The 141749-nt window shown below is 37.1% G+C and overlaps 3 protein-coding genes across 5 annotated transcripts; 1 reads left to right on the forward strand and 2 right to left on the reverse strand.

Moving 5' to 3' along the window:
- The first annotated feature begins 5206 nt into the window (after positions 1-5206).
- Positions 5207-11769, forward strand: FAM237B (family with sequence similarity 237 member B). Its single transcript, XM_039250031.1, has 3 exons — positions 5207-5618; positions 8939-9036; positions 11701-11769. Exons 1-3 carry the CDS (start codon positions 5207-5209, stop codon positions 11767-11769), a joined length of 579 nt encoding a protein of 192 aa, XP_039105962.1.
- Positions 11770-13366: 1597 nt separating this feature from the next.
- CFAP69 (cilia and flagella associated protein 69) lies at positions 13367-78650 on the reverse strand. Of its 2 annotated transcripts, XM_039250029.1 has the most exons (23): positions 78313-78650; positions 66038-66097; positions 64480-64545; positions 61356-61465; positions 58769-58845; positions 56091-56189; positions 52337-52486; positions 52061-52238; positions 49706-49829; positions 47299-47347; positions 47089-47210; positions 44378-44594; positions 39168-39332; positions 36035-36153; positions 29492-29610; positions 25446-25527; positions 21781-21973; positions 19862-19999; positions 19186-19262; positions 17676-17873; positions 15880-15966; positions 13933-14037; positions 13367-13626 (listed from the first exon to the last, which is right to left on the reverse strand). In XM_039250029.1, the coding sequence occupies exons 1-23, from the start codon at positions 78427-78429 to the stop codon at positions 13456-13458; spliced, it is 2823 nt and encodes a 940-aa protein (XP_039105960.1). In that variant the 5' UTR covers positions 78430-78650; the 3' UTR covers positions 13367-13455. The 2 variants fall into 2 exon arrangements, with proteins under 2 accessions (XP_039105960.1, XP_039105961.1); XM_039250030.1 differs by lacking the exons at positions 25446-25527; positions 29492-29610.
- A 10542-nt stretch (positions 78651-89192) lies between these two features.
- Positions 89193-107001, reverse strand: STEAP2 (STEAP2 metalloreductase). Of its 2 annotated transcripts, none has more exons than XM_039250027.1 (5): positions 106848-107001; positions 100022-100546; positions 96545-97072; positions 93804-93968; positions 89193-91794 (listed from the first exon to the last, which is right to left on the reverse strand). In XM_039250027.1, exons 2-5 carry the CDS (start codon positions 100511-100513, stop codon positions 91507-91509), a joined length of 1473 nt encoding a protein of 490 aa, XP_039105958.1. In that variant the 5' UTR covers positions 100514-100546; positions 106848-107001; the 3' UTR covers positions 89193-91506. The 2 variants fall into 2 exon arrangements, with proteins under 2 accessions (XP_039105958.1, XP_039105959.1); XM_039250028.1 differs by lacking the exon at positions 106848-107001 and adding an exon at positions 106564-106636.
- Between the last annotated feature and the right edge of the window lie 34748 nt (positions 107002-141749).

Consider the following 141749-nt stretch of genomic DNA (forward strand, 5'->3'; position numbering starts at 1 on the left):
CTCAGGTCATGATCTCATGGTTCGTGGGGTCGAGCCCCACGTCGGGCTCTGTGCTGACAGCTAGCTCAGAGCCTGGAGCCTGCTTCAGATTCTGTGTCTCCCTCTCTCTCTGACCCTCCCCTGCTCACACTGTCTCTCTCTCTCTCAGAAATAAATAAAAGATTAAAAAAAATTTTTTAAATATATATATACTTGACTTTATTTCATTAGAAAAATTCATTTAAGCCACACAGTGGCCATAATGCTATGTCCTGAATGGGCTTAGCCATTACACTGTCCCCTTCAGACCAATATATGAACATATACACTATGTTGAAGAAAGGACTTGAACATGTGAAACAATGAGAATTGGACACTGACTACTCCCCTCCCTGCAGCCAACCCACCCACTGCTTTAGCTGTTATCTGCACAGAGACAAGCTCTCATAGAAGAGAACCTGAACACCAAATATGACGACCATAAAATACGCAAGTCTGAAGGTACTCTTGGCAGATGTTGAGGAAAAAATGATGAAAATGACACTATCTCCCAAAAGCTGAATGTAAAGCACAAACCCCCATCTAAGATGTGTCAGAGCTATATTGCCAAGGGCAGCAAATCTTACACCAGAACCCAAGAAGAAGAGTGATATCACTCCATCCCACAGTTATAGGGAACACACTAACACCTACATATTAAACAGGCTCTTTATCTAGGACAAGGAGCATCCAGAGGAAGAGACCCTTTAAGGGCTTATTAATAATTCTGGTAACACCGATGCTCTCAGCTTGCCTGTCCAGGAACTTGACACCCAGCTGAATATGCTTAGGCCAGTGTTCCAAGGTTATAGCTGGTGGAGGGAGGTCTTATCCACACCCCACACCTCTGGAAGGTGCTTGGGGCTCTTTACTAGCTAGTTGACCTCTGGTGGTCCAGGAGCTCCCCAGAAATGGGCTCTCCAGTATGATCCCCCCCCACCCCTGCCAGGGGACTCCTTCAGACTAATAAAGATGGAGAGCAGAGTCAGCACCACACCTAAGATGTAGAGGTTCAACAATAGGCTTCATGGCTGAAATGATCCTACTCCTTTGTAGAGTAGTAGAGCTGTCTTCTGCTTCTGGAAGTTCTCCGGATTCTCCAGGAGGAAGGGCCTGGAGTGTCCTGCTTGCTGTAACAGTGGGTCATGTTAGAGTTGGAAGAAAAGTCAGTCAACCCCAGATAAATCCAGAAGAAGACTACCCACACTGCTCACATATCAATCTGTTTTTCTTATTCAGTTTTTATTTTCTACCTGTTCAAAAGCTGTGTTCTTTATTTCTGTCATTTAGGAACTATCCAAGAAATTTTACAATTTTTACAATTGTTATATATTTAACAACTTTATAAAGTTTAATTCAGTATCTATATTTTACCTTTTACCATACATATTTATCAATTAACAAATTCCAAATTTACTATCCATATATCACTTTTTAAATTCTTCTGCTTTTCTCCTCTTCTTCCTTTTCCTTACTCTTTGATTCTTCTTCTTTCTCCTCTATTCTTCTTTCCTTGGAGATTTCACTTTCTTGATTACTCAACAATACTTTAAAAAGTACATTTGTCGGGGCGCCTGGGTGGCTTAGTCGGTTGAGCGTCCGACTTTCGCTTAGGTCATGATCTCGCGGTTTGTGGGTTCGAGCCCCGCGTCGGGCTCTGTGCTGACTGCCAGCTCAGAGCCTGGAGCCTGTTTCACAGTCTGTAACTCCCTCTCTCTCTGACCCTCACCTGCTCATGCTGTCTCTCTCTCTCTCCTAGAAATAAATAAAACATTTAAAAAAAAAAGTACATTTGTCATCATTTAGGCAGTTTCTATTTATAATGTAGCAGTGAACTCTGTAGAGAAATCAGTCACATAGATAGTTTTTGGTCACTGACTTGAGGGTAGAACGAAGAGCAGAATTTCTGCATCATTTTCAGGTTAAAGAAATTATACCAGTTTTCTTCTGTGGTGATTATACTTACTAGGTGATACTCTCCTCAAAAGTATATGAAAATGTTCATTTGCTCAAAAATTTTCTAACACTGTATAATAGCAAATGCTTCAATTTTTGTTAAACTTTAAGTAGAGGAAAAATATTCATTATTTCCTCGAATGCGAGCCTCTTGTCTCATATATGGGATTTTGGGTATTACTCTTCTGTGAGTTGGTGTTTTATGTCCTTATACAGGAGTGGATGCCCAAGGTCCAGTCAAGCTGAACAGCAGGTTTGGTGATTGGCGAACTCATTGGGAGAGTGCAAGGCTTAAACTTCAGAGAGAATGTTGAATGTTGGATTAGGTAACTTTCAATGTCTCTGCTAACTTTAAGAGTCCGTGATTAATAATGGACTGAAATGCCCGGAAACCTAAAGCCGAAGAAAATCTGGTGTGAGATGGATTTGTGTGAATTCTACCTAATCAGAGTAAATGACTCACTTCTCAGTTCTGTTTTGTACGGGAGCTGGTCCTAGAGATGGAAGGGACATGCAAAGGCATTGCAAGAGCAGGATTAATAATGATGGTTGCACTGGTATAGTGAGGAGGGCAGAGTGGAGCTTTTTGAATAGTGGTAGGGCTGGGAGACATGGGCTTTACGGAGGACAACTGCTGGGAAATTGGCTGTTGGGATTGGCCCATAGTCCTACATCCGAGCTCAAGAGCCAGTAAGGAAAGGGTGACCTGCTTAAGGGTCAGTGGGTTTGAGGCAACTAGCTTTGGGTTGATTTCCCACACAACTCCATGTGATGACTGCTCTTGGGATTCGGGCATAGAAGTCGGACTTAAAGGTAGAGATGGTCCAAACAATGTGTCAAGGCTGAGATTGATGCACAGTATACAGATATTTCAGGGACTTGCCCCAAGTCTTCATTCTACCAAAGACTAAAGAAAACCATCTTCCCAAAGTTAAACAGTGTATATTTAGGTAGAGAGGAGGATAGGTTGCAGTGTCTATGTGTTAGCATTAGTAATTTAAACGGTGCTTAGCTAGAGGTTAGAACTCATCAAGGGGGTTCATTTCAAACTGTCCAAAGCCTTATGAAAGTGTTTCTTAGGATAGGAGAATAGGACGTGAAGGCTGGGGGGTGGAGGGAGGAGAGAGCTGGAATATATAGTGGACTCACTGCTGTGATGGATTTTCTCAAAGACAGAAAGGTAGAAGGGAGGGGGAAAGCGAGGAAGACCTGAGCCACTGTAATTTCAAGAAATTGGAAGAAGGGCAAGACAGGCAGGAGCGGCAACCGAGTGCAGGGAGTGGCGGGTCCAGTGGGTGTCCAGTCTGGGAAGGTGGGCAAGACGGCAGCTGGGTCTCGGGAGTGTGACCACCCACTCTCTGCCCCCTCACTCTGTCCCTAGAAAAGGAGCGCGGTTCGGGCTGCGGGCTGACTGGGGCTCCACTCGGGAGGCCGCCACAGAGCCCGAAGCGCCCTGCTCCGCGAGCCAGAGCCTCCCAGCCCCGGAGCGCCGCGCAGTGGACACACTTCAGCTGGGCGAGTTCGAGGTGCTGGGGGCGCGCGCAGAGGATCGAGCGGAAGGTGGTTTCCCGCCTTTCGCCTGCCTCTGGGGTGGGACCTGGCTGGGTTGGGGGTAGGAGCCGGGAGGGCCGGGGGTCGTCCGGAGCCCTCTGAGATCTCTTGTCCTTTCCTGGAAGGAGCCGCTTGCAACTCCAGAGTGAGCTCAGCGCATACAGAACGCCGCGCTGGACGCGCGCCTCGGCGCAGACAAGAGGTACTCCATTCCCGCTCGGACTCCGTCTTCCGAGCGAGTCCAGGTGACCCGACCCGGAGGAGGGCACTGGTCAGGAGTGTAACCTGAAATTTTCGTGGAAGAAAATTCTCAGGCCTCACCCAGTCATTTCCTTTTAGAACTCCTATCATACATGGGCACTGTCAGCTCAGTTTGGGAATCTGTACAGTTTTTGATGATGTGAAAAGACCTGAATAAGAAAAGACCTAAGCTTAACTTTTTTTCTTTTGTCTCTTTATCCTAAATTATTTTGGAGGAGATGTCAGTTGGCGGTATATGGGTAAGGAGGTGGCATGTCTTCCGGATTTGTCCCCCCACTCCACTCCTCTGCCTTGGCTGTCAAGGTTGTGTCAGGGACATTTCCAATGCCAGCTCTGTGGCAGTTCAAAGCCAATTGAGTCCTTGACGTCCACTCAGGTAGCCAATTTACTGAGTGATGATTTGACAGGGAAATTTGGGCAAAGACCATTAGAAAATGCCAAGATTTTGCTGAATGTCACTGCCCCTACACTGTGTCATATTAGCTCATATCTCCTGTATTGACTTCCTGCTCCTTCAGGTATGTATGCTAATCTTCTCCAAACAGATCCTGAACAAGCTGAGAGTAGCCAGGGATCCACCAGACATCAGTGCATAACAAATATTTTTCAGTGAATAAAAATGGAAGAAGCATCAGTGATTTTGAAACTTTAGTGAGATACCACTTTGGTTAATAGATTGGTTACATCTAAAAAAATTAAAATTGGTTAGATTATTTTAAAAAACCACCCTTTTTCTCATGGTTACAAATTTAACGATCTGCATTCTGATTCACTTAGTTAGAATGTGTTGTGGTAGGAGTCCTAGATACGGAGACAGGGGACCTGAAACTGCTAATTTTTCTGATTTGTAAAGGTTGAAGCATAAGCTTTTAAAGATTTCTTTCAGGGGCACCTAGGTGGCTTAGTTGGTTAAGCGTCAGACTTCAGCTCAGGTCATGATCTCATGGCTCCTGAGTTTGAGCCCCACATGGGGCTCTGTGCTGACAGCCTCCAGCCTGGAGCCTGCTTCAGTTTCTGTGTCTCCCTCTCTCTCTGTTCTCGCCTGCTTGTACTCATCTCTCTCTCTCTAAAATAAACAAACATTTAATTTAAAAAAAAAAAAGATTTCTTTCAGCTCTAAAAGTCTGTGATGAAATAAATCCATCACATCTTCAAAAACATGTATTGGATTTCAGTGGCGCCTGAAGACTTTATCAGATAAAACATTGGTAAACAAATTGTAACTATCTTTTCAAAGGAAGGTTTGAGAGTCAGCAACTTAGAAGAAAATCAACAAATACATAGTAGACAAATTTGGTTTGATCAAAAACAAATACATATGTATTTATAAAATTTTAGGTTTAAAGAGATCATTGAGTAATTGAATAATTTTCTTTTTAACTCAAAAATATATTCCCCCATTTTTTTTCCTCTATAGAATATGGGTTTTGCCACAAGAGGATGGTTCTATCTACCACTGGGCTGCATGATGCTGATCAATGTGATTAATGCTGATTTTGAATTTCAAAAGGGGGTGCTTGCCAGCATCAGTCCAGGCATCACAGAAGACATCGATTTCCAGTGCTGGAATGCTTGCTCTTTGACGTTGATAGATCTAAAAGAACTCAAGATACAACATAATGTGGATGCTTTCTGGAATTTCATGTTGTTCTTGCAAAAATCCCAGCGGCCTAGACATTATAATGTCTTCTTAAGCATAGCTCAGGATTTCTGGGACATGTATATAGACTGCTTGCTCTCACGATCTCATGGAATGGGCAGAAGACAGGTGATGCCTCCCAAGTATAATTTTCCACAGAAGATAACAGGAGGTAATTTAAATGTATACTTAAAAGAACAGAAGTTTAGTTTTCATTATTTTTTAAAGTTTTTATTTACTTATTGGGAGAGAGAGAGAGAGAGAGAGGAGGAGACAGAGGGAGGGAGAGAGAATCCTAAGCATAGGGCTCAAACTCACCTACCATATCATGATCTGAGCCAAAGTCGGACCCTTAACTGACCGAGCCACCCAGGTGCCCCTAGCTGTTAGGTTTTCTTAAAAATTCAATATTTAATCCTCTTTGCCAATGAGCTAGCAAGTTTGCCTTATTGTTTCCCTAATGATTGACTTTGATTTTCACTTTTACTGATTTTAGAAACTGCAGGAGCTCTGATGTACAGGCACATGATGTAAATAAGCTTTCATAAGAAAGCTATTTAACATTATGGTTATTCATTTTTAACAAATGGTTATTCATATTACATTTATTGAGGAAATTTTAAAGATAGGATATATATTTGGCTTTTTAAATTAATTATTTCTATAGGGTTATTTAAAAGGATGAAATCTTAAGAATTGTATTATAGTGAGTATTAATTTCTCCTCTCTTATAGGACTGGATTTTACAAAACATGAGTTTTACATATGAGAGAGGGAGAACATGGAAAATACCTCAAGCAAAGTGACATCAACCTGAAGGTTTAATTCTGTCAGTATTTCTGAAGTCAAGTATTTCCTATAGTATTTATCAAAATTGTTATTTCTAAATCTTTAATATTTATCAAAGTTGTATTTTTGTTGGTGTGTAAATGCTTTATGGCTATTGAATTAGCATTTCCATTTTTCAGGCAATTTGTCAATTTTTTTTATTTGGAAGGCATCTCTGTAAAGCATCTTTAAAGAAAACATTTAAAATGCAAATGCAATATATTTTTTAAATACAATAGTTGATGAAGTAATGCTGTAACTAATTTTTTAAAGTATCTTATACATAATATTGACTTTAAACTGTGCCAAAATGAATGCCAGTATTGTCCTAAAAAGTAATGTTTAATTTTGATGTCATGTACTGCATGGCTTCTGAAATGTGCATTTCATTACCAAATCATCCTATATATTAAAGTGTTTTTCTATGCATTAAGGACTAAAATTTTTCTATGTTCTCACTTTTATTGACTTTATTTTTTTAAAAAAAGAATAACAGAAAGGTAGTAAGAAACTTCATTTAGTAAAGTGAAGTTTGATAGAATTTTTGTCTTTAGGTACTAGCTCAGGTTTTTCTTTTTTAATGTATTTCCTATATACATCTCACATCTTATTCCAAACAGGATATGAAACTTTAAAAATATATACAAAACAATAGGATAACATAAAGTAGATGAGGAAATTGAGATGACGGGAAATGAAGACAGGAAACTAATAATAGCTAGTTGTAGTTTAGTTTAATACTTTTAAATGCATGTTATAAAAGCCTATACATTTGATAAAAGGGTACCTATAGATTTGGTCTGAGTTTCCTACTTCAAAAGGTGAAGAAGGACTTTCGTACGAGCAGTTTCAAGATCACACTTAAAAAAATTTTTTTTAAATGTTTATTCATTTTGAGGGAGAGAGAGCAAGCGGGGGAGGGGCAGAGAGAGAGAGAGAGAGAGAGAGATTGAGAATCCCAAGCAGGCTCCACACTGTCAGCACAGAGCCCTACGTGGGTCTCAACTCAGAAACTGAGATCAGGACCTGAGCTGACCTCAAAAATGGGATGCTTAACTGACTGAGCCACGCAGGCACCCCCACTCTGTTGATAAGAAAAACCAAACAACATGTTTAGGAGAAGCCCAGACTGTGCTAAGACTAAGACCCAATAAAGATCACAGGTTTTCATAATGGCTACCATGGGATACAGCACTGTGTTTTCAAGTATCCTGACAATGACAGATTCTCTTCAATGCAAGCTGTTGTCAGCACAACCAAACTTAATATAAATGTTTTAAAAGCAAAAATAATATTGAACAAATGTGCAAATTGTCTGATGGTTTGACTTGATCCAAGAATAAGCATTAAAGGGTGGAGTGGGGGCTGACATTCTTTGAGTTATGGATCTCTTTGTAATTATGATGAAACTATAGACACTTTATTAGGAGTTTTATGTACACGGTGTCATAATTTTGTGTGTGATTTTTGGAGGAGGAGTCCATGAACCTCAGGTTAAGAATCTCCAATATTAAAGAATAAATGGATTGCATGGCTTTCAAGTATTATTTTACAACTATTATTTCATATAACTGAACTTTGTATAATGAGTTTGTAGATAATATAAGGTTGTAAGTCTAATAAATTGCTACAATGAAAATATTTTATCTTGCCAATTAAGGACAGATTCCTGAGGTCATAAAATCAACTGGTTGGAGTGTACGTCTTATGGTCTCTTATTCAGATGACCAGAAAGATACATAAAAAGTTGCCTAATTCATTTCCTGCAGGTGGAGGCAGAGGGTCTTGACTTTCCTTTTATAACCTGTGGATAAATGATTGACGCTCGAAAATTCAATGCCATAAAGCAAAACCAGATGATTTTAGCCTAAAAAACTGTTCAACTAGTTGTGATAAAAAATTTTATTGGAACAATGATTAACTTTTTAGTGTTAATAAAATTAATTGTTAGCCATCCAAAATAGGTTACTTGAAAATGGCTTCCTAGATCAACTAATTGAATTTACAGGCTACATTGGATTATTAAAAATAGTAAAAAGGACATTTGCCAAAATGGGCATTCTGGTTTTAGAGCAGTTCATTTTAAGTCTTTTTGCTGGTTCTTAGATATCACATTCTATTAAAAATCCCCTCCCCACCCAGCAGTTTTTGGCATGAATCATGCCATTTTCATATAGAAAGACACATTCTTTTTTTTCATTGTTCATTCATTCAACAAAAAATCATTGAGCTTGTAGGTATACTGCTGAATAATCCTTGACTCATAGAGCTGCCATTGCAGTGGGACAGAGGTACAGTAGGAACTAATACACTAATTCAAAAGCAATTTTATGATCTCAAAATGTAAAACAAGAGAAATGATGGTCAAATACGATTGAGTGGGGAGCAATATGTATTTCTCTTTTGCCTTATTCAAAATCATCTGACTAGATCAATCAAAAGATCATTCTTTTTTTTTTAACTCTAAACTTTTTAGTTTAGAATAATTTTAAGTTTGCAGAAAAGTTGCAAGGATAATGCAGAGATCTTGTATACTCCTCACCTATTCTTTCCTATTGTTAAGTTCTTACATTAGTATGGTATATTTGTCATAACTAATGATCCATTACTGATACATTATTAACCAAACTTCATGTTTTACTTGGATTTCACTAGTTTTTCCCTGATACCCTTTTTCTGTTCCAGGATCCCATCCAGGACTCCATAATGTATTGAGGTATCACATCTCCTTAGGCTCTAAGAAGGTGTTTTCAGTGACCTTGACAGTTTTGAGTGCTGGTAAGGTATGTTGCAGAATATCCAATTTGGGTTTGCTTGATTTTTTTTCTCATGGTTAGAGTGGGTTTATAGGTTTTTTGGAAGAAGACGACAGAAGTTCTGTTCTCAATGCTTCAGATCAAGGGCATATACTGTCAACTTGAGTTAACACCAATGATGTTTAACGTTGGCTAATGTAGTGTATCCCAGGTTTCTCTGCTATCATATTACTTTCTCTTCTCTTTCTAAACCATTCTTTGGAAGTAAGTCAGTAAGCATAACCCACATGTAAGAGAATGGGAAGTTATGTTCCACATACAGAAGAAGGAAATAACTACATAAATTATTTGGAGATAATTTATATGGGAGATTTGTCTGCCCTCATTCCCTCCCTCCTCCTTCCTCTTCCTTCATTCCTTTTCTTTCATCATTTATCATATCATTCATCATATCAGTAGGGATTTAATGGGCATTTATTTATATTTTGGATTATAATCCAGTACTACATTACTTATTTTTTGATGAAATTGTTCCAGCTTTGGTCACTGGGAGCTCTATAGGGTGCTCCAGACTCATCTCGTATATTTCTGCCCCATCCCTAGAACCAGCCATTTCTCCAAGGAGCCCTGATTTTATTGGATAATATTATTAGAAATCAAGATTTGGGCACTAGGTGTATCTATAGAATTTTGACCTGATAATACCAGGCCAATTTCTGACTGTCAGGGGCTGCTTTTCTCTTCCTCAGAAAGCATCCTTGACTGTGATTATATTAAACTTGACTTATATTAAACTCAATATAAGCAATTATGAAATGTAACTGCTAATGAAACTAATGTAAGCTTAGGCTTTGTTGGCAGAAAGTGTGTAAAAATGAGGAAGACTAGTTTCATTATAACCTCCATGGGTCCTACTATACCTGGAAATCTTTGTTCAGTTTGTCTGGTCACAGTTTAGAGGAACATTAATAAATGGTGGCACTTCAGAAGGGGCTGGCCAGATTCATAAATTCTGGAAAGATTAAATAAGAACTGTAACAGCAGGGGTGCCTAGGTGGCTCAGTCAGTTATGCATGCAACTTTGGCTCAGGGTCATGAGCCAAATGACCCATGAAAATGGTTCATGGGTTCAAACCCCATGTCAGCCTCCATGCTGACAGCTTGGAGCAGCACAGAGCAGCTTAGAGCCTAAAGCCTACTTTGGATTCTGTGTGTCCCTCTCTCTCTCTGCCCACTCTCTCTCTCTCCAAAAATAAATAGACATTAAAAAAAAAGGAATGATAGCAGAAAATAGATATTTGACCTGAAAAGACTTAGGCTGAACACAAGTTTTTTCCTGTGATATGAAACATATCTTGTGCTCCACAAGGCAGAGAATGAGATGAATAAGTTATTCACCTAATTATTCACTGGTTTTCATCCAATAGAAGCAACATCTGGCTAAGAGTTTATGGTAGGGGCTCCCTCATGTGGTAAAAACCTCATTATTGAAGCATGTTGAAACCATTTCATCTGTATTCACTAAACTCCATTTTTATTCTTTTGACTCTCTTTTCATTTAGTTTATTAGCAAAAGTTTCAGTCTGAGAGCTTGAAATTTTGTCTCATCTGACTCATGGAAGGAAATATATTGTCTGCCTTTCAGTCAGGCTGGATGGACTGGGTGGGAGCACAGGGTATGAGAAGAGACAGAGACCTAGTGTAGTTAGTGACATTGTCAGATCGATTCACTTGCTCACTACAAAGGTGGCAGGAATTGTAATATGCAAAGACAGTGCACATCTGTCTACCAAGATTAAGTGTCTGTATTAAACAACACTATCCTCTATCCATCTACATTTATTTAGCTGTTAAATGGCTATTAGGGAACAACCTGTCCTGTTTTACCTTTTCTCCTCCTGATGGGTAGGATCTACACAGCAGAGGGGAAAGGTCCACAGATACCACAGATTATTTTGATTGTAGTCAGTCCTAATCAGTTTGGAGATATCACATTATACTAGATACAAAAAAATATATTGAACCAAGTAATATCAATTCTATGTCTACACACTGTTAATAAAATTAGTTAATGCAATAGTATTTATGTCTTAAATACTTAAAAATCATTTTGGAGAAAGTCACTGTTATGGAGTAAATACATTTGAACTACTTCAATATATCTATGTTTAGCATTACCTGTATTTTGTTGTCTGAATCTTCATTTTGAGCTCAGGACTTTGCTACATTTGCAGAGCTCAAGGGAAAGGCTATCAGGGGCCTGACCATCACACTGATGTAATAAGTTATTTATTGAAGTGTTGATTTCAATGATGAATGAAAGGTGGTTTCTACCTTGTGCTTAGGGAGTTTAGCATCTGAGGAAGAAGCTTCTAGTCTACAAAATAAGGCAAAGATTTGTTGCTTTTAGCCATGAACACTTCGTTTTGATTCTGTGTGTATCTGATATTCTTGAGGTGTATCTGTTGTTTTTTTGTATGGACATCTCATCATTGTGTGTTCTTATCCATAACTTTCCTTGACCCAATAACTCCTCTTTCATGGAATCTTTGTGCTTAGGGCTTCCTGTCAAGAAGAGGAACAAGTTATGCCTTCTAATATCTTGGTGGTGGTAGTAATAAAGAAAAGGATTCAGGAGAGACAAAGCTGCATGGTAAGCTGATGCATATTATCTATTCTTGTGGGCCACAGGAGAATAGGCAGCTGGGCCAGGATGAGAAGCTGCTGGCCAATGGTACTCTGTCAACTCAGTTTAATTAGAACATGAAAAACAGTTGCCATTTCTCCCCTTATTGCAGATGGTACTACCTTCACAGATGGGGATAAAAGAAAATTCCTGGTGGAATGTGAGATGGGGTAAGAGGAGAAGGGAGGAGGAAGTGGTAGAAGGTGGGTCCAGTGGGGTAATGGAGCTCTCTCTTATTTGATAAAATGGACTTTAGGGGCACCTGGGTGGCTCAGTCGGCTAAGCATCCGACTTTGGCTCAGGTCATGATCTTGCAGTTCGTGGGTTCGAGACCTGCATTGGGCTCTGTGCTGACAGCCAGCTCAGAGCCTGGAGCCTGTTTCAGATTCTATGTGTGTCTCTCTCTCTGAGCCTCCCCTGCTCATGCTTTCTCTCTCTCTCTCTCTCTCTCTCTCACAGATATAAATAAAACTTTTTTTTTTTTTTTTAAAGGACTCTATACATGTCTTCCCAACTTTGGATTGGGAAGTAGCATCATGTTGGTAGCTTGTAACTGGTCACAGTGGGAGTATTTACACCATGCAAATTGGCAAACAGTACAAATAAAGGCTTTTGCCACTTGAAGAAACCGATTGCTACTCATTTACCAGTACGTTGCTGAGTGTGCCTATGGGCCTAGAAGCTAGACACAAGTACCAGCATATTTTCCTATTTAAGAAAACAGATTCTTTTCTCTCCCAATCCTGGACATGAACTCAACTTTGTGGCTTCCTAGATGGAGCTGATGGGAATAGAGACAGGCTATGGAAAGCTCATAATGGCATACAGGGACACTCTGTTCTACATCCAGCAATAAAGCTACTATCTCCTATTTTTTGGCAAGATACTTCCACCATCAAAGTAGGGAAAACACTTGCCAACTCTCCTCTTCCCTTCCCCATTAAAGAAGAAAATAGCATTAGAATTAACTTTGCATATTTATATATTAAGAATAAAACCATTTGTATTTTTTTATTGTGTAGCTCATGACTAACATTTGCTTTTTATAACAAAGATAATTTATTTTACTTTGACCAACAGATTGTTGCAAATGTTTTTTCTGTCCAGTATTTATATGTTCATATGATAACAATATCCTGATTCCCCAGTAGATCCATATATTTTGTTTTGGGTTGGCCTGCTTCTGGCTCTGGAGGTAGGCAGTACTCAGACCTGGCCAAAGTCATGGTGGATGGCTCAGGACTGGGCATGTGGCCAATCAGGGGTCCCAGCATGCAGAAACTATTGCAGAGATTGTAGAGAGACAGGCATGTATTTTTCTGTATTGGGCACCAATTTGGGAGAATATAATCCAGGAGCTGCTAGGGAACAAGATCCTTCTCAGAGCTTTAGTGCCTAGATCCAACAATGCCTACCATCTTAATTACTTCTAGATCGATATCTATAGAGCCTGTAAAAGTTTTTATTGGCTTAAGCCAGATGGAGTAGTTCACATGCAACCAAAGGAGTTTTAACTGATACTGTATGTTTTACAATTTCAATTAAGAGAACCAGCAATCTTTCCAAAGAAATTGACGACAACTCTTCTGATGCTGTATATTGATATTTTCAATACAAATAAATTGTATGTGCTTGCTTTTATTTTTTCTTAGTATTTCCTACTAAAATATTCCAAAATATTTGTTTTATAATTATAAATAAAGTTGTTTTTAACTAAAAAATTATAAGCAGACTTCATTTCAGACAGTCTGTAGACTGTCTTATGTAGGAGCGCTCTTCTTGGGCTCATTCACAGTTTTTGCTGCTCTCACCCTTTGTAAGGCTCCTCCTCGAATAGGCAGTTTTTTAAGAGCAATGTCTGTATCAGCCAGAGGTCCTCCCAGCAATCGGGCAGGAGTGCTTTCCACTGTTACCACCCGACCGGAAGGCACCTGGAAAAGCAAAAGGTATGTATCTAACAGTTCATTTGCAAAATTTTTCAATAAGAGAGAAACTCAATCATCCTTTAGCTGACTTTGGAAAAGATACCAAATTATAGCAGTTTCCTGGGAATCCTGGAGGGCTGATCTAGGATCAGTACTGGGTGAGAGTGAAGGTACCTTAGAGATAAATCTGCCTTAGCTATGGGAAATGTGACCAGTGAAACGAACAAATATGAGACAAAACCCATGGAAATACCATTCTATGGAGACTAAATTCAGTATCTACTAAGAAAAGTTATGAAGAAAAATCCTTACCGTTGTGTTAAGGCCTTTAATATCTGTCCTATGAAATATTGCATTTGGAGGATGCCCACCATGTCTAGAGGTTTCTATAGCTTTTTCCTGAAGCCTTTTTGCTTTCTGAAAATTTTTAAATTAAAAGAAAGTAGTATTAATTTCTATTAAAGCATTAACTGTTGTACTTAGAATGCAGTATATGAAGTACATTTAATTGTGCCTGATTTAGACTGTTCATTACCAGTACCACTGTAACCTGCACTTACTCACTTAGGCTAAGATGGTAGTTATTAGTAAGTTATATCTTTCATACATTGCAGAAGACACCAGTCACCTAAAAACATTACTGAAATTTCCAGAGGTACCAGTCATATATGACCAAGGAATAAAGCAGGTCCTGAGGAAATCATGTTCAATTTTTAGCACATAATTTATTAAGTTACTAAATTTACCTTGGGTGATGCAAGTTTTCAAAATATTTTACATAATTTTAACTAATTCAGAACACTTAAATGCTTCAAACAGAATATTATAAATTGTATAATTTGTTGCACTTATATTTAAAAAAGTGTTTAAGTTTGTTTATTTTTGAGGGAGGGAGGGAGGGAGAGAGAACGCGCACACACAAGAGCTTGGGAGAGGCAGAAAGGAAGATAAATCCCAAGCAGGCTCTGCCCTACCAGCACAGAGCCTAAAGTGGAGCTCAAACCCACAAACTGCGAGATCATGACCTAAGCCAAAATCAAGACTTAACACTTAACAACTGAGCCACCCATGCACCCCTGTTGTACTTATTGTTAAACTCAATAGTTGAAGCACTACCACAGGTGAAATTCAAGGTAAAAAAATGATCTGCATTGTTAAACAAATGAGGGTCTGATTGTCATTAATTATTCCTTAAAAGTACAGATAATTATGAGGATGTTTTATAAGTTGAGAAGAATTTTCATTGAGAAGAAGGAGACATGGTACCTCAAGAGAGCTTTTGTTCTTAACTTTGGTTTTGCTGCCTAAATGTGGTTTCACTATTTTCATGGATTAACTTAAGATTCAACAATTTCATATCTAGTGGAAGAACTGTAACATTGCATAAAAGCATACCCAAACTATTAATGGAAAAAGTTTATGGAAAAAGAAGTTTACATAAAACCATATTCAAAAGTATTAATGGAAAAAGGAGGTTTTGGAAATACATGCTGCTTCTCACATATCTCAAGTGAACATTCAACATCATAAACTTTTTAGATTAGTTTCTAGCTATTCCTGAAACAGCTTATCACATTTTTCCAAAGGTATTTTTATCCTCAATTCTCATTTAAGCTTTAATATGTTTCTTTTGATGGTCATGGAGGGGAAATACCTTTGGCGGAGAGGGTACACACAATTGTTTTTTCTGTCCTTCACTCTACTTCTTAAAGAAAAGACCAATGAATAAGAAGACTCAAAATGGAAAGTAGGAGCACATTTCTCCTGCTCATTGCTGGTTAACTATCATCTCCTTTATGTAAGCCAGGAAATCATCCTTGCTTCCTATTGCTAGATCAAATAAAATTCCAAGTAGCATCTTCTGTAACTACAAAAATGCATAGTTTCAGTTATCACCCTATGTTGCATGTGAGGACCTATCCATGTTGGTATTCTATAGATAGGTCAGTGGAAGGGGACTGGGTGACTCAGTTAATTAAGCGTCCAACTTCGGCTCAGGTCATGATCTCATGGTCTGTGAGTTCAAGCCCTGAGTCAGTTTCTGTGCTGACAGCTCAAAGCCTGTAGCCTGCTTCAGATTCGGTGTCTCCCTCTCTCTCTGCCCCTCCCCTACTCATGCGCTCCCCCCGCCCCTGTCTAAAAAATGAACATTAAAAAAAATTTTTTTAAAAAGGTCAGAAGAGGCAAATGAATATTCCTGAAAAAGTCCATCTGAGTTGGCTATTTATTTTGGATACCACAGTATTTTAAAAATCCTACCTTTAAAGTTTTAGCATTTGATGTTCTGGCCAAGAAATTTTCCCATGATTTACTAGCCAATTCTCTTTGCTTGTGTGTGGCTTGTATCTGAAATGAGAAAGATAATTAAGAATTTCAGTTTCTATGGATTTCAGTTTCTATGGAAGAATACCAGTGTTTTTTTAAAGCCCTTACTTTGAAGGAAGACCTAGATTTTGCCAATGTAAATTGTAGAATGACTAGGAAAGAATTAGAATATTCAGAGTTCAGCAAAAGTCTTAATATGGAGGAAAAAATCCTTCCCTTCATCACATGACTAAGGTTTGAACTGCTTTCCATGAAATGTAATATAAAGCTGTTATAAAAATACAAAATATAAAATAAAAACAATCATTCTCCTAAGACTGACTGCTTTAGGTGATTATCACTTGTGAAGACACATTATAATTCAGAACAAGCTAAATAAATGACCCAACAGTAAATTCACAGGAAAAAATAAAGAGATTCCTACTGCCACTGATAATAGCTTACACAAGGTTATTTCAGGAAAACTACTAATTTATGACAGTAGCAATTTAAGGCAAGCAGTTTTGTGATAGTGCCGAGTTGGTTGTGGTGATGCAGTCTAGGGAGGTAACCACTAATAAACTGCAAAGACTATAGTTCTCAACAGGCTATTTACTAAATTATAATCAGAAGACACATGCCCTTAGTTAGTATATATTATTAAATTTATGAATTATGAGAGCCTAGGAGTATTTAATTAAACAACTGCTTAAAAATAAATGGGGTCAAAGCCATGATGACAAATCAACAATAACCAACAAATCAATCGCTAGTCCACACAGCAGACAGTTCTGCCATTCGACAGAACTAATGAGGCAGCAGGACTTCCAAGCGGGCTTTCCCGCTTAAGAGAAATAAATTAAATGGCAGCATCTAAGCAATAAAACCTCTTAAAACTTTCAAGCAAACTGATGCCTAGATAGTAGAATGCACAGGTGGATGCAGACAGAATTCCTACTAGACTGTAGATAACAAACATTTAATAGACGATGTGAAAGATCAGACAGTAGAAAACAATGGAAATCACCTTAAAGAGTTTTAAACATTTAATTGTAATCATAAAGGGTCACCAACCAGAAGTAGGGAATCTGTATCACCTTTGTAACTGTAGACAAGCTAAACAGCCACTAGCTATTTGTTCAAAAACTTCTGTTGCATTCAGTTTCTGAATGAACACAAAGCTTTAGGAGAATAGTTTATATTTTCTTGGCAGGCTTTTTCTGATTAAAACCAGAGACCAGCATACCTTTGGATTTGTAGATAGAACATTCATTGTAAGTTTTATAGTACTAAAATGAGGATGCTTTATGGATATATCTATGGTTGGTATATCAATAAGGGCCTATCAGAGAGGCAGGGATGAGGGCCAACTTTCCCAGTGAGATTAAATTTACAGTCACAGAGATATGCTATCAGACACAACTTGCCAAATGTATACCCTTAAATAGACCAAATTTTGGAGCTGACATTTCAAAAAATGTATCTCAGTTGTCTAGTTTTTAAAATGTAAGCCTGTAGAAATCAAATTACAATGCCATAAATTCATACTAAATATAGTAAATGAATCTCAGGCTCTTAATGCCAGGGTTTCTTTATAAATTTCAAAAGAACACTGAAAATAACTATAAGAAAAAACTATGAAATAGTGCTAAGTGCTGAAACATTCACAAGTCAGACAAATATATCCTATAGTCAACTAGCTTATAAACTGAAATTATCTGTGCCTTAAAAGTATAGTATCTGTGACTTACTTTTGCATATACTTTTTGTTCATTTTGCACATCTTGATGTGCTTGACTTTCAATCATTTCGCTTTGAAGAGAAGCAACCATTTTTCCAATATTTTCTGATGCTACTGTAATAGCTTCCAAAATTTTTTTATCTGTAGTGACTGGTTTTAAATTTTCTAATTTTATTTCTTCATAGATTTCATTCCATATTTCTCCAATCTGTTATAATAAAGTTTAAGTTTAAAAAGTTAAATTAAGCAAAAATAAATGATATAATTTTAGGTAATCCTTTATTTGGGCGGTCGTTCCAAAATTAACACCTACTGAACCACCTTTTCCTTCTTACTACTTGGGAATAAGTGCATTGGGAATGATTTGGGGCACCAGTTACATTTGAGTATTCAGAAGTAACTTATCAAATGTGATGAGGTATTTGTGGATGAAGCTCTACTACCTTAGTCTAGTTCACTGCCATTGTCAATGCTCTCTGGTTTATAGACACACTGTTTTCATAGCTGCAGAAACTACTGCTTTAGTCTCATCCTCTGGAACTGATGTTTTCCTCCCCAAACCCCTGTATTTAAAAAAAATGGGTTAAGGAGTACTTGGCTGGCTCAATCCATAGAGAATGTAACTCTTGATCTCAGAGTTGTGAGTTTGAGACCCACATTGCGTTTGGAGCAAATTTGGAGCAATTTGTTTATAAAAATATAAACAAATAAAGAAAGAATATGAATTGCTTGAAAAAAAAATAAAGCTAAGTCAGGCTGAACTTGTAGGACAGTGAGCATGGGGATTTCTAGGAATCTAGAGCCCTGCCCTCTACCCCTTACCTTCTACCTAAGACTGAATCTTAAGCTCTTAAAACTCTATAGTTTCATCATACTGACAGCTCTTATTCTAGGTTGTCTGGCAATTAATGTGCTTGAGTATGCTTACTTACAGAAAAATTTATATATCCAGGATTGGGATGACAATGAGCTTTGTTTTCTTTTGAAAATAGGTTTATTCACTGATAACATTCAAATACACAGTACTAATATTAGTTAAAGAAAATGTACTTAAAACGATGTTGTTGATACTTCATAAGCATTTATTTGCCAATAAAGATATAACCATCAGGGTGAGCATCCTAATATCTATTAACTGGTATTTGATCACCATATAATGATAAAACAATTTTTAATAAATGTTAATTGATGTTCATAAACAATAATTCATTTAATTATAGCTTCTAATGCTCTATAAAGAGGAGAAATATTTTAAAAATTCTGTAAAACTTTGGAATACCTCTGTCAATAACATCCATCTTCTTTTATAAACTAGTAGTTAGATGAAATCATATCCTATGGAAAATAGCCAATTAATTAACTGCATGTTTCTTGAACAGTATAAGATGCAAAATGGAAAATAAAAACTATATAGCACATGGTTGACTGCTTACAGCTAGGAATATAGATCTTTTATTTACCAACTAATTTTTTTTTGGTCATATCAGAATTTAATAACAAGATTATAAGAAGGTACTCACTTTAAAATCAAGGTATCTATGTATGATACAAAGAGTGACAAAATCTTCAGCAGATAGGCCAGGTAAATTTTCAAAATCTAAACAAAGTTTATAAAGAAAGAATTACTGTAACAAAGCAAGTGATTTCAAAAAACATATATCTGTTATAAAAACTAATGCAAATTGTTATTTTTTGTTTCATCTTGATTATGGAAAAGTTAGTTTTGTGAGCTTTTGGCTTCCTCCTATAAGAAACCACTACCAGGTCATCCTTATTGAGTCATTGCTGTGTTAAGACAATGATACTGTACTTTCAGAGGCTGAAGAGTGTTTGAGTACTTTTTTCCTTAATAGGAAGCAAGGACTAGGAAAAAAAAAAAAAGAAAAAAGAAAGAAGCAAGGACTTTAAAAACTCAGGTGTTTCAAAATTCTTGTGTTTAATCCTAATCACCTAACCTAACCACCTTTCATCCTGCCTGCGGAGCTTTGAAAAATGCTGCTGCCTTGGTCCCATACCCAGAGATTCTGGTTGTAATTGACCAAGGGTGTAGGCTGGCCATTAGGGTAACAATGAAACATACATTTATTTATATAAAGGGACTTTGTGATTATGTCTGAAAAATGGACTCCAGAGCAAAATGAACTTGCACACTCTGTAAAACAGAGACTCTTATGAATGTGACAAGTAGCTTCTTACCTAGTTTGCCCAGCACAGAATAAATTTTTGCTCTGATATTCTCGGCAACATCCATAACTGCAATAGTCGGGCAGTTTGCAGGCAGTGGCATGATTTTTTGCTCTTCTTGGAAACTAGTAAATAGAGGTTTCTTTGTATCTAATCATTGCATATCATGAAAACACAGAAAGGTAAAAACATTAGTAAATTAACATTTGAAATTTTACCCATTGTATATGGTTATTGTTGTGAAAGTGTAAGTAATCAGTTATTCCCCATTCTATGGTGATTTTAAAGCTTTCATTTTTATTATTTACATACAATATGAAAATTTCACAAAATAACTTTTTTTAGGGGTGCCTGGGTGGCTCAGTAGGTATCCAAATCTTGATTTTGGCTCAGGTCATGATCTCAAGGTTCATGGGTTTGAGCCTGGCATCAGATTCTGTGCTGACAGGGCGGAGCCTGCTTGGGTTTCTCTCTTCCTCTCTCTGCCTCTCTCCCGGTCTTCTCTCTCTTTCAAAATAAGCAAATAAACATTAAACAAATTATTTCCGGGGTACCTGGATGGCTTAGTTGGTTAAGTGTCTGATTCTTGATTTCAGCTCAGGTCATGATCTCACAGTTCATGAGTTTGAGCCCCACATCAGACTCTGCAGTAGTGGTGCAGAGGCTGCTTGGGATCCTCTCTCTCCCTCTCTCTCTGCCCCTCCCCTGCTTGTGCTCTCTCTTGCTCTTAAAATATATAACTACACTTAAAAAATAAATAAAAGTGATTCATCACTTATATACAACATTCAGTGCTTCTCACAAGTGCCCTCCTTAATAGCTCCCTCCATCAACTCTCAGTTTGTTCTCTATCATTGAGTCTCTTGTGGTTTGTTTCCCTCTCTTCTCTTCTACCTCTCCTTTCCATGTGTTCATTTGTTTTATTTCTTAAATTCCACATATGGGGGAAATCATATAGTATTTGTCTAGTAGGAAGTTGCTGCGGCCAAGGTCAAAGAGCTTGCTACCTATGTTCTCTAGGATTTTTATGGTTTTCTGTCTCACATTTAGGTTTTACATCCATTTTATTTTTGTGTATAGTTTAAGAAAGAGATACAGTTTCATTCTTGAATGTCATAAAAGTCAGAATAATCGTTCCTTTAGGGAGGATTTAGGGAGGGGTTGTAGTTGGAAACGGGCTATGAGTAGGGTCTTTTGGGGGTGTATACAATAGATCATTTCATTTTGTTTTTCCTTTAAAAATCATTCCTATTGTAGTTCAATTTACATGGAAAATTACTGTAACATTATATATTACATATACATATGCAAGGTATAATGTAAACTGTATTTTAGTCACATAGATGTTGACTTTATGATAATTCATTAAACTGTTCATTTGTAAAAAAAAAAAAAAACCTGCATGAATATGAATCAGATAACTCAAAGGAGCTTCTTTAGGACATAGTGTTAGGTTTTGTTTTGTTTTGTTTTGAATTAAACAATATAATCAAATACCACTTCCTGAAAATATCTATAAGAATATGAATTTTCTGATAATATTTTTAATTTTCTTCCACTCATTCAGAATTTATGATAGCAAGTTCTCCAAACTCTTGTGAAAAGAACCTTAATCAAAGGGGGAAGTCCCTAATATCTTTTAAACATCTCTTTCTAAAAATATGGGTGAAAGATAATTAAGTCCTAGGGATGTAATTAGTAGTGTGGTGACTATAGGTAACAATATTTTATTGTATATTTGAAAGTTGCTGAGAGTAGTTCTTAGAAGTTCCATCACAAGAAAAAATTTTAACTGTGTAGTGATGGGTATTAACTAAACTTATTGTGGTAATCATTTTTTAATGTATAAAAAAAGAATGCAATATAAAATTCAATTATATCTCAAAAATATGCATCTAACTGCTATTACTAACAGTTATAAATACACTTACCAATGATCATCCCATGTTTATCACGTTTTACTCCTAGTTCTTTTTCTTCCTTTCTCCATAATTTAATTAAAAGACTAGCAGCTGTCTGGTCCTTCTTCCCTCGCCAAGCATTAACATGAGCCGTAGTTTTGGGATTATCACAAAATTCAACCATTATTCCAAGTATTAGATTACAAAATTTTTTTTGGTTCAGCTTTTGCAAGGAAACAGAAAAAAAAGATTGCAATAAATTTTAAGAATTATTACTTTCAAAAAAAAAACACTTGTATTGATCAGTAACTTTTTTTTAAATTTTTAATGTTTATTTATTTTTGAGAGAGAAAGTGTGAGCAGGGGAAGGACAGAGAGAGAACAAGACAAGAATCTGAAGAAGGCTCCAGGCTCTGAGCAGTCAGCACAGAGCCTGACATGGGGCTCAAACTCACAAACCGTGAGATCATGACCTGAGCTGAAGTTGGCCACTTAGCCGAATGAGCCACCTAGGCACCCCATGACTTTCTTCTAAATGACTGCCTCATAAAATTCGACTTAAGTATGATTTGGGACAATCTCCTGTTAAAAACTGTTTTCAAACATTAAGAATTAGAAAGGATAAAAAGAAAAAGATCCAATATAATTCTGAGGTAATCATGAATATATGTCATGATCAACATGTAATGATTTGGTTCAGTCAGAAAAAGAAAGATCGTAAAAATAAGTGAAGATGTTCATTTTAGGTAGAGAGTGTCAACAGTACTGTACATAGTTCACTGTAATTATAAGATCTTTTCAATATACATCATTTATAAAGGTTGTAAAGACTCATATTAACTATAACCTCATTGTGATTAAGAAAATAACTGATGGTAACTGCAAGCGACAGTCATATGTGAAAATAAATCCAAATGAAATGTAAATTTGTATTTTGAAAATTGGCATCCAAAACAGTATTTAAGAAAAATTACCAAGCATATTTCCTTTGTTTTGCTACTAGTTTTCAGCAAACCAAAATTTAGGTGTAGAAAAGTCCATCCAGAGAAATAGCCTCCTCCACACAAAAATTTGTGTCTATTTTTTTGTTGATTAACTCACAGTATACCGCTAATAGAATATAGCAAAGGAAACATGTAACCTGCTGTTTGAACTGCAAACATTATCAGTTTCCTCTTTTATAAAATGAAAGATAATAACATTACCTGCTTTAAAGACTTATTATGATGAGTTATACAAGACTGCTTGGCATATAGAAAGCTCTAAATAATATTTAACATAATTAGCAATTATTATCATTGCATAATAAATAAATATTTTAGCAGATTGTATTAAGCATAACCCTAAATTAATTGAGTTTTTTATTCCTATACTTCACTTTCAGGAAAAAGGGGCAAATGTCAAGGGTTGGAGTTGACCTAAAAATTTCATTAAAGAATATTTGTAATTTGTAATTAACTTGATTGGTTCAGTCCACGTTAAGTACAAGCTAATAATTATACTCATAATAATAGTAAACACATGATAAAACTATGTCAGGAACTATTACAAATAAGTGCATGCGTGCATGTGTGTCTGTATACACACACATGTGCACACGCATACATTATCACTAATATAATTCCTCCCAACAGTGCATGGGGTAGATACTGTTGTTATTTCTTTTACAAATGAAGAAACATATTACAGAGATGTTAAATACTTGTCCAAGTTACACAGCTAAGAACTATTGGAGGGCTCAGACTGACTGCAGCCTATGCTCATAACCATTGGCTTCTCCTAGCAGTCTTCTTCATGCCTTTCCATCAGAGAAACCCTAGTGGTGAAGGAGAGTGAACACAACTGAGAAATGTCTTTCAAGTCTTTTATATAATCTTAAATACTCATATAGAATTTATTTTTTTAATGTTTATTTTTTAAAAAGAGACATAGAGAGAGACAGAGAGAGAGACAGAGAGAGAGAGAACACACAAGAGGGGAAGGGCAGAGAGAGTGGGAGACACAGAATCCAAAGTGGACCCAGGTTCCCAGCTGTCAGCACAGAGCCTGATGCAGGGCTTGAACTCAGGAACCGCGAGATCATGACCTGAGCCAAAGGTGGAGGCTTAACCAAGTGAGTCAGCCAGGTGCTCTTATTATATTATTAATATAGCTCCCTACTTCTAGGGATAACAAGTAATAACAAGATTCTAGGAAGATATGGCAAATTAATTCTGTGACTTTGAGAATGTCCTGACACATCACTATGCGCCTCTGGGCATCCTTGACTCTTATCAGAGAAACATGGTGAGCTATACATCATTTTGTACAGCCAAACATATATCCTTCCATATTATGTCCCATATCTCTGAATTTTCCAAAGGTTTCTGGTCATGATTCATTCCTATTTATCAAAGTTTATCATTTTTAAATGTTTTTTATTTCTGAGGGAGACAGCGTGAGCAGGGGAGGGTCAGAGAGAGAGGGAGATACAGAATCTGAAAGAGACTTAAGGCTCTGAGCTGGCAGTCAGCACAGAGCCCAACGTGGGGCTCGAAACCACAAACTGTGAGATCCTGACCTGAGGTGAAGTCGGATGCTTAACTGACTGAGCCACCCAGGTGTCCCTAAAGTTTATCATTATTATTTATGTCTTAAATGTAATGTTTTATATCTAATGAGTTTGTTCTATCTATAACCTATAATGCCAACTAATTTTCTTTCAGAGAGATGAAGGAACACAAATAACTGTAGAACATTTGCTATATCCAAGTAAGTTTATTATTCTTTTAATAAAATCATGAATGGTGGCAATCACAGGCAGGGACAGATTCTCTCTCAAAGTTTTATTGAAACCAAAATAACTCTTCCTCCCATATCATCTTGACTATGGGCTTACAGAGAATTCAAGCCAGTAGGGAACGACTATGAGGATAATTGAGGATCTTTGCCATTCTTCATTGGTTTTACATGGCAACTATATTTCCTGGCAGCCTTAATATACTCATTACTGCTCATTCTGTAAAATGGTTTATGACACACTAATTCCTCACATAACCTACAAACTATCCACAGTTCTTCAAAAAATACTGATCCTTTGTCTAAGGTAGCTCTTAACTTTTAATACTAAGAGAAGAAGCTAGAAGTTATCAGTAATGATTATAGGTTTTGATATTATCTAATACATCACAAACTATTTCCTTAAAGGTTGATGGAGAAAAAAAAATCCATAAAATCCCATAAAACAAATTATCTGCTGTTATGCGTTTGGGAGTTATGACCTAAGTAAACTGCTTTCTTCAGAGGAGGGACTTTCAGAGCTTATACTATACCAATGCAATTTATGATCTCCAGGTAAGATTTTGTTTAATGTTTTTTTTTTTTTTTTTAATTTTGAGAGAGTGATAGAGTGAGCACAAATGTGGGAAGGACAGAGAGAGGGAGACACAGAATCTGAAGCAGATTCCAGGGTCCTGGCTGTCAGCTCAGAGCCCAATGCTAGGCTTGAACCCACATACTGTGAGATCATGACCTGAGTCAAAGTCGAACACTTAACTGAGCCACCCAGGCACCCCAAAATTGTTTAAAATAAACATTTAAATGTGATTTGGGGACACATTTAATTACAGAATAGTGTTTTGTGGCATTTAACTTTGGAAAGCTTTAATACAGACATTTATTAATATTATTTTACAATTGTTAATAATCACACTTACTGCCAGTAAATCCAAAAGGAGAAAAATGCCTTCCTTTTCAAGAAAGTAATCTTCTGAGGGATAACATCCCAAAATACAGCACCTTAAATAAAACGGAAGTTATTCCTTTAACAAGGATTCTACTGTCTATATACTGTTGTCTACTTCCATATTTTTGACTATTTTAGATGCCTCACTTAAGAGAAATCATGTATAAGAGTTTTCTGTGACTGCCTTATTTCACTTAGTGTAGTGTCTTCCAGGTCCATTCATGTTGTTATAAATAGTAGGATTTTCTTTTTTTCAGGCTGAGTAATATTCTGTTTTGAGTATATACACTGTATTTTCTTATCCATTCATCTATTGATGGGACATTTGGGTTGTTTTCATATCCTGGTTATTGTGAATAGTGCTGCAATGAACATGGGAGTACAGCTATTTCTTCAAGGTCCTGATTTCATTTCTCTTGGATATACACCTAGAAGAGGGATTACTGAATTACATGGTAGTTCTATTTTTTATTTTTTGAGGAACCTCATACTGTTTTCCATAGTGGCTGCACCACTTGCATTCCCAACATCAAGAGAGTCTCTTTTCTCCATCTTCTTGCCAAAATTTCTATATTTATATATCTTTCCATCTTTTTTTTTTTTTTGGATAATAACCATCCTAGCAGGTATAAGTTGATGTCTCATGTGGTTTTGATTTGCATTTTTCGATTGATTAGTGGTTCCATATGAATTTGAGGATTGTGTTTTCTGTTTCTGTAAAAAATATCTTTACTTAATAGGGATTATATAAAGCTATACACCACTTTGGTTAGTCTGGCATTTAAACAATATTAATTATTCCAATCCATAAACACAAGAAGTCCTTCCATTTTTTTGTATCTGCTTTAATTTCTATCATCAGTGCTTTACAGTTTTCAGTGTATAAGTCTTTCACTTCCTTGGTTATGTTTTTTTCCAAGTACTTTATTCTTTTTGGTGCTATTGCAAGTGTGATTGTTTCCTTAATTTTCTTTTTGCATAGTTCATTATTGGTGTAAAGAAATGCAATTGATTTTTGTAGGTGATTTTGTATCTTGCAACTTTATAAGCTCATGTCATCTGCAATCAGATAATTTTACTTCTTTTCTGAGGTATATGCCTTTTATTTCTTTTTCTTGTCTAATTACTCTGGCTAGGACTTACAGCACTGAGTAGAAATGGTGAGAGTGGGTATCTTTGCCTGGTTACAGATCTTAGAGGAAAAGTTTTTAGCTTTCCACCATTGAGTATAATGTTAGATGTGGGCTCTTCATCTATGGCCTTCATTGTGTTAAGACAAGTTCCTTCTCTACCTAATTTGTTAAGATATTTTTTCATGAAAAGATGTTGAATTTTGTCACATGCTTTTTCTCTGGAACTACTGAGATGATTGTGATTTTTGTCCTTTGTTGTGTTAATGTGGTATATCACAGTGATTGGTTGGCTTGTATTGAGCAATTCTTGCATGCCAGGGATAAATCCCACTAGGTCATGGTATATGATCTTTTTAATTTGTTGAATTTGGTTTGCTAATATTTTCTAAAGGATTTTTGCTTCCATGTTCCTCAAGAATATTGCTCTATAGTTTTTCTTTTCTTATGGTATCTTTGTGTGACTTTGGTATCATAGTGATAGTGGCCTCATAAAATGATTTTGGAAGTGTTCGCTTTTCTGTATTTTGGAAGAATTTAAGAAGGATTGTATTAATTCTTTAAATGTTCGGTAAATTTCACCTGTAAAGCTGTTGGGTCCTGGGCTGTTTTTGTTGGAAGGTTTGTTTTTTAGAGAGGGAGAGAGAGCAGGAGTTGGGGAGAGGGAGATAGGGAAAGAGGGAGAGAAGGAGGGAGGAGGAGGAATGGAGGGAGGGAGGGAACATTGGAGGGAGAGGGGGAGACAGAGAGAGAGAGAGAGAGAAAATGAGAATCTTGAATAGGCTCTACGACAGAGCACAGAGCCCTAAGAGGGGCTCAGTCTTACTATTGTGAGTTCATAACCTGAGGCAAAATTAGGAGTCAGACACTTCACTGACTTAGCCACCCAGGTGTTCCAGGAGGTTTTTGATCGCTGATTTGATCTCCTTATTGTTATTGGTCTTTTCCAGCTTTCTAATTCTTCTTGATTCAGTCTTGGAAGGTTGTACATTTCTAGGAAGTTATCTGTTTCTTCTATGTTGTCCGATTTATTGGCATAGAGTTGTTCATAATAATCCCTTATCATTTTTTTTTTATTTCTGTGGCATCTGTTGTGATATGTTCTGTTTCATTTACTTCATTTATCTTGAGATGTCTCCCTTCTTTATCTTTGTCTTGTTAGTGGTTTGCAGACTTCGGTGTTTTTTCAAAACAAACCAGCTCTTATTTTTGTTGATTGCTTCCCAAACCCTCATTTATTTCTGTTCTATTCTTTATTATTTTCTTTATTCTGCTAACCTTGGGCTTAGTTTGTACTTCATTTACTAGTTCCTTTAGGTATAAAGTTATATCGTTTGAATCATTCTTTTCTATCTAGGTATTTATCCCCATAAACTTTCCTATTAGTACTGCTGTTGCTGTATCATATAAGTTTTGGTATGCTGTGCTTTCATTTTAGTTTGTACTGAGAAATTTCTAATTTTCCTTTGCTTTTTGTCTTTGACCCAGTGGTAGTTCAAGAGTATGTTAATTCCTATGCATTTGTGAGTTTTCCTAATTTCCATTTGTTATTGATTTCTAGTTTTATTCCATTGTGGTCAGAAAAGGTATTTGGAATGATTTGTTTTCTTAAATTTGTTAAGACTTGTTTGTGACCTTGCATGCAGAACAAGCCCCCCATCCTGTGGTTATCTAAACGCTCTCCAAAAACTACCTCATTAACATAAATTCAGATGTAGTTGAAAGGGACTTGTTATGATTAACAAAAGACACAGCCTTCAGAGTTAATACTCTGGAGCTATTACAGGAACTGAGAATAAAAGATGAAATATTGTAACAAAAGATGTTCCTTCTCATTGCCTCTGGTGATTAGGAAATGACAAGAGTTTTAGGAGCTCTGTACTAGGAATGGACCATATATTTCTTAATATAAATCACAGTAACACAGAACTTAAAAAGAATGTGTCTGCTATTGAGTGGAATATTTTGCATGTGTCTGTTAGGTCCATTTAGGTCTCTATTATATTAGATATATAGTCAGTTCCCCCCACCCCCCGAGATATGTTGCAGTGGACTGTCATGAATCCCACCCAAACAGAACAAAAGAAATGTGTTGTGTTAAATGATATTTGAAACTCAAGTAATTTTCTCCAAGATAAAATTTCATAAATTAATGTAAAGAAAAGCATTATTTATATATTTATTTCTTTTTAGGAATGCTAAAATGTTTGCAGAAAAATATTGGTTAGGAGATACTTAATCAGTTGGTTTTTGACTCTTTAAAGAAGAAATGAGTGAGGAATTCAACTCTTGAAGTATCAGAATACTGTATGAGTAAGAGTAGATAGATGCTTGTGTTTTTCCAGACCAGGCCAAAATGGTATGGATTCAAATCACAAAAGCAAGGATTTAAGTTTAGATGAAAACTTGTATTCTAACTGAGTTACAGAAAAGATTGCTTTCTGAATGACGCAGTAAGTGTCATTTCTGGACAATTGAAAAGAAAAAGCCAAAAAGTCAAGAAAAAAAAAAAGGCATCGAAAGAGTTACTTTTCCTGTGTGGTTCTAAGGGAAGAAATTTTTTTTATCAATTTAGCAAACTTTTATTGAAGTTTAAATTGTGGTACAAAAATACATTTCAACTGCTGTAAGTCCAACACCATGAAGAAAGAAATTATTGCACCAAAATTTTCCCTCCTCTATCATACACACTAGGATTAACTGCAATTATTATTCAATCTATAGTTTTAAATTTTCTAAGTTTTTATTCCATACAAATTTGTGCAATTTTAAAAAATTAGATAGAAATCTTAAATCTATTAGGAAAAAACATCAGACCTCAAGCCAACAAATGTCAAGAGGTAATTTTCTTGTATTATACTTCTAATTTGGTTACAGTAATACTCACCAAATGCTGTCCAGTGTACTAAAAAGAAGTACATTATAGCCTAATCCACTCTGAAATTTCACAGGGTCAGTTTTCATTACATGAAGAATTATATCCACTCCTTCTGTTCCAAAAATTTCCTAAGAGATTTATTTAAAATTATTTTTTGAAATAATCTTATCCTTTCCTGTTTCATCCTGTCCCCTATAACATTTTCTACCAGAAAAATAAAACAACACTATTACTTTAATACAAATTTTTTTTAGTTTGTACTCACTCTCAGGAGTTTAAGACAAATTATTATAAAGCTAGTCATTTTAAGAGAGGACATCAATATGCTAGTTTAATGCCCCTTTATATTTTTTGTTTTTCTCTTTCTTTAAAAAACAAACAAACCATGAGCTTGCCCCATGATTTTCTTCCACATTATAATGAAAATAGTCCAATATCCTGTCAGATGAATACTAGATAACAAAAGCTGACTTAAGAGACTAAAATTCTATCATGGGAAGTTTTTTAATGCTGCCGAGCAATACACACACACACACACACACACACATATGTATATATACACAAACATATATAATATAGACACACACAGATATATATATATGAAACTCATATAAGGTTTTAACTACTATATATATATTAAAACCTTTAATAATTTGTATCAAGTTATCAGCAGTTAAAATTTCTCCCTTAACAATTTCCTTTATCATTGCTCTGTTGTTCAGTTCTGGTACCCAGTAAGCAAGACTATGAGCATTTTTCCAGAAGAACGCAGGCACAGGGTGGCAGAATATAAGGAAAAGTTGTATCAAAGCTCGGAGCAACGTGTGTATTTACTGTTCTTGCTGCCTTTCCCTAAAACCCCTCTATTGAAAACTTTATAATCCTTAATTTTTATCTTTTCAGTTTTATCTTTTTCTATTTAAGTTATCAATCTTGGAGACTCAGAGTTTGTTACGGAGTTAAAAAAAAAAAAAAAGATCAAACTAATCTTTAGTTCTAGTTATGAACCCAATGTTCTCTCTTCAAGTTTTTATTTAAATTCCACTTAGTTAACACAGTGTAATACTAGTTTAAGTTGTAGAATTCAGTAATTCATCACTTTCATACAACACCCAGTGTTCAACACAAGTGCCCTCCCTAATGCCCATCACCCTGAACCAAATTTAAAATCAACAAAGCATTTATAATGCTACAGCCACTTTGGAAGAACTGCTGGCTAGTTTCTAAAAAACAGACACCTACATTAATTGTACCCCTAGGTATTTAGGAGAAATCAAAGAATGATGTTCAGAAAAAGACTACTACAAAAATGTTCACTGAAGCTTTATACATAAAAGTCCCAAATGGAAACAACCTAAGTGTTTATCAATAGGAGAATGGAAAAAAATTTTTTGGCATTTTCAAACAGTGAAATACTATTCAGCAATAAAAAGGAATGAACTGCTGATACCTGCAACAGTTTCAATATATTTCAGATATATGATGCTGGATGACAGAAACCAGTTATAAAACAGTAAATGCTATGTGATTCCATTCATATGAAGTAAATAAATAGGCAATACTAACTTATGGGGACAGAAATCAGAATAGTGGTTACCTAGAGGCAAGTGGGGGGATGGCTACTAAGAGGCATGAAGGATTTTATAGGGATGGGGCACCTAGGTGGCTTAGTCATTTAAAGCACCGACTCTTGATTTTGGCTCAGGTAATGATCTCACAGTTGTGGGATCAAGCCCCACATCAGGCTCTGTGCCGAGTATGAAACCTGCTTGGAATTCTCTCCCCCTCCCTCTGTACTTCCCCTGGTAGTGTTTTCTCTCTCTCCCAGAGGATCAGAGATCTCACAAACATGAAACCTACAGAGAACACAATGACACTAAATCCATATCTTTCAATAATAACTCTAAATATAAATGGACTAAATGCTCCAATCAAAAGATATAGGCTATCAAATGGGTAAAACAAACAAATAAACAAACAAGATCCATCTATATGCTGCCTAAAAGAGATTCATTTTAGACCTGAAGACACCTGCAGATTGAAAGTGAGGGGATGGAGAACCATCTACCATAATACTGGAAGTCAAAAGAAAGCCAGAGTAGCCATACTTATATTACACTAGACTTTAAAACAAAAGCTGTAACGAGAGATGAAGAAGGGTGTTATATCATAATTAAGGAGTCTAGCCATAAAGAAGAGCTAAAAGTTGTAAACGTTTATGCCCCCAGTGTAGGAGTACCCAAATATATGGATCAATTAATCACAAACGTAAACTAATGTATAGATAATAATACCTAGATGATTGTAGGGAACTTTAATACTCCACTTACAGCAATGGACAGATCTAGGAAGAAAATAAAGAAACAGTGGTTCTGAATGACACACTGGATCAGATGGACTTACTCAGAAGTTTTCATCCAGAAGCAGCAGAATACATTCATCTCTAGTGCACATGGAACATTCTCCAAAATAGATCACATACTGTGTCACAAAACAGCTCACAAAAAATATGAAAGGACTGAGATCATACCATGTATATTTTCAGATCACAACACTATGAAACTTGAAATCAACCACAAGGAAAAATTTGGAAAGCCCCCAAATACATGGAGGTTAAGGAACATCCTAATAAAGAATGAATGGGTCAACCAAGAAATTAAAGAAGAAATTAAAAAATATATAGAACCAAATGAAAATGAAAACACAATGGTCCAAACCCTTTGGGATGCAGCAAAAGCAGTCCTAAGAGGAAAATACATTGCAATTTGGGCCTATCTCAAGAATCAAGAAAGGTCCCAAATACAAAAAGTAATCTCACACCTAAAGGAACTAGAAAGGGAGCAGCAAAGAAAGCCCAAAGCCAGCAGAATAACAGAAATAATAAAGATTAGAGCAGAAATAAACAACATAGAATCCAAAAAGAAAAAAAAAGTGAAAGAGATCAATGAATCTAATAGCTGGTTTTTTGAAACAATGAACAAAATTGATAAACCCATAGCCAGACTTCTCAAAAAGAAAAGAGGACCCAAATAGATAAATCATGAATAAAAGAGGAGCGATCACAAACACCACCACAGAAATGCAAACAATTGTCAGAGAATACTATGAAAAATTATATGCCAACAAACTGGACAATCTGGAAGAAATGGACAAATTCGTAGACACTCACACACTACCAAAACTCAAACAGGAAGAAGTAGAAAATACCAGCAAAGAAATTAAATTAGTTATCAAACATATCTCAACAAATAAATGTCCTGGGCCAGATGGCTTCCCAGGGGAATTCTACCAGATATATAAAGCAGAGTTAATACCTATTCTTCTCAAACTGTTCCAAAAAATAGAAATGGAAGGAAAGCTTCCAGACTCCTTCTATGAAGCCAGCATTACCTTGATTCCCAAACCAGACAGAAACCCCCACCAAAAAGGAGAATTACAGGCCAATATCCCTGATGAACATCAATGCAAAAATTCTCAACAAGATACTAGCAAATTGAATTCAACAGCCTACAGAAAGAATTATTCAGCATCATCAAGTGGAATTTATTCCTGGACTGAAGGGATGGTTCAATATTTGCAAATCAATCAATGTGACACATCATATTAATAGAAGGATAAGAACCATATAATCCTGTCAATTAATGCCAAAAAAAAAAAATGGACAAAATACAGCATCCTTTATTACTAAAAAACCCTCCAGAAAGTTGGGATAGAAGGAACATACCTTAACATCATAAAAGCCAAATACAAAAGGCCCTAATACCATCTTCAATGGGGAAAAGCTGAGAGCTTTCCCCCTGAGATCAGGAAAATAACAGGGATATCCACTCTCACCATTGTTGTTTAACCTAGTGTTGGGAGTCCTAGCCTCAGCAATCAGACAACAAAATGAAATAAAAAGGCATCTGAATTGGCAAAGAAATTAAACTTTCACTCTTTGCAGATGACACAATACTCTACATGGAAAACCCAAAAGATTCTACCAAAAAACTGCTAGAGCTGATACAGGAATTCGCAAAGTTGCAGGATATAAAATCAGTGTACAGAAATAGGTTGCATTTCTATACACCAATAATGAAGCAACAGAAAGAGATATCAGGGAATCAATCCTATTTACAATTGCACTAAAAGCCATAAAATACCTAGGAATAAACCTAACCAAAGAGGTAAAAAAAATCTATACACTGAAAACTATAGAAAACTTATGAAAGAAACTGAAGAAGACACAAAGAAATGAAAAAACATTCCATGCTCATGGACTGGAAGAACAAATATTGTTAAAATGTCGATACTACTCAAAGCAATCTAAGTATTCAATGCAACCCCTATCAAAATAGAACCAGCATTCTTCACAGAGCTAGAACACACAATCCTAAAATGTATATAGAACCACAAAGAACCCAAATAGCCAAAGTAATGTTGAAAAGGAAAACCAAAGGTAGAGACATCACAATTCTGGACTTTAGCCTGTATTACAAAGCTCTAATCATTAACACAGTAAGATATTAGTATAAAAAAACAGACACATAGACCAATGGAATAGAATAGAGAATCCAGAAATGGACCCACAAATCCTTTGTCCTTTGACAGAGCAGGAAAGAATATCCAATGGAAAAAAAGACAGTGTCTTTAGCAAATGTGCTGGGAGAACTGGACAACAACACGCAGAAAAAGGAAGCTGGACCACCTTCTTACACCATACACAAAATAAATTCAAATTGGATAAAAGATCTAAATGTGAGACAAGAAACCATTAAAAGCCTACAGTAAACAGGCAGCTACCTCTTTGACCTTGGCCACAGCAACTTCTTACTTACATGTCTCTGAAGGCAAGGGAAATAAAAGCAAAAATGAGCTATTGGGACCTCATCAAGACAAAAAGCTTCTGCACTGCAAAGGAAACAATGAAACTGAAAGTCAACCAACGGAATGGGAGAAGATATTTGCAAATGGCATATCAGATAAAGGGTCAGTTTCAAAAATCTATCAAGAACTTACCAAACTCAAGACCTATAGAAATTAACAATAGAACTCCCCCAATGACCCAGAAATAGCACTGCTAGGAATTTACCCACGGGATACAGAAATGCTGAGGCATAGGAGCACATGTACCCCAATGTTCATAGCGGCACTCTCAACAATAGCTAAAACATGGAAAGAGCCTAAGTGTCCATCCACGGACGAATGGATCAAGAAGATGTGGTTTATCTATACGATGGAATACTACATGGCAACAAGAAAGAATGAAATCTGGCCATGTGTAGCAACCTGGATGGACCTTGAGGGTGTTATGCTGAGCGAAATAAGTCAGGCAGAGAAGGTCATATGTTTGCACGTTTAGGAGGATTAGGAGGAACTTGACGGAGGAACAAGGGGGAGAAGAAGGGGGGAAATGGTGGGGGAAAGGGAGAGAGGCAAACCATGAGAGACTCTTGAATGCTGAGAACAAACTGAGGACTGATGGGTGAGGGGGGGAGGGCATGGAGGGGGGCACTTGTGGGGATGAGCACTGGGTGTTGTATGGAAACCAAGTTGACAATAAACTATTTGTAAAAAAATAAAAATTAAAAAAATAAAACATCGAGCTTACTCACATTAAAAAAAAAGACCTATAAAACAAATAATCTAGTGAAGAAATGGTCAGAAGACATCAAGAGACACTTTTCCAAAGAAGACATCCAGATGGCTAACATGCATATGAAAAATATGCTCAACATCACTCATCATCAGGGAAATACAAACCAAAACCATAATGAGATACCACCTCACACTAGTCAGAATGCCTAAAATTAACAACTTGGGAAACAACAGATGTTGACAAGGATGTGGACAAAGGGGAATCCTCTTGCACTGCTGGGAATGCAAAATGGTGCAGCCACTCTGGAAAGCAGGATGGAAGTTCCTCAAAAAATTAAAAACAGAATTACCCTACAACCCAGCAATTGCACTAGGCACTTTTCCAAAGGATAGAGGAGTGCTGATTCGAAAGGGCACATGCATCTCAATGTTTATAACAGCAAAATCAAGAATACCCAAATTATGGAAAGAGCCCAAATGTCCATTAACTGATGAATGGATAACAAAGATGTGGTATATATATACATACATGGAATGCTACTCTGCAATGAAAAAGAATGAAATCTTGCCATTTGCAACAACGTAGATTGAACTAGAGGTATTATGATGAGTGAAATAAGTCAGTTACAGAAAGACAAAGATCTTTATGATTTCACTCATATGTGGAATTTGAGAAACAACAGATAATCATAGGGGAAGGGTAGGAAAAGTAAGATAAAAACAGAGAGGTAGGCAAACCATAAGAGAATCTTAAATACAGAGAACAAACTGAGGGTTGATGGGGGGGAGGGTCATGCATTAAGGGGGCACTTGTTGGGATGAGCACCAGGTATATATGTGAGTGATGAATCACTGTAATCTACCGAAGCCAAGACTACATTGTATGTTAGCTAAATTAAGAATAAGAGGGGAAAAATTCATAGTGCTAGGTGATTGGGAGATCTGAACAAAATTTTTATTCACAGGCATACTTACCTTCCTAGGAATATGATGTTCACAAAGACCAGATAAGATAAGTAATATATCAGACTGAATTTCCAAAACAATGGCTTCTTCTTTGTCATTTGACTTGGTTATTGTATTTTTAAAAACTCCTGGTGTGAAAAAAATGGAAAGAATTTAAACTTACTGGACATTGTATTTTTATTTTGCTCAATTACTGTTTTGAAATCCCTTCTTAAAAAAAAAAAGAAATCCTCTATAAAATTTCAGTTAGAGCAACTATTTTAAAAGTGTCTGTTTTCATTGCACAGTTACCTAGAAGCTGTAGACAGAAGATGAAAAAAGGGATTCTTTGAACACTGAATACAATCAGTAGTCCTATATGTAGAGCATGTCTAGTACAGAATTAATGGAGTGACATTAAAAGATGCCCTAACAACCTGATACTTTGCCCAGGAAACAAAAATCTTTAGAAATATATAGAGTGCCATGAGGCTACTGCAGATCTATGACTAAAATGCCTAATCACTACTTGCTCATCTCCTCATGGTTTACAGGGTCAATTTTAGGCAAAGGTAGAAGATCTCTCTAAATATGTGTTCTCTTTCTGTTACTTCTTTCTGCATTTTCTCCTTATGTCTACTTGGAGGTGGCTTCAACAACTTTAGATAGCAGTATTCCCATGTCCTTTGAAATCTTTCCCCTGCTTCCAATAAAAATTTAGAAAGACTGGAAAAGAGACACAATAAAATTCTGCCTCAAAAAAGGAGTTTTCCTTCAAGCTTTAAATGAGGAACAAAAGTCATTGCATCTGTGTTAAAGAAATCATTGGCATTAGCAGGAAGGGGTGGAGTTATGTTCCAAACAAAGCAAGAGGGCCATGGAAATCACAGCTTATTTCCATAGCTAGCCCTGAAGAGATGATTTTGGTCCCATTAGAACAAAGGTCAGGTGCAGGGTCAATCTCTAGGGGGCTAGTTGAGCATGCTGGAGGCCCAGTTCAGGAGCATGCCAGGGACAGATGAGCCAATGCTTATGAGGAACATGTAGGAATCCAACCTCATTAGTCAGAGGTTAGCTTCTCTTTTCTAGAGGATTTCATTTTCCTTCCTACATGAGGGCAGGTATGTTACTTTCTCTGTTGTCTGCCCCACATGTTATGTTAATATTGAAATATTTCCTTCATATTTCAGTATCTTTTATTTCCTTGTTTTATTCTCCTTATTCTATTCTAAGTCATTTCTTCCAGATTCCTCTTCTTAATACATCATCATTATACGTAACTTCCCTCATCAAAACCACTAATGACTCCCCATGCCTAAAGACAATACTATTCAAAAATCTTTCTAGCTTGGCTCCTGACTAGACATACTATCTCTCATATTACTTGTTTTCATAAAACATTTTTTCAATTTTTGTGTTTTATTATTTTTAAATTGAAGTATAGTTGATGCATATCTTCAGTTTTATGAAGACTTCACTTAAGCTAGCTCTGAACACATTATCGTACATATTTTAGCACCATGTCTCTGCTCATGCTGTCACCTTGCTTGAAAAACCATCTCTTCTTTTCCCTCTCAAAACTAGCTTTACCCTCATACCCAGGCTCAATAAAGGTTCCTGTCAAGGTAACCCAGCCTTGGTTACTACTGATACCTCTTACTTTCTGTGGTATTTACTCTCCGTATTATTCATCAGGGGCCTTACTGATGGTGTTGGGTAACATACTATTTTTCTATGATATATATCTTGTCTTTTATTCTCATTAAGGGCAAGGTCCTGTGCTTGCACAAAGAGTATTATAAACATTTGCATTTACAATGCAATTACTATTTGTTGAGCAAACTATTTGTTGAGCCCTCTGTTGAATTGAGTGAGAGAAGGCCACTACTGCCTCTAAGAACTCACATGATGAAGATCAGCTTCTTTCAAGTTAAAGGCCAAAGATCTTAAGAAGAATCCTTCTATATTTGTTTTCCCTTGTCTCTACCCCACTTGCTACCCAGGTATGATTAAGACTCCTTCCTGGACATATGAAAAATTGTATTTTCTGGACTCCATCCAGGTAGGCTGGAACTGTAACACTGAGTTCTGTACAATGGAATGTGCAGAGAAGTGACAAAAATCTACTTTCAGGTCCAGTCATCCTGAGTAAAGTCATCAAGAGAGTGAGTGTTTTTGCTTAGCAGCCTTCTCAATATCCTCATTTTAAAAGGCACCACTATTAAAGGGCACCACTCCACTCCACTGATGATGGAAGAGTAGGTATTTTAACATTTAGAAGAGTAGACATTTGTAATTAATTGACATCCAGCAAATTATCTCTTACTCATGAGGCAATTACTGAATTTGAATACGATCAAACTAACTCTTTTCAAAGTCAGGAAAGGTTAGGGCCAGAGGACTATTTATTTTTTAATTTAAAAAAAAAAAGGTAAAAAGCTTTTGTTAAGGTGTTCTGAATTTATACTGAGCTCACACATATGTACTTTGGGGTAAGGTGATTCAACAGTCAATTCTAAGTTGAAAATCAGGGATATGGGGCACCTAGGTGGCTCTGTCAGTTAGGCATCCAACTGGCTAAGGTCATGATCTCACAGTTCATGGATTCATCTCACATTGGGATCTATGCTGACATCTCAGAGCCTGGAGTCTGCTTCAGATCCTGTGTCTCCCTCTCTCTGCCCCTCCCCTGTGTGCTCTCTCTCAAAAATGAATAAACATTTAAAAATTTTTTTAAAATTAAGGATATCCTGATATTTCATAGGAGAAAAAATCTCTTATGTACATTTCTGTGTATCTTAGCATACTAGTGTTCTGGTATATCAGATACAGCGGAAAAATGGAATGTTATCCTCTTCCTGGCCAAAAAGTGGTGATCTTATTAATAGAAAAATGAAACATAACAATAGCCCATTACAAAAAAAAGGTAATCCTAAGTGAACTAGTATCTGAATTGAGTAAACAGATGTTTATAGAGTGAGTGATCATGATGTTTTAGTAAAGACAAACTGATTTATAGCAAAAATATGAAACAAAATCAAGAGAATATTCAGAAGTTTCTAAGCTATAAAGACAAAATAAATTTATAAAAAAATATTTGAAACAAAACATCTAGTTTATAAACATTCTATTTTCATAAGTACACAAACATATTATGTTTTACCTATCAGTTGCTGAATTGTTCCCTTTTCACAAAGATCATTGTTTATAGTCTCATCCTCAAGGTAGACCATGGCTCTCAAGAGTCTTAAACTGTAACGCATCTGGGCAAACTTGTTGCCACGGCCACCTGTACCATGATAACTATTACCATGACTAAAGAAGGAGTCTGTGGAGAAATATTAATAATTTAACACTTTATATTTATATACAGCATAAACATTTCAAATAAAATATATCAGATACCTTATATATTTACCCTTAATTTTAAAGAGATGTTAAAATTTGATACTTGTCTTTTTAGAGAAATAAATATTATCCCTTCCCCCTTCTCCTTCTATTCCCAGAATGGAAATATGCTTTAAAATTTTACACAAATGTATCATATTGTGTGTATCTGTGGTAACTTGCTACTATTCTTCAACTTTATGTTTTTTAAAGTATTCACATTGTCACAAACAGATGGAAATCATTTAACTGCTTTCAGCATTCATTTTATAAATAAATCACAGTTTATCCATTCAGTAGTACAAACTGCTAAATGAACATTCTGGTTCATGTCCTCTTATTCCCACTGAGAAAGTTTTTGCCACGTGACACCAGAATCATATAGGGTACACCCACATTGAATTTACTTAAATTAGTAAATTGCTTCCCAAAGTGGTTATATGGATACAATGTATAAGACCAATAGATTTTCCCCAATCTGTTAAATGGGAAATGATAGTTCATTGTTATTTGAATTTGCATTTCTCAGATTACCAATAGGGTTGAACATCTTTTTTTTTTTTAATTTGAGATTTTGTCTGTGATTTGGCAATCCCTATTATCTGTATACTTCTCTACAGAGTTATTTTCTTCTTGAGTTCTTTATGAGCCAGAACTCTAATCCTTTCTTATTCATAGAGGTGGTAAATGTATTCTCTCAGTTGTAGATTGTTACTTTATTCAGACTTAGTCATACAGGCATTTCTAAATTTTACATTATTAAATGCATTCATCTTCTGTATAGTTTAGGCTCTTCGGTGTTTTTTTTTAAACATCCAAGTTAGTTAGCATATAGTGCAACAATGATTTCAAGAGTAGACTCCTTAATGCCCCTTACCCATTTAGCCCATCCCCCCTCCCACAACCCCTCCAGTAACCCTCTGTTCATTCTCCATATTTAAGAGGTTTTTATGTTTTTGTCCTTCTCCCTGTTATATTATTTTTTGCTTCCCTTCCCTTATGTTCGTCTGTTTTGTATCTTAAAGTCCTTGTAGGAGTGAAGTCATATGATATTTGTCTTTCTCTGACTTTTTTCGCTTAACATAATACCGTATAGTTCCATACACGTAGTTGCAAATGACAAGATTTTATTCTTTTTGGGGTTTATTTCTTTTTTTTTTTGATTGTCAAGTAATACTCCATTGTGTGTATATATATATATATATATATATATATATATACCACACATCTTTATCCATTCATCCATCAATGGACATTTGGGCTTTTTCCGTACTTTGGTTATTGTTGATAGTATTTCTATTAACATTGGGATGCATATGTCCCTTTGAAACAGCATACCTGTATCCCTTGGATAAATACCTAGTAGTGCAATTACTAGGTTGTAGGGTAGTTCTATTTTTAATTTTTGGGGGGAATCTCCGTACTGTTTTCCAGAGTGGCTGTACCAATTTGCATTCCCACCAGCAATACAAAAGTGATCCTCTTTTTCCACATCCTCACCAGCATCTGTTGTTGCCTGAGTTGTTAATGTTAGCCATTCTGACGAGTGTGAGGTGGTATCTCACTGTGGTTTTGATTTGTATTTCCCTGATGCTGAGTGATGTTTAGCATTGTTTCCTGTGTCTGTTAGCCATCTGGATGTCTTCTTTGGAGAAGTATTTGTTTATGTCTTTAGCCCATTTCTTCACTGGATTATTTGTTTTCTGGGTGTTGAGTTTGTTAAGTTCTTGATGGATTTTGGATACCAACCCTTTATTTGATATGTTGTTTGTAAATATCTTCTCCCATTCCATCAGTTGCCTTTTAATTTTGCTGATTGTTTCCTCTGCTGTGCAGAAGGTTTTTATTTTGATGAGATCCCAATAGTTCATTTTTGCTTTTGTTTCCCTTGCCTCTGAAGACACGTTGAGTAAGAAGTTGTTGCAGCCAAAGCCAAAGAGGTTCTTGCCTGCTTTCTCCTCAAGGATTTTGATGGCTTCCTGCCTTATGTTTAGGTCTTTCATCCATTCTGAGTTTATTTTTGTGTATGGTGTAAGAAAGTGACCCAAGTTCATTTTTCTGCATGTTGCTGTCCAGTTTTCCCAGCACCACTTGCTGAAGAGACTATCTTTATTCCACTGAATATTCTTTCTTGCTTTGTCAAATATGAGTTGGCCATGTGTTTGTGGGTCCATTTCTGGATTCTCTATTCTACTTCATTGACCTGAGTGTGTGGTCTTGTGCCAGTACCATACTGTCTTGATGATTACAGTTTTGTAATACAGCTTCAAGTCTGGGATTGTGATGCCTCCTGCTTTGGTTTTCTTTTTCAAGATTGCTTTGGCTATTTGGGTCCTTTCTGGTTTCGTACAAATTTTAGGATTGTTTGTTCTGGCTCTGTGAAGAATGCTGGTGTTATTTTGATAGGAATTGCATTTGTATGTAGATTGATTTGGGTAGTACTGACATTTTAACAATATTTGCTTTCCTATCCAGGAGCATGGAATATTTTTCCATTTCTTTGTGTCTTCTTCAATTTCCTTCATTGGTGTATACTATCAGTATAGTTTTCAGTGTATAGATTTTTCACCTCTTTGATTATGTTTATTCCTAGGTATTTTATGGCTTTTGGTGCAATTGTAAATGGGATCGATTCCTTCAGGCTCTTCTGGTTTTTAAGTCTTTCCCTACCCTGTTATCATGAAGATATTTTCCCATGTTTTTTCCTAAGACTTTTTACAGTTTAACTCTTCATATTTTGGGCTTTATTTATTTTGCATTTGATTTTTTTAACAAGGTGAAAAAAACTAATTTTTGTTTTCACAAAACAGTATCATCTCTGATAATGCCAACCTCCCATATATTCTATTTTCATTGATCTGTTCCTTGTCTAATACCATACAGTTTAAATTATTTTAGCTTTATGATAGGTCTTGATAAATAGCAAGGCAAGTTCTCCTTTCTTTTTTACAATATATGCATTCTTTAAAAGGTTCTTTAGGGGCACATGGGTGGCTCAGTTAGTTAAGAGTCCAACTCTTGATTTCGGCTTGGGTTGTGATCTCACAGTTATGAGATTGAGCCCCGTGTTGGGCTTGCACTGAGTGTTGGGTCTGCTTGGGATTCTCTCTCTTCTGTCTTTCTCTGCCCCTCTCCTACTTGTGTGTACTCTCTCTTTAAATAAATAAACATTAAAAAAATAAATAAAAGGTTCTTTAGAAGTAGCTTTTTGTTTAAGGCTAAAATAACATTCAAAAAAGTACTGTTCTTTAATGGAGGACCATGGGAGAGAAGAAGGGGAAAAAGAGTTGGGGAGAGGGAGGGAGGCAAACCATGAGAGACTCTTGAATGCTGAGAACAAACTGAGGGCTGATGGAGGTGGGGGGGAAGGGAAGGAGGGTGATGGGCATGGAGGAGGGCACTTGTGGGGATGAGCACTGGGTGTTCTATGGAAACCAACTTGACAATAAACTATTTTTAAAAAATTACTGTGCTGAGTATTATATATAGGTTAAAAATGTGGGTTCTGGAGCTAGATTGCCTGCATTAAATCCTGGATGTGCCACTTCCTGTGTGACCAAGAATATGTTATTTAACTTTTTTGATTAAGTTCCACCCATCTGACCAACAGGGATAGTAATAGTATCTATAACCCCTAGATTTGTTGTGAAGACTAAATAAGTTAATACTTGTTAGAGGTTCAAGGCCTTCCACACAGAAGGTACTCAATAACTGTTAGCTATCAGTCTTCCTCATGTTAGGCAGCCTTATAATCTTGTATAAACATAAATGATATAAAGGACAAACAGAAGAATTGTTTTATTTAATGCACAGCAGTTTACCAAGAAAAAAGTTAGTTGCTCAGTATATTAGAAAATAGAGGATAAAAAAATCAGCTATAACTTTTTCCCTCTCTCCTGGATATATGATTTTCTTTATCTACTGAAAATGTATCATACAAAATTATTTCCAAAACAAAATTACTACCAGAAAAGAATGCAGTATCTTCTTTATAAACATTTTTTTTAAAAGAAAGTCATTTCTTATTTCTTTTCTAAGAATGATGAGAATTGAAATAAAGTATTTGAACATATTTGGAGTCTGCTAATTTGGTAGGCTGCTGGTGGAGTCATTACGTCTGGCTGGAGATGTTTTTTGTTGTTGTTTTTGGTTTTATTTTTTTAAGTTTTTGTCATTGTGTATTTTCCCAGAATGCTCACACTCTCAAATTATAGCTGTTCATTATCTCTTTATCTCTCTCTCTTTTTTATAAAATATAGTTTATCGTCAAGTTGGTCTCCATATAACACCCAGTGCTTATCCTCACAAGTGCCCTCCTCCATGCCCATCACCCGTTTTCCCCTCTCACCCACCTCCCATCAACTTTTGGTTTGTTCTCCGTATTTAAGAGTCTCTTGTGGTTTGCCTCCCTCCCTCTCCTTAACTATTTTTCCCCCCTTCCTCTTCCCTATGTTCCTCTGTTAAGTTTCTCCTGTTCCACATATGAGTGAAAACATATGGTATCTGTCTTTCTCAATGGCTGGAGGTTTTAAGCTCCATGAAGGTAGAGATTTTATTTATTTTAAACATAAATGTATCTTTAGCAGCTAAAACAGTATCTATACCTAGTAGGCATTCAACAAATATTTGTTGAATGAATAATTAAAATATTTCCAGGACTTAGTATAATTGTTGGATAAGCCTAATGATACAAAAATTTAAATCAGATTATATGAATTTCTTTTACTGAGAGGTATGCATCAGCTATAGTTAGAATATTTACTAATGTGTCTGACTTTAAATGAAATCTCGGATTTTTTTCCTTAAAACAATATATCTCCCTAAAATATATTCATGTATATGAATATATTTACATGAACATAAATCACAGGAAACCAGATCTATATTTTTATTTCTTTGCTCTAATTAGTTTTATTTCTTCTTCTATGCATATATTGAGAGTTCCATTGAAATTTATAAGTTAGAATCTTGACAGGGATCACTCACCTTCACTCTCACACCATTCTAGGAAAGCAAGGACTCGAGCATTTCCCTGACACAGCATATACTCTTCTGTTAATAAAGGAGCCACTGATGACAAAGTGGCAATTGCGTGCAGCTGTAATTCTTCATACTGTGCTGCAGACCATTCAATTATTTTGTGTTTCTCAGGCTTTTTAACATAGGTAAACAAAGCCAAGATAACTTTGCCATCAATTAATAGCTACAAGAAAGGGCAAACAGTACTTTATTAGAAACATAATTTAAAAAATTTTATTTAATCTAAGAAAATTAAAATTTTCTAATGTTATGTTTTATTATGATCTTTTAAAAATTTTCCTTCCTAAAGATCCCAGCCTATATTAAATAGCAAAACAAAAACAGAAAACGGCAGTTAGCTATGATCCCCTTTATCTGGGATATGCACTTGCTAGCTGACAATTGCATAAAGTATTAATTTTTTTTGTCTGTGCTGCTTATATATGTAATTTAGCTTCTGCCTATTATTAAACCACAGTAACGGAAAATTTGGAGCAAATAAACTGCAGGCATTTCTCTCTTCCCTTTATTTTTTGAAAAAGAAACATTTCACAGAGTCAATTGTATACTATAAACAATTCAATTTTATCCAAAATAATGACTATAGCCAATTTTTAAGCACTTGCCAAATAACTTATACATTTTTTTTCAATGAATGCCACTCAGATCACAAACTCTATGTATAATTACATGCCTAGAATTTTAAAATTGTACTGAATCCATTGTTTTCATAAAACAGAAGAAAAATGTATAGTTATCATAATAGGACAATGTTGACAATTTACAATTGTCAATGCTATGACTGATTCTTTTTCTTTCTTTTTTTTTTTGAGAGAGAGAGAGAGCGAGAGAGAGAGAGAGAGAGAGAGAGAGAGAGAGAGAGAGAGAGAGAGAGAGAATCTCAAGAGAGTTCTAAACCCAGTGCAGAGTCCAACACCGGGCTTGATCCTACAACCCTGGGATCATGAGCTAAGTTGAAATCAAGAACTAGACACTCAACTGACTGAGCCACCCAGGTACCCCATGGCTGATTCTGATTGATGCTTATATATGGTTCATAAGATAGCAACACACGATGTGCTATATTCTATTTAACTTTCTTTTCATTTGGCATTTATTATTCTATAAAGACTTTTTCACAATAACATCTATGAACTTTTTAAAATTTTCTACTAGTCCACATGATATGAACACAAGATGTACAAGTGAGAAAATAGGAATAAGAACAACAGCTAGTTCTAACATTACTGTAAGTACTAAGTGGATAATGTTTTAATTTTTTTAATGTTTATGTATTTTTGAGAGAGAGACAGAGACAGAGTGCAATTGGGCTGGTGCAGAGAGAAAGCAACATAGAATCCTAAGCAGGCTCCAGGCTCTGAGCTGTCACCACAGAGCCTGATTCAGGACTCAAATTCACTGACCGCGAAATCACGACCTGAGGCAACGTGGAGAGCTTAACCAACTGAGCCACCCAGGTACCCCTAAGTGGATGTTTTCAAAATGCTCCATGAATTTCAAATAATAGGACACATATTTATAATCACTACTCTTAATGGGCCACAGATACATGACATAGAACAATTAGTTGATTCCACTGCTCACATAGTATTTTAAGAAGCTCACCCTAGTTTTTATGCTATTTGACTCTGCTGTCAATTAAAATTGGTTTATAAATTGTAGTACACATTTTGTCTCCATAGCTATCATTTTAATAGTACAGTGGAATATTATATAACTAATAAAACCATATTTTATGGAATGATTTTGTATTTTTGGCTTTTCAGAAAATACACTTAGGGGGTACCTGGGTGGCTCAGTTGGTTAAGCGTCCAACTTCAACCTAGGTCATGATCTTGCCGTTAGGAGTTTCAGCCCTGCATCAAGCTCTGTGCTGACAGATCAGAACCTGGTACCTGTTTCAGATTCAGTGTCTCCCTCTCTCTCTGTCCCTTCCCCACTTGCACTCTCTCTCTCTCTCAAAAACAAATAAACATTAAAAAATTAAAAAAGAAATACGCTCTATAGAGTGTATTTTTTATGTAAATAATAAAGTTATAACTATAAAGACAATTTTTCTTTTTCTGGGCTTTTGAGTGTGTGTGTGTGTGTGTGTGTGTGTGTGTGTGTGTGTGTTTCTCAAAGTGGTAATGCCAAAAAGATTCTGAGCTCTTTTAACCCTCATAATAATTCCATGAGGTAGGTGTTATCCTCATTTTGAAATTAAGATATCTGAGATTTACAAAAACTAAACAGCCTATGTGGTATCATGTTGCTAGAAAATGGCATCACTGCATTCTGCTTGACTAAAGCCTTAGCCATAATATGATCAGACTATTAGGCAGACTATTAGACTATTCAGCTGGATGGGTCTATATGGATTTTCTTTCATTTTTTTTCTTACTGAAGAGATTTTTTTTCTTACTGAAGAGATCTAAATACATAAATAAATCCGTAAGGTTCTCCTCCTTTTCTTTGGCTTATGTGGTTTAAATTTAGGTAAACTCACTGTTTATTAAACAGGTAAGCAAAAGAAATTTTGCAAAGATGAAATTCTGGCCAATATGAGTTACTTTCTATAGTAAACCTATGTGTGGATGAAATATTTGCAATCATCACCTTAAAAAAGTTATACTACAAAGTGAGGCATCTTAGCTTTGTTTTGATCGGTTTTTTACCTGTATAGCAGGTAAATCTTTACATAAGATCACAATTATATTGAATAGCAGTTTCTTCAACTCAAAATCTTCATAGGAATTAGAAAGCTTAAGACCTTTTACCAAAGGATTTTGACTTTTAACTGTTAAGAGGAAAAAAGAAAAGAAAAGCTAAGATAATGTATAAAAGTCATCAGGATAATTATAGGTTGAAAATTTTATGATCTTTACCTTCATTAAAGGTTGCAAATAGTATCAAATCCCTGGTAAAGCCACATTCCTAATAACAAATACACAAAAGGATGATTTAATTAGATAGAAGTTACATATGCCTATATTTACTGAATATTTAACTATATCAGATTTCCTTTGTCATTCATTTGACTTCATAAACCAATCATGATTGAAGGAGATGAAATTAATAAGTGTATAGCCAGATAAACTTGTAATTTATTTAATATAAACTTACTTCTGTTGATGCTAAGAAATATTTTACAGTATTTTATGAATATTTTATAAGACATTATTTAAAATTTGGTAAGATAACATAGCAGTTCCTAGTTAACATGAAAAGCCCTTGAGAATAACCAGAATTACAAACATTTCAACCTGAGGGAACTCATTCCTGACAGAGATATTCTAGTTGGTCTTTGTAATTAGGAAGAGTTTACTGGGGCAAACCCTGGGCTTTGGAGCTTGCAGCATTTCATTCCTACTGCTTTAGGATCCATTTAGTTTCTTTAAATGTGAAGATGTTATTTGACTCATAAAATTCACCTGGATGTTTGCAAGGATGCTAATGAGAACCCATTAACTAACCAGGGGCTTCCAGAGAAATATACAGGCCTACCCATACATTGCAGCCTTGACTAGGAAGCTATGGAGTATTGTTTCCCCATTTGCACATTATAAATTCCATGACTTTCTTTGTTGGGATCATTTGATGACCACTAACATAAGGCTGAGGGCTTCATCCCCAAATTTCTTTTAAGTTCAACTTAGAAAGTTTGTGGCTGATATGTGAATGTCATTGCCAAAGATCTCCTCTGGGATGTCAATCATCAGTGGTGTGGGGGAGGCTCAGCTTCTGGGATGGCTAAGTAGCTCCGGTAAGAAACCTTCCTGCAGGTAACAGTAATAAACCTTGACCAAAATATAAAAACAATAGTCTTGTGACCAAAACCAAACAGATGTTGGAGGGGACTCAACTTTGAAGAAGGAAATGGCACTGCATGGGTTTCCCTTTTTTTAAAAAAGTAGCTTTTAGATTGAGGTTAGGCCAGGCCCTAGTTTACACCTTGTATGGATGCTACAGTTCAGGGTAAAGCTGTACTCTTAGTGGTTTGAAGACTTAGAGGGCAGCGGTAATCTCAGGGCAACTACTGCTGCTGGAATGTGAAGGGAGAAATCCCACATAAAGGAGAGAGCATCAGAAAGGGAACCTCAACTTGTGTGTATCAACTCCCAAATCTCTGGCTAATGCCTGAATCATTTCAGGGCAGGGAATTCTCAAGCATCCCAGGTAGGGCTAAAAGAAATGAACTCAGATTTGACCTGCCATCCACCATAGGGATAAGTAGTATTAATACAAAAAACGTAAATACTTTTCAGGAGTACACCAGAATCCACAGTATGGATGCTCATAATAAATCAAAAGACAGGAACTCTCAGCAGAAAAACAGAAACTATAAAAAGGAAACAAAAATTAAAAAAAAAAAAACTAAGAATATGTAACATCTGAAATAAAAATGTCCTGGATGGGATTAATAACAGAATGAAGACGACAGAAAAAAATAAGTAAATTTAGATATATAGATCAATACAAATTATTGAATTTGAAGAATAGAGAGAAAAATTATTGAAAAAGGTCAATAGAACCTCATGACAAACAAACATGTAATATGAATTGCAAAAGAAGAGGAGAGAGAGTGGGGCTGAAAAAATACTTGAATAAAGGCCAAAGATTCTCCCAATTTAGTAAATTTAAATACTCAGGAAGCTCTATGAATGAACCTCAAGCAGGATAAACAAACACAAAGAAAATCACATCTTGGCGCATCATAGTGAAACTTTTGAAGACCAAAGATAGAGTGAAAATCTTGAAAAACAGCCAGAAAACAATGTGACACACTGCCTATGGGGAAACAACTTGAAATAATAAATATTCCTTATCAGAAACAACGGAAACCAGAAGACGCTAAAAGAAATGTTCAACTTAGAATTCTCTATTCTGTGAATATAGATCTCAATAATTAAGGTGAATTCAAGATATTCTCAGATAAAAGAAACTAAGGGAATTTGTGCAGGCAGCCAGCAGATCTGCATCACAAGAAATGGCAAAGGAAATTCTTTAGGTGAAAGAGAAATGATGCCAGATATAAACTCATATCATCAGAAAGGAAAGAAATGTATCATAAATGGTAAATATGTAAGTAAATTATAAAATATGAGGAGAATCTCAAGTTCCCTAAAGATTTCAAAGAAGAACTGGCGGAGTCCAAGGATATGGACCTTCATGGCATTACAACATACCTGGGCATCACAACAAAGTTCATAAATATTACAACAGTTTAGGACTCCTTCCCCCCATACCAACTATTTCCACAATTAAAATTAATGCAATTTGAGTCATACTTACAATCATCGGTGCTCCAGGATTTTGAGCTATAACTGTAGTGATTACCAATATATCATTTCTAAGCTGACGATCATAATGACTAAAACCTCTCATAAACAGATTTTTAAACACTTCCTTCAGAGTCCTAGAAAGAAAAATCATATCTTTAAAACCTTATTTTTGTAAATGCTACTTAAGTATCTATCAACAAAAGCCCTCTTTTTATTTATTTTTTAGTGTTTATTTTTAAGAGATAGAGAACAAGTGGGGGAAGGACAGAGAGAGGAAGACAGAGGATCCAAAGTGGGCTTTGCATTGTCAGCACAGAGCCCCATGCAGGGCTCAAACTCACAAACCCCAAGAACATGACCTGAGCTCAAGTCTGATGCTTAACAGACTAAGCTACCCAGATGCGTCTCCCCTTTTCATGTTATACTATTCATTTCAAAGTATTTGTAATATTTTCTACATTTCCAAATCTGCCTCAGATTCTAATCTGTATCACAAAAGAATCCATCATTCCAAATCTATACAAGGTGGGCAAAGTGACTGCTCTGTAATTCACATTAATTAAATATTAATTAAAGATTAATTTGTATCATTTTCATTTTTAGGCTAAAGGCTTTCCTTGGTTCTTAAGATTAAAAAGTCCTATACCTCCTTACCAAGGCTAATCAAACCTTTCGTGTTATGGTCCCTGCTAACACTGTTAGCTTCATCTCTCACTATTCTACTATTTTCTGCTCTTGATATATTGAATTTCTTCCATTTTTTAAATTTTGCTAAGTTTTATTGTCACCCCTGTTCTCCTGTCTAGGATGCAAAACTCTTCTGCATTGCCAATTCACATTTATCATTCAGGTTTATAATTTTTTTTAAATGTTTTTTATTTATTTCTAGGAGAGAGAGAGAGAGACAGCATGAGCAGGGGAGGGTCAGAGAGAGAGGGAGTCACAGACTGAAACAGGCTCCAGGCTCTGAGCCGGCAGTCAGCACAGAGCCCGACATGGGGCTCGAACCCACGAACCACAAGATCATGACCTAAGCGAAAGTCGGACGCTTAACCAACTAAGCCACCCAGGCGCCCCATCATTCAGGTACAAACTTAAGGTTCATTAGAAAGCATCTATTAACTCTAAATCTGTATCAGGTTCCCTGTACAATGAGCATTTGTTGCTTTGCCTTCTAGTACTCACTTGCTCTCCCTCTCCCTCTCCATTATTATTATTATTATTATTATTATTATTATTATTATTTAAAGATTGTTTTTTCAAGCAATCTCTACACCCAACGTGGGGCTTGAGCTCACAACCCTGAGATCATGAGTCGCATCCTGTAACGAATGAGCCAGCCAGGTGCCCCTACTTGCCCTTAAGATAATACTCTTATTTCTAGATGGGCATTTACTCTTTCCCCACTTTTGGTCTTGCAAAGATGTCTTCAGCTTCCTTTCAGCCAGAACATTTCTTTGTCACTAGTAATTCATTCTGGAATGGCATATGGCCAATCCAGACTACTCAGGGCCAACAGGGGCTCAAATTGAAGAATTTTCTTTGGGCTTTCAGAATAGCAAGTCTTTTCTGCTTGATTTGGGGTTGTGATGTTTTGAACCTACACTTCTTAGGTCTCACCATTGTGGATCTTGGGAATAAAGCAAACAGAGTGGAAGACTGCAAAGGAATGATGAGGGCCTAAGTCCTTTTATTTGCTGAGCCTTGAATACAGCTGCACAGGACAGTTTTATCCTTGATTTTGTAGTTAAATAAGCCTATAAATATCCTATAAGGTTTAGATAAGTTGGGTTGGTTGTGCTGATTCACTCTTTTCTGAAGAACATGTAGCACCTTGGATAATCTCTTTCATAGCATTCAGTTGCTATTGACTTGTCTGTCTCCTAACATGATGCAAATTCCATGAAAGCAGAGACCATATCTGCATTGTTTTCATTTGTACTTTTACAGCCTAGTAGTGAAGTTATCACAGAGCAGGCAATGACTGGATGAAGAAATGAATAAGTAACTTAAAGACTCACTTATATTTTCTTGCTAATGCTTATTGCAACATCTGGAAGTAAGTACTCAAAAATAAGTTTAGTGAATGAACAAATGAAACCGTTCTTTTAAATGTATATTTTTACTTTAAACTTATTCAGAGATGTAACATATTAACAAGACACTTTAAAAGCTTTCCACATAGAAAAAAAATGGCTTGCTACAGTGCAGATACATTTATACCACAGCATAAAAGTGATGTCCTGAAACATAGCCATTACATGACTCAAAAGCCTAATTAAATACTATTCAAACCAAGATGTTAGTGATGTCACTGGCTATCATTTTAAGGTTAAAAAGCATTCCTATCTAACCACATACTTACAGCAAACATTCCAAGTTACTAAGCTGTTGTATGATTTCTTCTTTGGAAGATTTTTCCAGTAAGTTCCAAAGTATTTCTGATGAACGAAACAGAAGCTGTCCAGAGGGATCTGGGTCACTGAGGTGAGCACAGATTCCACTGGCTGCTTGGGCTTTCATCATTAAAGTACAATTAACTTCTGAAAATAAATTTAAAAGTTATTTATGTTATATAGTCTTACATTGTTAGATAAAAACAAAAATAGTTGAGAATGAAGTATTTAAATAATATACAAACCAGAAGTTGAGAGGTGTTGCAGAGCTTTAAGTACCCAAAGTTTCTCAACAAGTTGATTTTCAAGTAAGGCCAATGACTGGACCATTTTTTTCGCCAGTCCTCCAACTTCAGCCATCTTAATCTTGTATGAAGAACTTGCTTGCTGGTAACCTAAAAACAATTAGTTAAAAAATATGTACATTTATTTTACATAGCGATCATCTAGGTTCAGACAAAGGAATGAGTAACTTATTATTTAACAACAGCAATAACAACTTTTAAAGTATATGGCATTTTAAAATGGCATAGCACAAATACAGGCAAACTTTTTCTATAAAAAGCCAAGTAATAAGTATTTTAGGTTTTCCAGGTTATTAGGTTTCCGTCTCAAATACTCAAATCTGCTACCATAGCACAAAACAGGCATAAACAATAAAAAAAAAAAAGTTTCCAATAAACATTTATTTACAGTGGGCTGATTTTGGCCTGGGGCCCATAGTTTGCTGATTCCTGGTGTAAAATTCGAAATAGGACCACATATCTGAGGGGGTGCATCTTAAATTCTAAGATAGAGGAAAATATTTCTTGTCTGTAGATCTGCCTCCCCATAAAGAAAAATGGGATGATTACAAATACTAAATATTTTCACCATTTAAGTCAATGCATTATTTCAGTTGCTTTCAAGGAACAATGATGATGTGACATGACAATGACGTAAGTGAAAATATAATGCCATTTTGATAAATGCTAGTGAATATAATGGTATTTTGGGGTGCCTGGGTGGCTCAGTTGGTTAAGCGTCCGACTTGGGCTCAGGTCATGATCTCACAGTTTGTGGGTTCGAGCCCCATGTCGGGCTCTGTGCTGGCAGCTAGCTCAGAGCCTGGAGCCTGCTTCGGATTCTGCGTGTGTGTCTCTCTCTGACCCTCCTCTGCTCACGCTGTCTCTCTCTCTCTCTCAGAAACAAATAAAACATTAAAAAATAATAAATAAATAAATAAACAAACAAATAAATAAATAAATGAAAGAATATAATGGTATTTTAGGAAAGTGTGATTCTTGGCGACACGTAAGAATTTCCTTCTGCCTTAGTTCCTATGAGAAACATTACCTCTTCTTTTGATATAGATGCAGCTATTTTCTTTCCTGGTGCTTTGAATTATCTAACTCCCTGACTTCTTGACTTTCGAAACCAACTAGATCCTTTGACTTTGCTGTAGTTCTGAGAGGTCTGTCAGTTTGCATTATCTTTCTGAATCTCATCTCTGGCAGTGGAAAGACCCTATTCATTTCTGGGATGAAGGGGTTCTCTACAGTATATCCTAGTTACTTACTTTATGAATTTAAAAAGTATGGAGAAGAAAAAAAAAGAGTATGGAGAGGAAATCAACAATTGTCTGTAATTTCACTATCAAGAGATAGTGATATTAACATTTTGGTATATTTCTTGCTAATATTTTAATGTATGCATATAATTTTAACAATATACTGTTTGCAGAATTTTATATTCAATTGCAGCCAGTAAACATTTTTTAAGATTCTCCCCATTCTGTAAAATATTTTCCCAAATCATGATTTTTATTTCCATACTAATCTCTCATATGGATGGACCAAAATGTACTTTTAAACTCCCTATATCTTTTTTTATTGAGTTCTATTTCTATGGAAGTATATACTAATGTTAAGGCTCATGGACTGGGTTCCTGTCTTCAGGGCTATGTCTCTTAAACTGTTCTACTGAGGACTTTTTTAGCTATGGTTCCAGATGGTCAGCCATGCCTATCACTAAAATCCAACAGTGTTACAGTAAGAGCATTGCCTAAGGCTCCTAGTTTTTGGAGTCTGATTAAATTGTCAACCTCACTTCTCTGCACTTTAACTACTCTGTCTTATCTTAGACATCATTTGTCTCCCTTTCTTTCTATCTCCGTCTTTCCATTTTCCTTAGTCATAAGTAATCTTTCTTTTCTACCATAGCTTATTTCCACCATCTTAAGAATCTGTATCTTGGCAAGGTTAACCCTATGTCTATGCTCTTTATTCCATCCTCTTCACGCTTTCTTTGGGACTCTCACCCTCCCATTTTCCAGTTACTAGCTTCTTATTCTTCTGTCTGCAAATTTCATTTTCCCTTCTCCTAAAAAAAAAAAAAAAAAAAAAGTAAAATCCAGATGTTCCTCTTTGATCTTCCTACCAGCTCAGCTCTTCTCCATCTTCTTCCTTTTCCTTCACCATCTGATCTCTGCATCATCTGATGCATAAGTATGCATTCACTGCCTCTACTCCCTCACTCCCTCTGCCTGTCTGCTGACAATCTTTTATCTGCCCTGACCACTTCATGGCAATGTTTCTGCCAAAGGCTAGCTACAACTTTTCCGGTACCATGTTAATTTGGCCTTTTCATTCCTCAGTTACAGAAGCCCTGACAGTATTTGACACAGAGACCACTCTTCCTTCATCAAACATTTCATTAATTGGCACACAAGATATGGCAGTCTTAAGGTTTTCTTCCTCCTCATTGAACCTCCTTTCACTGCCAATTTCTTTTGATTACTTTTTTCCCCACATGTCAGTATGGGCACTATCCATGCTGCCATTCTTGGTCCTTGGCTATTCACATGCTTTATCTCTAGGCAAACTGAACTATCCTGATGGCTTCAGCTTTCATCTCTATTTGTAAGAATTCCAAACCTGTATTTCTGGTCTATTCTAAGTATCCAGTGTCTACTATCTATCAAACACCAATATTTTGTTTATTGTATATATCACCAATTATGTCTATATCACCAATAATTCAAATGTGACATTTAATAATCTTACTCTGTACTTCAGATGTCTATTTTCCTTAGTCCTAAGTAATCTTTGTTTTCTACCACAGCTTATTTCTACCCCCTTAAGAAACTTATCACTTAAATTATTTATATTTAGGAACTATGTCCTAAATAATATTGTATCATCCACAATGTAAGTGCCCTTTGGCTTGATACCACTCATTTCACTGTGACTCATTTTATCTTTATATATTAATATCCCTTAGCTATAACTTACAGAACTTTCTTCCCAAAGATGATTGATAATGTTATTAGCATTTGGAGTTTAACATCTCATTGGGTGGAAAAGATATTATGAATAATTATAGAAGGGTTAGAAAAACAAATAATATCATTAACAGTATTAAATAACATTAATAATTACAATCAAACTAATTTAGTCATTACTTTTAAAACTGTATCATAAATATTAAGCATTAGAATAAAAATACCATGTAAATAGTTATATACATAATAATATATATCCTCCTTATAAAGGTCATGGATTTAATGACTTCTTTGGAGTCTTCCTGCACAACAGACAATATCTTGAGAGTAAATGGGCGAGGTTTCCTTAGAAACACTGACTCATCAAGACCCCTGGCTCCAGGGCATAAGTGACTTATGGAGATATGCACATGACCACAATCCTCAATAAAAACCACATGCCCCAAGCAAAGACAAGACTCACTCTTCTTTCCTTTCTGAGTCTCCCGGATGCTCAATCCATATTTACACTCTATGTTTTCAATAAACTCTGCTCTTACTTCCTCTCAGCTCACGTTTGATTCCTGTCTTGTGAGGAGTCAAGGACCCTCTTGGCTGGTCCTGGGAGAACACCTCTGGGTCTTCGTACCCCACTAGCCTGCATTAATCCCACTGTGTCATTCCAAGTTCAAAGAGACAGGATAATGTTTTGTAGATGTAATTTGTTACTAAAAAAAAAAAAACACTGAAAACTTCACCTGTAATATGCTTCTTTGGTGGTTCTGCATGATAAAAGTCAACAATACACTTACAAATTTGTATTCTCAATTCAGAATTTGGTACTTTCATTAATTCACCTGCCAGAAAGATAAATGAATGCTATTTAATAACAGTGTCATAAGTTTATTTGCAAATTTAAATGTGTGAGTAATATGGTTAAAAATATTCTCACTGGAAATTCAAACTGAATCATTTATCTTATACACACACACACATACACCCTTGCATACATGAAATACCTTGGATCTATCCTTATAACATTTTGCCCCACAATTAACTCAGCCTCTCCTTCCCAGGGGGAAAAGAATGGTGATTAATAACATAAATGCTGGAACCAGACTGTTTTAAGATTAAATACTGGCTCTGCCATTTACTACCTATGTAACCTTGTATCTTACTTTTCTCATCTATAAAATGTGTATAACAATAGTTTCTACTTTAAAGACTGCTGTGGGGATTAAATGAGTTAATACAAGAAAAAGCTGAGAATAGAGTCTGACATATAAGAAGTTATTATTATTATTTTGGCAAGATATGGGTTATATATGCATACACACATATATACTGTACATATTATATATATGTATATAATATGTGTGTGTGTGTATGTGTCCCAACTGGAGACTGTAGTTGGGAGAATCAGCTTCAGGGCTGAACAGATCTTGGTGGAATCTGAGGGAAACAGATAATGAGGTTTGTGATTTGCATTAGAATTTGCACAATGTTCACCTCTGGGAGTGGTCTGTGAGTAGAGACATAAATGGACTAAAGGATGAAGCACCTAGGAAAGTCTCACCCTTGCTTTAGGAGTAAGTATCTGCAAAAAACACCACTAAAAATAAGAAGAGAAAAGAAGAAAGTTTCCAGATGATTCCCTTAATTTTTTTAACATTTCCTTTGATGTTGAAAAATCACTACATATTGGAAAAACTTAGTCAGAAGAAACAACTAAACTTTTCCAACAAAATAAAGAGAAGTTTACGGGAAATTCTAAGGTTTCTCATCTGCTTTCCCCACCCTTTTAGTTCTTGTAAGTTTAGATCATTTCTCACAGTTTCCTGTTTTATTATCTCAAGACAGAGCACCAACATTTTCCTGCATACGTTTACAAAATCCTGCTCTTGAAATAGAAATAATTGTCACTCAAAGAAAAAACTAATATGATTTACTACTAAATAGTAGAAACTGTAAGTTATTAGTAAAAATGAACAGCTTTTGGGGTTTTTTAAATTTTTATGTCTTTATTTTATTTTGAGAGACAGAGACATAGAGTGAGCAGGGGAGGAGCAGAGAGAGAGGGAGACACAGAATCTGAAGCAGGCTCCAGGTTCTGTGCTGTCAACACAGGGCCCGACACGGGGCTTGAACCCACAGACAGTGAGATCATGACCTGAGCCAAAGTTGGATCATTAACCGACTGAGCCACCAAAGCACCCCTGAACAGCTTTTCTTAAACCCTCTATACTCTATACACTTATTTTAGCTTAAAACTCATGTTTCCAGAAATTAAAAAAAATAAGGGACAAGACAGTAGTGTTTGCAGTCAAAAATCAGTAAAGGGAGCTCATTTTAAACTAAGAGTTCATACTTCCTTCACTCTTCTACAGGCAGGCAAGCAGTTATTCAGCCAAGAGCAGACTGACACAGTAAGAAAGAGCCATGTATTTATTATACAAATGCCTGCCAACACGCTTATGGAGGCAACATTTAAAAATAATAAAGGACAATAGAGGCATTTTTAATCTTATCTTCCAAACTTGCATCTTTTTTAAAAAATGTATATTTATTTATTTTGAGAGAAAGAAGAGAGAAAGGGAGAGGGGCAAAGACATAGGGAAAGAGAGAACCTCAAGCAGTCTCAGTGCTTGGGCTCAATCCCATGAACCATGAGATCATGACCTGAGCTGAAATCATGAGTCTGATGCTTAACTGACTGAGCCACGCAGGTGCCCTCAAACCTACATCTTTTATCTACTAATGTTATCATGTCCTCTTTTGGGTTGGCTTCCATTGTAAATTTCCTCTGATGGTAGAGATTCACAGAATTCAAGTTTCCTATTAGTTCCAGCCTGCCTGCTCCTTAAGGTCATCTTATCTAACTCCCCACATTTATTCTAATTTCCTTGACACCTTTACCCCATTCTAGGCCATACTAATTTCTCCCAGAATCTACCATAGAAGACTAATGAAAGGATTTATTATATTTACATATAAAAGAATGTCTCACCATTTTATGATTTTATATAAAATTTTAGATTATTTAATGAACAATTTGGATTCCAATGATTCTAGCAATCAATTTGACTAGCAATTATGAGAGTTTAATGTTGAAAACATTTTTGTGATTATTAAGAGGAAGATGTATGTCTGATTTACAAAAAAAAGTTAAAGATTTCAACAAACTAAATAACATCAAGACAAATAAGCATCTGCCAGTCCTTAAATTAAGGAACACAGAACCTTGTTGGTATTATAAAATGCCTAAGTGGATCATACAAAAATTATCATCAAGCACACTATGATTAATTCCCAACCAGAAACAAGAAAAGAACCTACATTTGAGGGACTCTAAAACTTAGTGTATAAGACATTTCTTTCTTATCAGTAGGGCCTGTCATATGTTATACCCCTCTACCTTAAGGAAATCTTAACTTACCCAGAAGAGCAATTGAATTAGCAGTATCGTCAGCATATGTTATTTCATCCGATACTTTCTTTTTCAAAAATGGTAAGCTTCAATAAGAATGAAGAACAAATTAATTATGTTTAATGAAGTCCTTAATTGAAACATTTGTAAAGTAGGGGAAATTTTCTCTTCTAAAGAATACAATGAAGATAATATCCTATTCTGTAGCCCTGGGAGAATTGGCAACTATCAAAAAAATGTTTGTGTTTCTAACTAAGTGACCAAAAAAAAATAGGTTTATAAAAATGAAGAGATGGACATAAAAGGCAAGGGTGAAGAAAGCCATCTTGCAACACTTTATAAATAAAAAACTCCAGAATTCTCTTTCTCTCTGAAGGCAAAGTAATAATACAGGTATACTTCTATCAAAATTAGGAAGACGCTGAATAGTTGGATACAAATCACAGACTTAGGTTTACCTATAACTTGAAAACTGCTCTGCTTAGGGGGCTTTTTTTTTTTTTTTTTTTTTTTTGGTGACAATTCTGAAACTCTTAACTGATAGATGAATGGTTTATTTGTTCTCAAAGGTTAGTAACCTTTTCCTTATTAACTGGATTTTCCTTATTAACTGGCTAAACTGGATCCTTGTTACTATTCACAACATAACAAACTTTTTTAAGACACTAAGGAATTCAAGTTAACAAATATTAATTATATTAGACTTCTATTTCACAGCTACTACAGCCAAAGTTATTTGAAAATAATTTATTTAAAAATCATAAAGGCAGGGCATTCAACCCAGGTCAGTAGTCTAAATGTGATAGGAGAGATACAAGTTATTTCTTAAATACAAAATATGAACTCTCCTGGCATTTCATGAGTTCAAAATTTGAATCTCCTTTACTATATAAAGTATAATATATCCTCTGTATAGGACTTTTCATTCATGGTTTCTAAGAAAAAATTAAAGATATTTCAAGGGCAAGCTATGGAAAGGACAATTTTATAAATGCCACAGAGGTTCATTTTTAGTGTTCGTTAGAATTTTTCATTTGAAACCAATAACTTATTGTTATCCAGTTCATTGTTTGATCTTTAAAGTGAAGAACTCTAAAATTAGTTCTTCTTGTCCTCAAAAGTCTTCATTTTCTACTAAAGGAAACAACCTAGAAGATAAAGCTAGGAGAGTTCCCCCCAAAAGGTTATGAAAATAATATGCATTATACTTCTGATGAAGTAAGAAAAACAAAAGTGCCAAAACAGAAAAGCTAGGTTTTTTCATTTTCAATGTTTTTATCTCCCAAAAATGTCTTGAGAAAAGAATCATGTGAGGGTGAGGTATGGAGAAATGCAGGATGAAAGCAGAAATTACAAAAGTAGAAAAATATTAAACAATGTGAATAGTTGTGAAATAAGAGGAAAAGTAAAGAGTGCAATTCAAAAGTCTGTCATATCATATAAGGAAACATTCAGTTGCAGCTTTCACAGAGAACCAATTTTTGGTCAAGCTCCATAGGGGCATTGCTGTTGAAGGTAGTGCTTATGAACCTGGTATTCTAGGACTTGCAGAGCCTCAGAATTTGAAATAACAATATAATCTCACATCAATATTATAATAATTTCCAATTAGGACACTCAAGTTCTTTAAAAGCACATGAGTAATAATTTGCTTCTTTATTTTTCATGGCCTGTATTAAAAAGTAAGGCATGGTAAAGGTATTCAATAAATTAGTTTTGATTATTTTATTCAGATATCAAAAAATTAAATGTATATAGTTATAAAATTTTAAAATATTGTTGCTACTAAAAGTAAAAGTGAGAGTTAAAACTACCATATATATATATTACTAGTATTATTTGTACATTAAAAGAAACATGCTATTTAAAAAGTTAAATTGTTAGATTTAGAAGGTTAAATCATCAGAAAGGTTTATTCCTTCTTTGAGAAAGCTCCTCTTATATTGAAACCTAAAAATGGATATATTGATTAGTTGCTATGTGGCAGCAAAAAAGCAGAAGATATTCCTACTTCTCCCAAATGGTTGGAGAAACAATAGTATGGAGGATAGGATATATTAATTTTATAATACTGACCTCTAATTTTCATTTAAGAAATGTATACTGAAAATAATTGATGACATTTTGTTCTTCATTGAAATTTGAAAAATCAATAAAACATGACTAAGAACTTAATATATCTTTGAGAGTCACATTTTCTGAACAGAGAAAAAAAAATACTAGGCAAACTTGTATTGTTCACAAATTTTCTCAAAAATTCTCTAAAAAAATAATAATTTCTTGCTTTCATCCAACATTTATCATTCACTTGAGAACAACTTATTGTGAGAAAACATTTTATTTTTTTAATATAGTTTATTGTCTAGTTGGTTGAAAACATTTTAATATACTTACAGTTTAATCTCTTGTGACTAGCAATCTCAGATTACATAAAATTGACCACCTCTGAAATATCACCTGGAATCAAGTGATCCAGTGAAGTTTTTGAGTTCTTTATCACTTCACTGTACCATGATGCATATCTTTGTAATATAAAATAAAATATAATAATATTCTGCATGCTAATGTAAAATAAGGTTAAATAAAAACAACTTACCCACATAATTTTAGGATGTTAAATGCAGCTTCTATAAAGTGGGGCTGGTTTTCAATTTTTTCTGCACACAAATTCAGAATTTTAAATATGTGTGATAAATCCCTTAGGGGCTTTAATATTTTTAGTTAAGAAATGCAATTAATATTTTTATTAACATACTCTTTATAGCACTTCTGCCAAGAAAGTGTATAGAATTCCATCTATTTCGTATATGTGGTTGACACTTTTTTTATTTTTTTACACTTTTAATACAATAATTTTGAAGTCTAAAGCAGAAAACTTAGAACCATATTTTTAAGGAATATTATTTAATTTTTGTCTCTGTAATCTCTTATTAAAAATATCATTTTCTCCTCTTACCACATCTTTAGAATTTGATTACCAACTACTACACCATGGATTCAGCTGATCAGTAACCTACCAATGGCAATAAGCACTAACACATACAAAACAATAATGGCTCAATTTTATACTTCATCTTCTGTCACCCAGACACAAAACATACACTGCTCCAGAATAAGCAACCCAAACCTACCTTGCTTTATTTTATTAACATTATTCAGATGCATGTTCTTATTTTAAGTTCTAAGTTGGTTGAGATTTGATTTCATTTAAAACTAATGAATTGAGAGGCATCTGGGCATCTCAGTCAGTTAAGTACCAAACTTCAGCTCAGGTCATGATCCCATGGTTAGTGAGTGTGATCCCCACATGGGAGTCTGTGCTGACAGCGTGGATCCTGGAGCCTGCTTCAAGTTGTTTCCCTCTCTGTCTGTCCCTCACCCACTCATGCTCTGTCTCTCTCTCAAAACAGCCTAAATGTCCATCAACTGATGAATGGATCAAGAAGATGTGGTTTATATATACAATGGAATACTATTTGGCAACGAAAAAGAGTGAAATATGGCCATTTGTAGCAACGTGGATTGAACTCGGGGGTGTTATGCTAAGTGAAATAAGTCAGGAAGATAAGGACAGATACCATATGTTTTGATTTATATGTGGAACAGGAGAAACTTAACAGAGGACCATGGGGGTAGGGAAGGGGAAAAATAGTTAAGGAGAGAGAGGGAGGCAAACCATAAGAGACTCTTAAATACGGAGAACAAACTGAGGGTTGATGGGGTTGGGGGAGAGGGGAAAGTGGGTGATGGGCAGGGAGGAGGGCACTTGTTGGGATGAGCACTGGGTGTTATATGGAAACCAACTTGACAATAAACTATTTAAAAAAAGATGCAGGAATCAGGGGAAAAAAATGAACATTAAGAAACTACTAATGAAATAAAATTTTGCTTTTGTATTAGTTTAAAACCAAAATTTATCTTCTTTAAATCTTGAGGTAACAGCACCTTTTATCTATTTTTTTAAATATTTTTATTTATTTCTAGGAGAGAGAGAGACAGACAGACAGACAGCGTGAGCAGGGGAGGGTCAGAGAGAGAGGGAGATACAGACTCTGAAATAGGCTCTAGGCTCTGAGCTGGCAGTCAGCACAGAGCCTGACGTGGGGCTCGAACCCACGAACCACGAGATCATGACCTAAGCGAAAGTCGGACGCTTAACTGACTAAGCCATCCAGGCGCCCCCACCTTTTATCTATTTAAAAAAGCCGACTGGTGGGTGCCAGGGTGGCTCAGTTGGTTAAGCATCCAACTTTGGCTTGGGTCATGACCTCGTGGTTGGTGGGCTTGAGTGCTCCATCAGGCTCTCTGCTGTCATCACAAAACCTGCATTGGATCCTCTGTCCTCTCTCTTTACCCCTACTTGACTTCACTCGTGCTCTTTCTCTCTTTCAAAAATAGATAAATATTAAAAAAACAAAAACCCAACTGGTACATAACAGCCAGTTCTGGAATTCTCTGCCACTAATCTGGTAAGATAACTAAAGGGAGCGAGAGCTTCCTGTGACAAGCCTTCTATAATAGCTAATATATGCAAAGGTTAAAACAGTTATAACAACAACGACCCAACTGTAAACTGATTCTTAAAGACAGACAGTTTTGAGTTGCACTGGTTTCCGTATATTCTGATCAAGGTGGTATATACAGTGGGGATATTATATGTATATAATGTTTTGCAGGTTATGTACTTGCATGTACATTATCTCTTCTAGCCTTCCTAACTGCCTGATGAGATGCTGTTATCCCCATTTTATTAAGAGGTGGAGAAGTTAATATGTTTATCAACAGTACAAATAATCCAGTAAATTGGTAGAAACAAGACTGACTTGGCCCTCCTAACTACATCCACTGGGGTGCCTGTTAAGCTTCTGACTCTTTTGGCTCAGGTCATGATCTCACAGTCATGAGAGCAAGTCCTGCATCAAGCTCAATGTGGAGCACAGAGCCTCCTTGGGATTTCCTCTCTCTCTCCTCATCTCACTGCCCCTCTCCCCAACTTGTGCTCTTTCTCTCTCAAAATAAATAAATACACTTTTTAAAAATTGCCATTATCTGTACAGAGTTAATTGCATTACACTGTTTCTTCAATTTTATATTTCCTGGTAAACAAAAAATATAATTCTGTGAAAAACACAAAATGTTAGATATTTTCTGTGGTAGACACAATAATGGATTGCCCAAAGATGTCCATACCCTAATTCCTAGAACTTGCAAATGTTACCTTACATGGCAAAGGGACTTTTCAGATGTGATTACATTAAAAGCCTTGAGATAGTATGTTATCCCAGATTATCCACGTTGGCCCAAAGTAATCACAGGGTTTCTATGTGGGAAAGAGAAGCAGGAGAGGATCACAAAAGATTTGACCACAGAAGCCAAGAGGAGAGTGGTGCTCCTCTGATAAAGGGGCCGTGAGCCAATGAATGCCGGCCACCTCAGAAGCTGAGAGTAGCAAAGACAGAGATTCACTTCTAGAGCCTTCCAAAGGAACCAGCCTGCCAACCCCTGATTTCAGCCCAGTGAGGCTGATTTTCGACTTCTGATCTCCAGAACTGTAAGATAAAAGCTTTAAGATGTTTAGTGACACTACATTTGTGGTAGTTTGTTATAGCAGCAAGAGGAAATGAATACATTTTCTAAAAAACAATCTCCCATTTCAGGATAAATGAAACAAACCTCTAGATAAACCTCTAGATACAGATACAAATATATGTAAAGGATACAAGTCCATTCTGATAACACTGCACCAGTTTCTTGAGAGATTTAAGTTGTTTTTCTTCTAAATCATCCTAAAACAAGTTACTTATTTTAGTTCTTTTGTGCTGTTAATAATGTTGAGATTTTTAAAATGTTCTTGAGTATAAAAACAAAGTAAATTAAAACTATTAATTCTTAAATTACTATATTATAGTGTAAGCATTATAAAATATTTCCTGAAACAGTGAAGGTAAAAATAAATGTGTCATTTAAATTTGATTAAGAAGGGGCGCCTTGGTGGCTCAGTCAATTTGAGTGTCTAACTTCAGCTCAAGTCATGATCTCATGGTTCATGGGTCCAAACCCTGTGTTGGGCTGGGCTCTGGGCTGACAATTCAGAGCCTGGAGCCTACTTTGGATTCTGTATCTCCCTCTCCCTCTCTCTGTGTCCCTCCCCTGTTCACACTCTGTCTCTCAAAAATGAATAAACATCAAAATTAGTTTTTTAAATTGATTAGGAAATTTAGAATCAAAACTAGGTCGTGCTCGCTTCGGCAGCACATATACTAGAATCAAAACTAGGTTAATATAAAAGTGGCATTTGTTTCCATTAATAATATTAACAATACTTGAATTCACTGAGCATTTTTCTATGGCATGCACCATTTATGCACTATTGATATATAATATAATTAATTTTTAAAACAATCCTTTTAGGAAGGTTACTATCTCTCTTTACCAGAATAGGAAACTCAAGTGGAAATACTAATTTGTCCAAAATCACCTGGCTAATAACTGGGGATATTAGGAGTCAAATTTGGCAATCTGACTGCAGAAACCTCTAAACTATCTATACCCAGTGTACTGACACAAACATCTTCAGCAAATTAAAACAAAACTCAAAAAAGAAAACAAACAAAAAAACCCAAAAAACCTCCATACAGTGATGTGTTTGTTTTCATAACTGAATCACATTTTCCTTTTAAAGTTCTTATACTGTTCATAAGAAGCTGTGGTATTTTCTATACGTTATTTTTGGTCTATCTTTATTTAACAACTAGTTGGAACTCTATGTAGTTGGGTTTATTATCCTTCTTCCCAATGTCTAAACTCTCCACTTTGAGTCTTAGATCTGAAATAATTTTATTTCCATTCCATTTTGTATAAGACCCCTCTCAAAATTAATTTATTAATATGTCTGAGTGTGTATATATCCAGATTTCACATCAGAAGATTTTAAAAAGTACATTATGAATCACTTTTTCTACCCTTGTTCCCCACATCCTGCTTGGTAACAAGCAGTTAATAGAGGCTAGATGAGTCTTTCTCTACTCTTATGATACCTTCTATTTATATCCACCATGGATTTGTCAATCCCACAAAACCAAATTGAATCTCCATCTCCAGCCTCCCTAACCACTTCATATTAAACTTAAACAGTCCTTGAATATAAGACACTTAATATTTGAAATGCTTTCAACAAAAATTAAGAAACAAGACTTACTTTGGTGGAATACATATTACCTTTCAGGGAAATCATAGTTTATAAGCAATACAGTAGAGAAACTTTCTCTCAGAGCTTACTTTATCAGTCTCTTCAAGAAGTTTGATGACACGATTTAGGTCCATGGTCTTGAAAGCACCCTAAAAAACATACAACTCTTACAATTCTGTGTCATGAGAATCAAGAAATCATATCAAACACACTGTTTTTCTATGATATTTTCCCTGGGCAACGTAAAAGTATCTTATGACAAAAAGACAGTGAGGGGAAGGGGATGATGGAGGGCTGGGCTAAATGGGTGAAGGGGAGTTAGAGATATAGACTTCCAGCTCTGGAATGAATAAATCATAGGGATGAAAGGTACATACAGCATAGGAAATAGAGTGAATGGTATTCTAACAGTGTTGCATGGTGACAGATGGCAGCAACACTTGTGATGGGCATAGTATTAACTATAGACTTGTGGAATGACTATGTTGTACATCTGAAACTAATGGAACATTACATGTCAACTATACTTAAATTTATAAAAAAGATAGGGGACATGGATGGACCTTGAGGGTGTTATGCTGAGCGAAATAAGTCAGGCAGAGAAGGACAAATATCATATGTTTGCACGTATAGGAGGATTAGGAGGAACTTGACGGAGGAACAAGCGGGAGAAGAAGGGCGGAAATGGTGGGGGAAAGGGAGAGAGGCAAACCATGAGAGACTCTTGAATGCTGACAAAAACTGAGGACTGATGGATGTGGGGGGGAGGGGGCGATGNTGGGGATGAGCACTGAGTGTTATGTGGAAACTAATTTGACAATAAACTATTTGAAAAAAAAAAAAAAGATAGGGGAGAATGAAAGGCAGACGAGACCTTATAGGAATAAATAAATTTTGGAGTTAAAAAAAAACCTAAAAAACCTCTTGAATTCTAGTATTATCTTATAATCTTACAAGTCTTTAAATTTTATTAGTCCTGAAGGCTCAAGAAAGCATCTGGAATAACAGCACTTCCATGCTTTGGAAAGTGAAATGATCCGATATATACATATTCCACATCTCATGCATGCACATTACACTGAGTTTGTCTATGCAGATATACATAAGACTTGCTTCTAAACTAAAGGTAGGATATCACCTTCCTGAACTAGGTATTCCCCCTTCTCAGTTGGTACCAGCATTCTTAGTCATCAACATTAGAAAACAGAATGTCCAAGTTCTATGGATTTTACATTTTAAATATTTCTTGAGTGCAGGTCATCTTACTGATTTATTCACTGAATTGTGAAGGTATCCTGCTGTTCTCTGTGTCCCTACTCTTCTACTCTTCATCATGGTCCTCTGCTCTATGGTCTGAAGAATAAAACTTAGATCTGAACATAACCCATCTAAATCATTCAGTTACTCATTAGTGCCCCTCACCTCTCGTCTACTTTCCTCCCCTTGGTTAAACCCCACAAGTGCTTCAAAACTCAGCTCAGGTGTTGCCTCCCCAAGGGAAGGAAAAGGCTAGAACAGATATCCTTCCTGAGTGCTCCCACTGCACCCTAAGTGCCTATCCATTACAATTCCCATCATAGTTCTAAAATGGTTTGCATGTTTATCCCCCACATCACCTGCCCCAAAGCTTACGTGAGGCAAAGACTTTTGTTTTCTGGTACCCCAGCACCAGAGACTGGGCATGGCATATAAAGTTATTTGTAGGTAAGCCGAGAAGGAAACAGGGGTGCTATCATCCCAAATTTAAGTACTTACACAAAAATCTCCACATTTTAAATGCAGTTCTGGGGATTTATGCTTTGTTGCATGACATTTTCTTCTTTTTCTCTAACCTTTTTTAAGTTTATTAATTTATTTTGAGAGAGGCATTGTGCATCAGCACAGAGACCACTTGAGATCCTCTGTCCCCCTTTCTGTCCCTTCTCTACTCATGTGGGCTCTCTCTCAAAAATAAACAAACATTAAAACATTTTTTTAAATAAAAAATAAGTGTTTGTAAAAATGAGGATATTAAACAATTCAAAAGGGAAGAAAATCCTACTTATTCAAATCATCTAGATACATCTATTTTATATACAATTTTGTTTTTATATATTTATTTTTATATACTACTTTCTGGTTTTGTTTACATGTATAAATATATAATTTCACTTAGTGTTAAAACCATTATATTTTCTGACTTCTAAATATATAATACAAACTTTTCCCTATGTCTACATAGATATCATTCCATTGCCTCTTAAGTCCAGAATTTTCTTTTATTTCACAATTACAAAGTCATATATTCTGATCTCAGGCAATGTCTTTCAAAAACAATTTTCAGGGGTGCCTGCATGTCTCAGTTAGTTAAGTGTCTGGCTCTTGGTTTTGGCTCAGGTTGTGGTCTCATGTTTTGTGAGTTCAAGCCCCACATCCAGCTCCACACTATTAGTGAGGAGACTGCTTAAGATTCTCTCTCTGTCTCTCTCAAATAAATAAACTTAAATTAATAATCAAAAAAGATTTCCTAAATATTAATCTTTACCTGGTATTATAGTTATCCTTAAAAAATGTTACATGTTATTGTTAAAATTGTTTAAATTATTAAATTTACTGTTACCAAAAAAACTTAATGACTAGAATTTTGTCTCTCAAGATTTGAGTTCAATGCCATCTGCCACTACCTCAGTTGTTTTCTTTTTTCCTCTTGGAAAAGAGGTTTTTGTTTTCAGATTTTCTGCAATATTGGCTTTGAGGGTTGGGAAGCATACTGAAATGAAAAGTCAATGCAGAATTTTCTTTTTAATACCTGCATTTATTTTATTTTTAATACCTGCATTTATTGTCAGAATTGTTTTCCTCAAATGAACAGGTATAACTTTTATTAAGAAACAGAGAGTAGTAAAGGTTAAAGCATAGATTCCTCTTAGATTTATTTTGCATTATTAGTTCATGCTACTCTGTAGGTTACTTACTTGGCATACAGTGTATTTTTAAAATTTCTCCTTCCCTCCCTCCTTTAGCCTGTTCCTTCTTCCATAAATATTTAGAAGCAGCTTCTATGTTTCAGAAACTGTGCTAAATGTGGGGAACAACACTGCTCTGACCTCAAGTAGCTATCAGTCTGGTATGGGATACAAGTAATACAGGTAACAAACTACAAACTGCTTCCCGGATGCTTCCAGGTGTGCTCTGGAAGCACACAGACTGGAAGCACAGAAAGGCACGGTTTGGCTTCTGTAGGAGGTAATCTGCAGGGGAGGTGAGAGAGAGTAGGATCTGTGAGATGAACTGAAGGTTTGAGAGGTGGAGACAGTCAGTAGCATATGTGAAGGCTGGGAGGCAACAGAAAAGGCATTTAGAGGATGGGGAGGAGGATACAGTGCAGAGGACAGAGGATCCAGATGATGCTAACTAGGTAAGTGGAGGTCAAATCATGAATAATAACAATGATGATCATAACAGTGATGGTGAGGTCTATTTCCAGGTATAGTTGTACTTTGCATGAATTTACAAGTTGACTTCTATGAGGTAGGTACTATTACTAACTCCACTGTACAGAAGGCCTTGTACATATGCTATGCGAAAGATCTTCAGAAACTATTGAAAGGTTTGAGAGACTAAATATATAAACAGACAGTGGCCAAGATTACATATGGCAACAGAACTCTAGCCTATAATCTCTGCAGCAACCAAACCCGGGAGGAATTTGCTCAAGAAAGTCAGAATTTGGCAATGACTGCCAGATTCCCTATATTTTTGCCTCTCATACTGCTACATAGGACCAACCAGAAAAAGCCAAATATGCTTCCCAAATCAATCACATAGAATGCCCTGTTTGTGAACTCAGAAGTGGACCCAAAAGTATACAGCCAACTGATCTCTGACAAAGCAGGAAAGAATATCCAATGGAAAAAAGACAGCCTTTTTAACAGATGGTGTTGGGAGAAATGGACAGCAACATGCAGAAGAATGAAACTAGATCATTTTCTCACACCATGCACAAAAATAAACTCAAAATGGATAAAGGACCTGAACGTGAGACAGGAAACTATCAACACCCTAGAGGAGAAAGCAGGAAACAACCTCCTTGACCTCCACCGCAGCAACTTCTTACTTGACACATCCCCAAAAGCAAGGGAATCAAGAGCAAAAATAAACTGTTGGGACCTCATCAAGATTAAAAGCTTCTGCACAGCCAAGGAAACAACCCAGAAAATTAATAGGCAACCAACGGAATGGGAAAAGATAGTTGCAAATGACATATCAGATAAAGGGTTAATATCCAGAATCTATAAGGAACTCACCAAACTACACGCCCGAAAAACAAACAACCCAGTGAAGAAATGGGCAGAAGACATGAACACACACTTCTCCAAAGAGGACATCCAGATAGCCAATAGACACATGAAACGATGCTCAGCATCCCTCCTCATCAGGGAAATAAAAATCAAAACCACACTGAGATACCACCTCACACCAGTCAGAGTGGCTAAAATGAGCAAATCAGAGAACTCTAGATGCTGGCGAGGATGTGGAGAAACGGGCACCCTCCTACACTGTTGGTGGGAATGTAAACTGGTACAGCCCCTCTGGAAAACAGTGTGGAGGTTCCTCAGGAAACTAACAATAGAACTCCCCTATGACCCAGCAATAGCACTGCTAGGAATTTACCCAAGGGATACAGAAATGCTGAGGCATAGGAGCACATGGACCCCAATGTTCACAGTAGCACTCTCCACAATAGCTAAAACATGGAAAGAGCCTAAGTGTCCATCAACAGATGAATGGATCAAGAAGATGTGGTTTATCTATACCATGGAATACTACATGGCAATGAGAAACAATGAAATCTGGCCATGTGTAGCAACATGGATGGACCTTGAGGGTGTTATGCTGAGCGAAATAAGTCAGGCAGAGAAGGACAAATACCATATGTTTGCACGTATAGGAGGATTAGGAGGAACTTGACGGAGGAACAAGGGGGAGAAGAAGGGCAGAAATGGTGGGGGAAAGGGAGAGAGGCAAACCATGAGAGACTCTTGAATGCTGACAAAAACTGAGGACTGATGGATGTTGGTGGGAGGGGGGATGGGCATGGAGGAGGACACTTGTGGGGATGAGCACTGAGTGTTATGTGGAAACTAATTTGACAATAAACTATTTGTAAAAAAAAAATAAAAATAAAAAAATAAAAGAATGCCCTGTTTGTAGCTCGCCCACCTCCAGATTCCCCATGGCAACAACCTCCAACCAGAGCATACCAGAAGCCCTCCCTTTTTTCACTACAAAGCTTCCGTGCCTGCCTTGGAGTCTCTGCCAAATGTAAGTAATGCTGGCTGACTTTCTAGATAGCAAGCTCTGTATATTAAACAGTCCCTGCTTATTCTCATTAGGGCAGTCTTTGTTTATTTCCACAGGCTTTAACCAGAGGAGTATAACAATAAAAAGGTAATTGTGTTTGCTGAGTAGAGACTGAACCGGAAAGGTCTAGGCGGAACTGCAAAGGAGGGAGAAGACATTTGTAAATTGAGGCCATACCTAAGGTATGGGCAACCCAGGCAGACAACAGGGAATGGAATGAAAAACATCAAGGAAGTAGAACTGGTGGGCTTAAGGAGTGATTTGATTTGGTGACAGAGAGAAGAAAAGATGGTGATGATCCTGGGCTTGAGGACTTACAGAAGTCGTGGCACCCTTTGCTGAGACAGGGAAGGCTGGAGAAAGAGGCCTGTGTTGAGGCTGGAGATAAGTTAAATTGGGGGGCAGAGATTCCCAAATGAGAGACTTAAAGTAATAATAGGAAGAGTTTGGGTAAATGAGATCACACAGCAGAATGAAGCAAAAGAGGATGTACAGATGTAAATATCAAAATAATTGCTGTTAACATCGTAAGATGTTTATGGAGAATTGTAAAAATATTTAACAAAACATTTTAAGATCAAGTTTAATAAACTGTTTTGAAGAAAAGTAGACCTTTACTTACAGTTATAAGATAAACTTATTTTCCCATTTTACCAAAGGGACCACAAAGTTTATTTCTAGCAATTAACCCACAACCAGGGTAGGGACATGTCAAAGGGGAGAAGTCCTGCTCATTTGATAGATGGTTATGGGGAAAGGATCCTTTTATGTCTCTGGCACTTTATCCTTTTTTTTTTTTTCTTTTTCTAAGTAGGTTCCATGCCTAACGTGGAGCTTGAACCACATCCCTGAGATCAAGAGTTGTATCCTCTATCAACAGAGCCAGGCAGGCACCCCATGCCCATTTTTTAACTTTATATCTTAAGTAATCTTCAACTTTACCATATACAGTTGGTGAAACTGGGACCCTGAGACCTAACTTGTTAAGGTCACATAGCTAGTGACCTTAGCTAGCAGGTCCGTCTGATGCAGGAGTGCTGGTTCTTTGCACCTTAGTCCTCTGTCTGACTTCTCAACTGACCACAAAGGTTATTTCTAACAATTAACCCACAACCAGGGTAGGCAATTTTAAGGACACAAGGCATGGCAATATTACATACAGCAGCAGGATAGGACATCAACTAGAAGACTGTGGAGATTCTCAGAGGGAGAGAAAATTTGGACAAGGACGTTCAGCCAGGATACCTATGCAAGCCAAGTAATCACAATTTATTTATTCCACAAACACTTTGAGTACCTACACTGTGTCAGAAATTGTTCTAGTTGCTAAGGATATGGTATTGAATAAAACATAAAATCTCCTGCTTTCCTATGGTATCAATATGTTTTGTCTTGCACAGCAAAGAAAACCATCAAGAAAATAAAAAGGCAACCTACTGAATGGGAAAAGATATTTGCAAATGGTATATCTGATAAAGGGTTAATGTCCAAAATATATAAAGAACTTCTACAACTCAGTAGCAAAAAAATCTAATTAAAAATGTGCAGAGGACCTAAATAGATACATTTCTAAAGAAGACATATAAATGACCTACAGATACATGAAAAGATGCTCAACATCACTAGTCATCAGAGAAATACAAATCAAAATCACAGTGAGCGATCATCTTATACCTGTCAGAATGGCCAAAAAAAAAAGACAAGAAATTACAAGTGTTGGTTAGGGTGTGGAGAAAAAGGAATCCTCATACAGTCGGTGAGAATGGAAATTGGTACAGTATGGAGGTTCCTCAAAAAGTTAAAAATATAAGAACTATCATATGATAGTTCTGGGAGATTATGGGAGACACCAAAGGAAAAAATTACACAACTGGGAATTTACCCAAAGAAAACAAAAACACTAATTTGAAAAGATATATGCACCCCTATGTTTATTGTAGCATTATTTACAATAGTCAAGATACGGAAGGAACCTAAGTTCCACGGATAGACAAATGCATAAAGAAGATGTGGTATATACATGTAATGAAATACTACATAGCCATAAAAAAGGATGATATTATGCCATTTGTGACAACAGGGATGGACCTAGAGGGTATTATGCTAAATGAAATAAATTAAACTGAGAAAAGACAAATACCGTATGATTTTATTCATATGTGGAATCTAACAAAAAACAAATGAATAGGGGCACGTGGGTGGCTCAGTCACTTAAGTGTCCGACTTGAGCTCAGGTCATGATCTGACAATGTTTAGGTTAGAGCCCCACGTCGGGCTCTGTGCTGACAGCTCAGAGCTAAAGCCAGCTTTGGATTCTGGGTCGGCCTCTTTATCTCTGCCCTTCCCGCCTCTCCTGTTCATACTCTGTCTCTTCTCTCTCTCAAAAACAAAAAAATAAATCAAATGAATAAACCAAGAAATAAAAAACAGAATCAGACCGATAAATACAGAGAACAAACTGATGGTTTCCAGTGGAGAGAAGGTGGGTGAGGGAAGGGATAGGGAAAATGGGTGAAGAGGAGTGGGAAATACAGGCTTCCAGTTCTGGAATGAGTAAGTCACAGGGATGAAAGGTACAGCATAGAGAATATAATCAATGATATTGTAACAGCATTGTATGGTGACAGATGGTAGCTACACTTGTGGTGAGCACACCATAATGTACAAACTTGTCAAATCACTATGTTTTACACTCAAAACTATGTAACATCATGTGTCAACTACAATCAAATTTAAAAAATTAATGTTTATTTTATTTTTAAGAGAGACAGACAGACAGAGCAGGAGCAGAGGAGGGGCAGAGAGAGGGAGACACAGAGTCCGAAACAGGCTCCAGGCTCTGAGCTGTTAGCACAGAGCCTGACAGGGGTCTACAACTCAAAGACCGTGAGATCATGACCTGAGCCAAAGTCAGACATTTAACCAACTGAGCCACCCAGGTACCCTACAAATAAAAAAAAAAATTTTAAGTGAATTAATATGCTTTGGGGGGAAACAAAATCACTGTTATATAATTTATTACAGGAGGATAAGGACGATAATGCTTTGGAGGAAAGAAGGTAGAATTCTAGTAATAAGATGCTTAAGCAGTGGTCAACAAAGACTCACAGAGAGGGTACATTTCAGCCAAGTCTTGAAGGAGGTATGAAAAATAAGGGAAAACTTCCAGGCAATGGACACACCAAGTGCATATGACCTTAGGCTGGGGTATAAAATATACCCAACACGGTTAAAGAGAAACCAGGCCAGTGGGGAACACAAAAGGTTTTTTAAGTTATTTATATGGACTTAATTTCTACTCTGAGCTCAGAATCAAGGAGGGAAGGACACATAAGTATTAAGATATATTTCCTACACTTAAGGAACCCATATTCTGGGGGCAGAGACAACATTTAGACAAATGAAACAGTTGCCAACATAACACAAGTGATAATTCGTTGAAAAATGGTGTGACTGAGACCTAAGACTACATTCATTTATGAGAAGATCTGTGAGGGTGAAAATTAATGGAAAGTGCTTCCTATTGGGAGAGTACTTTATGTTGGAGAGGTAGGGTCTAGAGGGGGTTGGGTAAGGTTTAAATCAGAAAACAGGGGAGGGCATTCATTCAGTAAATATTTAATATCACCTGCTGTGTACCAGGTATTGTGCTGGATGCTACTGGGCAATACTGAGAGATTATGAGGACACCACAGGAAAAGACAACAGCAAGAATTCTGCCTTCCTGGAGGTGGCACTAAGCTGAGCATCTGGTACAGATCAAGTACAGATAATGCATTGACAAACCCTGAAAACACAGCAGAGAAGTAGACTTGAGGCACATTAGGAACGGCAGAGACCTTGGATGTCATCTAGTTCAGTGGTTTTGAGGCTAAAAAAAAAAAACCACTTGAGAGCTTTTTTTTTTTTTTAAATTAAGTATATTTATTTATTTTGAGAAAGAGAGAATGAGAGAGAGAGAGAGCAGGCACAAGCAGAGGAGGGGCAGAGAGAAGGAGAGAGAAAATCCCAAGCAGGTTCAACACCATCAGGGCAGAGCTTGATGTGGGGCTTGAACTCACAAACTGAGACATCATGACCTGAGCCAAGGCCAAGAATTGGATCCTTAACCAACTGAGCCACCCAGTCCCTTGAGAGAGCTTTTTAAAAAGTACCAGACTCCACATTGGGGGTTATGATTCAGTAGATCTGGGTTAGGGCCCAGCTAGGTACAGTTTTTTGAACCCCTCATATAACTGTGATAGTCACCTGGGTTTGGGGAACACTCCTCTCAAACAGGCTTGCTTTACAGAAAAGGGAACAGGTGTAGAGAATTAAGTGATTTGGTCAGGGTAATTTATGTGGTGAGGTAAGAGATAAGAAGCCACTGTGGAATCCTCAAAGAGGCGTGGGGCTTAAAGCAATGAAGGAGGACCGTAAAATGGTATTTATGGAAACCAGTTTGGAAAGAGATGAAGAGGTGCTGACTAGAACGATGTGACATTAATCCAAGATCAACTGTAGCCTTGTGGTGACAGGAAAAGAGAGCAAGTAGTTCTTTTAAACTCCATTTGGCATCCCTTGTTTTTTACCACATAGTCTGACCCAGTAGGGGGAGGGCTGGAATTTTGTTTTATTGTTATTATTTTGTTTTATAATCTGAATCCACATGAAACTACTTCCTACAGCTTTCCAGGAGTTAATTGTTGTGAAATTCTGTAGCACTGTTCATACCCTACTGCCGCTATAATACACTAAGTATTGCTACTTTGATGGGAAATGAGGTCCTTGAACCAGTAGCAATGGCATCAACTGGAAACCTGTTAGAAACGCAGAATCTGGGGCTCCTCCCCAGCCCTACAGAATCATAAGCTGCATCTTGATAAGATCCCCAGGTTTTCCAAATGCACATTAGAGTTTGAGAAGCACCTCTAGAGGGCTTCTGATTCTTTAGAATGAGAACAACACTAAAACAAATAGGAAATTGGGGCACCTGGGTGACTCAGTCAGTTAGGCATCTGACTGTTGATTTCTGCTTGGGTAATGGTCTCATGATTCAGGGTTGAGCCCTGCCTTGGGCTCCGCCCTAATAGCATGGAACCTGCTTCAGTTTCCCTCTCCCCCTGGCTCTTGCCCCCCCCCCTCCCCCCCGGCCCAGGCTCACACACATACTCTCTCTCAAAATAAATAAATAATTTAAAAAATAGAAAATAGATAAAGGTAAACGATTTGTGATTTCAAGCATAGGATGGAGATAGCTTAAAGAACTGAGGTAGACTCTCCAAAGTCACTTATAGCTACCAGTATATACTGTCTCTCAAGTGCTCCAAGAGATCTAGGAGTCTTTCCTCTACTGGTCTGAGACAGAGGTCTAAAAGGTTATCATTTTAATGATGGCAAGATGGCTACACCCCACTCGGAGTAAAGAAACAGAGTAACTCTCAGTTAACTTCTCATGGCCTCATTTGTAAAAACAGCCACAAACAATACCCAAAAAGGCTGAGTGATCATTTCTCCCAGCTCTTCTCCAGTACTTTAAAAAATATTAATGCTTCTACAAGTACTTATTAACAAGCTAGAACGCCAATTAATACAAAAAGAGTTCTACCTGGAAGAGAATCTAAGGCCCTGTAAGGAGGGGTAATAATGAAAGAAAAGGGAAAAAAGAAAGGTAAAAGGGAAGGGAGAAAATATGCACTTATATACACAGGTTTACTAGTTTTGCTTTACTTGATATGTTGTGAACTATTTTGGCTTCGGCCTATTAAAAGTACTTCCTTTTTTCCTTTTTAACCCATGCTACCTGCCTCATATAACTTTGCCACTGCCCCTCATCCCCTCCACCTTTTTTTTTTTTTTTTTTTTTTTTTTTTTACAGCGAGTGAAGGAACGAGAGCCATCAGATACCATCACCTGCTTCTCAGTTGTGTCCCGTGCCTGGGAGAATGGCGGTATCCTTGAGCCTGCAGCCTTGGAAGTGGAGAGCTGCTGCTCCTGAAAGTCCTACCACCCGCTCCTCCTCATGCAAAAGTGCTATTGCACCGCAGTTAAAACCGTGCAAATGTCAGAGAGTCGTCAGGGAGCTCAATCTTATTCCCAAAGATGAGGCCCCCAGTCAACTGGCCACTCCCAAGGAACTCTCCAAGGTTCTAGGATGTGGACCTAGGAGACAGGGTTCCTGACGCAGCCTGAGACTTGCAAAACCTCAACAGGAATTCCCATTGTGACCCCACGTCATCCGTGTGAAGAGATAGGGTAGGATTCCTCCCCAGAATTCACATTTTAGGGTTTGACCGATACTCTCTAGGGAGGAGCAATGGTGCCCTAATATGAAACAAATGACGTGGCGTTTCTGAACACTTACGCCACGAATGGAGATCCAGCCAAGGGTTCCGAAGTGAAATATCTCAGCAGACCAACTTGGAAGAATTTCGTATTCATAATAAAAATAAACTCAAAACCAAATACAAGTACGGTAAAATATATAAATTCTCTTCTCTCTCAATTCACTCCGACTCCATAACCATCTTCCAATATCACAAGAAAATGAGGCTACTTTCTAATTTTAACGGATTTTCCTTCCCTCCAGGTGTAGGTTTTAAAGTGGGAGATAATTTAAATAGGAAATAATTTACGCCTATGTTAAGAACATCACTTGCTAACAGGTATCTGCGTACAGGCCCATTGCAAACAAAATGCTCATTAAATCCATGCTACAAACGTGTCCTTCCCTCCCAGGCCCTTCGTGGTCACACTTTTCCAAGAAGAATGGCAAAACCTTGCTTATTCTGTTCAGTGGGACACCCCAGGAGAACCTTGCGCCGCAAGTCCCCAGACTGGTTGGTTGACGACAGCCGGACCCTCCCTCAGGCGGTGCGGTTCTCGGAAGGATTGGCGTTGCGTTGGGAACATTAGGTCCCGCGGGCTCGGGTTGTTTCCACTGCGGCCCCCATTTCCACCCTTTGCGGCCCTCAGGCTACTCCCCGCCCCCAGATCTCAACCTCCCCTCCACACGCCCCAAAGCACAGACAACCGACCATACCTGTGCGTCCGCGTCCTCCGTCACCACCCCGACCACCGGGATTTGGCGAGGGCTGCTGGACTTCCTGCGGCCCGGTTCCGGGACCTCGGAGGTCCCCTCGGCCTCCGCTACCAACATGGCTTAAGTGGCGGTAGGAGGGGTGGGAGTGGGGCGAGTCCTCCAGTCCTACACAGTTCCCCTTAGCTGCAGGATCTAAAAAGGCCTCGCCACCAAGAAGGGGAGTCCACAGGAGAGCTGCTAAAAAAGCCCCGCGGTTCCAGCAGTGGCCTCGACCACCACGTCGCCACCCGCAGCCAGCCGTTCGCAGCCCACCCGCGGACTTGGCTCCTGCTGGGCGGACGGTTGTTAACAAGCCAGAGCGTTGCTAGGGGCGGGGCCAGGGACCGCAGAAAGCGCCGGCTCTTACGGAAGCCTGGGAAGGCAAACTACCCCAAACCCTAAAGGTACCTCCGCGCTCCCACCAGCTCAGTTTGGTCGCGCGCGGGAGGGAGGTGGGAGTAGACGACCTCGGTACGTGGCAGTAGCGTGTTAGCTTGGCGTCATGTGTCTCAGTCTTGCTAGTTTGCGCTGGGGTTTAAAAAAAAAAAGCATGAATCGCTTCTCGGCCTTTTGGCTAAGATCAAATGTAGTTAAAAAAAAAGCATGCGTGGGTAGAGAGATGAGGGGTGGATGTGCGCCGTATGAATGATGGATGATGGTTACGTAGTGTTAGAAGTGGAGCAGTTTATCTCACCTCAGAGAAGGACCAGTGTCACCTACCTTCCCTGCCTTTTACCTCTTCTCTACTTGAGTGGCTCTTCCAGATAGTTAAATAACAAACAAGGCATTGTACACAGTGTTAGAACAGGCTTTTGAGTCAAATCATGGCATCTAGAGCAAGTTAACCCCTGGAAGCCCCACTTTTCCACTTTTCTCATAAATTTTTAACTTTTCTCGTTAATAGGATTGGTGTGACAAGACAGAATGAGATGGTAGTTTGCAAATTGGCGCTTTGCACATAAGCACCCAGGTAAATGATCAAGATTATTATTATCTTTATTATTACTGTGTTATCTACCCATTGTATCCTAATGACACAAGTAGGGACACGACTTTCATGGAAAGCTGCTTATGATAATCATCAGTTTAATTTAAATCACCCCAAAGGCCAGGGCTATGAAAATATCTTAAAGTCTTAAACTCCTTTCAACCTTTTCATCTTTTCTTAGCCTGCAGAAACTCTTCAAGATTCATATGTGAGTTTTTATATTGTCTATAAAGTTTATGGCCTTAAATATTACAAATAACAAACTCTATGAAAATAAATTTCACTTCATCTCTTAGTATTTCTCTTCTCATTTGTAGAATGAGCTGGTTGATATGTCATATCTAAGCTTCTTTAACCAACCAGTTCACTGAATGACATTTCTGGCGGCACAAATAAAAAGAAATGGAAACTTAGATTGGGCATGCCAGCACTTGATGTAAATCATAGCCAAAGAAACCAAGCTTTTTAAAAAGAGAATTGAGCATTTCTAGTCTCCATTGTCTCACTTATATTCATTCTTCCACTTTCCTCATCCCGCATCCCCTGAAAGTGCCCTGGGGTTACCATCACTTGTGGTCAAAGTTTGTGGACCCTTTCCTGTCCTTATCTTGCTGTACTTATCTCTAGTGTTTCTCCCCGTCTTGAAACTCCCTTACCTGGACTTCAGCTCTTTTTGTGTTTTCCTTTTATCTTTACTCATTGGTGTTTTTGGAGCTCCTCGAAGGCCTTACACCTGGAGGTGGGTTCAGTGGGTTTAAGGTTGCTATTACTCCAGGACAGTTGTGTCAAGTGTATTAACATGAGCTAATTGTTGTTGCACATTCCAAGTAAACTATCTCAAAAGGAGACTGAAATCACTTGAGTAAACACAATGGAATCCTGTGAGAATGGCACCCAAAACCAAGATAGTAGCGGAGAGCTGACAATTGGATGATTTGTTTATCTTTTGTGTATTAAGCCTGGCATCTCCGGATGAGGAGGGACTGTGGAAAAAAAAAAGTTTCCACTTAAAACAGAGCTTATCTGGGAGTTATCAACTGACTCGGATGTTTCAGCACAATACGCTGAATTTGGATAAGAGCCATAAACCTCAGTGACTGGAAAGTCACACTCATCGCTGGACTTAATTGCAGACACTTTCCTAACAAATGAACAAAAGGATTTTTATTTTACTTTAATTGTTTACAAGTCTGTATATTCATTCTGTCCTACATCCACAGTACCAGTTTCCAGTGCTTAAATAGCATGACTCCTGTGAACTCTCCCTTTCCAGCACTTAACTCTTCCTGCTCAATTAAGTCAGTGAAATTCTTCATAGAAAGGGGTTCCCTTACCTAGGAAATTAATAGATTCAACTTTGGTTTGTTTTTGTTTTTGTTTTTTTAGCTCTAATGATATTTGTTTTTATTTGTTTATTAAGTTTCTTAATGTTTTATTTTATTTTAGAGAGAGAGATAGCAAGAGAGCAGTGGAGGGGCAGAGAGGGAGACAGATTCTGAACCAGGCTCCAGTCTCTGAGCTATCAATGCAGGAGTCTGTCATGGGGCTCAGTCCCACAAACCATGAGACCATGACCTCAGTGGAAATCCAAAACTTAACCGACCGAGCCACCCAGGTATGCCTAATGGTATTTGTTTTATTATTTGACAAGTGAGAGGCAACCAGGATGGAAATCCTAACACCCCACATGCAAGCCATCTTGAGTGAATTATTTGTTGTTTTACAAAGGTTCCAAGCTTCTTTCAGCATAACCTTTGTACATGGGACTGTCTTCAAATGTCTAGCTTCCCATGAAACTCAGCTCATGTGACCTTTGGGGGGAACCTTCTTTAAATCCTGTTAGATGCCACTTTGTCATTATAGCTTTGTACTCACCACATAGTTAGTGGTGTTTATTGGCTCAGCTGCCCAACCCCTTCCTTCTAGAGACTTTTGAAAGCAAGGAGAGCCACTTCCCCAGATTTGCACCCCAAATCCTCACATAGTATCTAGAGTAGTGTTTCTGAAAGCTTAGCATGCATCAGAATCATCTGGAAAACTAATTAAAACCTACTCCCTGAACCACACCTCCAGAGTCAGCTTCAGTTAAACCTGGGTCAGGTCTAAGGGTTCGCATGTATAACAAGTTCCTAAGTGATGTTATGCTCTTGGTCTGGCTAACGGTACTCAATAAATGTACATTAAAGATTTCAACGATTATAAATTGGTTTTTACATGTTAATTGAAGCCAAATTAAAGCATTTCATAAGAATGTATGAATGTAGTTCTGGCCCCAGGATGGAACTCCTGAATCAGAATCTCCATTTTAACCAGATTGCCAGGTGATTAGTATGCATATTGAAATTGAGAAACACTAGTCTAGCATGTATGTACATGTATTTTCATTAATATTATTTTGGAGTAGTTTTAACGATCTTCATAAAATTGGCTTTCACTGAATATTCCATCTGTGTGTTTTCTATGTCCTTTGTTTTCTTACTGGTGATAATATTTGTTTTTCGTTTTGTTAAGTGCACCAAGCTTAAGCTTTTAAAAAGCTTTGTTTATATTAGGTAATGGATTTAAATATTTTTTGATGTTTTCTTTATTTTTGAGAGACTGAGAGAGATTGAGCACAAGTAGGGGAGGGGCAGAGAGAACGGGAGAGGCAGAATCTGAAACAAGCTCCAGGCTCTGAGCTGTCAGCACAGAGCCTTATGCGGGGCTCAAACTCATGAGCTGTGTGAGATCATAACCTAAGCCAAAGTGGGATGCTCAACTGACTAAGCCACCCAGATGCCCCAGTAATGGATTTAAGCTTAATCATTCACTGAACCTTTTTTAATACAGATTTTTTGAAGGCTGTAAGTTAAGAGTAGAGGACATTTTCCTGACACCAAAACACAGAAGGATGTAAGTGTAAAATGACTAGCTATTGAAATGATAAATTATCTCAGCAAAAAGATAAATTAATAGTAGAGAAATGTATGAGAAATAAATTATGAATAGAAACATTTCAGTCTGGGGCACCTGGGTGGCTTAGTCGGTTAAGCGTCCGACTTTCGCTTAGGTCATGATCTCACATTCGTGGGTTCGAGCCCCGCATCGGGCTCTGTGCTGACTGCCAGCTCGGAGCCTGGAGCCTGTTTCAGTCTGTGACTCCCTCTCTCTCTGACCCTCCCCTGCTCACGCTGTCTCTCTCTCTCTCTCCTAGAAATAATAAATTAAAAAAAACAAAACAAAAAAAAAAAAAAAAAACATTTCAGTCTGATAACAATTTTGCAGAATTAAACATCTGTTTAGTTACAAATTGTAATGCCTTAAAAGCAGCTATAGATTGAAGATTAACCTGACATTTTAATGATATGTTGACCTATGTACACTTTTTACTTTTAAAATAAAACTAAGTATATTTTTTATTTATTTATTTTTTTGGTTCTAGTTCAGATTTTATTTTTTTTCATGTTTCAAGTTTTTATTTAAATTCTGGTTAACATATAGTGTAATACTGATTTTTGAAGTAGAATTTAGCAATTCATCACTTGCATATAACACCCAGTGCTCATCACAAGGGGCCTTCTTAATGCCCATTACCCATGTAGCCCATCCCCTGCCCCCCTTTCTCCATCAACCCTCTGTTTCTTCTCTATCATTAAGAGCCTCTCTTATGGTTTTCCTTCTTTTTTTTTCCCCCTATGTTCATCTGTTTAGTTTCTTAAATTCCACATATTAGTGAAATCATTATGGTATTTCTTTGTGTCTTACTTTGTTTACTGTAATACACCACACTTCACCATATTGTTACCAATGACAAGATTTCATTCTTTTTGATGGCTGAATTATATTCCACTTTACATAGATATACCACTTCTTTATCCATTCATCAATCAATGGGTATTTGGACTCTTTCCATAATTTGGATATTGTCAATAATGCTGCTATAAACACTGGGGTGCATGTGCCCCTTTGAATCAGTATTTTTGTATCTTTTGGGTAAATACCTGGTAGTGCATAGGGTATTTCTATTTTCAACTTTTTGAGGAACCTCCATACTGTTTTCCAGAGTGGCTATACCAGTTTGCATTCCTACCAAAACTAAGTATATTTTGAACATAAATAAATGTAATATTAAGAAATAACATTGTTCTTCGGATATTTTTTCTGATACTTGTTTGCACACTGCCTAATTAGCAATGTTTAGTAAAATTGTAATTAGTCATTAGCACAACTTAAGAATGTTTCTAATAAGTACTTTAGGTTACATATGAATTTGGTAGTCTCTAAATAATGCCAGATGTTCCAAATGTTCAAACAAATGTTATTCCTTTGTGAGTCAGAGTAATTTATGTTAAATAGAATTTTTATAGCACATAAGAAATGTAATTAAGAGTATAGTCTTAGTAGGTTAGCTTTCAGGGAATTATATAACAGAAGGAAAACATATAAAGCTGGAATTTTGTCTACTTCAGTGTTTTAGAAAATCTTTTAGTTTGATTGTGACAGAAACAAAGCTTAACAGAGAAACAAAAGTAATTACCTCTTTCCAACAAAATCATTAGTGCAAATTTGGGAGTAATAAATACATGGGACAGAAACAAAAGTAAAATATTAGCCACCTCTGAAGTCAACAATTCTAATAAAAAATGTACTAATAACTCAAATTGCAAGTGACTTCTAAATAAACAGGAAGGTAGAGGAGCTATTCAAACTTAATGGAGAAACCAAATAAATGGTAATATGTAAATGAAATGAATTTATGGAGTGATTTGTACCTGATCAGAACTTCAGTCCCGTGACATAGGAGTATTCCATGAAATGAAAATGATCTCAAGCTTTTAGAACTAAAAACTATTATATTCACCCAGTGTGGGGGAGGGGGTTATGGTGTAGTACCCCCAGGATAGAACTGTCTCTATTGTGGAACAGGATTAATCAGACAAGTTTATTCCAATAACATTAATTATTCAAGGTTTGTAACTGACTTGACTTGCTCTGATTCCATGGACTCTGTATTAATTTGCTAGTACTGCCAAAATAAATACCACAGACCGGATGGCTTACACAACAGAAATTTTATTTCCTCAGTCTGGAGGCTAGAAAGCCATGATTAAGGTGTTCAAGATTGGTTTCATTCTTGAGGCCTCTCTCCTTGGCTTGTAGATGGACATTTTGTCCCTTTGTCATTACATGGTCTTCCCTCAGGGTCTTTATCTCCTTTTTATTTTTAATGTTCATTTATTTTGGGAGAGAGAGGAAAAAAAGAGAGAATGTGTGGGAGAGGTGCAGAGAGAGAGAGAGAGAATCCCAATGTGGGGCTTCTTTTTAGGAGCTATGAGCTCATGCATTACCTGAGCCTAAATCAAGAGTTAGAGGTTTAACCAACTGAGCCACCCACGTACCCCTTTATCTCTTTTTCTTTTAAGGACACCAGTTATCCTTGGATTAGGGCCCACTCATATGACCTCATTTTACCTCAATTAACTCTTTCAAGGCCCTATGAATTAATATGAATTTTACGGGGATTTAATTCATTCCATAACAGATCCCAGCATACTTTGGGTTATAATTTGAATTCTTTTTTAAAATTTTTAATGTTTTTTAAAATTTATTTCTGAGACAGAGACAGCATGAGCAGGGGAGGGTCAGAAAGAGGGAGACACAGAATCTGAAACAGGCTCCAGGGTCTGAGCTAGCTGTCAGCACAGAGCTCGACGTGGGACTTGAACGCACCAGCCGTGAGATCGCTGTGATATCGTGACCTGAACCAAAGTGGGACGCTTATCCGACTGAGCCACCCAGACACCCATGAATTCTTATAAAGAACAAATTAAAGAATAGAATATGCTTAGTTAAAGCAATACTGGTATTCTTACCTAAGGCCATTGATTTCTCACAGAAATGATAAATGACTATTCTGATTTAATGAATCTGTCCCTAGGAGTTGTGTTCACTCTCAAGAGCTCTCAACCGATCTGGATTTTGAGCCTGCAGGGCCCTGTGCCTGACATTGTCAAAATATTTATGTCATGTCGCATTTTCCATCTGAAAAATCCACCACCAAGGTTAATTTGCCAGCCTGGGTTATTAAGAGCCTGACTTAAACACACAATAAACATTTGCCTGCTGCCACTTTATTAGGGGGCACTCTCTCTGGGAAGCAAGTGAGGAAAAGATAGAAACTGAGGCAGCAAATCTAAGTGTTACGTGAGCTGGCCATAGCTTTGAAACAAATGCAATTAATTGCTCCATCTTTTATGATGTTTTCATGGAGGCCTAAAGCATTGTTGCATTATCTAGGGGAAAGGAAGAGAGAATCTATCCACCAGCTCCCTCTTGTGCTGCATGTCTTCGGTCAAAGATCACTCTTCAGGTAGGGTTGCCAGATTTAACAACAAGAAAGTCCCATGCAATTGTAATAGAATTAAATTTAAAAAATCATTGTTTGTCTGCATTTCAAATTTGACTGCGTGTCCTGTATTTTATTTGGCAACCCTGCTCTCAAGACATTACCGCCCATGCATTTCCTGGCAGCTGTCAGGGAAGCCAGAGCTTCCACAGGTCCTTTGCAAAAGCACCAAGGTTCGTTTCTCCTCAATACAGCAGTGTGCCGATGGTGGTGGCCAGGAGGCAAGGCAGGAGGTAGAGACAGTCATGGAAAGGGATGTGGGCAGGAGGACGCAGGCACAGGTGCATGCGTGTGGGTGATAGATAACATAATTTTCTCTAAAGACGAGTCAGCTTTCATTATCTCATTAGTCTCTGCAGAACCATACCATATTAGACACTGGGATTACAGTGGTGAATAAGATTAAAATTTCTGTTTACATAATACAGTTCAACTATTATGTTGAGTCCTGGTTTAAAGATACTTCATGAACACTAGTGAAATGAAATAATTTTTTTAAGTTTGTTAGGGTAATCTCTACATTCCATGTGGGGCTTGAACCCCAAACACCAAGATCAAGAGTTGCATGCTTTTTGACTGAGCCAGCCAGGTGCCCCTGAAATAATTTTTAAAATACCACCTTAGATGGATATCTTCCTAAATTACTACTTTGGCAAAAACAAACAAAACCTCCAAAAGCCCAAAACTATTATATGTATTGCTTTCTAGATGCCTCTAGAAAGAAATAGATAGTAGCCTTCATCAAATACGGGAAATATTATTCAGTAAGAAAGAAAAATCCACTTGTATGTAACACTTCAAAAAAGAAGTTAAAAACACACATTAAATACTATTTTTTATTTAGATGCTCATAAGGCAGCTCTATGAGAATGATATAAAAACATGGCATGTAATTAGATAGCAGTATTTTGGAGATTACAGAATTTTAGCAAATAGCTATTACACAGTTATAAAGAAGACAATATTTTCCAAGCAGATACAAAATATCTAATGAAAGATCAAAGGCAAGAAAATGAGTATCATTAATTAACAATGGAAAGTCAATTCCAATGTGTATTGCACATTATCCTTGAAAAACTTTTATTTTTAATTTTTTTTTTTCATTTATTTTTGACAGAGAGAGAGAGCGTGAGTGTGAGCTAGGGAGGGGCAGAGAGAGAAGAAGACAGAATCTGAAGCAGGCTCCAGGCTCTGAGCTGTAAGCACAAAGCCCGACTTGGGGCTCGAACTCACAAACTGTGAGATCATGACCTGGGCTGAAGTCGGACACTTAACCAACTGAGCCACCCAGACGTCCCCTTGAAAAACTGTTAAGGATAAGAATTATTGCAGTCTATCTAGTTCATTCAAACAGTGTTAAATAGAATCGTGACAAAGAACAGAAGACCAGAATGGATTAGTTGTGACTTCATATAAAGAAACCCAAATACACAGTGAGTTAAATATAGGCAGAGGGAGTTGAATAGAAGTAGTCAAGATCTTCTTAGTTACTAATAGGCCTTCCTTAGGGTGTAGTCTTGGTCCTCTTAGACATTTGCCATTAAGGCAGCAAGATGGAGGAGTAAGGTAAAGAACACATGCTGCTTTTCTTTGAAGACACTTCCAGGAAGTCAATCATACATGCCCCTACATCTCTGACCAACTGTCGGTCTCACTGTACACCGAACAGCCAGGGCAGTTGAGTAATGTGATGGGCAGCAGCTCTTAAAGAAGTAGGGTAACCAGACATTCAGAGACAACTTCCGGTCCCTGTGTAGGCTGGATGTCTGCAAAGCTATGAAAGGCATTCACGGAAATTCTTAAGAGAATTAAGATTGAAGTTGACAATTTGAAAAATCATACAAAAGCACCTGTTTTAGTGATTCAATTTAGCCTATCCAGCCACAGAAGAGTTCTGTATGTATAGTCTGCTCTAATTTTGAATGACTGCACGATGGAAAGCCAGTGATTTATAAAGAATCTCAGTATATTTGTGTGTCAGGCTGAACTAAATACGGTTTTTGATATCATATGGACAGAATCTCTGAATATTAGCACTTTATAATTTTCTTGCATTAAAAAAACTGAAGAACCCATTTATTCCTGTAAAATCCACTGTTCAAAGGTAAGAACAGACTGTGTTTCCACTAAAATCAATACAGGTTCATTTAGAACACTTACATAGATAGAATATCCACCAAAATTTTTTTACTGACTTATGAACAATTGAGGGTAGAGCATCTCATTTTCATGATAACACATCACAAATAGAAATCTTAACACTGGACAGAGGCATGAGCACATGTAGCAACGGTTTAGGCAAGAATTCACAACAAAATAATTTCAACACCACATATGAGGCTGTTTGAATACTTATTTCAAAACAGATTCTATAAGCTGACACAGGTTCAGTGTTTATAATATTCCTAAAGAAATACTTAATGAGTTACATTTATGGTACTTTATTTAAAATATCACATAAGAAACCTTATATTTCACAAATAAATCTCTATTTGGGGGCAAAACTCTTTGTACAGAATTTATTATGAAATAGTTTAATGACAAAAGGCAATTAAAAAGAATTAAAATTTTATCATTATGTAAGAGATAAACAATACAAAAATCAGATGATATTCTTGAAGCCCTTTTACAAGTAATTTTCATAATTTGAAAGTATGAATATATCTTAAATTGCTATTATCAAATTAATGTTAAAAGTAAAATTCCTTAATCAAGTCAAGATTATGCTAATTTACAAGAAATTAATCAGGTAGTTTAAAACAGAGCTCACTAGCCAAAACTGTATGTAGCACAAAATAATTATCTCAGATAAATACCTATAAATATAATTTCTTCATACTTTAAAATATTTTAAAATGTAAATAAAAACTCTACATGTAGATAATCTGGGCTAAATTTCCATATAGGCTTTGAAAAATATATGTTAGAATGAATATATTCTTATTTAAACATGATTTTAAATATTCTTCATAGAGGAGACATATGAAATCTGCACATAAACGCTAAGTAGCATGATTCAGCCCATGATTACTTCCCTCTTAGGAAAAAAGTTACTTAGTTTTTTGCATAGGATTAAGACTGGGTATATTTTCTACATTCTTATAATTTTCTCAGGGGCACTTCTCAAAATACAAACCCCCACTACTTTCAAGTTCCCACAACTTTCTCACATATAGCAAGAGCAGAATTCAGTTCTACTTCTAAGGCCAGAGTAATGATTTAATAAAAAAAAAAAAAAAGTGATTATGAGAAATAATGATTAAGAAAAGTTATCAGATAGAAAATGGTAAAATAAAGCAATTAAAAGTCAATTAAATAAATTAAAAGTCAATATTTTTGTAGTGTTAGATTTTTAAACATTTAAAATTATAAGGCATATATTACATTTAATCTAAAACTTCAAAATTATTTCATCTTGGTTTGTAGTACTAAAAAGAAGAATTTATCATTTGAAACAAGTTACATTCTATATACATTTTCGTAAAGTTTGTTTTTTCACATTTTCAAAGGCCCCATTTATCTGTAATAGTGTTGTATTATTGGCTACTTAATATATACATGCAGCAGTATAATTCAGTAGTCATCTAGCTTTTACAAATGTTTTGTTGGGTTTTCACATTAAATGGTGAAAGCAATGGTCTCGAGAGAGTGAAACTTGAGGAACAAACTGAAAATATGCAATTGAAAATATGATATTAATTTCACTAGTGTGCTACAACAGTGTATGGGTGTTTCCCTTTAAAAGTTATCACCCAAGGTAATTCCTACTAAAAACTAGCAAGAAAGTGATTATCAAGAGGGGAAAAAAAATTAATTGAGCTCTCCCTTTTTAAAATTTTAAGAAGTACTAAAATTCACCAAGAGAACACCAGAGAATCATGAGTGATTTACCAAATTGACAGTATGCAGTAGAGGGAATGAGCCAATGAAGGGAAAGGTAGCCTCCACTAAATAAAAGTCCTTTTAGTTTAGCAGCTGCATTCAGTAGTACCTTAGTGGGGAAGTTTGGAAACGTTGTAATTTCAGGATATATAATTACATAATGCATGTAATTGTATCTTATCTGAAATTTTCTATTTTAGTAAGGAACAAATGAAAAAAATATAGAGCATTCTAATCAAAGTTTGAACAAATGCAATTTTAATGTGGAATGTCAGCACTGAAAAATTTTATGAATAATTTGTATGATTATATATCTCTAGAGTAGATTTATAATTAACCACTTTCCTTAATATCCTTCATGGCTTGCAAATTGCTCCCTCATGAATGGCTGAGGAGGCAGGAGGACTTCTCAGAAGAGAAAAAAGAGATGACCAACTCTACAGGGACTTTTTAAGATTCTGCAGGTCCTTAGCCATTTGTTAAAACTGCTATAGTCCTACCCTGCTTGAGCCCTTCACTGCATAGAGAGTCCTATGGACTGCTATGGGTCTCCAGGGTGATGTCCCAGGCAAGATCCTCTTGCAAGGTGAGGAACTGTAGATTATCCCACAGGCAATAATCAATTTATGACTGTAATATTTTCATGTATCTTTAATACCCGCAACACATTGTGAAGAATGTCAATGCCTTTACTGACAAAAGAGGAAGCATCTAGATTGGCGTCATGATGGTAATGCATTAGGATGGAGCAGGGGCCATCATCCTAGTGGTTAAAACCATAGCTTCAGAAATAGGACTGCCTGAATATCAAGTGCTGGCTTTGGCTCTTACAACTATGTGACAGTGGGCAAACTGCTTTTCTATCCTTCTGTTTTCTCTATGTAAAATGAGGATAATAACAACCTCTGTCATGGGGTTGTTGTAAATATTAAATGGGATAATACAAGTAAAATGCTTAGAACAGTGCCTGGCATGTTATAATCCCTCAGTGAACATCAGTAAAATCGTATACCAGAGAGAGTGGTGATTGGCTAATGTACAACAACACAGATCAGCTGACAAACAAACCCTTGTGTATAAGCTTAATACTCTCCCTGTCACTAGAAACAACTGTAAGATTCCCAGGACTGGTACTATATTAGAAAAATCAGTTTTGGAAGCCAAATATCAGGGTCTTCTCCCAAACCAACATTAATATGCAAATGAAACTACTCTGTAACAAGATAAGGAATGAAATCTTTCATGAGGTACATATTATCAGTATGTATTTCATGTCTCTGTTGCATTTCAAATATGTCAGATTCAATTTGTTTTTTTAATTTGTGTTTCTTCACAAAGCACACTAGTTTATATAATTAATTACATTCTTCAAACCCTATCTTATGAGAAAAATATAGGAATGTTATCATTCACCCTTACCTAGATGCTTATGTCACATGTCCTTTCTTGAAGTTAATGAATGATTATGCATTTCTATTTCTTAAGCTGGATGACAATTAAAAACTTAGGTAAGCTTCAGAAAAAAAAATACATCCATTAAATTTTATTAAAACTTAAAATTCTGCTGGTTTGTAGTTTTTTTTTTAACATTAGGTCATATCTATATAATTCACCATAAATATTTTTGCCTAATTATGCAATATAGTTTGTTAAAATAACAAGAGTGTTATGGTTGTGCAAAACAAAACATACAAGTTAACTACAAAATTAATATTGCCAAAATATGACCTCTGTGAAAATTAATTTCAAGAAAGTTCTGCCACTAAATTGATTTAGATCTTACTGGAAGCATTTCAGCCCATGTCAGTCTGATAGTGCACTTGCAAATGAACATAAACAAAGTCATAAAAATAATGGCATGAGCAGAATTCTGCATGGCATCAACGAGCACCATTTATCATCACATTACTGTAACCCTCTCTGGTGAGAGATGAGGAACTGTTCCTCCAATACCTTCCTCCAGAAATTGGCTCTTTTCCCAACCTTTTTTAATTCTCTTTAGCTTTTGGCTTATGCACGGAAGGAGTAAAATGATCTTACCCAGAATTACAATTGAGGGCAAAACAAGAGCAAGAACAAAGTTTGGTGGTGTATAAAACCTGTAGTACTCTTCTTCAAAAGCTTGTTTCCATCCATAAATCAAAACATGGAAAGTACTTATGAGCAGAGCAACGTATCCAAGTGTAGACTTGGGTAGAGGAAGAAGAAAAAGAAACAAGTAAGAAAGAGGTTACTCAAATTCATAAATTAATCTATCCAGCTACACCATGTTTATAGTGTGCTAAAACTATTTTATCTTAAATTATTGAGCTACTCTTTGTTCTCTCTTGAATTAGAGAATTTTAATATCTTCATATATTTGTTTATGTATTTGCAAATCTTACACCAAAAAGGCCATACTGCATACAGCATAATACTGTGATTATTTTAGTATATCAAGAACTTTCTCATGTCATTAAATATGAAAATATGACCCTATTGTTTTGTAATACTGCATTCAATGGATGTGTTACAATTTACTTAACCATTCCTTTTTTGTTTATTCATTTACTTTGTTTCCAACAGATCATTTACTCTGTTTCTAACTTTCCTAAACTATAAGCCCTTCTCTGTATTTTGGTTTATTTTCTTATACCTTATTTCTAATAGTGGGATTAGTGGTCAGAACATCTGGGTTTTCCTTAATGATACTGATAAAAACTGCAAAACTCTTTATGAAGGTTATCCACATTTCCACCAGTTGTATTAAAAAATAGTGTGTGGGAGTGTGTATGCGGGCACACGTGAATGCTGAAATGCATTTTCATGCGTATACACTCTGCCCACACCCTGCCTCACACACACACACACACACACACACACACACACACACACATATGTGTCTATATATATACTAGTTGAAGGTAAACATGAAAAATATTGTAGTATTAGTATATAATATGAATAGCATTTCAAACATGTGGCTTTATTGACCATATTATATGAAATGATTAAGAGTAGTTAATAATAAGTTAATATAAACTTCTGTTACGTAGTTTATGGGCAAAAATCTAAAAGGTCAGCATTCTGGGTTCCCTAAATTATTATGTTTGATTGCTTACTTTGACAAAATGGTCTATGTAACACTACATCAGTATAATGATGTAATGTCTAACTTCACTGGGAAAGGCTCAACTCTCTAGCAGAAAATTGTCCTGTTTCTCACAGTTACTCATCTCAATTTAATGATAATTTGCATCTGTCTAACACCTTTTATCAGACGGCCTTCTATCTCTTTTCAGGTGTGATTAAGCTAACAGTAGGAAAAGTTTTCATATTTTCTTGCCTTCAAAAAGAAAAAATGAATTTTGACAGGGATATGCCCTTAACTTGAATGAGTTCTTTAGATGAATTGGGGGAAAAAACTTAAGCAAATAGGCAAAAACAAAACAAAATTCAGTGTACTATCCAATGGCAGCTGTCCACATTTTGTGCTATAAACCATTTGGAAACAACCAGTCCTGACTTTGTGATAATATAGGTAGGGTCTAAATTTGAATTACATATTTTAAAAATAGGCAAATTTATTAAATAACTATTACTGGAGAAGGTGAATGTTTAATTTATTAAAGAACACAGTGCTATTTTGAAACCCCTTTATATATACTCCTATACACATCTATACAACTCATATACTAAATACATATACTAACAAGATTCATAAGGCTAGTTGCTTATCATAATCCAGCAGCCCAGTTACCTGATTTGCCATTGCTTGTGTTTGTGTGTATACATATATATTTCAGTATTCAGACTGACCTTCTCCCCACCTGAATTCAAATTAATGACATTTTTCTAGAAAGATCAAGGTGACTCAAAATATAAAATATTCTTCACTCATTGGTCTAATAACAAAGTGACTTTTGGCACTAAACTTGACCTAAGCTTACCCATCCCCACTTCCGTTTTTTTTCCTTTTTAAAATAACCTTAACCTGTAACATAGTAGGCATTGCTATCAAAGTCTTTTAGTAGAATCCTCTACTGGTCTTCTACTTACTAAACCAAAATGGTCCTAAGCTGGCTTCCAGCAATTTTCATTTCTTGAGCTAGATGTATAAATGCAGCCCCAAAGGCACTCTTTTATAAGAAGCATATTTAAAATTAAACTGTACTTAACACTTAAATTCTATGCCGCCCAATCCCTCAACCCACATACCTGAATAAAACTGAATTCCCTCCAGTTTAAAGCATTGCTCACTGACGGGATAGAGGTGACTGCCAGGAGAGAGAGTAAGCCAAGGCTCATTATGCCAAAGGAGATATACATTTCAATTCTCCAAACTTCTTCCTCGTTCCAAGCGTTCTCAATATTTGCATGAACCTAATGAGAGCAAATGTGAATTTCCTTTATTTGGCAGAACATTAACTGATTCAGCACACTTCACTCTTGGCATGAGAATACATCATATATGGACATATAGAAGTTGCATTATTTCAATTTAACAGGCTATGATGGAGAACCTATTAGAGGATGCTATTGTTCCAGGTGTGGGGAAAAGAGGAGTTAAAGTAAAAGGAGGACTAAGGCTCTCTCTTTCCATGCATCCTCATGAGGGGGTGGGTAAATCTGCCATCTGCATTATAATTCACCACCATTACTGGTCTGGAGTCCCAAAACCATGAATGCCAATTGGTTGGTTCCAAGGTGACATAAAAAATGTACTGGCAGTTAGACTTAGTTTTGAGGGATTTTTCCAAGTTGGTTTAAACTTGGTTGAATATTTGGATACATTCTGGCCTTAAATCAAGTTAGAATTCAGGAAGAGAATTTCTAAATCATGTCTGTATCTTCCTCATTCACATGAAGAATATTTATATGTTAATTTATCTCTTTTTCTTAACTTCTTCAGGAAGCTGAGATTTCCATATGGATAAAATCATACCAAATGCAAATATTTATTCTCTTGAATTGCCTCATTGATAATACTTTTCCAACTGCCCAATTGCCTCACTCCAAATGTCTTTCCCTTACATTGATAATGCATATATAATCAAGTCAGACTTGATTAACTCTGAATGTGTGGTATTTAGAATTGTTTATTTACTTAAATAAAAGGTTTATTTACATGTAAACATGTAAACAGAGTATAAATCAAGGGTTGGACTCCTTGGGCTAAAGCTTTGGTTTAAATAAGATCTGTTCATGGATAACAGATTTTAACTTAATCAGATTAACTTTGTCCAGTTCCAGTTAATCAAAGAAACTTAAAAAAAGGAAAAGCTGGGGCGCCTGGGTGGCTTAGTCGGTTAAGCGTCCGACTTTCACTTAGGTCATGATCTCGCGGTTCGTGGGTTCGAGCCCTGCGTCGGGCTCTGTGCTATCAGCTCAGAGCCTGGAGCCTGTTTCAGAGTCTGTGACTCCTTCTCTCTCTGACCCTCTCCTGCTCACGCTCTCTCTCCTAGAAATAAATAAAATTTAAAAAAAAATTAAAAAAAAAAAAAAAGGAAAAGCTAGTTCTGAGCATGAGATCCCTGGAACAATCATACCAACATCCCAAAGAAAGCCACAGAGCTTCTCTGTGGAGAAAGGCTTGTTTGATACCCTGTTTGATATCTCTACAATATAGAACAACATATCTCAACATACCTCAGTAGACCAGAGCTTACAACCTGAATCTACCTGGCCCCCTGGTTCATTCATTCATCCCACAAATACACTTTGGGAGAGCCTTACTATGTGCTAGGCACAGTTCTAGGCGTTAGGCATCTATCAGTGCACAAAATGGACAAAAGTCCCTCCTCTCATGTCATGAACTTATGTTCTGATTAAGAGGAGCCAGTAAATACAAACAAGGAAAACATAAAGTGTATTAGGTGGTGGTAAATGCTACTGAAAAAGGTGAAGGTAGGGCAGAGAAGGAGGGACTGGTAGGGGGAAGGGGAGTATAGAGGTTGAATCAGAAGCTCGTAGCCAAATTTAAAAGGGTGTTCAGGCTCAGCCTCTGTGAGGAGGTGAGGTCTGAGCAAACAACTTAACAACCAGTGAGGGAGCTGGTGCAGCAGATATTAAAGCCTTAGTATTCAGTTAGGGGAAGGGGTATTTTTACAGAGACCATGGCTTCAAGAACATCAAGTTACTTAATTGTTTTCAAATTATTTTAGGTTGAAATTACTGTTTTCAAATTATTTTAGGCCTAAGTATCTAGTGCTACATAGTTGGATCATGACGCCTTGGTTCCTTATAAAATGCAAAAGCTCACCTTTGTTTTGGTAACAGTGTCCTTGGCTGTCAAAGGTAAATGCTACATAACATAGCTTCAGTGAAACCCTTTACATTACTTTTGCTCAGTGGGAATTACTGAGGAAAAGCATACTCGGCTCCATCACCAAACTCCTCCCACGAAGCTTTCCCTGAGATTTTCTTGAAGAGCTAAGTGCTACAGAGGTTCACCTGAGGAACTAAAGCTTCAGCTGGGTATCTTTCCTGATTCTTTGATATCAAAAACCTTATATATGCATAAGGTCTGATCTTGGCTCCCTATTCTGTTTCCCTATTTGGTTCGTTAACTGTTTTCACTAGTTCTAATTTTTTCACATATGTTGCCTTATCGTTTCATGGAACATGACCAATCATAAAACATTAAAATAACTAAATGTTTAATGCTGAAATCACTGCAATGATAACATTAAAAAATGAAAGAATAAAATCCTTTATTTCTGTTCTTACTCTTCAAAGAAAGGTACAGTAGCAGCTTTTATCCTAAATAATTTTGGATCAGCCACATAAATTCTTAGCCAGAAACTGTATGAAGAACAATTCTTTCCCTTCTCTAAATAGACCAAAATTTCTATTACAAGGTTTGTAAAAGTTCACACTATTTTAAATCTTACATTTTACACATGATACTGATAAGGTATTTTACTAGCATCCAGTAGATAACAAAGCACATTCCATACCTGCTGATAAGCCATGTTGAGAAATAAGTATCTCTCTGACCTTCTCATTGGTAAGCAGAGGCTGTAGGCAACATGGACCGAAGCGAAGAAAAAACTTAGTAATCCAAGCTGTTTTCTACACTGTAACCAGGTCTCCAACCAAGGTGGAAATTTCCTATATTTGGTGCCATAATAAAGCTGATATGCAGCTGCCAGGAGACCTGCTAGGTATACCAGGGACAGCAAAGTAATGGCAACTATGGGCAAGGTTTTATTGACAATCTCAATAGGAATCTTGTAAAAGTCACTCTGCTGGTTTCTAGCATACGGGTGTATCACATCTCTGACAAAAGAATAAAGAAAGAAAAACGTGGCGAGGCTTATGGCTACTACCACTGGCCCTCTCCAGAGAGTAAATAGTCGCAGGGGCAAATTTTCAATCTCCCTGGCTGATGATAATGATCCCAAATCAACCGGAATGAAATTCAGCTGACGGGCAAGTTCAATAACCTGTTGCCGAGCTTGAATATTGTTGCTGCATATGTAGACCTGCGGCAAAAACAAAAGACTCATCATTACTATTGTTTATAAAAATGGTGACAGTGACGATCACATGCTCCACTTCACCCATGGAACGTCACTTGTGAGGACCTTGAGGGATGCAAAAAGTTAAGGAGGTAAAGGATTTATTAACTTATTTGTCTATTTATTAATAGGTTAAAACTGTCATGGAAACAACAAAGTCCTTGCTACTTGTGATGATATGAAAATAAAATGCAGAAAAATCCTGCTGGAGCTTGGGATTGGCAAGTCCTCATGGGAGGAAAGAAAGGTTTCTAAACCACGTGGTCCAGTAGTGGTGGCAAGATAAGGTCTAGGTGGAGTTTGGGCTGCTGGCCTCCCCTGCCCTGCCTACTCCACCTCTCACATGCACAGGGGTCAGGGTGGGGTTGGCTTCCTGGACTTTCAAGGACAACATTCAGTTCTAGGACTGTAGTGATTCTGTCTAGTAGAGGGATTACAAGTACTGTCCTTTATAGATAGTCAACAAGAGAGAAGATGGGAATGGACTCTGGGTAGTTGAATTTGCAATTAAAATCTCTAACTTCTGTCACAATGCCGTACTATTTATAAATTTAATCTTTGGCTTAGAAACAGATTCCCAAATATCTGAAGAACCATGAGTTTCAAATTATTATTATTATATTACTTCATTGGTCAGAACATGAAATTCTTTCATCTGTTAAGAGTGATACTGTACCTGTGTAGGGAAAAAATGGTATTATAAGGCTTAGTTAATTTAAATAGTAAAGCAACTGCCATTTTCTAAGACGAAGATGTTACCTCTACATAATACAATGAAGTGATGGCGGGGGCGCGGGGTGAGGGTGGACTTTCAAACTACCCAAACCTCTTAGATATATTACTGTAATTGAGAATTCAACGAGTATTTGTTGAGCACAATTAACTGCTGAAGTGAGCCACTATAATTTATGCGTAGGTCATCTTACTCAGTACTAGAAAAATATTGCTATAAAATCTCTTGTGTATGTTTGGGGAAAACAATTCCCAAATATATCCCTGAAGATGTTTATATAAGGTCTGTGGACAGACCACACTGAAATATTTGCATGCTAAAATTTGCATTATGCTAATAATGTAGAGTTCTTTCAATTATTAATTTTATCTAACATTAGCCAGATGAGTAACAAAAGTCTATACTATTATACAAATGTTCACGAATTTCTAAAATGGAATGGGGAAGAATATATATTCCAAAGAAACAGGAAAAGCGTTCTAAATTAATTTATTACAGTTTTGACAATGATAACCTTTTTTTAATTTTTTGTTAAAAAACTCTAAAGTAATAAAATTTAATTATAGATATAACCTATAAACTATAACATTTATTTAAATTTAAACATTTATCTAATTTATAAACCTAAACATATAAATCTGACATAATAAAGGAAGAGGGCCAAGAAATACAAATTAAATGAGTTCTGTAACTCACTTTAAATTTAATTACCTGTTCCATAGTTTTGTTATTGTTGTTAATGAATTAAAATTATCACGGGGTGCCTGGGTGGCTCAGTCAATTAAACGTCGGACTCTTGGTTTCGGCTCAGGTCATGATCTCACAGTTTGTGAATATTCAAACCCCACAGTGGGCGCTGTGCCTTCAGCACAGCTGTGGATTCTCACCCCATCTCTCTCTGCCCCTTCCCTGCTTGCTTTCTCTGTCTCTCTCTCAAAATAAATAAATGAACAAATTTAAATTTGTTTGGTATGTATCCATTCCTAAACTTTGATGGATACACAAAAGAAAAAAGGATTTAGAAATAGCCTTTGGAAAGTTGGAAAGTATATAACCTTTTACTAGTCTTCCAAATCAAAGACTTGAAAGTGAATGGTTATCATGACTGAATATGCTGCATGCAGGGATACAATACTTGAACTTCTCTTCTAAGGCATTTAATCTAAGGCATAAACTGTCTTTATGGACGAAAATAATAAAAGTCTTTTACCCTCACGCTTAATTATGATGCATGACTACACTTTTAAAAGATTTTTAAGGTATACTATTTTACATGTTTACTTCTAAAAGCTAATTCCATATAGGCATGGATGGAGGTCCCCATCTGCTTTATTCTCAAGTTGAACTTGACAGAACCCATATACTTAAAAAGAACCTAAGAAATCCAATCTGCCTCTCCACACAGATTAAAATCTACACTTTAAATAAAATGAGCTGCACTATTTTACATTCTATGAATAATCTATGTAAAGTAAAAAGGTACTTCTAAAGAATTCTTCAGGATCATATTAAGTAATGTTTCATAAGTAGATGATACTGTCACCAAATAGCTGCCAGGAACGAGGAGGGAGGAAGAGAGTTTGGGAGGCAGAGGAAGAAGAAAGACATGTTTGTTATTGTTTGTTTTTGTGGAAGCCAGGTGAGACTCAATGCAATGTGTCCCGTTATTCGTCAGCCAACTTTGCCTTTCCCTGACTTAGCTGGTGACAGGAAAGTCCAAGTAATTTCCTCAGCTTTCCACATTATTTTATAGGGGTAGAAATAAACCCTTACAAGATCAGGACATGAATTTTCAGCTGCTCCTCTATAGTTTTCAAAATGATAATCCTTGCAAAGTGTCAGAATTTGGTTTGTAAAAGTATGACATTTGTTTAACCACTTAAATACAAAATATCAGATAAATAACAATAAAATTAGGGATTAGCAGGTACAAACTTCCAGTTTTAGAATAAGTCAGTCATGGAGATGAAAGTACAGATAGGAATATAGGCAATAGTATTGTAATAATGTATGGTGACAGATGGTGACTGCACTTCTCGTGGTGAGGACTGAGTAATGTACTGAATTGTCAAATCACCATGTTGTACACCTGAAACTAATAGAACAGTCTATGCCAACTATACTTCAATAATTTAAAAAAAAAGAAAAGAAAATTTTTAAAAATAAAAAAAAATACATACCTGCCGGCTGGCATCCTTAGGTCCTAACTGAAGTGCCCAAGCCGAGACAACATTAAAGCCTTTGACAATCAGGGAATCCGGGAATAATGAAGCCAAATATTCAGCGTTGGATTCTGGGTATTGATTTATCCTCATGTTATTGCTCACATCAATCAGGATTTTACCCACAAGCAGATGTCTCAGGTCCCACAGGGAGGTATAATGTTCTCTATGTATGGCAATAAATATTATATTTGTTTTTGTCAGAGCATCTTCATGGTGAGTGACATCTACCACGTGAGGAAAAAATTCGGAAGCAAACTTAGGGTTTCTACTTCCTATCACCACATGATAGCCACATCTAATAAGCCGAATCGTCAGGGATTTGGCAAAATCCCCACTTCCAATGACACCCACGGTGACCTTCCTTGCATCTTTGATACCATTTATGCCATTAGGCAAAAAAGTTTCACTAAGGTTCTTAGGGCTTCCCATCATCGAGATGGATTCCATGATACAGGCTCTTTGAAGATCACCAGAGATATCCTAGGGGAGAGAAAATAAAATCTTCATCAATTACCCATTACCAAACATTCATGCACTTCTAGGCAGTAAAACAATACTACCTCTCATTTCTAGAGGTAAAATATTTTGGCAGGCTGTATGAAATGGGGAACCCAGGAAGACACAGTTTGTAAGCTAAAAAAGGATGTCAGAGTAGAAAAATGAACTGTCACAAAGTTGATATGCTAGAGTGGGGCTTCTAAAATTTTAATGGACACATTAATCACCGAAGAATCTTGTTAAAAATGCAGATTCTGGTTCAGAAGGTCGGGAGTGAGGCCCAAGATTCTCCGTTTCTAGCAAGGTGATACCGATGCTGCTGGTCTGCCGACCCCTAATTGAGCAGCAGGCACCACAGCACGAAAGAAACGAAACTGAAGTTTTCACCTAAACTTTTCAAAAAACACAGTTCTAACCAGTGTGATTCGCCAGCACTGTAGCAGATCAGAGGCAGCTGGTCAGAAATGCCACTAGAGGTGGAGGGGACCGTGCTGGCATGTGACATCTCACATGACAACGGAAGACAGAAAAGCCACAAAAAGCAAAGAACTATTTGAACTAAAACTGGCTAGGATCATTTAGGATGGAGTCAATCAAATATCCTATATACCTCCATAGCTAATGAATGACTTTATTCTTAAATGAGAGATAAATCAGCTAATAAAAACTGCGTCCCTGCATTTAAATAAGAGTTAAAGAAAAACAGGCTTTAAAATATAACAAAGGATTAATTAAATACCACAGACTTCTATCATTCACCCTATATCCTATACTCTACTGAGAGACAGCTTCCCAATGAAAACAGGGTTAGTAATGTGTTTACAGTCTTAAATTACACAATACTTATGAAATCTTTTTCTTCCCTTTTGTCTGGCTTCACAGAATAGGATGCAGTTTATTTTCCCTGAAGAAGTTTGTCAAATTCTTTTTTACTTAAGTAACATCTGAAATGGTGACATTTGTAATAACTTGCACAAGAAGACATCAGATTGGCATGAATCAGTGTCATTGCTGGATCTGAACAAAAAACACTCTTCCATTCCATCCCCATTGCACAATGTCTTTTACGCTTACAGCAGACGTAAGCACCACAGAGGATTTAATGGATTTTACAGGAACAGGTAAAATGCTTCAAAAAACATGTTCTTAGGGTTTTAACTAGATAACATTTGAAATTTAGATGAGAGCCAGAAAACTCAACTTTTTACCCTAGAAATGGATCACAGTGACTTCAAAATACCTGTAAGTTAATCTTCAGAAAAACAATAATACTGCCTAATACTCATATAACATTTTCTGTGTGTGGACTAACATTTTCTAGGTGCTTCTTTATTTACCAACTGAACTCCACAAGAACTCTGTGAGATAGGTGCTAATACTGTTGTGCCCATTTTGAGGAGGAACCAGACATGCAGTAGATAATTAATTTGTCCAAGGTGAAAGGTGAGAAAGTCAGAGAGCCGTGATTAGAACCCATGCAGTCCAACTAAGGCATGTTGTCACTTTGGTGCATGTCAAAAATTTAAGAAAGGGCTTTTTTTTTGGGTTGGGGGGGAGGGCGACGTGGAACAGTTATGGTTGTGCTCAACCAAAGAGAAGTACATTCTCCTTCTCTGGCCATGGTTTGCTCCTCAGCATTAGCTAGTGATCTTAATGTCTAACTCAGATCCTGGGAAGGGAGAAAACTCACAATTTTTGAATCTATTTTTGAATCTATGTTTCCTTTCACACTTTTCAAGATAAAAGGGGGTGGTAATTATCTGCTTCCCATGCACTCAGAAGGCCAGGCAGAGGTCAGAGGCACCAGAGTAATACAAAACATCAACATCCTCTTGGAGACATCATGAGCTATCTTGGGAATCAAAAGCAGTTAAAGAAACAGATGTAATTAAATCAATGTTTATTTCATTCAACAATCCAAGGTGAACTGGCCACCTTGCCCCTAATGATGTATGTTACCTAAGGGGGAAAAGAGTTATTAGACTCACACACAGGAGCCCAAGTGTTCTGTCTCCTAGTCCTGAGTTCTTCTGAGTAGAGACTGTGGCATCTCCTAAATATGAGGACTGCCCCACTCGCCTGACCTGAGGTTTGCTGACTCTGCTTGGTGCTATGGGAGTGGTAAAGGATCCCAGCACTTGAGCAAGTGAAGGGGAGAATTCCTATCTCAGAGCTGCTTCTTCCCACAAGGGAGAACGGCCTGCTAGAGCAGTGGTTCTGTTTTAGAGATTGCGCACTGAAATGACCTGAGGAGCTTTCAAACTCAGTTGATAGCTAGTCACCTCCACCACTCCACCCAGATTTTTGTTTAATAGGTCGAGTCCAGCTTGGGCATTAGTTTTTTGTTTTGTTTTGTTTTGTTTTGTTTTTGGAGATCAAGTGTTTTAATTAATATGCAGCCACACTTGAAAACAACTCTACTAAAAGATTCAGGATTGAAGCTAATACTTAATTTGGTATTTGGAAAGAACAAATGTGGCTTTATGCTCATTTTTACACTGTTGTTTGTAATAAAATAATGAAAAGTAACACTAGCAAGAGAGTAACAGTTGCCCTCCAGAGCAGGAAGCTGAGGAAATGCATGCTGTCCTTTCCCCTCTCCTTCCCAAGCAGGAGCAGAATCAGGAGGTCCACTCACTATTTTGCAATTTCCCTTTTTCCACTTTCTGGAAAGGGCAGTACCGCTCTTTAAACTGTCATCCCACAGCCTAGCATACTTTGTTCCTGTTGTTTCATGACATTCAACATTCAGAATGGTCCAGTGATAGTATCTTTTCTTTCTGTCCCAATAAGGGACTTCTCAGCTCTCCAGGCATCAGGAGTTCTGCTGATTGAAGCAGATGTGAGTTTCCAAGTGCACAGACTTGCTTTAGAATAATGTCTATCAAACTTTAATGTGACTATGATCACCTGAGATCTTGTTAAAATGCACGAGGACTAGCTTCAGGCTCAAAATTCTGTGTTTCTCCCAAGCTCCTAGTTGATGCCCCAGTCTCATGGCCATACTTTGATTGATTAGCCAGATCCTAGAGTCTCTACTTTCTCAGATCAAAGAATTGAGAAAACTATGACATTTATGGAAAGTTTTGTTTATGTGGTGTTGAGGAGAAAAGACAGACTTAGGCCTCTGAAATCACCCTGTTTTCGGAGTCTCAGTCCTTTGTTAAATGGAAAACAAAGAGGTTGTACTTGACTCCTGTAATCCAATACTAAAATCCTTTTGTTTCCAAGTCTTAAGGCTCTATAATAATAGTAATATCACTACTTTATATTTCACACTGTGCCACTTCAACTTTATGAGGTTGATTTAAGAGATGTAAGTAGCACATGGGTTTCTTGAAATTTCAAGGTCAGTTTTTTCTTGAATGGCCATTCAACGTGCTGTTTGCATTTAATACTTGAAGTGTATTTACCATCAAGGTAAAATAATTGAATTACACTCAGCTATGTGGCCCTCCTAAGCGGTTCCTTGACATTTCCTTGACATTCCTGAGGCAGCTGAGGGCTGACCTCAGATATCTTGATGACATTCACAACTTGATGATTTAGATATGCTACCAAGAAAAGGTAATCCCCCAGGGCCATGACCATGGTGGCTTGTTTCTATCAGTTATTCATCACAATGAATCTCTGCCTCCACCCCACTCATTTTCTGGCATCCTCAAGCACTATCTCTGAGCCTTCCAATAATCTTAGTCAGATATTCACAGTGATGATTCTAGACAGCAGAAAAAACAGATACATTGACCCACTGTTTTCTCATTCTCCATTGACCTCCTGGTTTCTCTTTACCCATCCTACATTCCATAGGGTATAATTATTGTCACTTGCTTAAAAAGATTAACTCTTGTTAAGGACTAAATGTTTGTGTCCCACTCCCCCCACTACCACTGGCCCAAATTCTTATAGTGAAATGCTAACAATGAGAAGGTTATCAGTAGGTCTGGATTTTATAAGGTGATTAGCTCATAAGGGTAGAAACCTCTTGAATGGAATTAGTACCCTTACAAAATACACGTCAGAGAACTCTTCTCTCCTTCTGCCATGAGGACAGCAAGAAGATGACAGTCTATGAACCAGGAAGTGAAACCTGAATTGGTTCTGTTAATAGGAATGCAATAAATAATCTTGGGGCACCTGGGTGGTTCAGTCGGTTAAGCCTCCATCTCTTGATCTCAGCTCAGGTCTCAATCTCAAGTTCATGAGTTCAAGCCCTGTGTTGGGCTCCACGCTGGGAATGGAGACTACATTAAAAAATGCAATAATAATCTTTGTTGAATGTATCAAAAAAAAAAAGTGAGGACCAGGGGTGCCTAGGTGGCTCAGTCGGTTAATCATCCAACTTCGGCTCAGGTCATGATCTCAGGGCTTGTGAGTTTGAGTCCTGCACCAGGCTCTGTGCTGACAGCTCAAAGCCTGGAGCCTACTTCAGATACTGTTTCTCCCTCTCTCTCTGCCCCTCCTCCACTCGCAGTCTGCTTCTCTTATCTCTCAAAAATGAATAAGCATTAAAAGAAAAAGAAATGTGAGGACCATAAGAAGTCCTTCTCTTTGCTGATCAAGACATGGTAGCCCAAAGTGGTAAGTGGTATGTCAATGTCATGGTTATGGGCTGAGCACAGAGTAAACATCCTCATGCTGATTGTCCTGATTGTGTCCTTAACTGAAACTGCAGTCTTAGTCTTTCAAACTTCCGGTGTACCCTCTTTCTCACCTTTCTTACTTATTATCCTTTCTTTTAAAATGTGGTTGCCTGGGGCGCCTGGGTGGCTTAGTCAGTTAAGCGTCCGACTTTGGCTTAGGTCATGATCTCGCGGTTCGTGGGTTCGAGCCCCGCGTCGGGCTCTGTGCTGACTGCCAGCTCAGCCTGGAGCCTGTTTCAGTCTGTGACTCCCTCTCTCTCTGACCCTCCCCTGTTCACGCTGTCTCTCTCTCTCTCTCTCCTAGAAATTAAAAAAAAAATAAATTAAAAAAAATAAATAAAATGTGGTTGCCTTTGTCTGTGCTACTTTTTCAGTATTAAAATATAATTATGCTCATTCATTACAAGTATTATTTTCCATGTCTCCAGTAAAATAAAATTGAATTCAGTTTTTCATTCCTTTTTTGTACAGTTAGCTCAATTTATCATTGTTTATAGTATCTCAACCTCTTACACCCTCCAAAAGACTGACTAGCTAAGAGAAATTGCAAGCCATTTCTAAATAACCTGAAAAATATCTAGGGTGGGTATTTTTCTTTTGTAAATAGCTTTTAATCTATGAAATAACAGAGGGGGAGATGCTGAGTAAAAAACCAAAAAACAAAAACACTCCCTGAAAGAAAAAAACACTGGGAGATCAACACAACAAAGAAATAATAAATGTGGGAAGAGTGTGTATGGGTGGGGTCGGGTGAGATGGGGTGGAGGAGGTGGTTTGGAGAGAATTTTAAGGGTTCCCAGTAGTGAAGCTGTTACCAGGACCCAATCTAATCAGTCTTGAGGGTGGGGGGAAGAAGCAAGAATTCAAATTTTACTTCTCCCAATTTCATCCTCAGTGATGAGTGATAATTAACCATGGCTCGGAATAAGCTTTTCCATCTAAAAAATGAACTGCCTGAGGAGTAAAAACTGACACTAATCCTTCTCCAAGGAGTGGGGAAGATAATAAACGGAAATCTCTGGACAAAATTCTCTTTATCTCTCTGCTCTATTTTAAGAGCAAGATTTTTAGGGCATAATTTTCAACAAGTTTTGGCTGAGGCTGAACGAACACCGGGCTCAAAGACAATTTAGGACACTCCCAAGAAGAAGCCAATTACCTCCTAACACCTAATGGCCTAAACACCCCACGGATGCATAATTGGCTAATAAACAAAAGGACTACTAGAAATACTTTTTCGCAACGCAGCGCCGCATGATATTCAGTGAGATGCGCTGCATGAACCCAAAGTGATAGGTCGACGATCAGCAAGGATAAGGTAACCTGCCCGTCCTTTCCCTTTGGGGCGCATCCTACCTGGGACGATGTCTCGCCTGGCCTCCTTTCTTCTGGGCTCAACCTCAAGACTTTCTGGGAGCTCGTGGAAGACCAAGAGGAGTAGAGGGCGGAATCGGCGGAACAGACACCCTTTTCTACCCTTCCCACTCCCGCCCTCGAGGTGCCAGGAGATCAGGACGGATGCCCGCAGAGGGCGCGGAATCCGGGGAGGACGGCCGCAGCGCGTGGCGCCGACTGCATCTTGACCGTCAACTCCGGCCGCCGCCGCCACCTGGTCTCGCGCTCCCACCCAACCCGCTCACCTCTGCGCCTCCCGCGCCGGGCAGGGACGAGCCTGGCAGCTCTAGCGGACGCTGCGCCGACTCCTCACGGGCTCGTCCGCGTTCTAGGGCCTAGAGAGCGCGCCTCCGACCGGCGGCTGCAGGGTGGCTGCCGCGGCAGTCGCGTTCCGGCGGCTTCCCCGCCTCCCGGAGCTGGATCGCGTATTGCCGGAGAGGAGGAGCACGAGGGAGGCGCGCGGGGGCCGGCCTCGCAGTGACGCGCCGCCAGGGGCTGCGCGTGGGGAGGGCGTCGAGCGCCGAGCGGGCCCGGAGCGCGGACTGGAGGGCCCAGCGGGCGGACGTGTGGAGCCGGGCGGCGCCTGGGGAAGCCGGGGAGCTCCGAGGGGTCAGGAGAGGGCGAGGAGAGCGCTGAGGAGGGCACAGAGAGCGCGCCGAGCTGGGCAAGCGGTGCCGCGGGCACCCCGGCTGCCTCGCTCCGGTTTTGAGTATCCCCAGGACTGGGAGCTGCTGAGTACCCGCCTCTCGCCTGCGGCCCCCACCCCGCCCTCATTCTCCGCAAGACTCCCCCCTCGATTCCTTTTGAAGCAGCCCTAGAAAAAAATCAAGCACACTTTTCTACTCCACTGCTTTTGTGCTGCGTAGTCGCCTTTCCACTCTAGACTTTGCTTTTTATTATGCGTGCACTACCCCCTCCCCGTTCCTTCTTCCATACTCTCCGTTCCTGACAAGTCTCCAAGAAACTGCGCTTTATTTCCTCTACGTGTTCTTTCCCTCGCCTCTACCCACCCAAACCGTCTTTTGTCTGGATTGTGTCCCTGTAATTAATGTTCAGAAATGTCCTTTCATGAACCATATTTAAAGACTCCCTCAGATGGACGGATCCTCACAGCCTGAGAACTGCAAATTAGTCTGTTGACTTTGACCTTCACTGTAGCTGGAGCCGAGTTATTCTGGAGGTGGGGAACCCGGTTAGACTGAGAGTCAGACGAACTGTATTCCTGGGAAAACCACTTAACTCTTGGGGCCTCAATAGCCTTGAATACCCAGGGGCCACTTTTGGCTTTGGGATTCTGTAAATTTTCTCCCTGCAGATTACCTAGTCAGGACTCCTTTATCTTTTACAAGAGATCTTTATTTTCACAATTAAAATCAATTTGGGAAAATTCTCAAATTTGGGTAACTTTTTTCATACGTTAAGTCAATTCTCATTTCAGCAAATGAAGTTTAAAAATTATCTCTCTTGGTGGTTTATTAACCAGGAAAAAAAAAACACACCAAGAAAGGGGTCTCCTATCGATCATTGGACAACTGCACTTTCCCCTCTGTAGTCCATTCACGGATTAACCTTTGCAAATGTTGGTTTGGAAATACATTCCGTGTTTGACTTGACATTTGCCCTGTCCCGTAACGCCAAATATTATAAAGCCTTAAGGTTTAGGCATAAGCTAAGCTTTTAGTGATGTTGAGGTATAGACAGCTGGTGAAATTCTTTCCATTTTGGTAACTGGAAAAAAAGTTACATTTTATACCAGTTTTTATTATTTTGCTTCAATACTACCTTCAAGTAATGAAATTAGCATTTTTTGGCACTCTGGAGGACAAGGGGAAGAAATTCATGAATCTTAGTGGTTAATTAAAAAGTGTGCAGCTTTATCATGTCTTTTTAGAAAAAACAATAGCATTATAAACTTTCACAAAAGGTTATTTTAAAATAAAGCATTTTCTAACTATCCTAAAATTATGAATTATTGTACAAAACATGTAGGTAAACCATATATTTAACTTATTTATTAATTTATTATTACCATTAATTATTTATCTTTAAAGATTTTATTTATTTTTTTATGTGAGAAAATTTTCTTCTCATTTATTTTTATTTTTTTTAATAGTTTCTTGTCAAGTTGGTTTCCATAGAACACCCAGTGATCATCCCCACAAGTGCCCTCCTCCATGCCCATCAACCCCCTTCTCCCCCGCAACCCCCATCAGCCCTCAGTTTGTTCTTGACATTCAAGAGTCTCTCATGGTTTGCCTCCCTCCCTCTCCCCCACTATTTCCCCCCTTCTTTTCCCCCACGGTCCTCCGTTAATCCTCCTATACGTGCAAACATATGGTATTTGCCTTCTCTGCCTGACTTATTTCGCTCAGCATAACACCCTCAAGATCCATCCAGGTTGCTACACATGGCCAGATTTCATTCTTTCTCATTGCCATGCAGTATTCCATCCTATAGATAAACCACATCTTCTTGATCCATTCGTCCGTTGATGGACACTTAGGCTCTTTCCATATTTTGGCTATTGTTGAGAGTGCCGCTATGAACATTGGGGTACATGTGCCCCTATGCATCAGCACTCCTGTATCCCTTGGGTAAATTCCTAGCAGTGCTATTGCTGGGTCATAGGGGAGTTCTATGGTTAATTTTTTGAGGAACCTCCACACTGTTTTCTAGAGGGGCTGCCCCAATTTACATTCCCACCAACAGTGTAGGAGGGTGTCCGTTTCTCCACATCTTCACCAGCATCTAGAGTCCTCTGATTTGCTCATTTCAGCCACTCTGACTGGCGTGAGGTGGTATCTCAGTGTGGTTTTGATTTGTATTTCCCTGATGAGAAGGGATGCTGAGCATCATTTCATGTGTCTGTTGGCCATCTGGATGTCCTCTTTGGAGAAGTGTCTGTTCATATCTTCTGCCCATTTCTTCACTGGATTGTTTGTTTTTCGGGTGTGGAGTTTGGTGAGTTCCTTATAGTTTTTGGATACTAGCCCTTTATTTGATATGTCATTTGCAACTATCTTTTCCCATTCTGTCCATTGCCTATTAGTTTTATGGATTGTTTCCTTTGACGTACAGAAGCTTTTAATCTTGATGAGGTCCCAATAGTTCATTTTTGCTCTTGATTCACTTGCCTTTGGGGATGTGTTAAGTAATCTCTACACTCAACCTGGGGCTTGAACTCACAACTCCAAGATCAAGAGTCATATGCGCTACCAACTAGACCAGCCAGGTACCCCTAAACCATATTATTTTAAATATTTTTAAAAGCTATCTTCACATTGGACTATCCCCCTCCCACCAAAAAGTCAATTTATGCAAAATCACTTAAAAGAGTCAGTCAATAATTTGCACTTACCAGAAGAAATATCTGCTTTTCATATTTGAACTATTAAATATCCCTGATGGAAAATCTTGCATTGCCAGTTGTGTCCCCCAAGATTGTTGGCATTGATGCAAAGCATGATTCCTTTCAGCTCATTCCAGGGTAACCAAAATTTTTACTACTGTTTTTCAGTTGGAGTTTTAGAGTATATAAAAATTATTTTGCAAGGTTTTTCCAGGTCATGATGTGCTCTCTGAGAAATCTCTACAGTCCCCTGAAGTAGTAATTGATTCCTCTGAAGTGCAGCTATAATTTTATTAAATGGATCTCTAGTGGCCTAGAGGTGTTAACACAAGATTTTCTTTGAAGTTAGTGTACAATTGAGTAACTTTAGAATGGTAGTTCTCAAGGTGTGTAATCACTGACTAGCTCTTCACGATGCTCTGTCAGTAATTCATTCAAAAATATTTATTGAGCCCCTACTATGTCCCCTGGGTGGCGCACTAGAAACAGGGGTGAAGAACACAGATACTTATCTGTCCTATTAGAATTTATAGGGGCGCCTGGGTGGCTTAGTCGGTTAAGCGTCCGACTTTCGCTTAGGTCATGATCTCACGGTTCGTGGGTTCGAGCCCCGCGTCGGGCTCTGTGCTGACTGCCAGCTCAGAGCCTGGAGCCTGTTTCAGTCTGTGACTCCCTCTCTCTGGCCCTCCCCTGCTCACACTGTCTCTCTCTCTCTTTCCTAGAAATAAATAAAAAAAAAACATTAAAAAAAAAAGAATTTATAGTTTGGTGGGGAAGCTAAATTAGTAAACAAATGCAAATAAGATTTATACAGATTGCTTTATGCAAGTAAAGTAATATAAATCATGATGAAAACAACAGACTTTGAGATAAATAATAAAAAGAACTTTTACTTTTCGTGATTCACAATGCATATTAATGGATTAGAGGTTCAGAATTTCTACTGTAAAGACATTTGCTTAATCTATTTTCAACAAATTCCCAAATTTATTGTGAGCACTGAAACTTTGTGAGGAATGCTTATTTATAAAATAGAACCATTTTTTTTGTGAAACTGCTTTTTTGAAACCAAAGGATCCAACAAACATATATTTATTTGTCAATGCACATTCATATATTTTAATAGATTTGTAAATATACATACCATCTATTTAAAACAGATTTAGTTTGAAGACAAAATTACATGGAAACATAAGTACATTCGTATATTTCAATAGATTTTTAAGACTAAGTATATTTTTATGGATATTGTCTGAAGAAAAAGTGACAAAAATATTTATAAATCTATTAAAGTATACAAATATGCATCTGTATTAAACAGGTATTTTGTAGAACATATTTCCATATATAAACATAGTCTAGATATAATTCTTAAGCACTTTATAGTTCATTATATTGCACAGCACCCTAAAAGGGGCTTGATCCCACCCCCCATGACCCTAGCAGAAATCAAGAGTTGGACACACAACCAGGTGACCCTGGGAATATTTCTTTGTTAAACACTTAAAATGTATATTTTTAAATCATTTTTATTATTTTATCATGATAAGTATATCCTTTAATTCCCATCCCCTATTTCTCCACACACATGTTAAAATGTACCTTTTTTTAAAGATTTTTTTATCTTAAAAAATATTTATTTTTTATGCGGCTTGAACTTAAAGCCCCTAGACAGAGAGTCACAACGTTCTACTGACTGAGTCAGCCAGGCACCCCTAAAAATGTGTATTTTTAAAAAATGATAAAAATTTTGGTACAAGCAGATTTCATTCTGGATCTCATGGATGACCACCGTATAACTCATTATAACCATACAGTTTCAGAGCCCATGTTTTTTTGCATTTTTTTATTGCATTGGTGCCTAGCAATATCATCCTGTCACACCTTACTGAGAGAGCTCTCACAGCTGACCAAAAGAAAGAAAGAAAGAAAGAAAGAAAGAAAGAAAGAAAGAAAGAAAACCCAATTATAAAATGGATGAAGGATTTTTAAAAATTTTTAATGTTTATTTATTTTTGAGAGAGAAATAGGCAGAGCATGGGCGTGGAAGGAACAGAAAGAGGGAGGCACAGAATCAGAAGCAGGCTCTGGGCCCTGAGCTGTCAGCACAGAGCCCGATGCAGGGCTTGCACCCACGAACGGTGAGATCATGACCTGCACTAAAGTCAGACACTTAACCGACTGAGCCACCCAAGTGCCCTGGATGAAGGATTTCAATACATATTTCTCCAAAGTAGATATGCAAATGGCCAATAAGATCATGGAAAGATGCTCAACATCATTAGTCCTTAGAGAAATGCAAATCAAAACCACATGAGATATCACTTCATATCCACTAGGATGGGTGTGATTCAAAATTTAGTACTACAATATCAATTGTTGGTGAGGAAGGGGAGAATTTAGAACCCTCATAAATTGCTGATGGAAATGTGAAATTGTGAAGCTACTTTGGAAAACAGTTTGACAAGTCCATTTCTTGGTGTTGAAAACATGTCTACAGAAAAACAGAATACAGAAACTTGCACACAAATGCTTGTTGCAGCACTATTTAAAATAGCTCACAAGCCAATGTCTATCAAGTCTATCAAATAAGGAATGTATAAATGAAAGGTAGTATATCCATATAGGAGATATTATTCACATATTATTATAAAAAAGGAATGAAGGGGCGCCTGGGTGGCTCAGTTGGTTAAGCGTCCGACCGGCTCAGGTCATGATCTCATGGTTTGTGGGTTTGAGCCCCGTGTCGGGCTAAGCGCTGACAGCTAGCTCAGAGCCTGGAGCCTGTTTCAGATCCTGTGTCTCCCTCTCTCTCTGACCCTCCTCTGCCCACGCTGTCTGTCTGTCTGTCTGTCTCTCTCTCTCAGAAATAAATAAAAAACATTTAAAAAAAGGGATGAAGTATTGATACAGGCAATGTGTGGATGAATCTTGAAAAAGTATGTAAGTGAAGGCTGCCAGACACAAAAGCCCATATATTTTATGATTCCATTATGTAAGATGTCCAGAATGGGCAAATCCATAGAGACAGAAAATGAATTAGGAGTTGCTAATCTACTACTACCTGGTGGGGAGGGGTGGGGAATGACTGTTTAATGGGTAGGAGCTTTCTTTCTGATATGATGAAAATATTCTGGAATTAATTAGTAGTGATGGTTGTACAACTTTGTGAATATACTCAAAACCACTAAATTGTACACTTTAAAATAGAGGACTTTACATTTGCGAATTATAGCTCAATAATAAAAAAATAGTAATCAGGAATTGTCTCAAAAAAAATACCTTAATGAGTGAGCAGATGTAGACAGTTTCTAACAAGGCATCCCGTTCAAGTGAAGAACAGATAACATTAATCTGTGCTCTACCAAGGTATATTTAGCAGTTGATAGAAGAGAAAAAAGTGAAAAAAAAGAAATTACTCTTATTTTATTTTATTTTTTTATTTGTTAAAATCTCTTTAAAATGTGTGTATGTTTGTATGTATGTATGTATATAGTTACAGCACAAGCAGAGGAGAGGGATAGAGGGGGAGAGAGAATCTTAAGCAGATCCCGTGCTCAGAAAGGAGCCCAATCAGGGTTCGATCCCATGACCCTGGAATCATGATTTGAGCCAAAAGCAAGAGTTGGACACAACTAAATGAGCCACACAGGCTCCCTTCCAGCTTATTTTAATGTAGGTTTGTTAAATCCTGAAGATCTAATCAGTTATAGTCAGTAACATGCCCACCTTTTAGAAGCAGTCATTTAATTTCTATCAACTATATCATTCTTCTAATTATCTTTGAACTTTTTGTGACACCCAGTACTCCTATTTACAGTTGTGTGACATGGGACAAGTTGCTTAGTGTGTTGCTGACTCTTGTCTCAGCCTCAATTTCCTCATCTACTAAATAAGTATAATAATAGTGCCCACCTAATAGTGACTGTTATGAATATTGAAGGAGTTAGTATATGTAAAGAGCCTAGTACTTATTAACTAGTGTAAATGCTAGATATTATTTAACAACTTGCAAACTTGCTTGATTTTATAGTTGTGTACATGCTCTAAGCATAAGAAATTTATACTGTTTTACATTTGAATATATTCTTGTAATTTTTAAAATGTTTTTATTTATTTGTGAGAGAAATAGAGTGGGAGCAGAGGAGGAGCAAAGAGAGAGAGAGAGACATAGAATCTGAAGCAGGATCCAGGCTCCATGCTGTCAGTGCAGAGCCCAACGCAGGGCTTGAACTTGTGAACCATGAGATAATGACTTGAACAGAAGTCAGATGCTCAACAAACTGAGCCACCCAGGTGCCCCTATTCTTGTAACTTTAAATATAAAATTTAAGTTAACAATCCCCCTACTATTTCTTTAAAAAGATTTCATACCTAAACAAGTATTAGAAACACTGATTTAGTAAACTTGGGCTTTTTGGTTTTTTTCTCCATTACTTCACTCTATACTCTCCACTACGTCACTGCCATCACTTTTTAAGTCTTAGAATTTAATAAGGATCAACCATATCCAGGTCCATTCACCTTGTTCATAGCTTAGAGTTTGAGCTGAAGTACTACTGGTTAAATGAAAAAGGCAGCATGTTACAGTGCAAATTTGTGAAACAGAATTAGAAAGTCTTCAATGACTTATGTGAACTTTTAGCAAGTTACTTAACCGCTCTGGGTCTTAGGTATAGTGTCTTGAATATGAAGATTGATCTTCAAGTTCCTTCAAGGTCTAAAATTCTGACATTTTCAGTATACCGACTATTGTTCTGTGATAAGTTGTCATGCACACCTAATATGTAATAGAGAGATGTGCCTTTTAAGGTGCCAAACTTTCATGTGATATCATCTAGTTAGAAGTTGATGAGTGGTCTGCCCTTTTCTCATTTGGCATCAGTTTAAATACACAGTTCAATTCTCCAAAGTAGCAGAAAGTAAAGTGGTCAGACATAGAGAATATATGGAGTATTTAGGATTGAAAAATTAACTAGAAAATTCACACTTGGCTGCATAGTATTAAAGAGTCATTCCTGATTTTTTTAAAAATCTTTTTAAGTCCATCATATTCTTTTGATGTCGTTTTGGGCAATGTCTTAACAGCCACCATGTAAAATGTAGAAAGCTCTTGTAGCTGATTTTCAGAGATGGCCTCCCAGTGAATTACACCTTCTAATATTCATGCTTTTGTGTAGTCTTTCCCCACACTGACTCTGTGCTGACTCCATATAACAAATAGACTGCAGTAGTTGTGATGCTTTGTGACTTCTAAGGATAGAACAGAAGAAGCCTTGTAACCTCTGGCTTGTCTCGTAGAACTCTTGTTCTGGGGGAAGCAACCAACCATTTGAAATTTTCCTTGCGACCACCATGCTGTGAGGAAACCCAGTCTAGACTCATCAAGAGCCCACATGAAGAGACAGATGCCTGACCAGTCTGCCCAGTTGAGGTGTAAATCACGTGAGTGAAGAAGCTGTTTTAGATGTCCAACACAAACCTACAGATGAAGTCAGGCCCAGCTACTACCTGATGACAAAAGCATGAAAGACTCCAAAGGAGAATCACCAGGATGAGGTCAGTCAACTCGGAGAACTGTGAAAAGTAATCAATTGTTGTTTTATACTGTCAATATTGGGGCAAAGTGTTATGCAGTGGTACAGAAACTTGTTTAAGGACCAAAAAAAGTTCATTTTATTTTTCAATCAGTAATACCTATTTTACTTCTCTCTCATAAGAGCTCCTTTAAAAATATCGCGATTAGCACTCTTTTTCGGGAGACTATTTCCTTCTTTGTTTTATTATCTTAAAAAAATCACAAAGACATTATTTCATGGTTTCATGTCATTTCATCATTTTTTAAATGCCTGGTTTAAGATGTAGGTTCCCAGAATAATTGAGTTATCTCCAACATTACAAATCCTGTTGTTAATACCCATGAAAGAAATAAGCTTTAAGAAACAAAACCCAAGTGCTAGTTCGATAAACATAAATGTTTGGCCCTGTGACTATACAGAGATCAGAGAAGATTAGGAAAGGAAGAGATATAAAACAGGAGTCTATTTTAATCAGTTTTATTATTTTTAAAGTTCTATTTAACCTAGTTTGTTCATTTTAAAACACACTTAAGTAAAATTGAAATGCGCTTTGAAATGTTGGAATTTTATGACTCTAAATCCAACTATCTCTAAAAAAGAGATAGCCATTTAATTTTATACAAATGTTATTAAGAACTGATCACAGCATTTATAAATATCAACTATTTTATAATAATTTCTTACAATACTCCAAAATAAATTCTATTTAGGTCAAAGGGTCATAATTTAAGTTCATATGATAAAGAAAATCAGATAAAACCAAAGTAAATATTAGTCATATGTCTAGTGGTGAAAGGATTGTTTAAGTTTGAATAAACAGAAGCAATCCCAAAGATAAAAAATTATAATTTCAAGTAAATAAAAGTTAAAGTTGTATGTTTTTTAAACACATACACTGAGGAGAAATATTTGCTGTAACCTAACAAAGGATTAATGTCAAATATTTAAATAGCTCACACAAATTCAGAACAGAATTTAGGCTCCAACAAAAGCACAAAAGAATTGAACATTTTAATAAAGAAGATATAAAATTGTTTAATAACCAGAGACCCTGGGAAAAATACCATCTATCGGCTTTCTATAATCTCTTCATTCTTTTCCTGTTGGTTAATTTTGAACAATCCAGTATTTGTGCAAAAAATCATCAAAGGTTTTACCACTTAAAGGAACTCTTTAAAATTTGCAGTGAATCTTTGATAAGGCGAAAAGTAAGTAAGCCATTGGCTTTAAAATGCCAGAACATTCTTTTGTCTTTTCTTTATTATGTAATTATATAATAAAGGAATTCCCAGACTTTCCAATCTTCAATGTATATACTGGGCCTTTTTATCTTTTTAAGTTATTTTACTGTAGCAAATATATTGTAGTAAATTCACTGCAGGAAATTTACTCATTTTTGAGTGTCATTAATGTTTTGAAGCTATATTTTGTAGGATTATGTCATTTAGTTAAGACATAAGTTATATAGGGCCACTTGAGTGGCTCATTTGGTTAAGCATCTGACTCTTGGTTTTGGCTCAGGTCATGATCTCACTTGTGGGGTCTAGCCTTGTGTCCAGGCTCTTACACTGAGATTGCAGAACCTGCTTGGGATTCTGCCTCTCTTTCTGTCCCTCCCCTGCTCCTACTCTAAATAAATAAATAAATAAATAAATAAATAAATAAATAAATAAATATTTAAAATGAAGACATAATTTATATAAATTAATCTTATATTTTCCAGGATTATGTCATTTGGTTAAGAAGTCCCATGTTTTATTTTAAAACAGTAACTAATAACTTTTATTTTGCATGTTTATTCAAACTGTTAATTTATTCTACAAATACTTATTGAGTGTTCAGTTTGTGTCACTAAGCGGCAGGGACACAACAATAAGGGAAACAGATCTCTGCTTTCCTGAAGTAGGCATTGGACTTGGGGCTGTCAGTCCTGTGTGTGATCAGGTAATATCCAAAGACACCTGCCTGAGGAGATGAATAAGAGAAAGGGCAGGGGAAGGGGTTGAATAAAATTCTCATTTGCAGCAAAGTGCTGACAGTCAGGCCCTGGAGCATTTGGGTGGCTCAGTCAGTTAAGTGATTTCAGCTCAGGTCATGATCTCAGGGTTCATGGGTTTGAGCCGTGCCTTGGGCTCTGTGCTGAAAGTATGAGTCTTCCTTAGGATTATCTCTCTCCCTGTCTCTCTCTGCCCCTCCCCCAGTTACACGTGCATGTGCTCTCTCTCTCAAAATAAAGAAACATTTAAAAATATAAATAAATTGGGGCGCCTGGGTGGCTTAGTCGGTTAAGCGTCCGACTTTCACTTAGGTCATGATCTCGCGGTACGTGGGTTCGAGCCCCGCGTCGGGCTCTGTGCTGACTGCCAAGTCAGAGCCTGGAGCCTGTTTCGGAGTCTGTCAGTCCCTCTCTCTCTGACCCTCCCCTGCTCACGCTGTCTCCCTCTCTCCTAGAAATAAATAAAACATTTTAAAAAGTTAATAAATAAATAAATATATATATAAATAAATAAAAGTGAGGCCCTATTTCTACCGGGAAAAAACAGAGAATAAATAAGCTATGTAAACAAAAATATGAAGTATGTCTGATGAAAATAAGTGCTATAGGAAAAATATAGTAAGAAAAGAAATATGGATCATGGCCAAGAAAGCCTCAAGGCTTCATTTTATTTTTTCATTTTTATTTTTAAATATTTATTTATTTTTGATTGAGAGAGAGTATGCTCAAGCAGAGGAGGGGCAGAGAGAGAGGGAGACACAGAATCCGAAGCAGGCTCCAGGCTCTGAGCTGCCTGCACAGAGTCTGAAACGAAGCTCAAATGCGTAACAGTGAGATCATGACTTGAGCCTAAGTGAGACACTTAACCAAACTGAGCCACCCAGATGCCCCTCCAAGGCAACATTTTAAAAGTGAAAGAGATGAGTAAGAGAGCCATCCAGTTGACAAGGGAAAAGTGTCCCAACTAGGAGGAATCAAACAGAAGAAGCCTGAGGCCTAATAGGAGCCATGTCCTGAGAGTGGGTCTGCTTGGCTAGAGCCGATTGAATGAGACCAGCAGTGGGAGATGAGGTCAGAGATCTCCAACAGAGAGCCGGATGTGGGGATGTGGGTGGGCCTGAATTGTTTAGGTCTTTAAAGGCTAATGTAAGAAGAAATTGAATTTTTACGAAGAGTGGAATGAGAATTCTTGGAAGATTTTAACACACTAACTGGCGACAGTGTTGAAAATTGACTGAAAGGAGACAAGGATGAAAAGTGGGGAAAACAATTAGGGGGCTATTGTGATAATCCAGGTGAGGGGTGATGGTGGTACAGACAAAGGTGGTAGGAGAGGACCTGGGAAAGAGGATTCTTGAAATATCCTAAAGGTAAAGCCATAAGAGAACTTGATTGTGGATAGGATGTGGGGTCTGAAAGAAAGGTATTTAGGATAATGCCAAGGATTTAGGGCTAACCGATAGTATCAACAGAATTGCCTTTCAGTGAGAAGGGGGAGATTGTGTCTAGATCAGATTAGGAAGGGGGAAAGATCAGGAGTTCAGTCTGAGATTGTTACATTAGAGTTAACAGGTGGGGGTGGGTGGTTGCATATGTGAATCTGATGTTCAGGAGGGGGATCTGGCCTAAAGATATTAACTTGGTAATTATTGGCACATAAAATATTTAAACCATGAAGTCACCAATGGAGTAAGAGTGGTTAAAAAGGAAAAGAATTCCAAGTATTGAGCTTTGGAACATTCCGATGTTTGATGGTGAAAGAGATAGGAGTAAAGGACAAAGGAGTTAAGATGTCAGTAATGAGGTGAGAGAACACGTAAGATAGTTGAATGTCTTGGAAACCAAGTGTAGAAAATAGTTCAAGGAAGAAGGAATACTCAGCTGTGTCAAATGCTTTTGTATGATCAAGTAGGATGAGAAATGAGAACAAGATTTAAAATGTAAAGGTCATTGGTAACTTAGCTCATGTTAACTGGTTAATGAGAATGGGAGAACAGAAACTGGAGACAATAAGTATACACAACTCTTTTTTGTTTGTTTTTATTGTTTTTTTTTTTTTTAATTTATTTCTGAGAGAGAGACAGCATGAGCAGGGGAGGGTCAGAGCGAGAGGGAGATACAGAATCCAAAGCAGGCTCCAGGCTCTGAGCTAGCTGTCAGCACAGTCTGAGCTAGCTGTCGGCACAGAGCCCGATGCAGGGCTCAAACCCACAAACCGTGAGATCAGGACCTGAGCTGAAGTCAGAAGCTTAACCGACTGAGCCACCCAGGCGCCCCAAGTGTACACAACTCTTAAAGAGTTTTGCTGTAAGGGCCACCTGGGTGACTCAGTCAGTTAAGCGTTGGACTCTTGATTTTAGCTCAGGTCCTGATCTCACAGGTTCATGAGATCAAGCCTCATGTCAGGCTCTGCACTGCCAAAACAGAGCCTGCTTAGGATTCTCTTTCTCTCCCTCTCTCTGCCGCTCCCCCACTTGTGCTCTCACGCCCTCTCTCTCTCTCAAAAAATAAACATTTTTTAAAAAGTTTTGCTGTAAAAAGAAAAAGAGAAATGGAGTAGTAGCTAGAAGAAGAACTAATGTCCAAAGGCAGGAATATTTTAAGATGGAAAAAGAAATCATATATGAATGCTTAGGGGAAGGATCCCAAAAAGAGCAGGAGATTGATGATGCAGAACAGAGTGTGGAGAATTGCTGGAACAAGGTCACCAAGAAGGCAAGAAGGGAGAGGATGTAGTGCCTAAATGGTAAGGCTGGTCTTTGCTAGGAGAATGAACAGTTTCTCTCCAGTAGAAGAAAAGGCACAATGGGTTCAGAAGCACAGAAGTGACTAGATGTCATCGATGAGCTTGTGCAAGTTGTCCTCTGACTGCTTACTTTTTTTCAGTGGAAATAGGAAGCAAGATTGTGTGCTGAGAGTGAGGATGAGGGAGAAGAGAAATTTGAGAAAAGAGAAAAAGGCATGAAAAATGGACAAATAGAAAGTGCATGATAAGAAGGCAGAAATAAATCTAAGCGTACCAGTAATCACCACAACTATGAAAGGGAGAAGCTTTTCAGTCAAAAAGCAAAACTTTCAGACTGAATTGAAACAAGCATTCATGCTATTTGTAAGAGTCAGGTATAAAACACAAGGACATAGAAAAATTAACAATCAAGGGTTCAGAAGGTGTACAAGGCAAATATCAAAGGAGATATGATCTAAGTATATTAACACCAGACAAAATGACTTTAAAGAGGTTATTACACAATGATAAAATATTCACTTCACCAAGAAGATAATTCTAAATTTGCATGCCTCTAATAACATCGCCTCAAAGCATAATATAACAGAACTACAAGTATATTTTAAAAAACCTACCACCATAGTAAGAAATTTTAACACATTAAAAAAACAACTGAATCTTTAATTAAAATATTTCCATAAAGTAAAAGCATAAACAACTTAACAACAAACAAAGTCGGGCCTAGGAAGTTTTACTGGTCATTCAACCAGTGAAACCATTCAAAGAACAGACCAATCCAGTATAACACAAATTTTCCAGAAAACAGGATGAGAAAGAGTGTTCCTCAATTCATTTTATGAGGTTAGCATAACTTTGGAATCAAAGTTAGACAGATATAGTTAAATTTTATGTTTGATTATCAATGCAAAAATTAAAATTTAACAAACTGAATTCAACAAATTAAAAACATGTAATACATTATGGTTAAGTTTATTACAAGAATGTTAGATGATTTAACATTAGCAAATCTGTTAATGTAAGCCACTCTAGTAACAATTGAAGGGAGAAAATCATAGGATCATCTCAACAGATACAGAAAAACATTCTGCATGTCTCTATTCATGAAAAAGTTCTTAGCAAACCGATAATACAAGGGAACTTTCTTAACCTTCTATCCAGCTTGCACAAAAACCCTATAGCACTTCCCAATATAATGCTGAAAGCATGTCCTTAAATGAGGAACAAGATAAAGATGTCTTCTGTCACCATCACTGTTCAATATCGTTGAATCTGTAGTCCTAGATCCTGTAGTAAAAATGAAGAAATAAAAGGTATAATGATTAAAAAGCAGGAAAGAAAATTGTCATTATTCATAGAACTGACTTTATATAGAAAGCCCAAGAGTTCACAGAAAAATTATGAGATTTAATAAGAGAGTTTAGCAAGATTGTTAGATAAAAAAAAAAAAAAACATGGCCATACACAAGTCAATTGTATGTCAATTGTGTCTATCTAGCAGCAAGGAGCAGTCAAGTAATGCCAATTAGGAGAGATACTATCATAGCAACCCTTACTACCGAGTACTTAGTGATAGATCTAACAAAAACTATGCAAAGTCTATAGAGAAAAGCATAAACCATGTTGAAAAAGTATTAAAGAATGTCCAAGTGAACGTAAAGTTCTTCCATACCCTTGGAAAGAAAGACTCAGTATTGTGAAAATGCAATTGTCCCCAAATATATCTATAAATCCAGTGTGACTCCAATAGGTGTCCTGTCAGGATTTTTCATGGAACTAGACCATTAATTCTAAGATTGACATGGAAGAGCAAGAGATCAAGGATAGTCATGAAATTCCCAGAGAAGAAGAATATAAGATAATTTTCTTTTTCAAATACAAGGCCAATACAAAACTGTGAAAATTGTATAACATAGGGTTAGATAAACAGGCCAAGGAAATAGAACAGACAACATCTGTGCCTGGGCACAGAGAAAAAATGTGATTTTTGTTTGGCAGAACAGGACTTGTATGACAGTGGGAAGGAAGTGCTATTGTTTATATTCTTATACAAAATCATTTTATGAAGAATATGAAGTTGTACTTTATCTCACAAAAGTCAGTTCTAGGAAAACGAAAGACTTCCTATGAGAGGAAAACTTGAAAACCTGGGAAAATATCTTTAAAGAAGAAAACACAGGATTTCACTCATATGTGAAATTTGAAAAAACAAAACAGATGAACATATAGGAGGGAGAAAAAAAGAGAGAGAGAGAGGGAAACAAACCTGAAGAGGCTCTTAAGACTAGAGAACAAACTGACGGTTGATGGAGGAAGTTGGGTGGGGAGTGGCTAGATGAATGACATGGAGGAGGGCACTTGTTAAGAAAAGCACTGTAAGTGATGTAAGGGATAAATCACCAAATTCTACTCCTGAAACCAATATTGATTGTATACTAACTAATTAGAATTTAAATAAAATTTAAAAAAAAGAGAGAAAACATAGGAAAATATCTTTGTGACCTTTGAGTAGGGATAGACCTACTAAATAAGATACGTACACAGATATGAACTAAAAGAGGAAAAGATCTATCCATTTGATGTAGAAATTAAAGCTCCTTATAATCAAAAGAAACCATAAAGTTCTGAAGAGTACTAGTCATGCTGTAAAAACGTATGTGCTATGCATATATGCAGTATCCAAAACTAATAGTGTACAAATTTATAAGAGCAACAGCAATCCAAATGAAAAATGGTTGAAAACACGTGCATAGTATTCAGTCTAGCCTGAATACTATTCCTTTTATCTGCCTCAGATACTTTTTTCTCAGAACCTGTTGCTACTCTTAAAAATTATTGAAGAACCCCAAAGAATTTTTGTTTCTGTGGGTTATATCTATCAATTTTTGCTAAATGAAAACTAAGAAATTTAAAAAATTTTATTATTTCATTTCAAAATAACAATGAAAGATCCATTACATGTGAACATAAATAACAGTTTTTGAAAAATTACTATATTTTCCAAAAGAAAAAACGAGAAATGTGGCACTGTTTCCTATTTTTTGAAAAAAGTCTGTAATGCCTAGCTTAACAGGCAGCTGGACTCTCCTAGTTGCTTCTGTACTCCGTCTGTTGCAATAGCGCAAGTCATGTAGCCTCTGGGAAACTCCACTGTTCACTTGTGAGAGAATGAAAGTTAAGAAGTCGAAAAGCTACATGAGTGTTAATTTCATTATTATTTTAACTGTGCATACATATACATATTTCATACACACGTATGAATATATAATTTAAAATATTTTTAAAATGTAACAAAAATAGATTCAAAATGACTTAAACAATAAAAGAAATATACTGACTTTCATAATTGAAAATCCAATAGGAGAGAGTTTCAGGTATGGTTTGATCCAGAGTGCATTCCTGTGGCTTGGGGAACAGGTGACCTACCTTCAGAGCCCAAAGACTCCTTTGGGATAGGCTGAATGCCAGAATGATGAATTACTAAAAGAGGAAAAATGTAAGCAGGAAAAATTAGTAAATGTGCAGAGCCACAAAACATAGAATAGGTACAATAATTATTTCAGTTGGCATTTCTTATCTTAGAGCCAACTATTAAAATACTTGTTTTTCCTGTTTGACTTTTGCTAACCTGAATTTCTAGCTATAATGAACCTATTAAGAAGCATAATGATTTTACTAAATCCCTCTATTATTTTGTACCCATAACATACCAACTTATGCTTTAACTTCTTGCTAGAAAGAGATTTTGATTCAGTAAGAAATGCTCCTTTTAAGTGTGATGGCATTTGGACTAAGAAACAGTGTTAAAAACTTGTTGAAATAATGACTTCTAGGGGCGCCTGAGTGGCTTAGTCGGTTAAGCGACCGACTTTCGCTTAGGTCATGATCTCACAGTTCGTGGGTTCGAGCCCCGCGGCGGACTCTGTGCTGACTGCGAGCTCAGAGCCTGGAGCCTATTTCAGCGTCTGTGTCTCCCTTTCTGACCCTCCCCTGCTCACGCTGTCTCTCTCTCTCTCTCTCTCTCTCCTAGAAATAAATAAAAATATTTTTTAAAAAAAAGAAGAAGAAATAATGACTTCTATGCCTGTGTCCTTGTATTCCAGATGTTTCTGTAGGTCATTCTTAGAATCATATTGACTTTTGCCATAATTGAAACTTTCATGCTCTTCTTATTTAAAATTTTAATATTATTCTAATTGTTAAAATGTAATAGACAACTTTTCCAAGCTATTATTATCACAGTTTATCATTTTGAATAATTATGAAATTGTTTAAATAATTGAAAATTTCTCTTAAGTCTGAAAGTTTAACAAAAATTATTCTTGATAGTAATCTCTCAAGTCATAGTAGACATATTAAATGCTATGTAATTTTATGTTTTCTTCATGATGCAAGGTCATTAGGAATGTAAATTACTTTGTTATAATTACAATGATTTTAGATGCAAGTAGCTGTTTGTTTTATACGTAAGGGACTGCTGTAACTAGTGACTGTAAATTTTTCATGCTTTTTAAGACTCTATTCTCACCATGAGCTTTAACTTTTTGACATTATTAATATGCCAGCACCTAGCAGTAAAACTCCTCTAAGTTGCTGTATCCAAAGTGCAATAAACAGGTAAACTAGATAAAAGTTTGATATAACCACGTCAAAAGTATCTGTAAATGGGTTTTGAATGAAGTTCTCCCCTAAAAACAATATAATTTTAGAGCAAAGATTTTTGCTATATCCCTTTTTTATCACAAGAGCTTTTACATTTTTACTTATAAATTTTCCTTCTTACCAAGTTCCCAGTTATATTTTACACAGTTAAAATATCTAAGGGATTTTTCTAGGCAATGAATATACATTGTTTTATAATCAGGAAAATGCACTAAATGTGAATGAAAGTGCTAAATTATTTCAGTTGTATAATATTATTATTTTTCTGGTCTAACCAGTATAATGTTAGAATCTATGCTTCTTCCTCATCATGCTGACTCTGACCTTTATTACTTCTTTTCTAAGCTATTTTATTTTTAAGTGATTTTATTTAAAAAGATTATTGTTGTCTCTTTTTCTTCAAATATTGTTTTAGTATTTAATTATTTCTCATTTTGATATTACAACACTATTTTGCAAGTGCTCTAAAAAAAAAACCCGCCGTTGTCTATAGGATAAAACACAGGCTATTAGAACTCTTCTCTAGTGTACTTCCAAATTATTTAGCTTCTTTCATTTTCTATGCCCTTGTGTAAGCTCACTTTTTATATCTTATTAGGCTACAGTATGTCACTTACAGTCCCATTCCCTGATAAGACTCTACTAAAAGACCCACCTCTAATAATGATCCACTGGTTTGACCTCTTTCCTTTAGGAAGCCCCTCTTGTGTTTTCCCAGCCCACACAAAACTCTCCTCTAATTACATATGGTGCTTATTATCCTATTATTGACATAGAGCATGCTTATTATTTTGTATTGCTTCTCTTTGTAGAGTAAACTTTCGATGATTTTGTATATCTGCAACACCTAGCGCAGTATTTATCATAATACCTAGAATAGTGTTGTGTCTTATTAGATACTTGGTAAGAATGAAATGATGGGTGGGTGGATTTCGTTTAGAGTACACGCCAGTTGTCTATCTGGGAGAGTTCTCATCCTTTCATGATGAAGAAGTGTAGGTTTTCTTTTGGTGAGGCATCCTTGCAGCCAGTATAATGTGAGTACATGTTTCCATCAGGAAAACAAAATAGAGACTGCAAGCCAAACTCAAATCATTCTGACCAAAGACATAAACAGCCAAATTCTTTCAGGAATGGTTTCCTGGCAACAATTTGCATTGATTGTGCTTTGGTCCAAAAAGTCTCCTTTAAAAGTGACATAGCAGTATTGGGAAGTCTGGGTGGCTCAGTCCGTTAAATATCCAGTTTTGGTTCAGACCACGATCTCGCAGTTCGTGAGTTCTAGCCTCGCGTCAGGCTCTGTGCTGACAGTTGGGAGCCTGGATGGATCCTGCCTAAGATTCTGTGTCTCCCCTCTCCCTACCCTGCCCCTGCTCACACTCTCTCTGTCTCTTTCTCTCTCTCAAAAATGAATAAAGATTGTTTTAAAAAGTGACACAGCAGTATGTAGTAAATCTAATCATTGTAGATAACTATATTGGAATAGCAGTAATTAATTGTTGGTTAAAATCATCTAGATTATCTGTCAACAATTGACTTCATTTTAGAACGTCGCAATTAATTTTCTGCAGATATGTAGCAGAAAGTACACTTTAAAATTTTTTTATGTTTTTTATTTATTTCTGAGAGAGAGAGAGAGAGAGACAGCGTGAGCAGGGGAGGGTTAGAGAGGGAGACACAGAATCTGAAACAAGCTCCAGGCTCTGAGCTGGCTGTAAGCACAGAGCCTGACGCTGGGCTTGAACCCACAAATCGTGAGATCGTGACCTGAACCAAAGTCCGACGCTCAACCAACTGAGCCACCCAGGCATCCCTCACATGTTTTTTTTAAAGTTTATTTATTTCTTTTGAGAGAGAAAGAGAGCGAGAAAGAGAGACAGAGAGAGCATTAGTGGGGGAGGGGCAGAGAGAGAGGGAGAGACAGACAGTCCCAAGCAGGCTGCACACTGGCAGCACAGAGCCCAATGTTGGGCTTGAACTCATGAACTGTGAGATCATAACCTGAGCTGAAACCAAGAGTTGGATGTCTAACCAACTTCCAGCAACCCTGAAAGTATACAGATTTTTAGAACTGCAGTACTTTTCCTGATTACGGAACAGCTCTTTCTCTGGTTGAAGCAACTGTGTTGAATGGATTAAAATGTATGTGAGTGTCACTGTATAGTGACTAAAGGGTCAATAGAAACTTGGTATTTTTTCCTTATACTACATTGATCAAAGAGTCAAATTCCCAAATTGGGGTAAAGACATTCCCACTTATAAATATGCAGGGCTATCTGATCAAAATTAAATTAAACACCTGTTTATTAATTGTAAACTAAGCCTTACTTGCACTGAAAAGAAATACAAGCCATAATTATTGCCTTTAAGAAGTTTGCAAGCTGGATAGGTAGATATAGGTAGATAGTATGTGTTATTTATTGAAACACGAATTCATGATAAAATAAAGCACTACATCATTTTTGTCAAATAATACAACAAATATATTATTCTGAGAAAGGAGAGAGGAGTTCCTTTGTGCAAGCATGACCATAGAAAATTATATGGAAATAGACTTTGAATTGTACCTCGGAATGAGTGGACTTTGAATAATGGAAGAGAAGTAAAAAAGACTTTCTTAAAGAATAAAGGATGTGAACAGTGTGAGCAAGACCATGGAGACAAAGACATATTTGGAGGAGAATGAGTAAATTGGTTTTTCAGAAAGGTGAAAAATTGCAGATTAGACTAGAAAATGAGTTTGGGGTGAGATTGTGGAAGAGTGCGAATGCCAGATTGATGACTAAGTATTTATTTTGTAAGCAGTGGGGAGGTACTTGGGGAAGAGTTTGATAAAAGAAAAAGCTTGATCCAGGTTGGGTTTTAGAAAGAGTTGTTTGTCAGCTATGTACCATTTGAAGAGGAGGGCAAAATTTGCAGCAATGTGGATGGAACTAGAGGGCATTTTGCTAAGTGAAATAAGGCAGTCAGAGAAAGACAGATCTCATACATTTTCACTCATATGTGGAACTTGAGAAAGTTAATAGAAGACAATGGGGAAGGGAAGGGGAAAAATAGTTACAAAGAGAGAGGGAGGGAGACAAACCAGAAGGACTCTTAAATAGAGAGAACAAACTGAGGGATGATGGAGGAGTGGGGGAGAGGGGAAAATGGGTGATGGGCACTGAGGACAGCACTTGTTGGGATGAGCACTGAGTGTTGTATGTAAGCGATGAATCATGGGAATCTACTCCCAAAACCAAGAGCACGCTATATACACTGTATGTTAGCCAACTTGACAATAAATTATATTAAAAAAATAAAACAAGTATTATCTCTCTGATAATTCGAATACGGAGAAAATTAACTGAACATCAGTTATTTAGAAAAAAAAGAAAAGGAGGGCCAAGAGACAGGGTAGTATGAAGCTGTTCAAGAGACTAACAAAGCAGTTGAAGTGTGAGGTAAAGCAGCAGACATAATGATATTTTTCTGTTTGGCACTCCTTCCTTTCTGATTTAGTGGTTCAGCTGGAAACAGCACAATTTCCCCTCAAGAGCCACACTGGTAGCCACATGACTCTGATCTACTCCACTAGGAGAGTCCATTCCTAGGTCATAATTATTGGTTCACAGATGGGGACACGATCTAAATTGAGCCAATTAGTGTTATCTCTCGCATTTTTTCTGCTAGACTTACCAGGAAAGATACCCTCTTCCTCAGGGACCCTAACGTTGTCAGTGGTCATCTTTCCTGTCACATTGTGTGCTAGCCAGACCCCGACATGGTCCTCAATGTTCCCTCCTGATATTCAGATCCTAGTTTAGTCTCCTTCTGTGTTGTATTCGGGTTGCTCTTTATGATACACGAGTATACAGCAGAAGTGGTGGTATTTTATACATGAAACTGGAAGCTACAGATTCCAAAATGGAATCAATAAGACTTGATAATTGATTGGATTTTTAGATGTAGGAAAATGGAAACGTTTTCAAGTTTGACAACATGGTTATATCATTAGCAGATTTAATAATATCTGGAAGGAGAATTTGTGGTATTGTGTTAGATGAATAGAAGGAGATAAAGAGTTTATCATCAGGTTGAGGCTCTGGATAGCAGTTTTAAATTTTTTTGAGAGAAGAGAGAGTGCGTGTGGGGCAGAGAGAGGGAGACACAGAATCTGAAGCAGGCTCCAGGTTCTGAGCTATCAGCACAAAGCCTGACGCGGGGCTCGAATCCAAGAACTGTGAGATCATGACCTCTGCCGAAGTCAGATGCTTAACCAACTAAGCCACTGAGGTGCCCCTGAATAGGAGTTTCAGGAACAATGCCTGGTGTTTAGTAAAACCAGGTAGACGGTCTCACAAAATAGTGAGCTCTCTGTCACTGTTCTATTCCTTACTGTGGATGTTGAAGACTGGGCTTCTTATAATAATACAGCATATAAAATCCCTTGTGAGTAAGTGATTTAATTGCTACTAGTTGTCACACACACACACACACACGCACACACACACAACTAAGTAAATGGAGGCAATAGCCATAATCTCTCCTACCATAGAGCTCTGAGCAGTTTTCTCCTTGTTTCTCACTGTTGCTTCAGGCAAATTATAATCTCTGTTGGAGCACCTATCCAGTTTAGTAGACAGGCTGGAACCAGGATCAGGGGACTCCTGGTCATATACATCTCTCAACTTTGCAAACTACTTTAGCTCTATTCTACTTGATTCCATGCTGTATAAAACTGGCCTTCTCACAAAATAATCAGAAAAACAGAGGAAACCAAAAAGTACTCCAGCAAATGGACAAACTGTGTTGCTTATATGTGTCTTTACCACTATGATTTTATGACCTGTAAACACGTTTCTGATAGTGCCCAATACACTTCAATTCCCTTCTCCTTGAAATTTCTTTTTCCTTAAAAAAAAAGTTATCCTCCAGTCGTTTTTTTCTAAAAATGTTTCTCTTTTTCTCTAACATGATCCTGAAGCAAACACAATGCATGGCTTGGGGAAAATAAAACAGAAATGTAGAACAAGGAGTTAGACTAGATAATTGCTAATATTCCTCTTAGCTCATAAAGTTAAATAGCAAGTCCTAAGGATTTTGTATGTAGCCATCACTGAACTCCTTTAACAATAGTTTAAAACACTTGTAGTGATACAATTATGCAAGCTGTGTTTTTTAATGCTTATTCATCAAATTGTTGTAAAATTCTGTGAACACTTATAAAGCATTTATGGGCTTGAAAGGGCTAACATGGTTCTTTATTAAGTGTCTTATTCATGAGAAGCCAAATCTTGATATTCAATAGTGTTTGTGCAACACAGAAAACAAGGAAGTGCCACAATGCAAAGAAAGCAAGTCCATCAGAGTCTTGCCTCATTCTCTTGTCTCCCTTAATCCATGCCCTGAATTCACTGAGTGCTTTTTTTCTTTCAGTTCTGAGAAATCTCTTTCGCTTGCATGATTTGGTAGACGCCTGCCTTAGAGATTTATTATGTACTTTCCCTGTATTCAGTTGAATATTTTAATGAAAAATAGAGGTTTTCTTTTAAAAAAATTTTAAAAAAATTAAAAAAAAAATTAGCAAAAGCATTGATAATTTTAATGATTTGCTAAAGCCACACAAGAGATTGTTCATCATTGGTGATACACTTAACATTTTAAGGTTTTCTTATTCCATCTAGGAATGTTAAAAAGACCAAGCTGATGCAATATTCACTCACCAATTCTTTAATGAAAGTGGGGAATTTCCTAGTCAGCCATTTTTAACTACACAGTACCTGGCTAACAGGGCTATTTGACTTTTTAAGTCTGTTTGTGTAAATAAAATGCAAATCAAGAGAGTATTGTGACTCAGTTGACTTAATAATTTTCCTTTCCCTCTGTCTGGCCTCTTTTTTTTTGTTGACAGTTTGTTTTACCATAAGCTATAATAACATAAAGATATTATCTTTCCGGATAAAGGCAGAGTACCAAATTGGGAAGCAGAATTTTGGCAGAGTTCTGGATGTTCTTAAAGATGATGTGCATTCTTCTTTCTTTATCCCCTTAGAGGTGAGAAATAAATCTCACCAGCTTTTGTGGAACAAATATAGCTCAGTCCTCAACGGACAAAATGTTCTTTTGTCTATAGTTACCTCAGGGAGAAGATTCCGGAGCCTTCATTGTATAAGACTGTTTTAGAAATATTTTGCTCTTTCTTTTGGTATGCTTTGTGCAGTATGCTTGTGTAATTTAATAATAAAATTCCAGTTTTCATGTTGCAAATCTGGTTGCCCTAGTTTAAAATTATATGTTGAATTATGAAAATCAAGCATTTGGTTGCCAGGAAGAAAAGTGATTTCTGTCTTGGAATTGTTTAACTATACAGGCCTGCTGTATTTCCTACTCATATTTTCCTTCCAGAAAGTTGTCTGGAAAGCCATTCCTCCCCTACTGGTGATATTGCACAAATGCAGTGAAAACTTGAAATAATCTTGGTTTTCACTGACTTCTTATGCATTAGTCACACTTTCTGTCTTAGTCTCTGAAAAGAACAAAATGATAGAAGTTTCTCAAAGGACTATTATGAAGAAGGAAACCTGGTCTGGGGTTGACTAACAGACAGGAAAAGTGGGTAATGTACTGGTCTATATTAAAACAATTGCCCTCAAAGAAAATTCAGAAAAACTAAAGTTGCCTTATTTAGATAAAAACAATATTTCATCTTATAGCCACTGTAAAGTAGATTTAGGAAACTCTAGTAGGTATCAAAAAGTTAGACATTAATAAACTATTTTGTATTTGAATTTCAGGTTTTTAAAGCAATATTTAATAAATTTAACTTTAGACTTGCTTTTTAGAAGATTTTAAAAAACATTTTATTTTTTTATTTACTAAAAAATATTTTTAGTGTTTATTTTTGAGAGAAAGAGAGAGACAGAGCAAGAGTGGGGGAAGGGCAGGCTCCAGGCTCTGAGTTGTCAGCACAGAATGACCTGAACCAAAGCTGGACGCTTAACTGATGGAGCCACCCAGGAGATACCCTCCCTGCCAAAATATTTTTTTAAAAGACATGGTACTTTTTATTTTTTATTACTTTTTTAATTTTTAAATTTTATTTAAATCCAAGTTAGTTAACATATAGTGTAATAATGATTTCAGGAGTAGAATTCAGTGACTCATTACTTATGTATAACAGCCAGTGCTCATCCCAACACGTGCCCTCCTCAATGCCCATCACCCATTTAGTCCATCCCTTGACCCAACACCCCTCCCTCCACCAACCTTCAGTTTGTTCTCTGTATTTAAGTCTCTTATGGTTTGCCTCTCTCTCAAGACACGGTGCCTTTTAATTTAAAGGCATACCACTATTTTGATGAGTCCACAGGATTTTACTGATTATTCTAGGGTTGCTTTGAGGAACAATTGCTAGAATTATTGTTTAAATTTTTCCTATGAGGACCAGGGATCTGAAAACCAAGATGAGTCAGGAAATCATGGTGGTGATTAATGAGGGTGTTAAACTGTTTCTAGCCTTCTGTCCCAACAGAAGGAAGAATTTTGCCACAAAGTATTTATTAGTAGTCATTGAACAATGCCTGGCCCTGGGTTTTCAGGTGGTTGTATTCCTGGCACTATTATACACCTCACCCATCTGGTAACTTGAAGCAAATTCAGATTTCCTGCCTCTGAATGGTAAGCTTTGCTGAGGATTTCTGCAAAAGACAGGGAAATGTGCTTGTTTTGAGTGTCAAGACTCTTCACTGACCCTCCCAATGACACAAATGCCCATCCTTTATCACAGAGGAGACCAAACACAAGCATGTAGAAAGATCAGTACTAAGCCCTCAGCATGGCACAGTGGCTACAAAGTCAGGGTCCCTGGGTCTCAGGCCTCGTTCCGACACCTGCAACTGTGTGATTCTGGAAGAGTCTCCTCTCTCTGGTCTCAGTGTCATCTGTAAAATGGGCCTTCCTGGAGGATTTATGATACAAAGTTATGCTACTTATTAGAATTTACAGAAATTATTTTGGGTTATGGATATGTAGATGTTAGGATGTGATCTTATAAACTCTGCTTCTTATGTGAGATGGATGTTAGACTGATTTTATATGAAAAGTTGGGCAACAGTGCATTGATATTTTGGCACCACTTCATTTACTGCAGAGACCAGAATTATGTATGATTGCCTCATTCCTGTCAGAACATGAGCCTTTATGAGGAAAGCAATAATTTCAGTATCCTTGGCTCATTATTAATGAGTTATACCATCTACTACCCAGCTTTTTTCTAAAGCCAGATTTTAAGACTGTGCATAACCACCCACTCTCTGTTCAATTGCTTGAACCTTAGGTACTTTTTTTCTATAGTAAATAATTTGTTTTCTTCTCTATGGAAGTTTCCCCCCCCCTTATCCTTGATGGCCTGAGAGGTGGCAGGAGTCCGCATCTATAATCTCTACTTCCAGAAAATTTCTTTTATTATTTATTTTCTCTTTTTATTTTTTCCATTCCATCCTTCTAAAGCTTACATGAGAGGTATTTGGAATCACCTAGATGCTTTTCCATGTCTCTTAAATTTTCTTTAACATTTTCCATTTCATGAATTTTTTCTTTTGCCCTGCATTCTGGAAGAATTATTCAGTTTAGTCTTTTAGTCCTGTGTCTATTCTGGAATTCCATTCTTCCACTAATATTTAATTTTTTTTCCTTTTTGAATCCCAAGTGTAAAGAGTTCGCTAAATTATAACACGTTAGTTCATAGCACAATGTTGTCATCATTTGTTCACGTAAGAGTCTTACTTCATTCACTTGTTTTTCAAAACTTCCTCCTTGATTTGCATTCCCATTCTCTCTATCATTGTTTTTATTTAAGATGTTCGATGTATGTTCTTAGGTGTGCATGTAATTCTGCATGCCAAAATATATGGTGTTGTCTTCTCTGCATGTTTTTTTCCTGAACTGACAAATACACAGTATTGTGCTATGCAGCATAGTTTTTAAAACATTTTGCAGTGAAGATCTAATTCCCAAGAACTCCAATTGTTTCTTTTTTCTTTTTCTTTTAGAGAGAGAGAACACAGCGGATGAGTGGGGAAGACAGGGAGAAGGGGAGAGAGAGAGAGAGAGAGAGAGAGAGAATCTTATGTGGGCTCCACACTCAGCACAGAGCCTAATGTGAGGCTCGATCTAATGACTGTAGGATCATGACCTGAGCCAAAATCAAAAGTTCGATGCTCAACCAACTGAGCCACCCAGGCACCCAATTGTTTCTGTTTTTTATAGCATTCCTGTTTTTGCTAATGAATGTAGTATCTTCTAAGATCTCTCCAAATAAATTACTTATACTTATTTATAAGTCTTATTCTGTTGCCTCCATTATTTTCTGTAGGTTTTGGTTGTTCTCTTATTTAAATCAGGTGATTCTTTCTTTCTTTCTTTTTTTTAATGGTTATTTATTTTTGAAAGAGACAGAAGAGTGCAAGTGGGTGAGGGGCAGAGAGAGAGACACACACAGAATCTGAAGCAGGCTCCAGCCTCTGAGCTGTCAGCACAGAGACTGGCACCGGGCTTAAATTTATGAACTGTGAGGTTATGACCTGAGCCAAAGTCAGCGTTTAAACCAACTGAGCCACCCAGGTGCCCCATAGATTATTTTTTCTAATGGTATTAATGTTCCTCAAATATTTGGTGATGCTTATCTGTTCTTATTATTGATGTGGATCTATTTCCTTGGCTGCATGAGAATCCTTGTTTACTTGTCTATGAAGGCAGGTTCCACTTTTGGCAATAAAGGGGGAACAAAGTGGAATATGTGGCCCAGAGGGCTGGTGTATTAGTTTCCTAAGCCTGCTGTAACAAAATACCCCCCATTGCGTGGCTTTTAAAAAAAGTAGAAATTTATTCTCCCATAGCTTTGGAGACTAACCATCCAAAATCAAGGTGTTGGCAAGGCCATACAATCTCCAGAGCTCCTAGGAGAGCAACCTTCTTTACCTCTTCTGTCTTCTGGTAACATCAGGAGTGCTTTCACTTATAGCGGTATAACCCCAGCCTCCACCTCTGTCTTCATGTGATGGTCTTCCCTCTGTGTCTGTGTCCCTCTTTGTCTTCACATGGCCTTCTCGTTTCTGTGTCTCTCTCCTCTTCTTTAAAGGACACTAATCATACTGGATTAAGGTTCCATTATACTCCAGTATAATTTCATCTTCACTAATTATATCTGTCATGATCTATCTCCAAATAAGGTCACATTCTGAGCTACCAGGGTTTAGGGCTTCAACATATCTTTTTGAGGCACACAATTTAACTACAACTTAGTTGTAGTTAAGCTTGTCCACTTAGTAAAAGTGGGTGTCCCATCCTTACCTTGTAACATAGTCCTGCTTCTGCAGTATGAGAAGCTACTCTGGGAGTCTCTGATTCCGGAACTCAGTTTGGAGACCTGAGCATGTTAGTTTATCAAGGTGCAAATGTTCAAGTCAGGATGACCTTCTCTTTCTCTCCTCTGCTGCCATTGTGGAAGTCTTGCTGGACTCTACTTCTCAGGCCCCAGCACTGAAGCCAGGAACCTTTCCCAAAGTCTTTTAGCTTTGTTTATAAATGAGGTTTATGGCCAGCTGTTCAGATCTTTGAGAGAAAGGTCACTGGCCAGATTCTCTGATTGGTCCTTTAATGACTCATCAAATGATTTCTCCAGGACTGCTTTGGTTTGGTTAGTTTAGAGCATAAAACTCATTCCAGGTTTTCTTAAGAACTTTTGCTTCCTTTTGCAATAGCTTGTAGTTGAATCTTGTGTTACAGCTTCTCCCACTTGTTTGTCTGTTAATCTTATCTCATCTGTTTCCTCCTCACCTTCCCAAAATGTTTTTGTTTTTTTTTTTGTATTGGAAATTCCTTAAGTTTCTGGTCCACTGAGACCACCCTTTCTTGTTTTCTGTTATGGATCCTTCTTTAACCACAGGTGGTCTTTAATTTCAGTGGCATTTGGCAGGGGGAGGATATAGATGTATGAATTTATGCTACCATCATTATACAGCGTAAGGTGCTGATCTAAACCAGAAGTCATTGAAGGGCCAGATAGTAAATATTATAGGCATTTGGAGCTATGAGGTCTCTGTTGCAACTATTCAACACTGCTGTTTTAGTTCAAAAATATGTAGACAAGATGTAAATGTATGAAAATGACTGTTTTTCAATAAAACTTCACTTAGAGAAACAGGCAGTGGGCCAGGTTTGTCCTATCCCTGAAACCAGTAGTTCTCAAACTCATTTTGCAGCAGAACCTGTGGAAGGACTTGATAAAACACAGATTGCCTCCTCACCTCCAGTTTCTGAAGCAGTGGGTTGGAGGTTAGAGGGGGTGTCTCAGAATTTTTAATTTTGATAAGCTCTCAAGTGTTGCTGATACTACTGGTCTCTGGACCATGCTTTGAGAATCACTCATCTAAATAATTTTTATTTCCTAAACACCACCATCTCAACCATTTATCAGTAATACAACTGTGTTCCTTATTCATCCATTCATTTGTTGTATTCAAGTATTTATTCACTATTTCTAAATGTTGGTTTATTTCTGAGAGAGAGAGCAGAAATGGGGGAGATGCAGAGAGAGAGGGAGCACAGAATCTGAAGCAGGCTCTAGGCTCTGAGCTGTCAGCACAGAGCCCACAGCAGGGCTCTCATGAGATCATGACCTGAGCCAAAGTCGGATGTTTAACTGACTGAGCCACCCAGGCCCTCAACAAGTTTTTGTTGAGCTTCTACTATGTGCGAGGCTCTGTTCTAGGTCAGAAGAACATTGTCATGAACTAGGCACAGTGTCTGTTCTCATGAGTGGGGGAACCAGATGACCAGATAAACACAAGTATATCTAAACAAGATACAATTTTGGATAGTAATAAGAACTAAACAAATAAAACCAAGGAAAAGGAGACAGTGGTACAGAAAGAGAACTCTGTTAGACAAGACAGTCAGGGAAGGTGGTTATGAAGAAATGACATCTCAGCATAGATATAATGATGTAAAAGAATTAGTCATGGGAAAGGTAGAGATTTCCAGGAAGAGGAAATAGCAAGTATGACTAAAGTGGCTTGGACCGATATGGTTTTAGTAATAAGACACAGCTGGATACAGATTACATTATGATGGTCCAGCCAGCAAAATTTGCTGATAAATTGGATGTGGAGTGTGAGGGAAGAGCAGTATTAAAGATAACTCCTGAGTGTCCATCTTGAATTACTGGGTGGAGATGGGAAAGAGCTTAAGATTTTTAGAATTTTATGCTTGAGATGCATTTTAGACAGTCAGATAAAGTTGTCAAGAAGGTAGTTAGATGTAATACTCTGGAGGTCAGGTGAAAAGTAAAGGCTAGAAATAAAATAGAAATTTGGGACACATCAATATACTTTCAGTTTTTTATATTTAAAGCCACAAGACTATAGGAGGTCACCCACATTGTGGGTGTAGCTAGAGAAGGAGGCCAAAGAGTTAACCTTGCTAACTGAGATGATAGGAGGAAGGAGAGGAGTCAGCAAAAGACACAGAGAAAGCATGTAGGAGAGAGAATATGATTTCTCAGAAGCCAAGTAATGAAAATGTTTCCAGAAAAACAGAGTCTCCAACTTGTCAAATGGTACGGGGGGGGGGGGGGGGGGGGGGGACAAATGAGATAAGGGCTGACACTTGATCGCTTGGCGATCTCGACAAGAGAATGCAGTGGAACAGTGAGAGATAAAGCTGTTCAGAATAGACGACAGAAAATGGAAGAAGAGGACAGAAGACAGTAAACAGTCATTTTTCTCTAGTGATTTCTGCTTCTGGTAATGCTTGCCTGAGTTATGTGTACCAATCCTGAGAACCACTAGGGGGAAAAAAAGCCTAATTGTAAAAACCCTTTGCCTGAAGGTATTGGATAGCTAACAAAAGGGTGAAGAATAATCGGTTTTGGAAGAAGAAACCCAGCACCAAAGTCTATTTTTTAATTAGACGAGGTAGCTGAGAGGTTGAGAAACTCAAAAGGATTTTTAACAGCTTCAAGAGACTGCTTGGACAAAATTATGTAGTCCAAATTATGCCAAGGGAGAGAGCTAGGTAGTCACCCTCTACCAGGTCTTGCATTCGAATTCCAAGGAACTAACTCTAGGGAATAAATATGAATCAGAAGTAGTTCAAGTCTGGCAGCGACTGAAGCCCAGCTTCAAATAAACTCAATTCCTAAAATGAAATTAAGGAAATCTTTACATTGTTAGCCCTCTTAACTAACTGCCGGAAGAAAACATAAATTTGTTATGGAGTAAAACAACATTATTCAAAGCCTCAGATTATTTTTATGATGTCTTAATATACAGTGTTTGGTACTCAGTAAAATAACCAGTCATATGAGAAGATAAAAAGACAGCAGTAAAAACCAAGGAGTTGGGGGGGTTGACCCCTAATAATAGAAATAGACTCACAGGAACATCATGAACTTATCTTTAGGATTCTTAATTCACTCAAAGAGATTAAGAACAGATTAGGGAATTTGACAGAAAACTGTAAACCATGAAAACAAACCAAACTGAAATTCTAAAACTGAATTTATGTGGTAATGGATATTAAAAACTCAATGGATGAGGGGCACCTGGCTGGCTCAGTCAGAAGAGCATGTGACTCTTGATCTCAGGGTTGTAAGTGTGAGCCCCATACTGGGTGTTGAGATTACTTAAAATAAATAAATAAACCAAAAAAAAAAAAAACCCCTCAATGCATGGATTTAATAACTGATTAGACAGAGTTGAAGAGAGAGCTAGTGAATTATGAGATAGGTAAAAGTGATTGCCAGAATACTATAGAAACAAAAAGGAATGGAAAATACAAAAAGAATGTTATAAAATAGGAGCTATAGTGAGAATACTGGCATGAATTATTAGGGCCCTGGAAGAAGCAGAGGAGAGGGAAAATGAGACATAAGCATTATTTGAAAAGACAATGAGAGATTTCCAAATCTGTTGATGAATATCAAACCACATTTTCAAGAAGCGCTAAAAACTTCAACTAGGATAACTAAAAGGAAAACGACACTTAGCCCAATTATAGCAAAATTACTTAAAACTAAGACAAAAAGAAAAAAAAACATAAAGTAGCCAGAGGAAACTCATGAAGCAACAGAAAGAGAGTTCTCTTCTTTTATGGCAACGTGGAACTTTCTACAAAGTTCTAAAAAAAAATAACTCCCAGCCTAGATTTCTTTTTTTTTAGGTTTATTTATTTACTATTTTGAGAGAGAGGGAGAGGGAGAGAGAGGGCATCCCAAGCAGGGATTTTGACAGCACAGAGCCCAGTGTGGGGATTGATCTCACCAACCATGAGATCATGACCTGAGCCCAAATCAAGAGTTGGACACTTAACTGAATGGGTCACCCAGGTACCCCTAAATGCTATCATTAAAAGCAAAGATTACCAGGTTGGATAAAAAAATAACAACTATGTGTTGCTCTCAACAGGCACACCTAAAAACATGGGAAAACAGAAAAGTTCCAAGTAATAGGATGAGAAAATACACGCCATGCAAATATTAATCAAAAGAAATGGAATAGATAAATTAATATCAAAGTAGGCAAGTCTCTGGAGGAATTTTAAATTTGTTTTGTCAAGAATTAGAGAGGGATGCTGGTTCAAACTATTTTATTTACTTTGTAATGCTCGCGTAACTGACGGGAAGACTACAGCAGAGGCATGTAGACTGATGACACAGGAAAGAGATGTGTAAGCTATTTGAGTAGGAAAAGGGATGAGATTCAGTGCTGAAACAGAAGAGTTGGCCTTAGGGACAGGGACAAAGATTTATCAAGCAGGTACCAGGTACAAGGTGCAGGTACATTGGTAGATAGATCTTTTTAGAAGATGAGACAGTTCTCTTTTGAGGACATCAATTTCCTAAAATAAAAAAAAGTACCAGTTGAGTGTAGGAGGAGAGGCTATCAGGTTATTATTGTTGGAGCAGAGAGATGGCATGATACAGTTTTAACAAGAGGAAAAACAGACTATGGAAATATACAAAGGTTGTAGGTTGAGGGTTGAGAGTTCATGTATCATTTGTTATCATCAATTTAAAGCAAAGCTCATCAGCGTGGTAGCTGTATGTCTTTTCCGGACAAGCCTGTCTTCAGTGAGGATGTAGAGTAGGTGAAAAGTTTTATTTGTGCTCAGGTAAAGTGAGCTAAGATGTCTGCATAGTTTCTTTTTATAAACTTACACCTCCCAGAACAAAGAAGGCCTTCATCCCTCCCTTTGTGCTCTTACAGGTATTAACGGTGAGGGGTTGAAACGTTTTAGTGCTGGTTCTGCTGAAAAGCACCTCTCAGCAAACCCCATCTGACCCACAGCTGCTTTTCTCTGAAATTAGACTGAGGACCGCTTAACACTTTTGGTTCTCAGCTGTGGGCCTAGTTGCCAAATTTGAGAGAAAGGGGAAGAACCCACTTTGAACTTCGCATCATCTGTGACATCTGTGTGCAGAGTTGGAACAAGCAGATGCACTTAGATCCTGTCTTGTGGATCCAGCTCTAGGGCCTGGAGGTATAAATCATGCCCTTTATCTGTAGGTTTTATCACTGTTCCCTTTTTCATTTATTTTTTTAAAGTTTATTCATTTTTCTTGGGGAGCAGGCAAGGGCACAGAGAGGGGGAGAGAGCGAGAGTGAGAGAGAGAAGAGAGAATCCCAAGCAGGCTCTGCATTGTCAGTGCGGAGCCCGATGTGGGGCTCAAATTCATGACCCTCAGCATCATTATTTGAGCTTAATTCGGAGGCTTAACTGACTGAGCCTCCAGGTGTCCCTGAATGCCCCCTTTATGTTGTCAATATTTCCCTCCTTTTCCTGGGAAACTTTGAGTAGCTTTCTGTGCTTTCCAAATAAGTTGACAAAAAGATTACTTTCCTTTTCTGTATAATGAGGAGTGGTTTTCAAACCGTGCACCATGGAGCACAAGCGGTCACAGGGGCTGGTGAGCAGGATGGGAGAAGTAAGGCACGGCTTCTGGCCCTACTGACACTCTTCAACACTGACCCCTGTTACATGCTGGCCTTTTGTTAGGTATTTTGCTTAAAAAGATTGTATTAAAAACATGAAAACAGAGCCTACTCTTCCAACTTGTACACTGTATAATTCCACTATGTAAGTCCATTTATATTTATCTTTTGTGGTAATAGCTTCAAGTTACAAGACAGGGAAGGTCTGAAATCATTTCCCAGGTCATGGGCCAAGGCATCAGTAATCCCCGAGCTTAATTTCCTGGTTCTCCGACTCTCAGATCTTGTCCAATCAGCCACTCCCTGATCTGGCAGAGGTGCAGGGGAGTATGGATTCTGGAAGATCAGCAGCTTCCTCGCATTACAATACCGGCACTTGTGTTTTCTTTCCCTTTTTCTCTCTCTTTAGTATTGTCCAGAAATACAAACATTTTGCTGCGGGAGCCTCCGGGCAAGGGATTAGCTGCTCAGGTGATCTCATTGGTCTCTTCCAGGTCAATAATTTTACAGCTGCATGAACTGGCAACTTGTTCTTGGCACAAAGTGGGCATCCATTAATAGTTCTGGGAATGTCACATACTCACTGGCAATAAACGTGAGGACCCCCTGACCAGCTGAAGAAGTAGAATGAGCTGAGAAGGGATGAACTTTAGCCTCAGGTCATGTGTAATGGTCACAAGTCAGTGATTCATTAATTTATTCAAGCATAGCATTATTTTCCACAAATGGATCAGATACTTTATTACCTCTTCAAAGGACATCTTGAAAACACCTGGAAAAATTGGCATGAACAAAGAGGACTTCTAATTAACCGAGTAAAATTTAACATTGAATCCAAACTGGA

The sequence above is a fragment of the Hyaena hyaena genome, unplaced genomic scaffold (assembly GCF_003009895.1).
Source record: "Hyaena hyaena isolate Hyena2069 unplaced genomic scaffold, ASM300989v1 scaffold_357, whole genome shotgun sequence".
Lineage (NCBI taxonomy): Eukaryota > Metazoa > Chordata > Mammalia > Carnivora > Hyaenidae > Hyaena > Hyaena hyaena.

Excerpts from the sequence above, each read along its gene's own strand:
- STEAP2 (XM_039250027.1), bottom strand. The coding sequence starts at position 100,513 with ATGGAATCCATCTCGATGATGGGAAGCCCTAAGAACCTTAGTGAAACT. Across the intron at positions 97,073-100,021 it reads CTAAGGATGCCAGCCGGCAG|GTCTACATATGCAGCAACAA; the intron begins GTATGTATTTTT and ends TTTTTGCCGCAG. Across the intron at positions 93,969-96,544 it reads TCAACATGGCTTATCAGCAG|GTTCATGCAAATATTGAGAA; the intron begins GTATGGAATGTG and ends TGCTCTCATTAG.
- FAM237B (XM_039250031.1), top strand. The coding sequence starts at position 5,207 with ATGGGTTTTGCCACAAGAGGATGGTTCTATCTACCACTGGGCTGCATG. Across the intron at positions 5,619-8,938 it reads TAATTTAAATGTATACTTAA|GATCCCATCCAGGACTCCAT; the intron begins AAGAACAGAAGT and ends TTTCTGTTCCAG. Across the intron at positions 9,037-11,700 it reads CAGTTTTGAGTGCTGGTAAG|GAGAATAGGCAGCTGGGCCA; the intron begins GTATGTTGCAGA and ends TGTGGGCCACAG.
- CFAP69 (XM_039250029.1), bottom strand. The coding sequence starts at position 78,429 with ATGTTGGTAGCGGAGGCCGAGGGGACCTCCGAGGTCCCGGAACCGGGC. Across the intron at positions 52,239-52,336 it reads GCAACACCTCTCAACTTCTG|AAGTTAATTGTACTTTAATG; the intron begins GTTTGTATATTA and ends ATTTATTTTCAG. Across the intron at positions 15,967-17,675 it reads AACAAAAAGTATATGCAAAA|ATACAAGCCACACACAAGCA; the intron begins GTAAGTCACAGA and ends TTCTCATTTCAG.